The sequence below is a fragment of the Ixodes scapularis genome, unplaced genomic scaffold, assembly GCF_016920785.2.
Source record: "Ixodes scapularis isolate PalLabHiFi unplaced genomic scaffold, ASM1692078v2 PGA_scaffold4__175_contigs__length_147842914, whole genome shotgun sequence".
Classification (NCBI taxonomy): Eukaryota; Metazoa; Arthropoda; class Arachnida; order Ixodida; family Ixodidae; genus Ixodes; species Ixodes scapularis.
The window spans coordinates 69643045-69787223 of NW_024609879.1; the positions used below are offsets into that span (position 1 = coordinate 69643045).

The 144179-nt window shown below is 44.2% G+C and overlaps 1 pseudogene; it reads left to right on the top strand.

Moving 5' to 3' along the window:
• The first annotated feature begins 31401 nt into the window (after window positions 1-31401).
• Window positions 31402-116785, top strand: LOC121837890 (annotated as a pseudogene).
• The last annotated feature ends 27394 nt before the right edge of the window (window positions 116786-144179 follow it).

Genomic DNA, 144179 nt, shown 5'->3' on the forward strand with positions numbered 1-144179 from the left:
GTGTCGCTTTTATCCTCTCCCTACCACCCCTCACCTTTGCATGTTCCCGCTTTCGCGCTCCCCTTTCCGTCTCTGGGTCTCTTGGGCCCCAGGTGCCGGTGCCTAATAAAGCTATTCGTGTTGAAAGTCAAAAGAGGTGCTGTTCTGTCTGTCCCTATGTTTATTCTTTCTGTTTTTATTTAACTTCACCAACGCGCTCACGTCGAACTAACTTGCTTTGTTCTCTAAAAATCGTTCGATCAAAATAAGTCACCCTGTATGCTCCGCAACCTTCAAAATGGGTTATGAAATATCAGGTATGGCAACCAGAAAACCATTGAGTAGAGGTGCGTAACACCTACGCCAAAATAAAACGATGCAACGATATGTACAATGCATGGGCACACACGCGGCTTGAAGCAGCTGTGCATTAGAAGTTTCACGTAATAAAAAAAATTATGCACGCCAGATGAAGTAATACTTTATTCTGAAATATAAGAATGTCTTATCTATGGGCATGCAGGAAGATGCGAAAAAATTTGGTTAATTTATATATTCCTTTTTACAGTCGGTTTAAGAAAAAGCTGCAAAATATTCATTTTACATAATGGGAGAATGAATGGACATAAATCTTCTGGGGTAAGCATCGTTTTCAATGCGCCAAGTCAATTTGGAAGGAAGAGAACTTTTTGTTGACAAAGTAAATACAAAGAAGGCTTCAAATTCAAAAGTATCGAAGGATATGTTTAACGCCTGAGCTTTTTAATTTGTGAATAGCTAAATGGTCTTCATGCTCGTTCACCTATAGTTCCACCGAACCGAGTCTGAATAGTTTTTCCTATGAATAGTCGTGTGAGAGACAAATTTACTTCTGAAACCATCATTTGAAAGGCTGCTCATCCCGGGCACGCCTGAGCGGAATTTCAGACTGGAGCAAAATAATGAGACAAACATCGCTTGACGTGACAAGGTTTCTCCTCATAAAGTTTGTTGTCACCAATGAAACTTGGGTTGACACCATTGTCACTGTAAGCCGCATCTGAAACAAGTGCCAATCCAAGGCGGACGGAGGAGAAACGCTAGCAGGTCTGGGGACAGGGGAACAAGTGAAGCTGGGCCACTTGAAGGGGAGCTCGAGCGTCGATTTGAACGTTTTTAACTAAACATATTTTCTGCGAAAGCACGAGAGAGTGAGCCTAGAGCAGCAAATGAATTTTGCAAAAACTTGTAAACTAATTTGTAACCATAGAATAATAATATAACCGAAGCCGAAACAAGCCTTCACATTTACTGGCCCACCATTCTGTTTTTGCGTCAGACGTAAAAACATCAGCACATGGGCAGATTGAGCCTGTTTCACCCAGTATCTGAAGCAGTCAGAAGGACGCCGTGGTCGTCCGTGGGGTGATTCATCAAGCTTGTCTGAGTAAACCAATGACCTTAAAAAGTTTTAAGATTCCCAGCACTTTATTTCAGACGATATGCCGTTCATATTTGATCCGCCGGCGTCGCCTCCGAGGTGACCACCCGTGGAGGCTGCATTCGCGATCCGCTGACACGTTGGAACAGACGCCACTTCAGAAGCAGTATGGTATGAAAGGTTTTGTTTTCTAGCACGGTGCGAACTATTTTCCAGCGCGTCAGGTATGCTACAGAACAAGCTTTAGCGTTTTACTGCTCAGACCCAATTCCGTCGAAAAGACGTTCGGAAACCGGTCTGCTGTATTTCTTCGCATTGTAATTGCACCTCACAGCACAGCATGAACTCCCCACCCTCCAATGGATGCCGCAAATAGCCTAACCTAGAAACAATCCGCAATACCACGTATGCTCACTGTTACTACAACACGCAACACCTTAGAGGTGGAATTCCCATCTGCACTCTATACAACATTTGACATCATAAATGGATAGATGATAATGGCTGTACCCTTTATAATGAGTGGTAGCTTGCTTCACTTAGCCTAAAAATTAAGAACCAAAAGTATGTTTTCCCTCCTTTGAAAATTTTCTTACCATCTGCCATTACGCGACGATCACCAGGCGGTGTAAGATACCACCAGGATGACCTTTGGGGGATCGGGCAAAAAAACGAAAACATCACTCCTGTCTCTTTCTCTCGACGAGGGTATCGCCTATTTTCCTGTGGTCGTACCTTGTCAGCGTTACGCCGGCACCGGGACCACTGAGAGACAGGTACGGATCTTGGGCCGGAGAAATGAGGGAGAGAGTTCCGCTTTTCCTCTGTCCCAACTGTTTTCAGCTGAATCAGTTAGTGTAACGTCATTAAAATCACCATAGGTAATTCCACCAGTCTTTCAATCTCCGATTTGTTATTGAAATGCACTCAATAATCATTCTTCCATTCTCGTCTGCAAACCCCAGCGCTCCGGCTGATTCCGTCGCCCCCAACGGGGAGGTGGGGCAAGCCCTGTGCACGTCAGTACCCATGCTTTAGTGTCTCGTCTTTACTTTGGCATATGGCACACCGCGTATTCATTCCGTCATACTTTGTCGAATAGAAGTTGGCTCACCTTATGAATTATCATTCCATTATGCCTCCCTTATTTTCTGTTTTAGAGCGCAGCTCTTAGGCGCACGTTTCCGGCTTCAGCGGCGTCAGCCTCGGCGTCGCTGTCGGCGTAACCGCGTGGTGTATTATATTAAATGTTCCATAATGCACCGCGCGAGCCCCTTCCCCCCGATGTCACGTGACCCCCTCCCCAATGACGTCATCATCACTGATGACGTTACCGGCATCTGCATCGTCTTCGTCATGAGTGACGGCACTGATGACGTCACCGGCATCCGCATCGACATCATCATCATCACTGATGCCGTCATCATTGACGTCACTGATGACGTCACCGGCATCCGCATCGTCATCGTCATCATCATTGATGACGTCATCAGTGACGTCATTTATGACGTCACCGACATCCGCATCGCCGTCGTCAACATCACTGATGACGTCATCAGTGACGTCACTGATGTCGTCACCGGCATTCGCATCGTCATCGTCATCATCACTGGTGACGTCATCAGTGACGCCACTAATGACGTCATCGGTATTCGCCTCGTCATCGTCACTGATGACGTCATCAGTGACGTCACTGATGACATCGGCATTGTCATCGTCACGTGACCCCCCCCCCCAGTCAGGTGACCCCTCCACCCCAGTACCCTTCCCTCCTCCTCCTCAATAGCTGCGCTCTAGTTCGGCGTTACAGAGAGTTGAAAACGGCTTTCACTTTTTTCTCTTCTAAACGTAGTTAAAGCTAATTTTCCTGCATTTTTTCTTTACAGAAGTGTCATATATAGATTTCTATTAAAACGTGGAGGTATCAATGTATAAAGAATGGTGCATATCTGACCAGATACACGTATAAGGAAGATATCTGGTCCTTACATGTATATCTCGCCATATCTGCCCATTTCCTTACACGCCCTATTTGGACTACTACACATAATACTGTAAAATCCTTCATTTTCGCGGCCCCCATTTTTCGCGAACCGGTCACAAAGGACATAAGCGCGACCACTAAGTTTCTCGAATTTAAGACGCTTGCATTTGTAATCTAAAAGATCCCAAATTTCGCGTGGCCTTAAATTTCGCGAATTTTTCCATTCGCGACATTCGCGAAAACCAAGTGCTCGCGAACATGAAGGGTTTTACAGTACAACATCTGGACCTTACAGATAAGTATGCATAAGGCACATACATGGCAATCTTATATGTGATGCTAGTTCCAGGTTTTTCGCTATCTCCAAAACATACCCCTTTACCGATCCCGAAAACTGCCCAAGTAGCACAACACGCCGGGTTGGGGATGGGGCGGTATTGGCCTGCCGGGATACCGATACCGGCCAGTACCGGAAACGCCCCAAGGGGCGACATTGGCCGGGCCCAATGCCGGAATCCGGCCGGTACCGGGAACTTATTGGGAAACCGGGATGCCGGGAATACGGGATGTTCCCAGCGAGCTCCCGACACAGATCCCCGGCATGGAACCGGTGGTACGGTAGGAAACCATCAGTGTGCCAGCGTGTTTCCGGGTCAGAGCCAGTCCAATTGCGGATTAGTCCCAGCGTAAAAACAGATCAGTGCCAGCGTAATTGCGGGTCATTGCCTGCGAAATTGCGGATCAGCACCAGCGTATGCGTCATTCAGTGTACCCAGCATAGAACCAGCAGAATGCTATTTGTGTCGGGCTTTAAAGCCCAGGAATGACATTTTACTGCATTTTTGAACAGCTAAATTCTCAGTAGATCAAATTGACTTAAATGTGGAAATGCTAAATTTCTCAGTCCAAACTATTTTATTGGTTTTCATATCTTTTATGGTGCTGACCGTTCTTAACATGTTTTTCGTACTTGAACTGAAAAAAGCCGGTTTAGTATTTGTGCAATTTTAAGAAACAAATCTGGTGAACAATTGACTTTCTCCATGTATACAGTATACTCACGGCAATTATTGTATACTCGTTGAGACGACATGTCCCATTCATCTGTCGCCCAGATGCATATTGTGGGTAGTACAAGAAGGGAACATACAAAATTTTTTTTACCGTGACATTCTTTATTGTGACTCGTGCATCCATAGCAGCTAGCTCCTCAGCCAGAGTGTCCCTCATCGTCAAAGGCGGTTGGAACCACCAGTGGAGTGTCCGTCTTTTTAACTCCATTGCCCTTGCCCGCCTCCCTGCCTGTCAGCCACTTCTGCACCACGTCCACGCTGCACGAGTGCGACTTTGTGTGGCACCTTTAAAGAGAATTGTCAGATCACACAGATTAGTTGAGGGATTGGGGGAGCCAATATCTTGCATATTAGCTACACACAAGGTGCTGTTCACACACTGCAGTTTGTGAGCGTTTACTTTGTGTAAATATGGGTCCCTCACCTAGCCTGCAATTCAAAGGTGACAGAAAGAGAGCACCACAGAGGTGGAGATTGTGGGTTTGGCTACCACGCTAAGGTGCAGATTCTATGGAGGCATATGGCTATTTCACGCAACATCCTATTAATCTGAAATGGGGGGCGAGACGGGGCGGGGGGCGAGAAGGGGTGGGGTGCAGAGATGAGTGGTTAAAAAAAGAGCAAAACTTCGCCAACTGACACTCTATAGACCAAGGCCTCTAAATGGTCGTCATTAGATTTTCAACCTGGAAACTAACAGGATAACAAGACAAGAGCAACAAAAACCTTTTTTCACAGTTCCTTCAAGACGCTGCTTTTCAGTATGAAGGTTCCGAGAATGGTAACACAGGAGATATTCATAATAAAAAATGCAAATCAAATTTAAAAAACAGGAATTGACGACTTAAATTTTGCATATTGCAAGACTTAACAAGAAGCTGAAGCTGTTCTGTATTTGAGGAAGAACACCAAAATCGTCTTGATATGGCATCCAGGATCACAAATACCGAGTTCATTTTTTCAATCTGGTGCACGGAGGCTGCAGAAATTAATTTCTAAAGTACAGCTGAAGCCCCTCCTTCCCGGGGCGTGACGTCATGCTGGGAGTTTTCGGAATTTCTGCTCTCGCTCATCTTCAGCTCCTGTCAAACCTATGCACGTGAACTCTTGTATTTGTAAAAAGGTCAGAAATAGACGCCACAACTGGCATCAGTGTGGAAAAATACAACTGGCAAGCTTTCAATTGCACGCGCCGCCCACACGAGCGACACGTGCTTGGCGCCCCAAAGATCCTAGTACGACGTCACGACTGCTCTGAGGTTTTTCGTGTTTTCTCGCGTCTAGTTACACCTTCGGGGAAAACGAAAGCGATATTCAGATTCACAGGACAAAAATACGCTAGAAGTCACCTATAGCTCGTTTTTTTGTCAAAAAGTGTTTCAGTTTCCCTTTAATTGTCAACATATTTCAAAGATTGTGCTTGTCTTTTGAGCTCCAATAGAGGTACCATCAATTTAATAGCTAGTAAAGAATATGCATTACCGATGACCACCTTACACATCATGGCGTCCTTGAACCTTGACTTTCCTTGGTAGCCCAGAAGGGCCGGAGAACTGCTCCTGGACTTGCTTTGAGAACAGGCGTCCCACCATCTCTCGTACCACCTTCTGCAGGTTCTTGCTGTCTGCTAGAGACACGAGCTGCTCCTCCTAGAAAGACAAAATGTGTTCTCAATATGTCAATAAAGTTATTTATATGCAGATACAATGGTATGAACATGTCTCAAGTAAAAGAATGTGAATGCCCAGGTAAATGCAGCAAGCCACATTATGCATGCATCAAAATGTTACAATATTTACTAGAGAGAGAATAAAAAATATTAGAATATATGGCGTCTCTACCTGTCTTAGACGAAACCAGAAAGATTAAAATATTCCCCTCCATACTCCACTAAATCTCATTAGTCAGTCAAATTCGTTGCAACGTTCAAATTGTGCATACGTTTTGATGGATCCTCTTTGCCCATCAGCATCCACTCAGTAATTTTAATAATGTATGTGGTTCTCAAAACAGTGCATTCAAGACCCTGCACATCTTGACTTTGTTAAAGCTTAGTCTAGCTGCCGGCTAGTCACCCTACAAATTTATCACCTATTTTACGACTTTACGAAGACTGGAATTGAAAAAGGCTTAAAAAGGCAGGAATTGACCAAAACCGTCATCATAGTTGCAAAAAATGGCAACAGCAGCACAGTATGAGTAGCTACCTTTCCATATTTTTGTTTAGTGCTGACTCAGTTGTGGCCCTGTAGGCCAATGAACCAACTTACTCAGCTCAAGCTCGCCTCGTGTAATAATCGCTTGTGCGACTACCGTATGCTATGCCTGGAGACACAGCTACGCATGCACTCACACCCCTGAATAAAGTGGCGGATGCAATGACAGTTACTCTTTCACCTTGGAAAATTTGATTTCCTCTCATAGGGTGACCTTCGGTTAGGACTGGTTAACATCCCATTTTGGAAATGCACTACTAATGTAAAAGATGGAATTAATTCAGATTTATCTGGCAACCCCTTACAAATTTGTTTGGGCATACGCATATGGTGGGCACGCTGAAAAGCGATTTTAGACCAGGCTAAAAGTTATTTTCAAGCATGTACCTTTACTTCTGTAGCAGATGCCGAAAGCACTAATGAATTTATTGCCCTAAATATTTAGATCTCTTGATTATAGCCTCAAGTGAGAACAGGAACAAAACCAAAAGAAGCCCAATATATACTACAGCATCTCGATCCTTCTGTCAAGCAAGCATTAAACACAAAAAGCACGCAGGCAGGTTTGTGCGTGCTCCGCACACATACTCACAGCGAGAGTTGTTGGAGGTGCGGAATTTAACTTCTAAGGATAGAGCGGGCAGAAGTGTCGTAGCAAATCAGCAGGATTTATGATTATTTGCAGGCTGACATATTGTAAGCACCCAAAGGCAAATATGTTGGGCGATTTTACTTCCCCCGTTGTGAAATGTTTTACTTTAAAATATTTCAAGAAGCGGCAGTTGAAAAAGACGTAAAATGCCGTTCAATGAGGATGCACATGAAGGCCTCTTGTCTACACGACCTTCGGGTGGAAAGAACTCTTCAAAAATGTTATGATGCACAAATATTTAATTTTTGGTGGCCACCGTCCATCATTTCTCCCTTCAGTAGCCTCTATGAAACGCAGTTTAACAATTGCAAAAAGTTTACGCAGGCTACTAAAGCTAACTTGCAAAACGTGCAACTGGCGTTGCGTCACCTTGACACAATTCTATCGCACGGTTCAGTTTAAGGGTACCCCTTACAATAAATAGCCTTCCATTGTGCATTGGCTGTGCATGCACTTTGCTGTTATAAATAACAGAAGGCCCGTAATGAAGGTAGGGCGACTTACTCATTTTTAATTTGCCACCGACCGTGCTTAAAACATAGTTTGGGTGGGCATCCATTTGAAATATTACGGTAAAAGGCTTCAGTCCACATTCCAACCCCATTTGCATAAATCTTCAGATAACCCAAGTTAAACCACAAAGTAAGAATCGCAGCCTTATGCCCGTCGATATTGTGAAAAAGAGGACACATAAATACCGGCAGTGTCCTGTTGGTGAAGTTTTTCAGCTGCGCTTCTGCAGCACTAAGCTGTTCCATGTTGCGGAGAGGCATCAGGAACAGCTCGGGTGGTTCAGGCCTGGCCAGTTCCTGGGGCGTCGCCTGTTCCCCGGGCCTCGCCTGCTCTCCCTGGTGCTTGAAAGACACCACGTGCCCGAGCACCTGCCCAACAGACTTGCAGTTCCCTGTTCTGCTGCTGTAGGTGCCCATTCTGGATGTGGAGGTCTATAACGGCCTAAGCAGCTGAGCGCCGAAGGCTGCAAAATAACCAAAGTATAAGAAAGCATTATCCATTTTGCTGATCAACATTATGCACTGATGATGCGAAGAAACTTTTTCAGAAACTTGGGTTTCGGGAAGTTTCAGAAGAACGCTTGAACCTTCAGGTGTTTCGGATGGTTTGGGTAGCTTTGGAACGGTAGCCAGACACAGCGAGTGTTTCAAATTTTTGTAAAAATTTAAGAGACATTATTATTTGTATGCAATATTTATAAATTTAATAAAAAAAATGTGTTAATCAAATAAACTTTCTGAAAAGGAGACATAGCCCCAATTTTCAGAACTTCACAGTTTTGTCTTGTACGGTCAAAATGAATGCTTCCACAAGGTTTTATGATGTTTTTTGACAATCAAAGGAAATAACAATACTGATTCGTCGGCGACGCACGCAAGAGGCGCTGCGCTTGGCTGCGATAAGCACCAGTTTAAAAATCTGATATATAGGTCCGTGCCTATTAGGCCTAGCTTGGTGCCTGTACCCTTGTTGGAACTGCCATTTTCTGGGCTTTCAGGACGGCCTTTTTTTTTAACGATCAACCGTCTAAGAATGGGAGAGAATCCCGTTAAGAACACTTGCCCTGGTATAGAAAACGAAATTGGCTGCAAGCGGCTGCTCTGTGGTCACATGATACCTCGCACCTAGGCATATGACGCTTTAGAATGAATTGGCACTTCCAAGTAAAGCACAGGTCATCAATTGCACCCCTTGTTAAATAGCAGAAGTTCCCAATGCAACTTTTTTTTCTATCGTTTCACTTGCAGCATACAGCGTGTAACAGATGATCCACCTTTCTTCGGTTCTGGTAGCAGACGACGCAACGGCGTCTTGTTTCCCGCAGCAAATGACACTCTAGGGCAGACAAGCCCTCCCTCTTTACTCACGTTAGCAGGCGACGTGTCTGTTAAAGAAAGGTCAGCTCCCTCAGTACAAGCCTGCCGAGATCTCAGTTTCACAAAACACCAAAATCGGGCCATTAGTACAACATTTGAAGGTACAAACAGAAGCTGCACAGCACGGCGCCGAAGCAAACTTGCTGCACCTAAAAACAAGCCTCTACGCTGTCCGTCGAACCTCTCCAGAGTAGGACAGCACCACGGCCGTTCTTGGCAGCATGCAATGCTTTCCCACAGCATTACGAGAAAGTTTTGTGCCCAGTAGCGTATTGAAGGACTCGGTCACTACTGTAAATGTGCATGTGTCACTACGAAGATTATGGAGCTAACTAAATTGAGCAACTGCACGCAAGCTAACCTGGTCAAGCATGCTAACAGAGGGCAGATCAAAAACGTGTGCTAGCACATTATCAGGACTTTAGGTGAAAAGGAACAGTACAAAATAATACTTACTGCATTTCTGCAAACCTGATGCTCTGAACGAAGGCCAGTCAGGGTCTGGTGCTCGGTACGCTTGCACACGAGACAAGATGTTCGCCCCAAACATTTTGCTTGTCCTCACGCCGTTGTTTCATACTCACGTCAAACCATAACAGAGGGACGGGCGCCACCGTTATTTCGTCATTCTCTTCGATGAACAGTACTCCCCCTCACTAGAATAAAAGGCGTGGTCAGACATGATGTTCATTCAAGTTACTTCACACTGTCAGGTCTTCGCAACCTTTAGCATATATTATAACTCCATGGCTATATCCCCATGCACGGCCACAATGAAACACGACGGCGTCGCATTCTGGTAACGCCAAGTAATAAAAGTAGCAGTAAAAGAGAAAAACGGTGCTCATTTCGCGTAAAGGTCTGTTTACACCATGCTTTGTAGCTTTTTACTTGCAACGGTTTCGTGATACCGAGGTTTCGTGCAAATAGCTTATTTACATCCAGTTTTTCAAGCAATGGCAATGGCGTTTCGACTATACTCCGTTCATTTTTAAGCTGAGACTAGAAACTCCGCCTTCAACGCAAGCTTTCTGCCCTTGCTAACACAAGTGCGATCATGCAGGCACGCAAAACCAAAGCACTGCAGAAGCCAGCGAGCTCGCACTGAAGGCGGAGATTCTAGTCTCAGCTTAGGGGCGAACGAAGTATACATTCCTTGAAAAAGACGACACGCTAGGTAAGGACGGGGCCCTGTGCCATGCCGGTGGTGGACTTCACAACGCGCGGTTGTGCTTACCAAGGCATAGGATGCCGCTAACTGCCTGGACATACCGTAGAATACCGTGCATCCACCCATTCCACATTAAGCACCCATTACCAAATTTGTGAGATCTGAAAAAATATGCACAGTACATTTATATGCAAAACTGACGACCGGACAAGCACCCATCCCCCATTTTTTTGCGATTATTTCCAAAGTTTGAGTGCACGCTTGCCCGGTATTTAACGGTACACCGCATTTTCATAGAAGGAACCTAGTTTTGTTAGATGTGAACTCGGAAAAACGAGCCGAGCTTACAATGATGACGGTTAGCCAGTACGTGCGGCATTTTTCAGCATTGGTGTGATTGCGCTACGAGCAGAAAGTTTCGATATACTGCTAAGTTATAATGCAAAAAAAAAAAATGTTGTCGAAAAAAAAAAAAAGAAGTTGTATTGCGTGCCGCAAAATTTGACGAGCGGCTCTAGGAGTCGCCTGCAGAAAAATTGTTACGACTTTGCGAAGTATGGCAAACAATGCAAGGTTACCGCCATAATCTAAAACCTGATGCAAGGATAAATAAAATAAGGGACAAGCGTCTCGCGGACGGCACAAACCGATGCCCCGCCAGCAGCGTCTCGGCGAGCTAGCATGCCTCCACCAACACGGCGCGGTCGCCCCCGGAGACCGCCTTGATCACCGGACACCGCGCGGTGCCAGCTAACCCCCCCCCCCCCCCCCCACACACACACACACACGCACACGCGCGCGCGCGCGCACACACACACACACACACACACACACACACACACACACACACACGCGCACACACACACACACACACACACATACACACTCACACTCACTCACTCACGGATTAAGCGCGACGATGGGATGACGAGATAGCGGGACGGCGAGACGACGCTCCTGACGCCCGACTCCTACTTCTATCTTCTCCCCCGCTTTTCTCCCCTCACCCCGTCATTTGTCACTGACATGCGCATTTGTCACTGACAAATGCGCCTAGCGCGCGTACACGATTGACTCTATCCCCCCCCCCCCCCCCCTCTTAATTTTACTTCAACGCTTACAACAACACACGGAGGCAACGCCGACCGATCGCAGTCTCGCCGGTCTAGCGGCGCGACACTCGTCCATACTCGGCCGGGAGCCCCGAAGGTGCGCTCGAAGCGTGGAAACAGCGCGATGCAACGAAAGGCAAAGGGCATCTACACTACAAACGGGCAGAAGCCGATGCAAAAACGTGCGCGAACGTAAACAGAAAAGTGCCGCCGCTCGCCACTACGAAATAATACGCCGCCGCATCCCTTTCCTGCTGCTCGTACTTTCTCTTACTTGACGGCTACTCTGTCTTGCGGGACATGCCGACGAAACGATCGTCGGGATACGGCGAAGGGCCGTCAACACCGTCGAGTCAACCACCAGCAAGCGTTGTTGAGCGGAAGTTGGTTCACTAGGCCTACATACGACGAAACCGACAGAACACGAACATCAAAATCAAAGCACAGGCGGTAACTTCGAGCGACTTCTGCCTCGCATAGATTTACATGCAGCGCTTTCACTCGCCACCACGGTCACATACAATTTTTCAACCCTGGAGCCACCGTACCTGAACCATGCCGCGAACCACGCCAACGTCCCGCTCGCCATTTGTGTTCGCTCCAAGGAGGTTAGAAGTACTAGGAGGGGGCACGTTGCAATATTGGTGAAGCCTAGTCATAAAAAGTTTAAACGATTTTGTGCCCAGCGTGACCGCAGATCTGTCTGGTGATTGGTGCGCGTGACATGTCACGTGTGAGATGGGTGGTTGATTGTAGAAGGACTCCTTCCAGGCTTGCGCGCGCTCCGTCCGGTAGGTTTTATCAGATCGATGGCTAGACTGTGGTGTATTCTAGTACCCCATAGCAAGACGAAAACTAGCTTCGGTCACGTGATGTGGTCACGTTGGCACGGAAAGTGAGGAGAGTAAGGAGGAAAATGAGAAAGAGGCGAGGCGTCAAGGGAGCATGGCTTGTGGAGGCTACGCGGCCGACGTCATGCCCTCTCCTACCCTTCTATTCTCCATGGTTCGCTCACCTTGTCCGGCTTTGGATTGGATGCTGGATCGGCTTTCTAGCAAAGTCCATCAACAGCTGGCTCGATGCTGGATGAGGTCTGTTCTAGCCTAAACACGAAGTCGCAAATATATAATTGTGCTACTGTGCTACTCTATATATACAAAAAAAAAAGAAAACAGGGGCACGAAAAAATACACGACGCTTCAACGAAGTGCCCTCTGGGAACTAGTTGGCCACTCAGTTTCGGTTTCGATTGAGCAGCTTCCTTTCATGCTATCACGCCGTGACCGAATGCGCCGCTTGAGTTTTCGATTATCTGACTTTTCACGAATGTACAATACATTCATTCTCGAACAAAACAAAACGAAAACTGGGGCAATTTCCTTGCACACAAATTACTATGATGTTTTCCTCGTGTCTGAACGGTGTGTTTGAAATTATCTCGGCATACTCAGCCAGGAAGAAAGCAAACATATAAATATTACGGCCATTAGCAACCGTCAAATGCGCTTTGAATAATTTCGTTCCTTTGGCACACCGCATAGAGGTTCACGCCCGTCCGACGCACTTCCGGCGAACGGTGCGACATTCTTCACACAATTGCTCGACTTTTGCTTTCTTAAAACGGTTTGTGTGTGGGAATGTGCCTATATGATTGCAGAAAAATTTTATGTGCGTACGCGATGTTGAATATTAGTGGAATGCAAGCGGGTGGGGACTTAGCTTCATGCAGTGCTGCGGGTCAGTACAGATAAGAGATAAGATGTGTGTTCAAATTGAGCTTTTCAATGGCGCCTCCAAGTTTTACCTCACGTACTTAGGCGTATTAAGAAAAAGAGTAGTTGCAAAAAATAATATTTCGTCTATGGACGCACAAAACAAACAAACTTCCTGACCAGCTGTAAAGGGACGAGTTCGATGTATGCAAACTTATTGGTCGTTACAGCTTGTTGACTCGTAGACAAGCAAGATACCCGAGCTACGCAGCGTCGAGATTTCCAGTACTGGCTCTTTCACATATATCTCGAAACGCAAACAGAAAAGCTCGATAGTGAACAAAAATGCAACAAGCATGTGTGAAGACAAGCTATACGTCTCGGGCTTGTGCTATAGATTCGAGGTCTGGCCATTTAGGTTAGTTTAGAGACCAAAAATGATGCTCTCGTGACCAAAAGACGTGAGATCACGGCCGTTAATAGTCCACGCTGCCGATCGAAACCGAAACCATGCCACTCTCCTCCCTGGCCAACTAGTTTCCAAAGAGCAACGTGCGCCGTGTTGCACGCAGGGGTTTATAGAAGTAGTCCATAGAATCCCCTAGCAGTGGTAGCGAGAAGCAGATCTGGTTTTAATAAGCGCGTAAGAGTTAAATGGAGTGACCCTTTCTGGTTGAATATAGGGTGCACGTGATGTTTTGTTTGTGATCATGCAGAAAGATGTAAGAAACGAATGTGCCGCCTGAACTGTGTCTTCCTCGGACAGACCGCTCGGACCCGGAGTAGTTCTCCGCGCAGCCTTTTTCGGGGGAGTACGATCTGTCGTCACCCGCAACATTTCAGTTTCGTTATCAACGTTGCCGCGGCGGAATGAAGGAGTTTCGCTGTTTTTTTGTTTCGATTGCTGGGTGGGCTCTCTTGCTGTGCTTGCTTTCGTTCCTCTTGTCATGACCGACTGGCTCGAGCATACTGCGGCGCTGACATCGCTGCAGTTAATTTCAGGAGGTCTAAGAAAACGCAGTAGCAGCGAAATCAGCGACAGCGACGAAGATACCAGCTTAGCTCGAGCTGGAGTGACGACGAGGCAGCCGTTCTCGGCGAAGTCTTTGCCGACTCATTCGCCTTGCCAGCGAAGAGGCTTAAGGTATGGCGTTACGTCGAAGACGTTGTGCGCACCTATTTGGATGAAGAGCTAGGTATGTCGTTTGCTAGAAGACAATACGACAAATTCCCCTCAGATGGAACTCGCCTTCGGAGATGACGGTCGCTTTACGGCATACGTGTTTGGTATTGCTTAATAGACCCTTTGCAAAACGTACAGCGCCACGACGGAAGGAAATTTTGGGAACCCTCGGTACAGATCACGCGCACGCGCTTTCTCGTTGCGCCTCCGCGACTGCGCGCGCGTCCCGGCAGCTACCGCCAGCAGCCGTTGCAGCCATCCCGCCTAGTCGTACGTCGTTGCCGGCGTACCGTATCTATGGCAGCGTAAAGGCATCGCGACAGGTGAACTCATTCCAATACGTTATTCGTCGGAACTTACCTTCACGCATTGAAGTGTCACCAAATCCATCTAGTTTGCACCGCAACCATGGCAGGTTTCGACCAGGTTTGACAAAGCGTTGGTGCAGCAGACGACAGAACCGGTACAAAGGAGAGGGATACGAAAGGGGCAGCCGTCGGATGCTTTGTTGCCGTGGTAACCTGTGCCTGCTCGCGTATGCCACGTGGAAACCGGGGGAGGGGCGTACCGAGGGCTCCCATTGGTTGAAGCGCGGCGCGCGCGGGCTTTTGGGATTTTTGCAAAGGGCCTATTGCATCCTGCGGCTTGTACAAAAGTACTTGTAGTGGTCTTCATCGGGTTTATATAACTGTAAGGAAAAATAAATACTGCCTCAACGTCGGGGTCACCGTTAATAAAGTAGTAACAATCAACATTTTTGTCAAAGCATGAAGTTCCCATCAGAACTTCATGCTTTCAGCAAGATAGCAATGGGAACCGAAACTGTTAAAAAGCGAGGGCAGACGCTATGAAAGCGGTGGCAGCGCGTGCAACTGGGTGGATTGCTTACTGAGGCCGACCGCTCAACGACCGCTTGCGCGGAGCGCTCGGCATCTGCCTGGGCGAAGGGCTGGATCGCGCATCCCCGCTTGGTCGCTGCAGCTGCAGCGCGAGAGTGAAGCCACCGATCGGCGATTTTGCATGTTGAAAAATCGCGTTTTTGGAGCGTTGCGGAGGCTGGCGGCAACATGCTGAAGACACGTTTTCTACTCGTTCGTAGTCATTCGTCGAAGAAGCTCTTTAAAACCCTGTGTAAGCCCTGAGACTTGTCGTTGAGAACATGTGGAAGCGCAGTGCCGCAGTAAAAATGCCCAACTCATCGAAAGCAAGTTTCGCCGCCACGATGCAACGCGCAGGTCACGAGTGACCCGCGCGTTGCATCATTGGACTTCTTTCATAATGCAACGTGCGGGACCCTTGTGACGTCACACGTGACGTCAATTGTTACGTCATTATAGGAAACGTCCCATAATGCAATGCGCGGGTCACGAATGCGACTGCACATTGCATTATAGGACGTTTACCATGACTCAACGCGTAGTTACGCCGACGGCGACGTTGGCGTCGCCGGCCCGCGCGTTGCATCATGAGACGCTTTCGATAATGCAATGCGCGGGTCACAAATGAGGCGGCGCGTTGCATTATGGGACGTTTCCCATAACCCAACGCGCGGTTACGCCGACGGCGATGTTGGCGTCGCCGTCGCCGACTGCGCGTTGCATCATGGGACGCTTCCCATAATGCAACGCGCGGGAGCCTCGTGACGCCACACACGCCGTCATTATGGGACGTTTCCCAAAATGCAACGCGCGGTTACGCCGACGGCGACTGCGACGGCGATGCCGCTCAAGCCGGAAACGGGCGCCTAAGAGCTGCTCTCTAAAAAATTAATAGATGTAAACCAAATTAAATTTTCATTCCACAGCCATGTTTGATCCCGTCTTTTTTAACAAAACTGAAATAAGCCTTTGTTAAGTGGTTTAAGGATGACGCGGCGTTAATACTAGGCCAAGGATAATATTAGGTGTCACCTTTTAGCATATTGAAGACATGCCCAACCTAACGGTCATTTGTAACCATCATATAGTTTCCATATCAGCGAAAAAGCCATGTCGGTTACATATCAAAACTTGCGTGGCTCGAATGGCCTGTGAAAGCAGCGAAAAAACGACGTCGGCCAGTCACCGAAAACTCAGTGGCTGAACTGGCCGGTGATAACAGAAAGAAAACGATGTCGGCCAGTCAGCGGAGACTCCACGGCTAGACTGGCCGCTGACTACAGCAAGAAAACGATGTCGGCCAGTCACCGGAAACTCCATGGCTAGACTGGCCAGTGACTACAGCAAGAAAACGATATCGGCCAGTCACCGGAAACTCCACGGCTAGACTGGCCGGTGACTACAGCAAGAAAACTATGTCGGCCAGTCACCGGAAACTCCATGGCTAGACTGGCCAGTGACTACAGCAAGAAAACGATGTCGGCCGGTATCGGGAACTTTCCGGCTGGTGCTGGCCAGTTTAGACAACGAGTCCCCGATATCGGCCGGCGTCGGTTTCTCATCGGCGTCCCTGGCCGGGATTCGCCGTACAGCTCCCGGTACTGGCCGACGTAATCCCAGTATCGGCCGACATGGTGTGCTACCTGGGTGCAGTAAAGATGTATATTTTATAGATAGGTGCAGAAAACTAAACTGTCTGCCCACATGAAAGATTACCCTATATGGACGTCTCACCAAATTTGATAGGTGAAGCAGCCCATCATATGGAAAATACCATGTGACAAAGATCAAACTTATGAAAGAAGAACACAAGTGAGCTAGTTGGGAAACATTGTGACATACCCCATTCAAAGTGCATTCGTGGTCGAGGCAGCCAGCGCAGGAATAGAGTTACAAAAATGTTTTATGCCTAACAGTGCCAAAACTCTGCTATCAACAATTTGTGGAAACTCATTTAAAAAAGAATGCTACAAAACTAGCACGTGAGTAACACACGGACAAGCGTTAGACTAAAATAAATAGAAGGCGACTTACGAAGCTACGTGAAACTTTGTAAGCGACAAGACCATGATGTTAACTAAGACTACGCTCTTTTTTCTTATACAGGTCTTGTTCTGTTCCTATCTCGGAGCACCGATCGACTGCAACACGTGTGGAAGTGACATGCCAACAGCTAACAATGACCAGGCACTTCTTCAGGCTATGGTTGCGGTGGCACTGCCCTCTGCATTCTTGACGAGAAGGGCTGCAACGCCCTCTGATTTCGTGACGTCGAGTGCTAGCCACGACTACAAAAGGACTGATCCAGGGATTCATCGTCTGTGGAGTAGGCGAAAGCGCAAGGTCCATGATTTCAGCTAAGGCTACGCTCTGTTTTATACGGCCCCGTTTAGTTCCTATCTCAGAGCACTGATCGACTGCAACACGTGTGGAAGCGACACGACAACAGCTAAGAATCACCAGCCACTTCTTCAGGCTGTGGTTGCGGAGGCTCAGTCCTTGCATTCGTGACGTCAAGTGCTGCAACGCCCTCTAAATTCGTGACGTCAACTGCGGCAACGACTACAAAAGGACGGATCCAGGAATTCATTGTCAGTGGGCTAGGCAAAAGCACCAATACCATCATGCAAACTAATAATTTCCTGTTTTTTTACGGCCCGGTTTTCTTCGTATCTCGTAACACCGATCGATTGCAACATGTGTGGAAGCGACACGTCGTCAGGTAAGAATGACCAGTCATTTCTTCGGGCTATGGTTGCGGTGGCGCGGCCCTCTGCATTCATGATGTCAAGTGCTGCAACGACTACAAAAGAACTGGTCCAGGACTTCTTCGTCAGTGTGCTATGCGAAAGCGCCAAGACCATGATGTCAACTAAGACTGCACTCTTTTTTATATAGGTTGGTGAAAAAACCCTCCATAACTCCAAGCAATATAGTAAGACGCTAATTGTTGTGTCGTGCCCACAAACTTTATTTGCATCGCGTATGATTGTCTTGATGTATTTAAATTGCTTGTTTGCGTTAATCATGGACTTCGAGAAGGGTAATTGAGAGTGACTCAGCTAGTTACCACAGCACATGAAATCGCCACCCCTCTTAGTAAATCCTGCCAGATTGATGTATTCCTCAACTCAAGCAAGGGTTTCGATAGAGTACCAATCGGCAGCTTGCTATATAAATTACAATGTATTTGTCTTGAAGAAGCCATAGTAAAATAGATCGACTGATGTTTGCATGGCCGTACACACTATATCAAGGTTGGCACTAGCTGTTCAGAGATGCTAGATGTGACTTGTTGAGTACATCGAGGGACTGGCCCTGGGCCGCTATTGTTTTTTTTTCTACGTCAATGATATCACTTCTACTGTTTTCCCGAGCGTAAGCATGCGACTATTTGCGGACGATTGCGTATTATTTAAGGATATAACATGCACAGATAATCAAATTGCACTAAAAACGAGTTTAAACCACATACAGGATCGGTGCGACCATTGAAAGATGTTTTTGAATTTCAAAAAACCCGCCTCTCTTAGAATCACGAATAAAAAGAAGCATCTTTCTTTTCAGTATCATTTTAAGAATTATAAAGTAGTTGAGGTAGATCGGTACAATTATCTCGGGCTGACGAACCACACGCGTTTGAAATGGTCCATACACGTAGATAAATTTGCATCTGCAGCTGTAAAAATACTTGGTTATAATGGGCGAAAGCTAAAGAATACACCCACTAAAATAAATTTATTAGGCTACAATATGGTTGTGAGACCTAAACTTGAGTATGGAAGCATAGTTTGGAATTTGGTTACTAAAAAAAAAACAAAAAAAAACATAGATGTGCTAGAAAAAATTCAAAGATTTATTAACAGTGAATTCAAGCGCCCGGACTCTCCTTCCTCCCTGATGCAAATAATCAAGATTAAATTGCTACAGGAACGAAGGAAAATAGCAAGACTTAAGTTCCTGTTTGTTCTAGCAAATTAGAATCTTAAAAAAAAAAAAATTGGGTTGTGTGTATGCTTCTACAGCCTAGAACTTGGTCTGCCTCACAGGGGCGACAAGTCTCCCAGCTGTAGATGAGCAATTTAGCCAGTGCAGTACAACCGCTAGCCTGGGGTCCTTAACGTGCACCACGCAGTAGTGGTACGCGACCGCACGCCGGTACGATGCTTATCCAGATCGAAACGGGCAGGTGGGGATTGAACCCAGTACCCCTCGGTTCTGCAGCGTGAGCTTTCGCTCCACGTGCTCCGAGCTGGTGTACGCTAGCCCACTCCGCCACCAATCCCGCTTTATAATCTTTCTATTATTCGTAACGCATATCTAAACCCTATCACCACTGCACAAACCAGACCTCGTTAGCCACAATCACTGACTTCCTACTTTGCTCGCAGAAACCTCTTTACATTTTAATTGTTTTCATTTTTTTTCCAAGGACAATTAGTGACTGGAATTTTCTTTCTACATACGAGATTTACTCTTCTTACTTTATGACTATAGATTTCTTATTAATGCTTTCATTCTTCTGCCAGTTGCTCCTTGTGTTTCTATATCACTTTGTTTTCCTAGAATTTTATCAAAGATCTAGTGGTGTATATTGTTTGGTATTGCTGACAATATATAAGCAGTTACGTTGCTAATGACTTTTTCAAAACAGTAACGAGTAACATACTTATTTCAAGCAACGGGTAACGTGGCTACGTTACTCGTCACTTTTTCAAAACAGTAATTAATAGCATACTTACGTCACTTATTTCAAGTAACATATAACGTCGTTACACTGCTCGTTACTTTTCCAAACAGGAAGGAGTAACATGCTTAGATCACTTACTTCAAGTAGCGAGTAATATTGGTACGTTATATATTATTTTTTGAAGATAGTGGCGGGTAACACTTACGTCACTTATTTCATTAGGTCATCCCCTCAATCCACCTCACTGCCCATTTGAACGCACCGGTGTCGACCTGTTGGGGCCCCTCCCTTTTACACAAAACGATAACCGCTGGGTCATTGTTGCCGTGGACTAGTTGTCACGTTATGCAGTGACCGCTGCCTTACAGTCGGCCAACTCAGACGAACTCGCCACATTTCCCTCCGACCACATTCTTGGACACGCTCCTACCTTACCGTCAAAATGATGAACTTCCCTACACCGTAGCACATCTCGTGTGTCGTGCTGAAGAAACGCGCCAACTTGCCCGGCTACGCACATATACATCCCAGCAACGCCAATCCCGACGGTAGAACAAGGCTCTCCGCCCCCTTTCATATGAAATAGGGGACCTTGTTTTACTCTGGACGCCTCAACGTCAACAGGGCTTGGCTAGCAAATTCCTCCACCGCTACATCGGTCCGTACGTAGTCGTGCGCAAACTATCTGACCTTTCATACGACGTGCAACAACAGCAAGACACTACTAACCGACGCCGAGCAACCTCCCATGTAGTCCACGCAGACTTGTACACGTTACTGAAAAAAAGTAACTGATTACAATTACAATTACTACAGTCAAAAAAGTAACCAATTACCGTTACTGATTACTGCCTCCCAGAAGTAATTGAACAATTACTGCAAAGTAATTGATTACTTTTCAAGTTACTTTCACGTTACTTTTTATTGCGATGACAGAAATGCACAAATACACAGTAAAATATTGCGTACACAATTTTGTTTGGTTATTGTTCCTTTTTTTGTTTAAATAATAATTGGGTTGTGTGTGTGTTTATACAGCCTAGAACTTGGTCTGCCTCAACGGGCGACGAGTCTCCCAGCTGTAGATAAGCAATTTAGCCAGTGCGGTACAACCGCTAGCCTGGGGTCTTTAACGTGCATCACGCAGCAGTGATACACGACCGCACGCCGGTACGATGCTCATCCTTTTTTTGTTTTCAGACCCGGACCTTGTCGTGTAGCTGACGCGTCGACCTAAGGAACAAAGCCCACTAAAAAGTCAATAGCGAGTTCCCGCTTCCCGTCGACTTTATCAGCAATCTGCAACGAGATCCGGAACTCCCCAGCCAAGGCTGGTGGCGCGCTTGTAGAAGAGCGTGGCGTAAAAGAAAAAAGGATTTGCCGACTAATCCTAGTTTTATTTTTTTTAGATGTTAAAAAAAATGTCAATCATTTTTGCTCCATGGCTGAGTGACTATGCTGATTTTTGTGAGGAAAAAAAATTGTGGGATGAAAAATGTAATTGGTAATTGTGTAATCGATTTTGTAATTGATTACAGAAAAAAAGTAATTGAATTACTCCGAGCGTTACAGCTTGACAAATGTAATTGAAGCGTTACAAAATTACACTTAACTGTAATTGATTACAAGTAATCAATTACTTGTAACGCGTTACGTACAAGTCTGAGTCCACGTCACCCGCATGAAGCCCTACAACCTCCGACCCACCACCTGAACCGCCTGAACAAAAAAAGAAAAAAAATACTTCGTTAAGTGCGGTCGGTATGACCGCGAACAGAAAATGGGGGGGGGGGGGGGGGCGGGTAAGATTACACATATGAAGAAAAAGAACGCGCAAAATCAATGGCTAGGGCGCGCGACAGCTCGAGCTGAGACCGGTAGTTCCAAATAAAAGCCGACCGCCAGAGAAAGATTACTCCTTCAACGACAACACCGCAACAATATGTATTTATCTGTATATATATTTTTATGCACATATATATGCATTTTTACAGTATGGTTTCAAAAGCAACCCAGATCGCGAACAAAAAGAATCGTACCTTATTCACAAGTTCAAAGCCGGGATCAATAAACATCCCGGCTTTATGTCTTCCATTCATGCGGTGAACATACACGATCCTCCTGTAGTAGCGTGAGCGAACACATTCCACAGACTATTGGCCATCCAGGATTTATTTTATATAGAGTTCGTTCTAATAATATTTTTTTTAACGGAAAAGGCAGCAGATAACGTGTTTTCCCAAATGCTGTTTTATTTTTTTACCTTGATTTTTTTTTCGCGATTGGCGCCTGCAGTTTTGTGGCTGCCTCTCCGTTTTTGTTCAGTCAAATTTCCCAATACTGTACAATATTTATTTTCCCTTTCTGGGCAGCTTTACGCTGGGGGCTCTCGATTCAACTGTGTTGATTCTATCGTAGGGCTCTTGATGGAGCCAGGTGTTTAGAATTAGCATAATCCCTTGCTGCCATGGGCCACGCAATATAACCAAGGTATGTAAATATTTCCTCCGATGTTACCAGTCTCAAAAAAGTCTGTCTGAGGCCGGAACGTCGACGAACTTTAAGAATATGTTCTAAAAACTCCAACCACCGTCTCAAGTGCGCTTTCTGCCGTATATACTTTCGTTATCCTGCGCTACGTTCCTCTGTCCCTCTCTCGCTATATGTATATATATATATATATATATATATATATATATATATATATATATATATATATATATATAGTGGGCATGGTGGCATAAAAGTCAAGGGGCCGAAGGCGTATATATAACGAAGTGAATAACTCACGGTGAAAAACAATAAACAGTGGATGTTTAATCAACAGTTTCGCCGAGAGACTCGGCTTCGTCAGGAGATGACTCAGAAGCGCTCCTGACAAAGCCGAGTATCTCGGCTTTGTCATATATATATATATATATGCACATAATTTTTTTTCTCTCCCTCTCTTTCTTTGTAATCTTTACATTCTCTCTTTCCCTCCCCCAAGTGTGAAGTAGCCATCCTGCCAATCTCCGCGGGATAACCTCTTCACCTTGCCAATAAACCTATTTCTTTCTCTGTCTCTCTGGTATTCGCTGAGCCTGTAGGTTCGATTTTGCCAGGGAGCACCACAGTCGACCGCCATCTTCGAGGTCGCGGTTTGATTGGCTTAGGTACGCGATCGCCCGTTTGTAGTGTGTGCTAATTTCATATCGTACACAAAGCTTCGTTGAACAGAAAACAGAAAAAAAATATTTATATCGGGGGCGGGGACTTTTTATTTCCGTGTTGCCTCGGAGTACCGCATGTAAGCCATTTAGCGAGCGGCGAGACGAGCGACAGCGACAGCGACGAGAGTCAGCGACGAGCGACAGGCATTTCTCAAGTATAAACCTCATGTAAGTGATTTGACCAGCGACGAGACAAGCGACGACTACCCGCTTTGCAGTTGCTCGGTTACCCGCGACGTGTCAAACCGCATGAAAGCGAAGCGCGAAAATGACCGAACGACGATTTCTTGAAATCCAAAAACCGAGCGACGCGACGAGCGAGAATGAGAAATCTCCGTCGCTCGTCGCTGTAGCGGTCGCTCGTCTCCTCGCTCCCTAAATAGCTTACATACGCTTCAGCCTCCACTGTCGCTCGTCGAAACGCTCGGTTTTTGCATTTCTAGAAAACGTCGCTCCTCGCCTTGGTCGCTTGCTTCTGTCGCTTTCATGTGGTTTTCCTCATCGCGCGTTTGAGCGAGCAACAACGAAGCCAGTCGCCGTCGCTTGTCTTGTCGCTCGCCAAATCGCTTACATGAGGTTTATACTTAAATCGTTTGTACGATGGTGAACTGCGTGGTTGTAAGGCGCTCTAACTACAGGCGGTGAAAGCCTATTGACGAAAACTTTGCAAAAGGGGGCTTTTTCCTTACCCCAAAAGAAGTGACTACCACGTGTGAGAAGACGGCAGCCTTCACTTTGAAAAGAAGCTTCATTCGCTAATAAGAAATGCGCAGATTTTTTCATTAGCGGCGTACATGGTGAGCCGCGCGGTACGTTTCTGCGCAGGAACGTACACTGTAGGCACAACGCACGACACGAACGCGAAAGAGCAAAACGGTCACTCGGCCGAATTAAAGAGAGTCCGCTAGAGACCAAAAAAGGAAATACGACTAGCAAAACAAAACAAAACGTAATCAGACAGTGGTTCAAACGAAGTAGAAAAATCACAGTTCTTGCTTGAGAGATACCGCCGTGAGCACGGTGGGGACACGGAGCGTCAACGTTTCAACGGAACGCTGCACGCAGATGAAGCAGCAACACGGTCGCAGTGGACAAGTCCGCTAGCCAAAACAAACAAACTAACAATACAAAAAAAAAAATCGTACTGTGCTTTAAGAGCAAAAAAAAAAAAAAGAGAAAGAAATCTCTGGTTTCGCCTAAAAAGACCCTTGAAAATTGTAAAATGCTCCAAAACCATGCAGAAAGTTCCAGCCAGACGCCAGCCGCCAGCTACGTGGGATAGAAATAGACCACGAAGATGGCGACCGTGGTGGTAGATGCGAGCCCCCCTAGCGAGTGACGTCACGTGAATGTCACCTATAGGATGGCTCATATTATATTATTGGGCCTTTTCCATGTCATTTCATTATTGAGATTTTCCAATACGGTTCATACAGTAAAGAACGGCCTCAAGATATTTACCTATACGGTTCATACACTCAAGAAAGGTCTCAAGAAATCATAGGGAAGAGACCTTAAGTTCAGACTTGCCCAACGGTTGCTCATGTGCCACGGAGCACCCCCTCCAAGCGGAACGTCTCCAAGAGAACGCCATACTGGACCTTTGCATTGCCAGGAGAGCGTAAGAGGCAATCCTGGAGCAGTTGCCAACACATTCCAAGCAACACCTTTATAGAAAGAAGGACCACGCAACAAGAAGGGTGATAGGGTCGCAGTTCGCAATAGACCCTTTCTGAAATACACTCTGGCCACTTTGATCACTATTATCATCTGTCGAACGGCATCTGTGCCGTACCAATGGCGGCCTTCTAGTGACTGATAAAGGTGAAAATAAACTGATTTGATTTTGATTTGAAGATGTTGAAGATGCACCTTAGCAGATGATGCGAGGCCTGTATATTGGGGGGTTCGTAAGATGCCACGTAGGAATGTAACGCAAGAGCTATGTAGGCGTGCATTTCTATCTCCGATTCAGTAAATATGTGGGCTGCACACAATCGGCTTTAAAGCCCTTTGGTGGATAGAATTTTATCATGGCGTCGGTGTGGGTTGGAGCTTTGGTCACACTGTAGGTTCTTCGTCACTATCGAACTGAAATATTAGCGAAAGAACTACACCTTGAACAATTCCTTGCCTGCCGTTGGCATGCGAAAGTTGCTGTGCCGGAAAAATAACAAGTTCATTACCGCCATCGGTATGGCCAAACTTAAACTGCTATACGAACCGCAAGACGGCACAGAATTTTGGAAAGGGTCCATTTCGTAGAGGGAAACGTTGGTGGCCCGGAGGCATAGAATATACCTGCGGAACATTTATTGTAGCGGTGTCGACTCTGCAAAGAGTCACAGCGCTTACAAAAACCAAGACAAACAAGTGGAACCAGGAGGGCGCAAGGGTCAACCGAGGGATTGTGGAAACTGAAGACTAAAGCGACAAGCAGAAAGAAACGACAGCGGCAAGCCTCAAACCAGAGTCTTTTGCGATTTGACAGGCTTTGTATATAGAATAAAGGAAGCTATACACAAGCCGGAGCATCATGCACGCGAAGGTATCTTTGGCAGTCTTGCAATCACTCATGCTTACTTCCCGAGCACCGAACCTGCCAAAGTTAGCACCGCTATTATGTTGCATCTGTTTGAGGCTTGTGGGTGTCGTTTGCTTCTGTTTGTCGCTTTAGTGGCATCAGTAAGTGGAGAGGAACGTAGTGTATCTACTACATAAAGCGATAGTAGATGGCGCCCCCTCCCCGCAACTGTAGAGAGCCTGTATTACTCTGTGCAACTGTTCCATCGGGGTCAAGGGGCTTGCAGGCCGCGTTTGCAATACGAGCTGCGAGCAGACCTTGAAAGCGTTGATCGTCCGCATGCGTCTCCACCTTTCTGCCTGAATTCCTCCTCGTCACGCGACAATGCGACGCATGCGCACTTGCGAAGAATTTTCGCAAGGCGTCCGCCATTAAATTGCAAATGCTCCCCGTGGTTTGAGATGCACCCTCTCTTCAATCTAGGCTCTCTACGTGCAACCGCCGCACCCAAGCATGCCCGCTGCACAACGGATTTTTAGAAGAGACGAACGGTACACGGAAGCCGGCGCCACGCCGGTCGCTTACGTTGTCAGTAAATAAAGATTTCTTTAAAGACGAAAACATAACCATTAGTTCCGTTTAAACTCGAGTCGGTATTCGCCGAAGTTTCTGACACCTGCAAAATATATATCCACAGCACGCTGATATCAAAACTGTATTCTGAAGGAAATTGTAATGTTCCCCTTTCGCAAGAAATAATTTTAAAAGCATCGCTTTTGTTTATCTGAAGTTTTATGGCATTGTATATGCCAAACCAATGAGGAAAAAAAGATCAAGAGTGTATGGGTGTGTTTGTCCCCAGAAACAGTTTTCTCAAAAACGCTGGTTCACCCTGCTTCGTGTATCTTGTATTAAGGCCCGTTCACACTGTTGCGACCGACTTCTACCGAGAGAGACCAGACCGGTTTTTAAGCCTTTTGTGACTTCTTAGGACCGGATGCGATGCAACGGAGCTGCATCGCATTCGGTCCTAAGAAGTCGCATCGCATCCGGTCAAACGCAACTGCATCGCATCCGGTCAAACGCAATTGTCTGAACTGGCCTTTATTGTCATCATTTTAGCGAAAAAAAACAACTTTAAGTGCACTTCGGCTATAAACATTCTTAAGAGCAAGCTTGACGAAACCATGGTACACACGCTGCAGACTGGCAGTGCTTTTACTTTACCCTTGCCATATTATTATCGATATCTGAAAAAGCTGCCCTGTCCTTTACTTTCGTCCATTATCTACCCTTCTGCCCATCTCCCGGCTGCGCGGTTGTTTTGAACGCTGGGATTTTGTTTATAACAAACCCCCTACACCCATAAATCTCTCCGTCCCTCCGTCCGTCTGTCAGTCAGCCTGTGCGTTAGCGCACGCACTATGTCAGGGCATGTCAGGACAACCTGCTTAATTGCCACTGCAACTTACAAATTATAACTTTTAATTTCTAAATTGAATATCCTAGAACCGAAGTACCTTAACGTTTCTGAAGAAACATTCCCATTGTTGTTTCGGTTAATATATTACAGATCTTCACTTCAATACCGCAGTTTTTTTTATACACGAGCGGATATTTTAACAAATCATCAACATATTATAGAACCAGGTAATTGTTGGCTACAGGCGAACCACATGCCTTAAACCTGGTCTTGGCGAGCGTGGTTTACACAATACGAAAGTAGGTTTTCGGGCATGCACAGAAACTGCATTCGTTGAAGCACTTATTATGCTACGTTACAACGGGGTCTGTTGGGATTCAAACGTTACAAACACGGCATCGATTGAAATTGCGCCTTCCAGAAACGAATGCACACAACAATACATACTTGCTGCTATATGTTGCTTTTTAATTGTACGCAGTCAGTCACTCTACATAAAGAGGCAGCGTGAGAACTGGGAGGTAAAGATATATTTGGACCATACAATATTGTTTTATATGTGACACCAAGGTCATCCTCGGCGTCATATTTGAGACACTCCCATGCTTTCGATCAGTTGCACGTAGTTTCGTCGCAATTTCTTTGTCTGTTAGTGTATCGCAAAGACTGAATTAGGTCGTGTTAATATGCGGAGAGCAAGTCGTCTGCTTTTTGCGCAGGAGTTGCGGTGTCCTCAGAACGACGCCTAGCTCCGATTGGCTCTGATTGGAAGGATAGTGGGTAGAACTTGGTGGTAGATGTTTTGTGGTCTTCACAATTCTTTATTCTGTCAGTCAGCCAATAAGAGCTCGAAGTTCCGACGTCACCAAATTCCTGCAAAGCAGCAGACGACCTTGTGCTCCGCATTGAGACAGCGTGGATTTAGTCTGCTGTTAAATGAGGTGACTTGTTTCACCACCGTACTCCGTTTCACATTGAAATGAACTAAAGGCTGCATGAGCCTGAGATTTTTGCTCTCGATCATGCCTTGGATTGGAGGGTATTTTTATTATGAAATCATAGAACGAAAATACATACTGCCTCGCTTGTGCCACGTGGAGTAGTTCATGCGATATTGTAAGACAACGTGTAGTCTGACACCTAATCTGATATTTTAACGTGCATTGTCTGTACATTGGTTTGCACTACCGTGTGCCAGTGCACCCATATTATGTAGTGCTGCACGCAGAATCTCGTACGCAGTGCCAAGGGAATGCTAATCCCATTCGACCCAAAGTACTGGACTGAATTATATTCAATTTGAGGTAATATTCGTATAGGGGGATCATCGATCCAGGATCTAGTCAGTCGTCTCTTCGGCCTCTTCCTGGGGCTCTGATGGCTCCCACCGCTGACGCATTGCGCGTCACCAGGTCACTTCAGGATCTCGGGGCTCTGCATCGCTTTCGCGCTACGTGCTCCGAGCTGCGGTGAGCTTGCACGGCTAGTAATCGACCCCACTGCGCGCACAGTTAGCAGAAACAATCTCCGTTTGGCCGAAATACAAAATAGCCTTGATTCACTTTCCTCTTACGGATTAAATTGCTATACAAAGAATGTCTTTCCGCGGCGTTCTTTCGAGTTTGGGGTCATGTTGACATTTTTTGTTTTGTTTTGTTTTGTTCTTTTTTGGCTATTTTATATTAACTTACGTCAAACTCTGTACTTCTTTATGTGATGGAGGGAACGCCTTGTATTTCTTTGTTCCCCCCATAAACAGTTCGAACGCGACCGCCCATCCACCGAACGCCAAACACCGAAACGTTGAACGCCAAACCCGGGCGTCCGGCGATCGGCGTTCGTGTTCAATATGGCAGTAAAGACCACCGTGTTGAGACAAAGCAAGCTCCCTTTTCGTGTACTCACTAATTGGCGCGTCAATAAAAAAATAGTCACTAATTGGAGCAGTCGCAGATTATCAAATTCACAATCGGTCGTGGGTCTGATTTCGTTGAGGCGAGCTTACAATTTGGTTATTTCTTTTTAATATAAGATTAGTTTGCAAAGATTGTCCTTTGAAGTAGGTGCTACGCATTTTGTAGCGGTTTCCGTGGCATTTCGTTGCTCTTCGGAAATCCCGATCTTTATACAGCAGTGTTAAAAGAATAAGAACTAACAAGTAGAAAGAGAACACAATGGTTACGGACAAGAATGCTCACATTATGACAGCTACATTCTGCCACGTCTCCGCTCCAGCCCGAGAATCATTGGAAAGTTCAGGAAATCAACAATGCAATCGTGAAAGTCACAGAAGACGACACCCACAATAGTGTTAAGGGGGAAAACAATATCCGCTTAGTTTTTGCCGGAAGTGCAGATTTCTAGTTCTGATTTTCGGCACATTTGACAGAGAATCGTGTAGAACCTAAGACCATCAAAATTATTGCGCTAAAAATGATGAGAACGCCTGTTAAGATGCATATATGTTTGTAATATTTTTTGCATTTATTTTTTTGTTATTTGCAGTTCGAGGGTTTGGTAGGTAGGTATGCATCTGTTCAGTTATTAAAAAAAGTTAAATAGTAGTGTACACAATTAACAGCTCAACATACGAGTATAAATCATCTTAAACGTGGTTAAAGCACGCACCCTACGAACGAACTTGCAACATGGCACCTAACAGAAAACCTTAGTATCTAACTGTTGGCTGGTCTTTCTAGACTCAAACGTGCTTCCACTCACTTCTTAGGAAGAACGAACGACATGCTTGTTTAGAATGCACGCAGTAGATATAACTTATAAAGACCCTCAGTGTGCAAGTAAATGCCATCTGTTCAGACGTAACCTGAGTCTTTACTCGGGTGGTGAGAAGCGAACTTTAAGCCAAGACGATAACGTTTTGAACCTTGCCATTAAAATAACATCAAGCGTTAATTAAGTTTTCAATTATAAGTATCTTCTGACTAAAAAATTAAATTTGCAATCTTAAATATCTGCTGACTCGGAATCTTGGCTATAAAAGACCTGAACGCGAGCACCGCGCGGAGAAAATATTTTTTTAACCACCACGCCTCACTACATCTCGGATGATTTTGCGTGACACAACGTAATGGCAATTCCGTTGGCGCTTTGGAAATGTGCCTCATTGAGAGTATTGACGAATCCCCATTTTACAGCCACAGTTTTCCTTCTGGCGCAGGGTGGAGGAATGTACGTCGTGGGCAATTTTTCGCTTGCATAGATTCGGTTTGAAGCCGAGTAAAGTAATGAAATATCTCGCACAAAAGCACCTACTACTATTTCTTCACTTAAGATTTCGTGTCACGGCTAGACCATAATGAGCTTGAGCGCAAATTCTCCAGCTGCAATATATATGTCCTCAAGTACAAAACAAAAATGATAAGTGATATAAGTGTTTTACTTAATTAGCCAGCAAATTGACCAGTTTCTGAGGTTTCCCAGTGCCCCCATGGCCCCCATTTGAGATCAAGTTTTTAAGCCCCGAGCTTGAGGCAAGTAGCTAATTCATGTACGCAGAACACTGACGTTGTTTTTGATACATTTTAGTTACCTTGCCGTTTTTTTTTTGTTTTTTTTTTATGAAACTCAAAACATGATTGTTTTATCTTGCAGCTTTTCCTTGCCCATTATCGGGTGCGTTCGGTTGCTGTTGTGTTTTAAATTGAAGGTTGCTTCAATATAAAATGGTATAGTGTTCTTTATTGTTTAGGTTATGGTTATTGAGCGTTTAATATGAACACTTCCTCTTCACACCTGACGTTAACAATACTATTATTGCATTTCAGTTTTCTTTTCTTGGTAAATTGCAGGGCGGAAGAAAACATGGGCAGCGTTAAGAGTAAGGGATATCTTCAAACAGAATTTTAGATAGAATGAGGTCACAAAAAAGGCGAGAGCAAAATATTTTGGCGTAGGGCAACTCGATTCAATGGTGATGGACAGCTGACAATCTGCTGCATCATCACGGCAACCGAATCCAAACCTCCGCTTTATTGTTCCGTTGAGATCACTGCCACTTGGAAACAACACAGACTTAATGCCGCCTATATCCTACACAGAATTCGAAACCGTCGTAACAGCCAGCCACTCTTCCTAGGAAAAGTTTACTTCCGCTGTGGCCTATGAAAGAACAATGTACAGGCACAAGCTCCGCCTCCGCTCAGGTATAAGAGAGACAAGAAAATGTGTGTATCTTATCCAGCTCACGCTAAAGGCTCGAGTCACATACATATTGTCCATCAGAAATAGTATTTTTCTTCTAACGCCTGCTTCGAGTTCAGATCATGGTTCTTCTGCAAGTGTTCCTTGTATTCTGCGGACTAGCTTACGGTAAGACCTTTCACGCGAAGGTTCTGGGTGATCTCGCGTGCTTTTCATGTTGAAGTTTGGCATACCTACGGCTAATTTTGTGTTCATGTAGAACTAAGAAGCACCTATAACAGTTTTTAAACTTCTGCAGTTAACATTAAGAAGATGCAAATTATTATCGCCGAATGATTCTAATTCACTTCGTAAGCAAACGTGAGATGCTTAGACTCCGTTTCACCGTAAGTTAGAGCGCTGTCACAGGCTATATAGTCATTAAAATATAAAAAAAATCCAGGTCATGGCTCATTAAGGTTCCATTTCTTGCATCGTGATTCTGTCTTTGGGGTTTTTACGCGCTGATGCCGCAGTGTCATTGGCTGTGTAGGGATAATAAGATAAGTGGGGCATGGCCTCGAAAAGTGTTTCCTAAATTTTTAGTAACTGTAAGAGACACACATTTGCAAGCATACATAATAGGAGCACCGAGTTACAGTATACTTTCTTTGTTTGATTAGATGAACTGGCGAATGGGCACGCAACGAAAGACTGCGAACGCAATAACGCCGACTATTTGCTGCTGCTTGATTGGCCCCCGGCTCGTAATGTGAGCCGTGCACTGCAAGCATTGGCGCTTTTCCGTGATGTTTTCTTACGTTATGTGTAAGTCACCGGAAGATCAGTGAGCGAACATCGTGTGCAAGTGTATTCCTTGAGCAGGTTACCACGCTTCATACGAAGTACATATGTTTCCAGCGGCTCTCGACGTATGCCGCAGTAAAGGCCTATTCATATTAAGTTTTCTTAAAGTAAAAAAAACTGTTTTTTTTTTTTTACTTCACATTATGTTAGGTTGCAAGAGCTTATGCTTCAAATCGCCGAGACATCTGTACTTCATATTAAGTGTGGGTACCAGTTTACAGAAATATCCCGGCACGCGATATTCGAGACATGATTGTTTCGCTGACTTACATGTAACATAAGAAAACGTACGAAAACGGTAATGAGTGAAGCGGCACCCGTCTGCGGCTATACGCAAGATACTTCCGATCGCTCCGCTTCGACAGGATTTCCGAGTTTGTTGATGTAAAATTTTCAGGACGATGAAAATATACAGAATTTACAAAGTGGGGAATTTATCGAGGCCCCCATGTGTTGATATTCAACATTTTAGAGGGAATCTTTCGTCGTACGGGAGTATTCAAGAATCTCCATCAAGTATCTCGCATTTCATGAACGCTAAGGGAGCGGTGCTATTGAGGCGATTCTTTATGCTCGTATACTTGCGGGGACATAAACTACCAATTGTGCCTCCTTACGTCTTTGGTAAAAGTTGCTTATGCACTGTTCAAATCAATTTCGAGTATGGCGCTACTAACACAAAACTTAAAAATAATATTAAACTCAAATAATGCGATGTCTGTACAAACCCTAGGCGTTTCAAACACCCCGCTCATCTTCCCTGCGCAGCTTGCATGTTGTAGGCCTAGCCATAACCTCAGCAACCGCATTAGCAGAACTCCAGTTGTGGTTCTCTGTGCTTTTATACCCTTTCTGCGTGCTCTTCTGCGCGAAACTGAAGAAAATTTGGCTTTTTATGCATCGTTTCACCTTAAGTCTGAGCCAGCGCTACATGCTGGTGGGACCAATCAGACTGCGCACAATCAAGGTGTTCGTCATGTTTCTGCACCTGGTCTATCATCTCTGGACAAATGTGTATAAGTACGGCATAGTGGCTTGCCCTTTTGGCGCTGTTTGGTTTGTCCCATTAGGTTGTAGCTTCGACAGCATCTTGACTTAAGCAGAAACGAAGTATAGACAGCAAGTTGAAGTACGATAAACTTAGATTGCTGTTGGGCAGCAATAAATGGCGACGGATCTAAACATCCCTCATTAACACCTGAGTTTTCAACTAGTAAACTAACAAAATCAGCCGTGTGCAGAATACGCGATCCCGAATTGTACAGGGTCGGTTTTATGCATTTAGGATTAAAAAGCCGTAATGCTAAACTAATACGGGTGATGTAGGCGAGTTATACAGCCAGGGGACATGATAGCTTAATCTTCACAATAAATGAAATAATTAGTTAAAATTTGTATATTTGCTTTTTAATTTTATGCAAAATTAACATGTGGTGGCAATTAGAAACTTACTGAATATCATCGTAAACCACTGAACCTATACTTTTGATGAAACATTGAGCTGTGAGAAACTTGAAGTGCAATAGTTTGTTTCACTATTGCGCACTAAAGCCACCACTCATGCAGCAGACACAAGGCTAGCGTATTATCCTACACAAATATATTAGCTTTAGTGTGCATTGCCGGCTCCTCCCAGGACAATAAGTGTTTCTACTGCCCATTACCGTAAACAAACGTGTGTGAATTTGTCTCGTAGAAACTCTAGCCTGTTGGTAAACCGCGTGCTATACTTGACTCTTCTTTTGTTGCTCGCCGGTGATGAGCTTAATCCCGGTCCGCTGATTGAAGCTTAGATATAATTGATAAAGTGCTTACAAATGGGGCAATAGGCAAACATGAATAAGCTTGATAGTATCGGCGACAGGGTTTGCAGAGCACGAGGCTATGATGGCAGAGGTGAACTGTAAGCTCGGTGTAACCGAAAAGCAGATCCAGGGGGTTAATAAATCAATATATAAACAAGCGATTTCCATACCAGACCTTATATAAGAAGTTACATTTTCAAAACCAGATTGTTGACCTAAGAAATGGAAGTCGTGGGCATAATATGGTCTTCTAAGACTTAAACGACAAAACCGCTCAGAAACTTAGATTCAGTCAGAAGATTTGACTAAACAGATTTGCAAAGCTAACCTCGCGATGGATCTAACCTCCATAGAAAGAGCGCAACGTGTTGGTCGCTACCACGAGAGGGTAAAAAACCAATTATTGTTAAATTTGCGTCGTATAAGGAAAAGCAGGACGTACTGTCAAATGCTAAACCCAAAATATCCGAAAAAAATTGTGTGAATACCCTAAGTTAAAATAAAAGCCGACAGTAATAACCAGTTGCAACTAAAAATTGACAAGTTCATTGTTAAAGGACACCTTTCAAGTGCGATAAGTATTTTTGCTAGTAAAGCATTGGCACTACCGTGAACGAAATAACACGGCTGTTGGAATTTAGTAGCTTTTGTTGCAAACTACAGAAGTATAATAACTAATGTTCAGGAACTTGCTGGACTCTTTGATTCTGCCAAGACTGATATAGAATTTCGAAGAGAATCATGGCTGAACCCGTCCATTGCAAATAGTGAATTCTTCCTAAAAGAGTTTGTTGCTTATCGAAATTACCGGTCCGGCCTTGGGGGAGGAGTGTTTCTGCTGAGCTATTCTTCCTTATCATCTCTGCTACTAGTCTTTGGTCATGATCGGTACACGTTGTTAAAAAGGTAAGGAATTGCATTTACAATTACTTTTGGCTAAATATAACTAATTACAGTTACCATTGCACTTCCATAAAAAAGAGTGACCATTACTTCAAAACGTAATCCGTTACTTTCGAGGCGTTACTTTGAACTTTACTGTAATAGGGTAAGAAAAATGACACAAGTGTTATGAAAGCGTTTATTTTTGCCGCAGCTCACACTTTTGGGACCTAGAGCAACATCTGGCTCTTAAAAAGTCTCATCGGACATTTGCCTCGTTTCTATGTAAAGATGTTGTCCGCTGCACTAAACACCCTTTTCAGTCCACCTTTTTCCAAATAGGTTCTGCCGCCTGGACGTGCGACTGAGTGACTAGACAAAGCGCGTTCGCCAGGCCTCCCTACCCGCTTGACACCCAGAAAACTTTTGCTGCGGAGTGCGACACAGCAGGAGTGCTCATAGACAGAAACGCGGTATTGGTGTTTGCAATTGTAGGGTGAGAAGCACCTCGGAGATTAGTGCTTGAGAGCGGTTGGCTGAGGCTGAACGTATCTCTTCAGTCGATCGACATGAATAATGTCGTTGTGTCGGAAGCGGGCATCGGATGGGGGTGAGAGTAGTTCGACGTGGCATGTGACTGGTGTCGTTTTTTGAAGACGCGATATGGCCCGACATACTTGCCCAGGAACTTGTCTGCTAAACCTTGTCGCTTGATGGGTGTCCACACCATGACGAGGTCTTCTGGTGCGGAAGTTGCGACTTTATAAAGCAAATCATGGCCAGTTTTTGCGGTAGGCTGCTGCTGAGCAGTTCAAAGTTTAGCGAGTTGGTGGCGCTCCTCGGCGCGGCATATGTCAACTGTATGAGAAGGGCCTCTTGATCGCTCGCTGAATAAGGGGAAGCAGTGTCCAAATTACACGATGCTTCGCGTCCATAAGAAAGGAAGATGGGAGAGAAACCAGCGGTGTCTGGTTGCCCGGTATTCTATGCGAATGTTACGAAGGGCAAAATGGTGTCCCAATTGTTATGATCAGAAGCGATGTATATTGCTATCATATCCGCGACGGTTCTATCAAAGCTTTCAGTCAGTTGGTTTGAGGGTAATAGAGAGAGGTGGGTGTGATGTACGACGCTGCAAGCCTTTAGGGTGGCCTCTTCAGTTTGGTATAAGAACTGACGGCCTCTGTCGCTTAAAAGATATTTCGGCGCACCGTGGCGTGGCAGGATGTTCGCTATAAAAAAAAACTGGCAACAGCTTCAGCGGGTGCATTTGGGAGCGCAGCCGTTTCCTCGTACCTAGTAAAATAGTCGACCGCGGTGACCATTTAACGATTCCCTTGGGAAGAGAGTGGGAATTGTCCGAAGAGGTCAATGCCAACGCGTTCAAACGGATGATCTGAGCAAACTAAGGGTTGAACCGATCCTGTGGGACCGCTTGTGGGGCGCTTCTGTTGCAGACATTGAAGACATGATTGTACTAATCTAAGGATAGTGTCATAAAGTTTCGGTCAATAATAACGCAGTTTGATACGTGCGTATGTTTTTGGGAATCCCATATGGCCGGCCGTGCGGTCGTCATGGAAAGCGCGAAGAGGGCCAGGCCGGAGGTACGTTGGAACAACGAGAAGCCATCGATTTCCATCTGGAGAAATATTGTGGCGACAACGGATTCCATCACGCAATGAAAACTACTGCATTTGTTTTCGAAGTGCATTATTTAAGAGATCGGTTGGTCGTTCAAAATACCCAACAAGGCCCCTAATCAAAGGATATTTCTGTTTTTCGGTTTAGAATGAGGTTGTATGAATTGAAGCTAGGTCAAAAGCGTCATCAATATGACCTATGGCTTCGTCCGGTCCCTAGACAGGACAGAGTGAGACTACTTCTGCGTCCGTATGCTTCATACCAGATTCGTAAGCAACTGCGAAGCTATATTTCTGTAATGCCAGTATCCATCGACCAAGACGTCCCGTTGCGTTCTTAAGTGAAGAGAGATAACAAAGGGCGCGATGGTCGGTGACGATTTTGGAATGACGTCCATATTAGTACGGTTGAAAGTTTTTAATGCCCTGAACGACGGTCAGGCACTTATTTTTCTGTTATTATGTAATTATTCTCTGCTTTGGAGAGTGAATGGCTGGCGTAGGGGACAACGTATTCGTGTGACGTTTCGGGGTGATGCTGAACTAAGACGACTTCGACCTCGTTGCCGCTGACGTCGATGTGTTACTCTGTTCGTGCTGCCTCATTATAGTGACGAAGTATTGGATCGGACTTAAGGGCTGTCTTCAGGGCACTAAACGCGCGTTCACATTCGGGAGACCACACAAATGAGACATGACTTTGAAGAAAATGAAAAAGAGGAGCAGCTATGTCAGCGAACTGGGGAATAAAACGACGGAAGTATGTATATGTGTGTATATTTAAAGTAAGCAGCCACGTGAACTTTGAAATAAAATATATTGTAGATACTTTGAGGTTAGTACAGTATGTGAGGGAGCTTACTCGCATTATTACGTGTTGGACCTTTTGTTCTGTAGTTCGCCCCACCTGGTTACCTCCATGCGTATCTTTCCAGGTATTAATGATCACCAAGCTCGGGTTGCAAGCATAAGAACAACATTTAAAAAATTGAAGTCGGGTGAATCGAAGATAATATTTTTTTGATAGAAAGGTGATTCTTTCGCATCGCTAATAAGCTTCTTAGCCAGCTGTCTGGGTTTTCAGTGTATTTCTGAGGAGTACCAAATATAAGAATTATGGTGCCTCCTTGAAAGGAAAGTGTCCGATCTCACGAATATGTATGCTTAAGTATAGACACTTGTAAACTTTAAAAAAATGGAAGAAGTCATGGGTGACCTCCAGTACATTCAGAATGATTAAAAAAAGAAAACAACCGTTTGTTCTATATACAAAAGAAAAAAATTAGTAAAGGGGAATATCTTATGTAGCACGTGAACCCAAATTGAATATGGAAAGCGCAAAATAATTATACTTCAAAAGATTCATGGAATACTACAAGCCAAATCTACATGTTTTTGACAATATATAAAAGGATCCGGATCAGATTATCTAGGAATAACTGAGATTGTGCAGGTGTTTTTTTTTTTTTTTTGTTTAGATAAAACTGAGAACCCAACGTGTTTAAATATATTTTTTACTCCGTGTTATTTTTCCAAAACTCTCTCGCAGTTTTTTACCGTACGTAACTACTATATCGCTGATGGAACCAGTTGAACTTAGTGTATGTGGAAATGTAGGGCTGTTATGGGATATCGATAAAACAAATGCAGATGGTCCAGTAATATTTCACCCCGCGTACTGAAGTAATGTGTGCGACCGATTTCGGCTTTATCTTTATTTCATTCCGTGAAGTCGCTATCAACAGCATTGACTGGAACGTCGCCCACGTTGTCCCTATTCAAAAAAGAGGTTAAAAAGGCATCAAATTATAGGCCCATTTCACTAATATCGATTGCATGCTCAATTATAGAACAGAGTTTATATCCGGAGATAAGTGAGCATACAACAGAAAACATTTTTTTATATATATATATAAAAGGACAACACGGGTTTCGGAAAAAAAATTATCTAGCTCAACGCAACTCCTTGAATATTATCATGAGTTTATTATGTTTTACAGCACACACAGTGTGTAATTTTGAACGGCGAAACTTCGAATTCTGTTTACGTCACGTCGGGTGTTCCGCAGGGGTCGGTCTTTGCATCTCTTTTGTTTTCAATCTGTATAATGATACTTCAGCAGGAACGTTTTCATGCGTCAGGTTGTTCGCTGATAATTTCGTTCTGCATAAAACAAATTAAGATTAAGAGGGATGTCGCTGAGTTACAAAAGGACTTAGACCGTATTCATACCTGGTGTTCTGAGATGAAAATGAATTCAAATCCCCAAAAATGTGTACAGCTATGTTTCGCAAATAAAAACGAAAACTTGAAAATGATTATTATATAAATGTCATTCAAGTAATCAACCAACAAAAGGAAGCCTAAGGCTCCAATCCAATTTAGGTGTTATTTTATCCATTCATTTTTCATGCAATGCTGAGGTAGATGATGCAATTGCTAACGCTGATACTGCTCCGAACCTTATTCACAAAAATCTAAAGTGCTCAGACATTGCATTATTAAATGGTGCCTATCTAACATATGTCAGGCCGATGGTCCCAAACGGCACACCTGTGCCGTGTGGGACCATCCACAAAAAATATTGATTGATAAACTCGAAAACATAAAACATTGAACTGCTCGAATTTCTCTTAGGGCGGTACGGCGGAAGGAGAGTGTCACGAAAATGGAAAATAAATTTAATTGAGAATCACTCTTCTCTTGACGAAAAAAAAAACTGTGATTAAAGTTCTTCTCAATATTTGCTAATAAAAGAGGAATAAATAGCGCAAAATTATCTGAAAGAACCATACTATCTAAGAAATGCCTTCGGGTCTACTTACCCGCAATACACTCGAAGAGCCAATCTCTACGATCTACAAAATCAGTTCGGTGAATGATGAAGAGGAACGTCTGTTTATACTTTAAAATGAAGTCTGCACTGTAGCATTACTCAATGCAAGCATGACGCTTTGCAGTGCACAATGCGACAGCGCAGAATTTATATTTAGGTGCGCCTCATCATTCGTAGAGCTGATTTCGTAGATCGTAGAGACATGCTTTTTGAACGTTTTGCTGCTAAGTAGACGCGCAGGCATATATTAGGTTGTATTAGTATTCTCATCGGAATGATCATGTCTTTAAAGAGGCAGAATGCCAAGGCGAAAAAAATATTCAAGCGAATTAGTTTATTTTTGTAAAACCATTGTACAGTGAGCAAGCTGTCTGAGGAGCAAGTGTGCATTGCAAATGAAGATATTTTTTTTTTTTTTGCAAGGCTGTATCCCCCTGGCTGTAACGCCTTTAGATAATGCGGGTTAATATTTGAATGAAGAGAATACACGAATCCTAAGATACAGAGACACCGCTCGCTCGCATTATCGTGGGTAGCCAATTGCGCCTGCTGAACGAGTGATAACTTTAGCTCTCCTCGATGCTTTTCAAGCGCTTTCCATGCTTTCCATTATCCAACTATTCGCTCTGTCTCGCGTGAGTTTAAACGTTGTAACGCCCGTGTGCAAATAGCCGTAAACTGCATCCGGTTCTAAACTAGAGGGAGGGTTTCGCAGTTTTTGGGAAAACAAATATACACGCTATCTTCTGTAAATGACCAAAGCCCTGTCAGATTTCATTCACAATTATGATAAAATGATTGTGAGCAAAAATATTAGCAAATATACGTGAAGTGTGCCGGGGATACCCTCCCACTCTGTTTGCTGCCAAACATAAAAAGGGGCCACTACAATGTCTCCCTGGTCGTTAAAATTGTAGCAGCGTGGCGCTGCAAGTCACGGCGCACCACGGCGCATCGGCTGTGCGCACCCCGGTCACGGATGTCACGTGACAAGCGCCTATAAGTATAGCACGTTCAATAAAGAAGCTCTCTTTGCCCGTTGGAATGTCGTCTGCTCAAGTTATCACATTGGCGACGAGAATGACAACGCACCCGCGCTGCCCAGCGGAAGCGTCGCAGACGGCAGCAGACGAGCACCATACGAGCGGGGCCAACTGAACGGACAGCGACAGCCAAAGCAGCGCAGTCATCGCATCTCAAGCGGGCGACGGACGGAGCGGACACGACGGACGGAAGCCAGCAAGCGATAAGTACACCGTCGGTTTGCCGAAATATGGCACCTCTTGGAAAGCTTGACGCATTGCCCATCTTTGCATTCGAGCTGCCGCTAGCGTAGGTACAGGCTTATCGTGCCCCAGTATCCCAAGCAGTGGCTGATGGTCTGTATAGAGAGTGAACTCCCTACCATACAGGTAGCGATGGAACTTTTTCAGACCAAACATCAGAGCTAGCGCTTCTCGCTCGCACTGCGCATAGTTCTTTTCCGCTGACGTGAGCGTTCGCGACGCGAACGCCACTGGGCGCTCTTCCCCTTCTGGTGTTACATGAAAAATGACAGCACCAATCCCGTACGATGAAGCATCACACAGCAATGCAATTGGCTTGTCTACGTCGTAGAACGTAAGAACCTGGCTGTTTACGAGCAACTGCTTCGTAGCAGCAAAGGCCTCGCTGCACTTCCGAGTCCACGACCACTTTTCACCTTTTTTCAACAACCGATAAAGCGGTTCAGCTACGCACGAAACATTCTTGAGAAACTTAGCGTAAAAGTTTAGCATCCCCAAATACGCCTTCAGTTCCGTTACGCAGGTGGGCTCGGGCGCTTCTGTGATAGCCTTTGTCATTGCTTCTGTCGGGTAAATGCCATCGGCACTCACCGTGTGACCCAGGTAGGTCACCGAGCTTTGGAAAAAACGGCACTTGTCCGTTTTCAAAGTGACATTGTAGTCACGAAGTCGACGCAAGACGCATTCCAGCGTCTTTTGACAGTCCTGGGTATCCTTTCCAGACACGATGACGTCATCAATGTAGCATCCCACATGAGGTATGCCTTTAAGCACCTCGTCCATGAAGGACTGAAAAATGGCTGGCGCACTGGCCACACCAAACGGTAGGCGTTGGAACTGAAACAACCCCATATGCGTGTTTATAGTCAAAAGTGGTTTGGACTCGGCAGCCAGCGGTACCTGCTGATACGCAGCAGAAAGATCCAGCACGCAAAACACTTTGCCACCTGCGATGGCAGTGTACAGATCTTCAGGTCGCGGCAGTGGGTAATGGTCGGTTTTTAGTACAGGGTTGATCGTTACTTTGTAATCCCCGCACAACCTGAGTGATCCATCTTTCTTGTGAATTACAACTACCGGAGTCGCCCACTCACTGTGACTTACGCGGCGTAAAACCCCGCTCTTCTCTAGCCTGTCCAGCTCTTCTCCAACCTTATCGCGTAACGCGTAAGGCACCGGTCTCGCCTTGCAAAAAACCGGCGTACAATCTTGTTTTAGAACTATCTTCGCTTGATAGTTGTTCGTGACACTAGACTGATTAGAAAATACTGTCGGGAACTTGTTACGCAGCGCTTCTATTCGGTGTGAATCAGTTACATGCTCCAGTGACATGACGCTTTTCCAATCAAGTCTGAGCCTCTCAAGCCAGTTCCGCCCCATGAGCAACGGCAATTTCTTGCCTTGGTTATCGACGACGATAACGGGCAGTTTCAAAGTCTGGTTTTCGTATGTGACGGAAACGTCACATTGCCCTTTTACCGGGATTCGTTCACCCGTGTACGTTTTTAGGTTTACCCGAGATGGCTCACACTTGACATGAGGGAACACGGTTTTCGCAACACTTTCAGGAACAATTGTTACAGCCGCTCCTGTATCAATTTGCATGAAAACGTCCGCCCCTTCAACATTGACTTTCACTTCATAACCCGAACGCACCGTGTTAAGGCAGTGATAGACGTCCAGTTCTGAATCGTCCTCCGAGCAGTCCACTGCATTCGCGTTCTTGGGTCCCTTTTTCTCGTTCGAGCACACTTTTTGCAAATGGCCTAACTTGCCACACTTGTGACACGTAGCATTCTTGTACCAACATTTGCTTGCCGCATGCGCCCTTCCACATCTTTCGCAAGACTTCTTGCTTTGCTTGTGTTTTCGAACGTCACGCTTATTGACGTTATCTTTCTGGTTCGCTCTTATCTCGTTCAACGACGCGTCTTTGCTTCCGGCGTGTAGTAACGCTGTCTGTCGTGCCGCCTGCTCTTGATCCAATGCGATCTTGCATGCCCTTTCGAAGGTTAAGCTTTCTTCGGCGAATAGCGCACGTTGCGTTTCTTCGCGCCGTATTCCCGCCACAAGCCTGTCCCTCAGAGCATCTTGCAGAAACTGGCCAAAGTCACACTTCCTTGCCAAATGCTTTAGCGCTACAATGAAATCTTCAACGCTCTCCTGTTCCTCTTGTACACGTCTGTTGAATTTGCACCTTTCCGCTATGACCGAGCTCTTCGGGCTATAGTGGTTTTTCAGCAAAACTTTCACTTCTTCGAACGACTTATCTCCCGGTACTGCCGGTACGACCAAGCTTTTCAGAACTTCGTAAGCTCGAGGTCCTATAACGGTCAAGAACACCGCTAGCTTCTTTTCTGGTTTGATGTCGTTTGCGCTAACGAAGTGCTCGAAACGCTCTAAATACGATAACTTGAGCAGACGACAATTACCTAAGCAGACCGTACTAGCGTACCCTTTCCGCTTTAAACAAAACATCCAACAGCCTCTCAAGCAACGGATGGCGTAGCAAGAGAACGAGAATATTATCATTGATCCGCAGCCGATTTGATTCTGTCATTTCCCAAGCGCCGAACAACGAATCACGCAACAAGAAGCAGGAAGATAACGCGCCACGCCCTGGGATTCTTAAGCCCTCTGTTGCTCCACTCATTACTACCCACATAGCATGCCTAAATACCTTAGTAGAAATACACATTACTGAGCGAGCAAAAAATCAATGGCTTTGGCGGTGACAGCGTTTCTTGCGTTTTAACGGCTTGACGCGTTCAGCATCGCAGTTTAACCCTTTGAATTGAGAGAGGTGACTACCGCCACCTACCGTCTTAGAAATTCCTGGAGGCAGTCTTCGCGAATTCGGTATCTCGGTGCGTTGGAGGCCACCCTTTCCGCAGCACGATAACGCGACAGCGTGGACAGCGGGTTGCGCATACGTTCTCCCGGACGCGGGGTTTTCGCTCCACAAAGGTAGGATTTGACGCTGTAGGCTATTTTTGTAATACAAATGAGCCGTGTTCTGGAATGTATTTTCACATCAAAGCAATAACTGTCATGGCTCTGCACTGTTCATTCTCTACAGCCCAAAACTCAGTATTAGATGTCCCAGAAAAGCTTGCCATAGGCTACGGCAACAAGATCACGCAAACATGATCACGAATGTGAGAGAGGAAGGCAATTAACTGCCTCGGCGCTCCTTATAGGTTTACTGGTGTGACACGACGGGGGAGATCGTGAACAAGCCTTGTCAATACTTGTAATCATTGACAGCTTAAGAATCCCAGGTCACGTCCTATTATGGTCATATTTCTCGCTTCGCAATCTTTTTTTTAGGCAAAGTTCTCGACTAAAGCCTTGTTCAGGCAGTTGCGTTCCCGGTGTTAGAGGCTTAGAGCTACCGAAACGACCTCTGCTACAAAGTCGCCGGGAGAAGTATTTGCCCTATACAACGTACCAGACAACGTAAAACGTAGCTTTCTGAAGCAATTATGAGTCGCTTGTTCCCCCGGTGCTCCGGTGGTGGCTGCCGTTTCGGTTGCTCTCGACGCAATCTATACATATATGTGAACCAGCCTTAAGAACGCAATTTTGTTGACTACTGGGCCTTAATAAAATAACGGAGACTCGCCACGCCCCGCGTTCCTTAGGCTGTCGCAGACTATAAACGGTAATGCTCTGCTCTTCCAAAGCACGACGTCCTACATGCTGCATCGTAACCCAGGGATTCTTGGTTCAATCCCCGCTCCTGTCCCTTTCGATCTGGATGAGCATCGTACCGGCGTGCGGTCGTTTAACACTACGGCGTGATGCTCGTTCAAGATTACAGGCTAGCGGTTGCACTGCACTGGTTAAATTGCTCACTTACGGCGAGTGACTACACGCTGTATAAATAGCCAGACAACCCCAATTATTATTTATACCGTGGATTTTCTTAACGAAGATATAGATGAGATAAGTAATACAAATATTTTCTTGCGTTTCGTTTCGCTGAACTGGCCAATAAAAAAGGCAAATCTGAATTTTTTCTCCTCGCTAATAATTTCACCGGAGTAAAATCAAAATTCACATAGGGTTTTTCAGTGTAATTTAAATACTTTTATGTTCAATTTGTATTTTTTATGATTTGCTTGCTGCATATAATGACAGGCACGACGGGAACATTTACTGAGGTGCACCACTTTTTTTCAGGAATGTCGCTGAATGAATATTCCGATGTAGATGCAAAAAGCCCTGATGAAATCCAAGTTGTGGCGCGGGACTATGGTATGAATGAATGGATAAAAGTTATTGCAGGAGGGGTTCCAGTACTCCCCAGTTGGAGCCCATAGTTCGGGGCTCCACTCGTGGCGGGCACCGATTCGGCAAGGTCAACCAACACTTGCTAGTCGGTGACAAATCGTCGGTCAATCACACCTCCTATGAGGTGCGGGAGCGGTTGGGAAGGGGCGAGACAGAGGGAATGGCCTGGCGTTTCCAGACCACAGGGAGAAAGGTGGGACGGTCGCCGAAGTTCGAGCACACAGGCAGACAGCGGGATGGGTACACGCAAGAGTAGAAGATGGGCGTCTGGAAAGTGTTGGTTTGTATTGACGCCATAGGAGAGCCTGGATCTGTGAGTATGGGAAGTCTGAAGAGGAGGATAATGTTGTTGAGCGAGTCATAGCTCAGCAAGGCGAGTTGAGTATGCGAAAGGGACTGGTGGGATGGTGGCAAGGTCCTCCAAAGGTGCCCAGTGTGAGCGTTTTCGGGCGAGCGCATGAGTTTACTCATCACCGGGGATGACTGTCTGCCCAGGCACCCAGGCACCGGAAAGTGTGTAAGGTGGAGGATAGGAAGGAGCCGAGTGGGGACGTAGTGGAGTGTTATAGAGGAAGTGCCAACAGGTCGACGGAAGTCAGTCAGAATGTGAGAGGGGGGGGGGGGGGCGGGGGGGGGGTTGGAAGAGGAGGGAGTGGAGGGAGTGGTGGGAGTGGAAAGGAGTGCCCTGGCGACCGGATGCTCAGCAGGACACGTCCGTGAGACCACGTTCCGTGGCAGCGTAGGCCGGCCTGAGGTCGCAGTTCATAACGATTGTGGTCCCCCCTCGTGCATCAGGTGCGGTGGCGTTTGTAAAGATGGCACAAACGGTACCGCAGGCTACAGGATACGCGCGTCGGAAGTAGCGCAAACGATGGTCGCGCCAGGCAGAGTGACGGGTTGGGTGCATAACCTGAAAATAGAAACTACAATGAGTTTGGCACGCTAAGCGGGAGCGAGACCCGCAGCAGTGTGGGGATCCGGACAGGGTGGGCAACCAAGGGTGGCAAGAAGACTCTGCTCCTGAGCCGTCGTGCGCAAGCGCGTGGTCTGGGCAGCCTGATGCGCTTCTGAGTTCCTCCAAGGTGTTGGTCACGCCAAGCCGCTCCAGGAAATGGGTGGCTGCACAAACGGGGAAACCGAGCACTAGTTTATGCGCCTTCCGTAGTTTTTGTGTTCGTTTTCGGTAAGATAGTGGTACGGTACGTGGTAGAGGAAGCGTGTATGTATCAATGCCTGGACAAGGCGTAAAGCGTCCCCCTCTTTAAGACCACTTCATCGGTTAGAGATGCGGCTTAGCGTGTGTATAATTTGGTAGCACTGGGTAGTGAGTTGGTTGAAGGTTTGTGTTGCCTAAGCGTGGGATTGTAATGTGAAGCGAAGTAGCCGCATGGCCGATTTACGGTGGGACGGATTCGTCATCTAGTGTAATGGTAAGGAGAAGATCGCTTTGTCTGTGGGGTTGTTTTGTCACAAGTAGTGGCTCTGACTTACCGGTGAATATGTAAGGCCTACTTGCCAGGCCATAATTGTCGATGTTAACAGCAACGTCTTGTGATTCTTTCTTCTTTCTTTATTTCTTTCTTTCCAGATTGACCGGGAGGTGGACAGAGACTTAAGGCGTGATGCCTGACGAGGTCTCTGTCCCCTTTACAGTTTTAACACAGCAGTGCGGGGTACATAGATTTTAGAACACGAAAATTAGAGAAAAGAACCTATAAAATTCTATACAACTCAGAAACAATAAAAAACAGGATCGATCAAATATCCCACGATAATTTTGTCAGCAAAGAAGGATAAAAACAAATTGGTCAGAAACATGTTTTAACAATTCAAAAGTGAAATATAAACATGATTTAATAAATACACAGTACACATCTATCAGAACACAATGTCACTGCCCACCAGAAGTGTCTTTAGTCTTTTTTTGAATTGGAGTATATTGCAGCTAAAATCTATTAGATCTTCCGTATTATTTAAGATTTTGGCGACTTGGAAGCATGTCGTTTGTTTTCCGTAATTGGTACGTATTTTTGGAGGTCGTCTGATTCTATGTCTAAGAGCTGTGTTTTCTGGCGGAATTGCGAAGAGTTTTTTTTGTGTATTATCTGTAACAATTTAAAATAATAAATTTGATTCACTTTAAGTAGGCCATATTTGCTGAACAGCGGTTCAGTTGGGAGATCTTGAGGCTTACCTTTATAATTTTCAAATAGTCGCAGAATTTTTTTTTGTAAGATGATCAACCTATTATAATTGGTTGCCGATGTCGTGCCCCAGACTAAAATGCAATAACACAGTTTGGAGTAAAATAAAGCGTAATATATATTCTTTTTAGCCACAAAGGTATGAGATTTCTTATTTTATAAATACATCCGATGGCTCGGGATAGCTCTAGAGCTCAGTTTATTTATGTGCGTGTTCCAACTGAACTCCCGATTGAACCACACACCAAGAAATTTTTGTTCTGTTACCTCCTCTATATTTTCCTTTTCAAAATATATTGTCACCTTAGTGTTGTCGCACCTATTAACGGGAGTGAAAATTATATATTTTGTTTTTTGCACGTTTAGTTGTAATTTATTATTTTGAAGCCACACTGATAGATTGTCTAGATAATTATTTTTCATAGATTCTAAGGCCGCTTTAGAGGTTGAAGCAAAAAATGCGTTAGTATCGTCTGCGTACATGACCAGCTCAGGGGATCCCAGAATATTTGTGATATCATTCACATAAAGAAGAAATAAGAGCGGGCCTAAAATAGACCCTTGCGGAACACCGTACTTTATTTTGATTGAATTAGAATAATTGTTGTTAATATAAACATACTGCATGCGATTTTGGAGGTAGTTTTTTTATTAAATGTCAAAGCAACCCCACGTATGCCGTACCTTTGAAGCTTAATTAGTAATATGTCATGTTGGATCGTATCGAAGGCCTTTCTAAAATCTAGGAATAAGCCTAAGGTGTATAATCTATTTTCAATATTGCTTATAATTTTATCCTTTACTTCTACAAGTGCCTGCTCTGCAGATTTAGATTTTTGAAAGCCGTATTGACATTTGTTTAATACATTGTGCCTGGAAAAAAAATTGTCTAATCTAGAATTTATAACAACTTCCAATATTTTTGAAGAAATTGGCAAAACCGAGATTGGTCTATAATTCTGTAGACGGTGTTCCCCGCCACCCTTAAAGATTGGAGTAACTCTTGCAATTTTTAGTTCGTTAGGAAATATTCCAGTTTCTAGAGTAAGATTGATTACATGTGACAAGATATAATATATTTGTTGGGAGACATATTTGGCAGGCCTTGGCTTGAAGTCGTCTACGCCAGCTGCGGCGTTATTTTTAATTTTACTTATAAGCCCTTCTACTTCATATGGCGTAGTTGGAAATAGCATTATCGTGCTTGATAAGGAAGTCATTGCGTCTGTGATACAGCATTGCGAAGTGTCTTCGTGTTCTGGTGGTGAACCAACGTCAAAAAAATGCATATTCATTAGATTTGCCATTTGCTGTCCACTCACGTTCCTGCCGTCGATAGTGACACTTTGCGTTCCCTGCACACGTTTTTTCCTATCAGTAATTTCGATTGAGTTTCTTTTTGTACGAGAAAGCCTGTCGTTTTCGACACAGTAATGTCAACCTCATAAAATGCTTGACTGAGATCTGAGATCTCATCCAGAAGGGGAGAGATACCTCGCGTTGGCAACATTAAAGAGGAAAGGAAAGTGTACAGTGCCTTGCTCAGTGCTACCGGTGCGGAGGAAAAGCGGAACGACCAAGGACGAGGCTGGCAGATCTGTCGTGGAGAAAAGTGCGGATATAATTGCACACCTTCGCTATTTTAGCTAGTGGTTACCAACTGTTCAAGGAGCAGGTCGTGGGACAGGTCGTCGGAGGCCCCCTTGTGATCTGCGGCAATGAAAGCGCCATATTGGGAAGTGCTCGCAGAGTCTAGTACATCGTGTTATATGCTGAGCCGTACATCCGGAGTATAAATAACGCTACGGTAGTCATACAGAATATCGGCAAGGACGGCGGTGTCGGCAAAACAACTATGTCGCTGCATGGCTGTAGAACCTGCTCAACCAGTTTGGCCAGACATAATGTAAAAAATTCGGGCGCAGGCCCCCCAAAAAGGCTGGTTTACCGGGCTTGGGAATCAGAATGGCTGTGGCTTCCTTTCGTTCCTTGGGGAGGGTACCCAACTCCCAGATTAAGTTGGTAATGAGCTGAGTGGTGTCTGAGTCAGATAGGTCGTAGAAAAAAACAAAAAAACAACGAATCCTGCCAGGACCAGACGATATGTTGCGTCGAATGTAGGTGAGTGCAGCGCACAGGGAGAGTGTTGAGAGAACTCATGTAGTTCGCGTAGCGTCGAGTGTCAGGAAGGCGAAGGTAACGTTGTCGTACTGTGTGAGGTATTGGGAGTTTGTTAGACTAGTGGCGTAGAGGATTTTGTAAATTCATTTCGCCCTATAGGATTTAACTTGGCCTGCTTGTATTAGATGACGAAGTAGAGACCACATTCGTGCGGTATTAAGCGTGCCATGCAGCTTTTCACCTTGCGTATGGCAGTTTTGATCAACGAGCTTGGGGGCATATGTTGCAGCATCTACAGTGAAGTATGCAATGCATAGTTTTGGGCTTCTGGTTGTAGCATTGAAGTCGCCGCCGTTTGGATGGGACGCGGCGCATTTCCGATAGATGGTGGAGGTAAGAACCTATATGTGATGCATCGGGAGGGGTGTTAAGAGAGCTTGTGTCGGTATAGCCGAGTTTGCAGTGTCTGCACCGAATGAATGACTGTGTTGGCTGAAGTAGAGGAGGAAGAGCGAGGAAGGCAGGCCAGCCCATTATACGGATTTGCCGTTCCTCCCCGCGAACTAGTTAATGTTATGGGTGGCAAGAATCGAGTGGTCACTCCCGAGCTGTGTCTCAAGTTTGTGCCAGGTGCAGGGTTTTGTGCCACGGTACAGGGTGAGTCCTGGACATGTGTCGCGTGAAAACACTGGTGCCAAGACGTGCAGGTGTCGATGGATCAGTAAGTAGAATGAGATTGTGTTGTTGCATCAAAATGTGTAACTTGCGACCCTTATGAGTGTCGCCAGGGTAGGCTCAAGAGAGATGAGGTGCCTAAAACGTCCTTTAAACAACATGTTGAACCGTCCATAGACGTCTGGGGGGCAGCTATAGACATTGAGTGGGCGGAGGGGTTGGGTGTTACGTTTGCCTGGGGAAGCGAGGAGGGTTAGAGTCAGACATGTAAAACGGCCTGGTTGTTTGAAGTGAAGCAGACTAGGTTGGCACAAGGTGCTCTTGATTGGGATTGGTATGTGCCACATCAATCAATCAATCAATTTTATTTTGTTTCGCAAAGAACGATGGTAGCTGGGGCGAAAACCTGCAACAAATGCAGATTGACAAAGCCTCAGCTCTAAGATGGCAGTTCACGTTCAGCAGTGAAACACAGGTGCCTTCTCTGTTGGCCGTTTACGTCCGCTAATTATCAAGTTCGCAAACCTGAAGGCTAGAAATAATATTTTGAATTCAGAATCAGTACTAAAAGAAAAAGCTGTGTTTTTGATAACGAGCACTTTTCGCCGGAAATTCGTCATGCACGACGTAAGCTAATCGAGTTCGCGAAGGGTTCGTATTCCAATGTTGCCATTACTTTGCGTTATAACAAGCTTTATGTCGACAAAAAGGTCTTTGTTTATTGTTTGGAAACTGACACCACCCCTGAGCTTGGAGTCATCAGGGTCAGGAGGCCGTAGCGACCGCTTCGACTAATAGGTCCTCTTCCAGCCCTGCACAAACATCTTCGCCATAGCAGATTAACAGGAATAACAGATATTGTCTACCTGTTGAACAAACTTCGATTATTTATACCAATATTCGGAGTGTCATTAAAAACCGTGAGGCACCTAATGCCGTTTTAAAACCATCATCCGCTGATTTAGTTTATCTCACAGAGATTTGGCTCTCTGCTAAAATACGTGACGGCGAATTTTTCGCGTGTGGTAAACTTTTCAATGTGTATTGCTATGATAGGGAATTCACATCTGGTGAAGGTGTGTTAATTGCTGTATCTGAGAACATGACATATTTCTGTGTAAACATTTTCACTAATATTGAGTTTCTTTGTGTGTGCGTTAGTGCAAGCAATAAACGTATAGCTTTTTGTGTTTGTTATAGAGCGCCCAATTATTCTGCTACTTTCCTCAAAGAGCTACGCGACGCTCCTAATTGGATTTTAACCAGGTTTCCTGACGCTCCCTTCTTTGTCTCGGGAGATTTTAGCTATTCTAGCACTGTGTGGACTGGTGTGTTTCCTCTCTTCTTCAGAATGTCTAGATTTTCTAAGTACATGCGTTGATTTCAAGCTAACGCAGCTTGTCATAAAGCAAACACGTGTTACACCCACAACTGTCAATTTGCTTGACCTACTGTTAACTAACGTCTTTACCGTATCTTGTTTCTAAAATTTCTCATCTTTCTGAGCTCAGCGATCATTGTACGTTACACCTCGCTTTAAATTTACCTGTAGTTACTCCCTCCGAATGAATCAAATTTATTCGCGATTATAAGAAAGCGGATTTTTACGTCATTAACAATGAAATCGTTCTCTTTCTGGATGGCTACATCAACTCTTTTTCACAACGATCAGTTGAAAAATATTAGAACCTTTCTAAACATATTGTTAAATCACTCATGGATACATACTGTCGTGAGCAAAAGTCTGGATAACACGGGAGCGCCGACCGAATTGCATCGCTGCGCTCCCTGACGGCGCGGCGCCTGGTGCCGAGACCCACGCAATGCGCATGCGCGTCCATTCTTATCTGCTGGCCCACTCATTCGCTCGTTTCAACGCGATGCACTCCTGAGCGATTAAATGGGCGCTAGGTGCCGCCCCGGGAACCAAGATCCCGAGAGCCTCACTCACCGCTTGGGACGAGCCCGCGTGCTCCACGGCACGCGCCGTTCGCGCATATCTTTCCCACGACTCGGCGACGCGTTCCAAACTGTCGCTTATGTTGATGCAGCCGCAATGAATTGTAGAACTTGTATTCGCGTACTCGAGGCAGCCTTGGGCTTCCTTCCGAGTGATCATGCACGCGCGGTAAAGTGGTGAATGACGAGCAACAAGATAACGCCAAATAAGAAAGAAATATTTTTTCAACCCTCCTACCAAGAAAAAACAAGAAACAAAACGGAAGGAAAAAGAGTCGGTGGTTCAGTTTAGGTGGCTTGTAATTTTTATATTGTTGATAGCGCCAGAAAGAATCGAAAAAGCATCGCCTTCCTGCAAAATGTTGCAATTCTGTTGTGTAATCGCAAAGCAGAAATGGAAATATTTCCCCCTCTGCAGCCGTGCGCGGCGGCCACGGGAAACACGCCGTGACGGTGACGCGGGGGTCACTGCAGCTCAGCGCCTCACGAAGAGCAGTAGAGAGAGAAAGAGTAAACATTCTTGAGGAGAGCGCACGGAAACCGGTGCATCTTCGCGTCCACGTCACTGAGCACGTCATTCGGAGAGTTGAGGGCTGCCGGAAACTTGAATCTTTGCTATTGTTTAAAATTACAATTAGGGCACACAGACTAAATCGCTTTTCTGGTCTTTACTTTAGAAGTGTCGGAGAACAACTCCTATAATTATTTGGCCATTGTCTGGAAATCGTTGCATACCGCTTTATTTTATGACATCTGGTACAAGTCATCACAGCTGATGTCAAACTGAACATTTTAAGGTCACCTCGCGAACAACGATGCTGAAAATTTGTGGCCAGTCCCATGTTTTTTCTCTTGTTGTTTTCTTGACTTCTTGACCCTTTACAACGCGTGCATAATAAATTGAGCAGCAGCAGCTGTTTGCATTGTAGCCGGGGCAAATTTAGGATGGAAAGCTTAAAAATAACGAATGAAAGAAGCGACAGTTTTGAACGCGTCGCCGAGTCGCGGGAAAGATATGCGCGAACGGCGCGTGCTGCGGAGCACGCGGGCTCGTCCCGAGCGGTGAGCGAGGCTCTCGGAATCTTGGTCCCCGGGGCGGCACCTAGCGCCCATTTAATCGCTCAGGAGCGCATCGCGTTGAAGCGAGCGAACAAGTGGGCCAGCAGATAAGAAAGGACGCGCATGCGCATTGCGCGGATCTCGGCACCAGGCGCCGCGCCGTCAGGGAGCGCGGCGATGCAATTCGGCCGGCGCTCCCGTGTTATCCAGACTTTTGCTCACGACAGTACAATGCCCTTCAATCGATAACGTCCCACACTCATTGTCCTTATTTCATCGTCGAATCTCGAATACGAGCATACCACGCAAATTACCAGGGAATATAATATACTCATAACTGGTTAATTTCCTCAAATCTTATTTTCTTTTTCAAGAAGGGTAAACGTGGTACCCGGAAATTCTACGCCTGTGAGACACAACTTGTGTCATTCACTAACGACCTTCATTCTGTCGTTTACTGTCGGTCCCAAGTTGATTGTATTTTTCTAGATTTTAGCAAGGCTTTTGATAAAGTTCCTCACAAGTTTCTTCTATTAAAAGTTAACAAATTATGTTTGGATCATAAGGGTAGTTGCCTGGTCAGCCTGTTTTCTAACTAACCAATATCAGTTTGTTACTGCTAATGAGAACAGGTCTCCCCTCACTTCCGTCACATCCGGTGTTAATCAAGGATCCCGACTAGGCCCTCTACTGTTTCTGCTGTTTCCCGTTTACATCAATGACCTTCCTTATCGCGTTTCATCATTAACTAATATTTTCGCTGACGACTGTGTAACATATACCAAATCTATTAACGACTCTGATCTTTTAAAGCTCCAGACAGATACCAATGCTTTTTACCATTGGTGTGAGCTTTGGAATATGGAACTTAACATTACTAAATGCAATTCATGAGGACATTACGTACTAATCCTCATGTGCCTCTCTACCATCTAAACTCTTGGCGATTGAGTATTTGTTTATCGTGAACGATTCTCGGGTGATCTTTGAGGCTTGTTCTTCTGGTGCTTATACCAAGCTACATTTAGAACTCTAAAAGTGTGAATTTCCTGCCTTAGTTACACCTCTAATGTGTATTTCATTTGCGTTGGTCGTATTCTATAAATACGTGTATTTTGCACTGACTATTTTTCCACTCTGTATTTTTTCTTGTACATGTTTTCGTTGCGTGATCTCTCTGTGTGTGTGAATAATCAAATTTGATGTTGTTATGCATTTTCATTTCTGCACAGAGCGTGCATAAGGTTTAGAGTGTTAACACATAAAAAACGTAACTACATATATAAAACAAAAACGAGACAACTATGTATGTTGAGCTGCCTACACCGATTATGTAGGGCTTCTCAGGACTTCTAGCATACACACTTTTTGAAGTGATATCAAAAGGCATTTCACAGTAAAATCAACAGAGCACAGAGAGCAAACCAAACAAAATTATTGCATTGTTATCCACCTGATTATAGCACTAAAATGACATGCGTGCGGCGATCAATTGCTGTAGACTATTCTTGGGTAGCTGAGCGCCATCCAACACAAAAATTAACCATACCTAAAAAAAAAAAGAAACAACAACAACAGTTGTATTTTTTCAGACAGCGAGCTCATGTCTATTCGCGTCCGAATATTTCCCCAAGTAAACTTGTCTTCGCCCGTATACATTATGTCGGCGCCGTTGCGGAATACATCTTTAGTTACGAGTAGTGTTGCCGGCAACGCGTCACAAGTAACGGCGTTTCCGGTAGTGCGTTAGCTTTTTCGGTAAAGAACGCAACCGTCTTTAATACATTTCTTCCTTGAGACTAAGGTATGCCTTCATTTTCAATCTGAATTGGTGTGTTGGTAACTGATATTTCAGTACTTGGGGCCAAAATGTTCACGCTTGTTCAAATTCCCTTTGTACGTGATATACCAAGATCAAGGTATGCGAACTATAAAAACCTGAGGACGATTTGCTTTTCAAGTTCTCTGGTCGGATGACGCGAATATTGAGCAATAAAGCAAATAGTGAAGGGCAAGCACACAACGGGAAAAAGACAAGGTATACACGATGGAGATGTTTAGTTGTAACTAAGGACAGGGCGGGGGGCGAAGAGCGGAGGAATAACCAACCAGAAAAAACTTTCAGCAACATGCAGCTATCATGTAGCTTTGGTCGTATAGAAGGAAACTGATACGCAAAACAAAACAAAAAAAAAAACATATCTAAATTCACCTTCACCTACCACAGAAATATGCTCCCTTTTTAGCTCAACCTGACATTTGTACTTTAAGGTGGTTGACGCGTGTTGAATCATATATAATTTTCCCAATAAAAAATGTGTTATCTTTGTCGCGTTTCCAACCTGCGCTAAGCGTGACTAAAACTGTTTTGCATGTACTGTTCGTGTTCAGAACAAATTGACCATGTTTTGAGTAAAATGGAGTGTTGACCTTTCTACTTCCCCATTTGTTCGTCAGACGAAGAAAATTGTGCGTACGTGTGCACTCACGCAGGCTGGCATAGAGAGTCAGAGACCGACAGACAGTTATCCATCTAGGGTTATTATTTCATAGGCCAGTTATTCATTTTGTCATTACACCGAATAGCCTTTATTATGAGACCATGCCACCGCCTTATGCTCTTACAAAATTATCAATAGGCGACTCGCAAACTGTGCTTGAGTTCAAAAACCACAAATATAATTTTTTGAAAACTTCTATGTTGTTGTTGTTTCTTTGCACTAAAAGCACACAGCGAATATGAGTGACCCAGAGACCCCTAATACTTCATCTGGGGCCGCCCGCAAAGCAAGCAAAATTGTTGTGTGTGTGTTCATACAGCCGGCAGCTTGTCTACCTCAGTGGGCGTCTGGTGTCTCAGCAGTAGAGGAGCGATTTAGCCAGTGCTGTACAGCCGCAAGCCTGGGGTCTTTAACGTGCACCAAGCAGTATTGATCCACGGCCGCACGCCGGTACGATGCTCATCCAGATCGAAACGGGCAGGGGTGGGGATTGAACCCAGGACCCCTGGGTTATGCAGCGCAAGCTTTCGCTCCACGTGCTCCGAGCTGGTGTGCCCACTCGGCAATGGTATTCGCGTTTTCACGAAGTTGATCGAAAGAAAAAAAAATCGGCTAAAATGTTTGAAAAAACAATAAAAAAATTGGCTGAAGCTGTTTTGAAGAGGATTCCATGTTTGTAAATTTTAAAATGACTCACTTTCTGACATTGTGGAGAACTGCAGCAATTTTCTTTTCACTAACTAAAAACGTATATTCACTTTTGGTTCTCAAAAAACGATGCCTTTAGATCAGGCATAAAAGTGTCGTAAATAAACTATACTTTTCAATATATTTAAATTTACGGTGGATGTTTTTTTCACATTGATTTTGGTGGTCATGCAGGTTTAAGAATCAACCGGCCATGTTTAAAGCGGTATTGAGTGGCGACATGTCATTATTCTCGGGGTGATGTGATGTGAATACGAGAAATTCGATTTTGTTGATTCATAAATCTGTATGTTTTTCGTCACCCTGTGTTTGGGCGTGCAACGCGAACTTGTATGTTTGAGTTATATAAATAATATAAAGGACATGAATATGTCAATCACACCAAAGCTCTTTTTTTTAATTTCTCTCCTGAACTAGTGGCTGCAAAACTTTTCGAGTCTATTCTATAATACAGAGCTATTTTACATCTTCATTTCTATTGAGATGTATCTGGCAGTTTTGGCAAAAAATGTTGTATATTTTTCTTTAAATTCGTGTGTATCTGAAAAGGTTTTTATTACTGAAGTTTAAACAAAATTTGGAGCTTACCGGTTGTACACGTAGGTAATAAATGCAAACGTACATGAGTTCGTTGCATTTACTAAGTATATTTTAAACTTATTATTGGTTTTCAGATTATCTTTATTCTGGAGAATCCGCGTACCTGGAACTTTACATCTACTATAGTGGAACCATAAAGAAACATTTCGACCACAAAGCAAAGGTGCTGAAATATTTGAAAGCGTTTTTGAAAAGGGTGAGTACATTTAAGCGCCTTGCACCAGCTTATGCTATAACTCTCGAGATATTGTTGTGGCACTATTAACTAAACAAACAAAAACTCACGTAGAACAGTGATATAAGTTAACTAGATCTGCGGAATTTTCAAATTTTCGGCCACAGGCATGCATTGACTTGAAGCACTGCCTTTTTTCTGACATCAAATTTCAGTCGGCTTTTCCCCCACACTTAAACATAATGTAATTGCTAGGATTCATACGCAAAATACCTTCGTGCTTTTTTCGAAGCTTCGCTCATTTGTTGGTGTTTTATTGCACATGGGCCTCAAACTATGCGGCACATTTGTTTTACTGAGTAAAACTCTTACCAGGGAAGTAACTTCCCTGGTAAGAGTTCAACGTTCTATTTTCACGATTAATTATAAGCATTTCGAATTTAAAAGTTGTGAAGAATTGAAAAAAACTCACATTGAAAATAAATCCCAGGAGATCTCATTCAACAATGAACATCTTTGCTGCGGGTGAAGAATGTAGTTCAAGCGAAATATTTTGTTTTAATTTATTTTAACCCTAAAGGCTCCTTCGGGCGTTACATAAGGGAACGTGTTACAAAAATTGGTGAAACAGAACAAGGTTATAAAAATTATAATTATATTTAACCCATGAATTCACAGATTCGTTTCGAGTACTTTCCAAAACGACACTTTGTAACTGCGTCGTTTTATTTCAAATATATAAGCTATTCTAGTTACAGGGCAAAGAAAGTTTATTGATATACATTAATGAATCCATATTATAATGTCCTCTGAATGCAGGAATTAGACACTGTTGTTTCGGAATCCCATTTGTTGTAACGAATGTATTGCTCACAAAATAAACAACGTGGCAAATAATAATTAGAAGGTATATATAAAGAGGAAGTAAATTATGTTCTCAACCAGCAGCTCGTATCCTCTAGCAGGCAATGCCGATTTTGGCCGTGATTTTTCTGATAAATCACTTTTTAATGCTTGACTTCGGTAAGAATTTACTCCTGGCCTCTCTGATTTTTGTTATTTATTATTGAAATTCTGAAAAAAAGATATGATGAAAGCCACAGGTTGCGTGCCAATGAGTGCGTACTTTATGATAACGTGAAGGCTTCTAACAATAAATACAAGTGTAATCTAGGTTTCGTCATTGTGAAGTGAAGAAGCTATGGGCACATAAACGAACAATATGTATAAGTGTTTTGCTACAACTGACAAAATGATGCCGATTATGTTCAGTTATATTCTTAGAGATGATAGTTCCTTTAGGCTTTACAATACAGGTATATAGAGCTATGTATGCATAGTACAAATATCTAGAGCTTTTTATGCATATTACAAGTAGATAGAGCTATTTATCGCCAACTGTTCAAGCTGTAATATGCAGTTTATCGCCTTCTAGAATCGCCTGATTGGCAGTATTACTAAGCCATTAATATATTGTTTTCAGGGCCTTACTTTCCTTTTTAAGATGTTGGTTGAACTAAATACAACCGCAAATACATTGTTCTGTTTAACTTTCTTTTCATGATCAGTTATATAATCTAACAAAAACCTCCAATATAGTAATCTTTGTTTCACCGTATCCACAAGCAGCTCAGTGCCTTTTGTGTAATACACAAGTAAAACACAACTCTAATAAAAACCAAAATATAAACAATAGATATCCAACTACGTAAATAATATAACATAGTGATTGCGGCAAAAAGTTGCATCACCAAATTTTTCACGGTGGCGGCAAATCACAGTCGCTAAATTCAAGTTGTCTGCTACAAGTACTACACTCAGACAAATGCCTGCGCGTCTACTTACCAGCAAAGCAATCCAAGAGTTAATCTCTGTGATCTACAAAATCAGCTCAGCAACTGATGAGGCGGAACATCCGTTTAAATATAAAACTGAAGTCTGGGCTGCGCTATTGCGCAGTGTAAGGCGTCATGCTTGCATTGCCAAATGCTACAGCGCAGGCTAAATTTTGAGTCTAAACAGATGTTCCGCCTAGTCGTTCGCTGTGCTGATTTCGTAGAGTGCACTACTACTACTACTAATACAATGACTACACTAATATTAATAATATAATAATATTATAATTGTTTTAACATTAATGTTTATTTTATGCTCCAAGACAACCACACGGGTGTTCACATTGGCGCACACAAGAATATAAAAAGATGAAACAAAACACGTACCGCTTCAAATGTACAAATTATCATGGCTACATATGGTGGTTATACTGCACACAAAATGTACTACGGAGTTTCAACTTTCAATGAAAGTCTCCAAATCGCGGCGAAAAACTTGGAGATGCATGAGAATGTTCAAGCTAGAGGATGCGATTCGATAAAATGAAATTTGCATACGGGACAGTGGTGAGAGTTAAAACATGAATTGAACGTAAAGTACAGTAAACATCTTTGTGACGCGACAAGGAATATTAAAATGGACAAAACTCAGAATTGGGTCAGCATCAATTCAACCGCTAACCACCCTGCGCAAAGAATCAAATAACGTTAGAATTTTGAATTTCACAAAAGCCAAAGTAAAACAGTATTAAGAAAAAAATCACAATCATAATAAAAGCGACCCTGAAAGTGCCTGTCATATACAATGCCCATCATCCTTTGTTGCACCGATTCAGTATGTAGAGACTGTGTACGTGTTAGTGAATTCCAAACCACTGAGGCAAATTCAAGCTGTGAACGAACTAATGCACAAAATAAACAAATCATAAAAGCAGGGTCTCTAAACTTTTGAATTATGCGAGATACACAAAAAATTGCCTTTATTCATCCTCTCATTGTCCCTCATCTTTGAACGGAACAACGAGTCCCAACATTACAAAAAAGGTCTTATAGTTTTCAAGCCTGATTTTTCAAAAGCACTACACTCTTCTTCACTTGCTCGTCTTCCGGACAGCAACACTGAGAAGAAACTGTTGTTAAAGGAAAACTGAAACAGTTCTGTATTTAGGGGAAATACCAAAATTGTCTTCATTTGGCCTCCAGGATCACGAATATTGAAATTATTTTTCAAGTTAGTGCACGAAGGCTGCAGAAATTGACTTCCAAAATACCGCTGAAGCTCCTCCTTCCCGGGGGGCGAGGTCATATGAAGAGTTTTCGGGATCTCCACTCTTGCTCATTTTCTTCACCTTTCAAAGATGTGCACGCGCACTCTTTCTATTTTCAGAAAAGGTCAAAAAGAGACGTCCCGACTTGTGTCAATGCAGGGGAATCTGCGATCTTGCATGCTTGCAATTGCAGGCGCTGCCCACACCAGCGGCCCGCGCTTGGCGACACAAAGATTCTATTAGGACGTCACGACCAGTCAGATGTTTTTCGTGTTTTCTTTTGTTTAGTTATACATTCGGGGAAAACGAACGTAATATTCGGATTCAGGAGATAAAAATACACCAGAATTCACCTCTAGCTCGTTTTCTCCAAGAAGCGTTTCAGCTTCCCTTTAAGTTCGAACAAGGGACTTTTTTAGGTTGCTGTAAAACACGCGTCCAATATGGCGTAAGAGTACAGTTGGCTCGTCTGAATCGTACACCACAAATATAAATACGGTCATAAGCTGAGCATTTTAAACTTGAGTATGTCAAAAAAATGAAAGCCTGCTTCCGCTTGTTTTCTTCTCCTGGTGCTCTTCCATCAGGCATGCAAATTATTATGTTCCCATTTGATGGGATAGATAAAAACAATTTTCTCGATTTAAATATATATTGTAATCAGCAAAATTCAAATGTAACGTATATGTAACGATACATTCCATTTTTAAACTGTAACGGGAACGAGTTTCTTTTTCACATATGGAACTTATAAGGAAAACGCAATCCAAAAATCAGAAGGAACGAGAAACGACCTTGCTTTCCTTTTTTTTTTTTGAGGAACGTGTACAACACTGAGAAATTCTAATTCGGAATGCTATGGCACAGCCACGTTTTCGATACATAAGTAACATCAAAGTTGGTAGTAATAAGGTTACCCTATCAAAACATCCAGCAGACCGGTTCTGGTGTGTTCTTGTACTTCCCAGTGTAAACACCAGGTTATTCGGATGTGCCCTCGTGTAAACAGCAGACACACATAATCTTTTTTGCTGTCAACATCAGACCCGCCCAATGTGTCTTGATGTGCACATCAGAACGGCTTAGTGTGTTTTGTTTTGCACAGCAGAACAGAGTGTGTGTTTTAGTGTGCGCAACAAACAGCCTAATGAATCCTGACGCGCACATCATAGTACCTTAATGAGTCTTGCTGTGGATACCACACCAGGTTATGCAGCCTAATGTGCACATCGGAGGAGTTTAGCGTGTTTTGGTGTGCACACCACACCAGCTCGGTATCCTGATGTGCATATCAGAGCGGCTTAGTGTGTTTTAGAGTGCACACCGCACCAGATAATATAATGTATCCTGATGTGGCACTTTTGGCATTTTTAATGCCTTAGGTTTCAGTTTCCGCTTTAATTTCCGCTTAACGAGGCAAAACAAAACAAAAAATCGTTAAAAATGCTAAATAAATCAAAATATTTTCTATTTTTTTTTTTTATTTTTAACTTCGTTGTCGCCGAGGTTGAAACCTCGGATGATCTTCGGCAGCGTCAGGGGCAGCGCCTTCCTTGGATGTAAAGACTCCAACTGATAAGGTTGACCCCAACATCCTGGACGGCGTTGGAGAAGATATTTTTGAAATGGGGGTATGTGCTCATAAGCGGGGTATGTCCGTTTACGGAGACTGTAAGAGTAGCTTTGGTCCCATTGTTTCTAATTTATTTGAGCTGCGCGTCCCAAAGAACCCCACGCTTTGACAGTTCACTGAGAAGCAGATCATTGAACAGGCCGTGATACATTTTGTCTTACTTTGTGTGACGATCTGTGTTGGAAAAGACACGTCAATGTCCCGAAGTTCTTGTTCTTCTTTTGTTTCTCTCACTAGCGCTCTAACGAGCCACTTCCGATTAGCGTCTATTGCGCTAATCGTTGGTACTCAGGCGAGGAAAGTAAAAAGGAGGCGTGTGATTCATTGAGAAAGCAAACTCCGATTAAGCGCGCAGCAGTCCCTTTCCTCCATAATCGCCTGAACAGTTCCGACGCGATTGCTGAAGCAAAGAGGCTCGGCCCGCCGGAAAAAAGAAACCGGAAGCCAGTTGCTTGCGTACTTTCTCTGCTTGTCGTCTGCTTCAAGAACGTGAAACGCCGCCGTCCTATGCGACAGCTTTCCAGCAATGTTTCTACTCCTGTGACGTGATTTCCCCCCGCTCTGTGACTGGGCAGCTCGAAAACTGCCACTCCGCCGCGGAGAAAAATTTCCAACCTGGTAGAACCGTGCCACTCAGCCGCTCCGGCTGGCCAGAGTGCCGCGACGGCAGAAATCGAGCCGCTCTAGGGCCAAAATCGCTGCATGTGAAACAGTGTTGTACGGAACGGCATTACAACGAACGGCGTTTCTGGAACGCGTTCCTTTTAGGTGGAACGAAGGAACGCGGTCGTTGCATTTTGCATCCGTAGAACTGGAACGGGAACTCGTTACATTTTTACTGTAACGGCAGAAGGAACGGCGTTCCTTTTGTTTTCGTTCAGAGGGTCATTTTCATTTTATTTCTCAAGGAAATTCTAAAAAAAGTTTCAAAGCCATATTTTTACAAAGAGCAGGGTCTCGGTAACTTTCTTGTTACTTATCTCATACCACTTGCTACACACGCGCACTTAACTTCAGTGATGCTAAGCCACAGGTGGCGCACAATACTCGCAGACAACATTCTGCGGCGATGCAGTCAAAGCTATGGGAGAACGCGCGGTTGAGCATCTTGAGCACTCATTAAAGCAGTGGACGCGCTCTCTTTACTTCTTCTGAAATAGCTGTCCGAAAGTATAGTGCGGTAACTGTGGTCCCACGTAACAGCAGTTAAATCTGAGCTAATCGCGGTTAAGAGTGCCCGTGTAAGAAGGGTATTATGGTTTATATTGTGGGGCTCTCGCTTGATAACTGTTGGGAGCAGGAAAGCTAGTGGACACTGATTCTTCTTTCAGTGCCCAAGACTGCAGAACAAAAAGCAAAGCTTTTAGTTGTTGAAAAATACACAAAAAAGGGACGTCTCAAGCTTGACTACTTTCTTTGCCTCCACGAGTCCTCTTACATCCAGTAACCTAAGACCGACTACAGCTATCACTGAACTTCCACAAAGAGACCTACAATTACAACGAAATAACAGGTTGCCAGGTATCGAATGCACCCTTCTAACCCGAACATTGGTCATTTAACGGATACCCAAAAATTAAATATTGTATCCTCTCGCCTTGTTCCCCACCTTCAATCTCAACAACGAATTCAACCTTCACGAAGAGGCACTGGTAGTTTTCAAGACTGACCTTCCAAAAGCCCCACTCTCTTCTTTACTTGCTCGTCTTACGGACAGTAACATCAAGAAGCAACTGTTATTAAGTTTGAACAAGAAACTTTCTTAGATTGAAAAGTGCGAGGTTGCTCTAAAACGATCATGCAATGTGGGGTAACAGTATATTTGGCTCGTCAGAATCGCCCACTACAAACATGAATAAGGTTAAAAGCTGAGATATTAAAGAGTGAATATATCAACAACTGAAACCCTTGCTTCCGCTTGTTTCCTTCCTCTGGTTCCCTAATCTGGACACTTGGCGAAACACTCGGCGAGAAATTCGGCGGCCGTGAATGGTCGATGCCACACTTGACCTTTGCGCAGGCCAATCAGAGTCACCCGATTTCTCAGCGACTTTTCGCCAAGCGTACAAATTAGGGCCCCTCCTTCAATCACGGCATTTATATTCGTATCTTGCCATTTCATGGGATAGATAAAAGAGAACAACAACAAACAACTTTGTTTGATTTAATTGAATATGACAATCAACAAAATACAAATGTAACGCATATGTAACAATACGTTCCATTTGTTAAACTGTAACGGGAATAATAATAATAATAATGATAATGTGTTTTTTATTCCCTTTACAAATACATACAAATAATGCTGGCCTACAAAAGCAGTATCCTGCTTGTGCGTACGACCAGACAATCCAGCGAAATACATATTAATACATCATGATAAAAAATCGAACGAGTACAATGTGGCCATTGATACCAACATTAATACAAAACAAAGCCGCAATTCGGCACAAAACAAAATGAACACAACTATCGAAATCATTAAGAGGCAAGTATACAGTGATGGGAGTAAAGCAGTGTCTATGGAGGTAATGAGAGGCACCAATTTTTTATTTCTTTTTTAAGTACTTTTATCGAATTTATTTTTATTAAAGGCTCAGTGAGCTCATTAACTAAGATGGGAATAAAGTGAGCTGTGCATCTTTTCCCGTATCGCGTGTAAATTCTGGGGATTTTAAACCTTTCTTTGCGCCTTAGTTCCCTAGGCTTGTCCACTGGAACCTTGAAAGTTGCATCGTAGAAATAATTTATAAACGTAACGTATCTATGACAATTTTTAAAGAATAAAATTTGGAGCTTCTTTGCTTTATCTTTCATATCTAATGTTCCGTACGTAGTTCCGTATGTAATGTTTTTAACTATATGTTTTAAAATTCTGTCTATTGCATTGGTCTTGCATGGAGAACAGTGACCATATAAAGTGATTCCATATCGTAAAATTGACTCAGCTAACGACCTGTACACCAGTAGTCTTATCTTTACGCTGCACAAGCTTTTTATTCTGTACTGATATGCTGAAACGGCACGTAGTCTTTTAGTCAATAATTCCCCATGTTGATTCCATGATAAATGTTCGTCCAGGTATAATCCTAGATATTTTACACAATTATCGAATGGCAAAGGTTTACAAGTACAATTATTACACGGTGTCGAATGAAGTAAAATTCTAGGTGACATATCAACACGTTTATGAGAATTTCGGAAACACAGTAACTTAGTTTTGGCAAAATTTACGGAAATGGCATTTGAGTTAAACCAACCTATTAGTTCGTTTATATCTCTTTGGAAGACTAAAACAGCATCATAATAGTTTTCATAAGGCAAAACCAGCACCGTATCGTCAGCATACTGAAATAGCTTAGATCGTAGAGGTACAATACCCAAATCATTTGTGTAAACGTTAAATAAAATTGGTCCCAGAGTGCTACCTTGTGGTACACCACATTCGACTTTAGCTGTAATACTTATATTACTCATAATTTTAACCATTTAGGGTCTGTCGTTAAAGTAATTCTGAAAAAAGTTATAAAACTTGTGGTAGGGTTGCCTTGCTGCATGCCCATCCGGGAGGAACAACACGGATCCGGGGTTTCCAAAACGAGAAACTACATTTATTAAAGTAACATCAAAGGGTTGTTAGTAATAAAGTATAATAATGCCGGGCATTCGACCTACACGTCCCTGTGTCGCCGGACCGTCTTTCCTTCCTGTGGGCGTGTCCCCCTCTTTTATCCACTTGCGCGGCCGGACGTTTGCGCGGCCCAGATGTTCTCTGGGTGGTCGTAGTGGCCTCTGGTGGTGGTGGCCGGCCCTCGCTCCCACAAACTGTCCCCTGAAACCCAATCTGTAAAGCTTTTCAAGTAACAGAGAATGATCAATGGTATCAAAAGCCTTCGATAGATCTATAAAAAGTGCCAGGGCAAACTTGTTATTGTCTAGTGCTTGATTAACACAGTCAGAAAAATCTTCTCAAAGTGTAATAGTGCTTTTTTGTTGTCGAAAACCATATTGCGTACTAGAAAATAAATTAAATTTATCACAAAAATTGGTCATTGTTAGTTGTACCCACTTTTCGATTATATGAGCTAATGCAGGCAGAATGGAAATGGGCCTGTAGCTCTCCAGTTCCTGTTTTTTCCCCTTTTTATGTAGTGGACGTATAATAAATATCTTCAAGCCCTTAGAAATTCTTCCGGTTTGAAAGGTGTCATTAATTATTTTCATCAAAACGTCTTTTAATTTATTAAAATTATACCGAAAATCTCGCACTCTAATATTATCAAATCCTGGTGTTTTAGTTATTGGCATAGCATTTATAGTCCTCAAAAGTTCGCTCTCCGTCATCTGAGGTAAGTACGCCGAACTAGAGAATCTGACCTGTGAAGTGACGGGATTGGGACCATTCAGTGAAATGTTATTTTTTATGCTTCTTAGGGAGTCAACAAAACACTTATTAAATGATTTCGATAACGTTAAATAAGAATCTAATCCAGTAAAGCTTTTTTTAATTGTATCATCCACGCTATTTTTAGACTTTCTGCCAGTTAATTGGTTTACTGGGTTCCATGTATTTTTTATATTTCTTCTCGAAGAGGTGAATCGATTTAAATAATGTTTCCCTTTTTCTAAACGTATTTTTGCTGTCACTTTATTGAGCACTGCACGAAATTAATTTCTTAGTTCTGTGTTTTTGGGATTTTGCCTACATCTGCTCCAAAGCCTTTCCTTTTGATCACAGAATTCTAATATTTCCTCGTTTATCCAAACATTCTCAGGTTTTCGTTTCTTCAACTCTATTTTTCTGGTACCTTTAGAATAAATATCTTGAAACGTGTCCACTAGTTGGTCATAGGCTACAATATGATCGAACTCGCATAAAGAATTCCAATCGAACGATTGTATTAAATTTTCAATTTTTTTAGTATCTAGTTTAACTTTGTACCCATTTTCTAAATCTACATTTTCAGCAGTAATTTCGCCCAATATTGAGAGTACAGTAATGTAATGGTCAGCTATTTTTTGCTTAATGACTCCAGACAGTGTTTTCAAATTACTAATTCTTATAACTATGTGGTCAATACATGATTTTGTAATTTTATTACCATAATATTCCTCCCTCGTATAATTTTGAATGGCATTTTCTAGACCAAATGAAGCGAGGGTATCAAGATAACGCGGTACTCTTCGTTTATTCTCATTCAGAACATGAATATTGAAGCCTCCTGCCAGAACTAGGTATTTGTTGTTATTAAATTTATGAAGGATTTCTTCCAATTCATCACAGAATATAGGTATATTTGAACTCAGTGGCCTGTATACAGCACACACCGCATAAGAAAAATTATTTTTGTGAAGAATAGCAGCACACACTTCTGCTTGTACAAATGAAACATCTATTTCTTTCTGATAAGCATTTGTCATTTATGTACATCATAACTCCGCCACTTTACCTTTGTTCTCGGCACAAGCAGAAAAAATGAAAGCCTGGCAAGGAAAATGTAGCGCAACCTGCCTCATCACCACTGACCTCACTCAAGATAAGCACATCCAAACTTGGTAGTCGCGTAGATAAAGTTAACATTAACTGATCCCAATGTCTGTAAATACTTCTAATATTTACATGAATTAAGCTTAGTTTAGTGTCAGCGTTACTTCTTTCCGCTCTAGAACTTTCCGTATATCCGTCCCACTCACGGAACGATTCAAAAAGCGATTCCATGATTACCTAATTTTGATTAAGCCTCGTTCGCTCTCAATCTGAATCACCGCCGCTCCCTCCTTCTGCCTTACGAATATCTTTCCGTTCTTCATCCAAGTATACATGTATCCCTTTTCCTTCGCACGTGCCTTGGTAGACCACAACAAACTTTTCAGCGCTCTAGTCAAGTTTTCATTTATAAAAATGTTATCATTTCTAAGAGTAGTTCTTTTTCTCACCCTCAAGTCCCGTGTACGCCTCTCGATGAATCTCACCAATATAGGTGTGATTCTTCCTTCTTTAGCTTTTAGCCTGTGGGCAGCCTCGATGTCGTTCGAAGTCACTGGTGCTAGGTCCAGCTTTGTTGCCATTGTGTTGATTACGCTCTTAACATCTTCATTCGGTCGTTAGACTATACCATGGATTTCAATATTCTGCCGTCTAGAGTACAGCTCTGCATTGTCGATAGCCTTTCTTAGTTCACCAACCTCTTCATCCCTCTGTGATATCCTTCCCTCTAGTTCACCGATTTTCCGCTGTAATTAATTTACTGTTTTGTCTTGGTTATCCAAATGAACATTCAATTCCTCATACCTTGCTGTCAGATCATTCATGGCTGCCTCGATTTCTGCTATTGTTTCACTCTGATTTTCTATTTTGAGCACAATCGGGTCGGACCTCGCAGTCTGCGCCTCGAGAGACCTCTCAATGCAAGACGTCCTATTAAGGACGGAGGTCAACTTTGCACTGATAGATTCATTTTATTTGAGTAACCTTTCAAATTTTTCCTCATTTGGGGTCAGCTCTGACGCCCCTTGAGATACCTCGGGAGTCACAGACTGTCGTTGAGAGTGCAACCTGCAGGTGTTGCATTGCCATTCGGAAATTTCTACGTCGTTCATTGACTTCATTGCATTTTTTGTCATTCCAGAACACTTGCCCATGTGGTAATAATTTGTGCACTCCGAACACTTAATACATGCAGCATCATGTCCAATTTTTTTTCAGGCAAGAGAGACAGTCACTTTTTTCAGCCATTTTCGTGAAAACACAAAACAAAAAGCAAAAAGCAAAAAAAAAAGAAAAGCAAAAAGCAGACCAGCGAAATGCACACCCGCGCACTTACAAATAGTAAGCGAGTGATTATGAAATCTTACCTACAAAAATTGAAAACTTAGTTTTCGTGGCGATGCATTCCGCTGGTCTGCGAGAAGTTGTTCAGCGACTGCCGCTTTTATAGCCCAGAGATTCCGACGATAGGCTGTCCCGATGCGCTGTCCGCCAGCAGGCCCGAGCAATCATCCGCTGATAACTGGGTATCGATGCGGTGGCCGCCGACGTGCAGCTATCTCTTGATATCGTCGCTTGAATCCAGGATCGGCCGTCTCGTTCGTTTTGCGGGCAGATGGGCGCCTACAAAAATTGAAAACTTAGTTTTCGTGGCGATGCATTCCGCTGGTCTGCGAGTTCCTCTTTCACAAATGGAACTTGTAACGGGAACCCGTTCCAAAATGAGAAGCAACGAGGAACGAGCTTTCGTTTTTTGAGGAACGTGTACAAGACTGATGTGAAACCCCCTACAGCGGAACTACAACCGGATCGTCTGCATGCTGGGCAAACAGGAAGCACTGGAGAGACACTCCATACTGGCCTATTAGAAGTAGCAGCCCATGACGGCTCAGCAAAGATTACTGTCGCGAAGACTGCTACTGGGCCTGACGCTCTTCACCCTTACATCATCCAATCATTATCGTACTCATCCGCACATTTTATTTGGACTATACCATTTCATCATCATTAGGAGCCGCGCTGCAGGCCTTCAAGGTATGGGCAATTGGCCTTTCTGCGGCGCCTCGGCTCTCATGAGATGAAACATCCATGTCATATCATATCGATCATTTCATGTTATTAGGCGTATAAGATATGTTAACGTGTTTTTTTGGTAACTTAATATCCTGTCAAGTGCAACCCGTGCATTTCAAAGTGCTGGTCCCATATTTTATGAAAATATTGTACTTCTCGATGCCAAAGTGTAAAGGGGCCATAAAATGATTTTTTTCGTTCTTAGTTTTAGTCCTCAACTCAAAATAGAATTGAGAAATCACGTAATCATGTCATGCTTGTTCGCCGGTGCGTTGGCTCTGAGGTTCTTACCATGCTTTTTAAGCCTGCCACAGAACTTGTCCTTCGCAATTGATGATAATTTTCGTCAGGGCACTCATTGGCCACGAACGCGAATCCCAATATTCGTCAACGGATTAATTGTTGGCGAGCGCATACGTCCGAGTAACGCAGTTACAGTTTCCAATCCGTGAGCTTGGGTCGCCTGAGGTGCTTGGGGTACCGTTGCCGAGCCTTGAGAACCTGGGATGTATCATAGTGAAAAGGTGGAGAGGTTTTGAAGGAAAGGAGGTACGAAATAGTGCACTATATTTTTTCAATTGTTCATACAGAAAGGCTGACTTTTGACTTTCTATTTCCTTTATTTTGGCCCACTAAACGATATGCGATTAGTAAAGCCCAAATCTAAAATCATTTATCCTAGCCGAACATTCATTTCGGTCGCATTCATCGGAAAACACAAGGTGTTCCCGGTTTGGGTATAAACGAGCTGCACAAGATTCGTATTCATAATTCAGTGAAACACTGGTTGATGTGTCCTTTACAAAAGAAGCCTCCATGACAAGAAAATTAACAAAATACCGGAAAAATGCAAGCTTACACGAGGAGCTTCACAATAATGGTTCGTCCTATTCCAATCGTCGTCGGGGAGATGTGGTGAAAAGCGCAATTGGATAGAAGCAATGATTACGGCTAGTACGCAGTGGGACGTAAATACAGACGGAGCGCAACAAGTCAGACGAGTCGAGAATTTCATTAACAACTTTATACAAAAAAAAGTATCCCGGTAACGCCGTGCGTCAAAAAATGAGCATAAACAAAGTTTCTTAAGTAACACATTGTAACTGTAGTTCAAATTGCGTCCAAGAAATCGGTCGTACACAATGCCAATAAAATACTTATGAAAATGCTCCATCGAACACGATGGATGCAGCAAAACACACAGAATTTAAAAAGAGGTTCTAAATTCTCCTCTATTAAAATTTTGCATAAATATACATTTATTGCATGGCGCCCAGGAAGCCGATGCGCTGTATTTTATCGGCTTAACTCCTTTCCAACTTCCGCCTAAGCATGTTTTTCTTCCCCCCGGCAATTCAAACAAGCTAGTTCCTCCCCCCCGCCCCCCCCCCCCCCCCCCCCCCCCCCCCGACCTAAACGAGGGGAGGCTAGCATTTAGGCATGCGTTTTCTATATCCCATTATGTTATTTTATTACAAAATAACAGTCGGCGCATCATGATGCACTATTTGATGTACCTATTTATTTGCGGAAGACACTCTTGAAAACTAGTTTTGCTCACATTGTTTTTTTATTAAAATTTCGGCGTAGTTTTCTTTTGTACCGTCCATACCGTCGCAATGCTAGGCTGTTTTAAGCATAAAAATATAGCGGGTATTTCAGCAAAGAGTTTAAAACATGCTACCAATAGAATGGTTCAACAAGTAAATACCACTGTTCGAGAGCAAACTGCCAGCTAGGGTGGACGTCATGGACTACAATAAATGTACTTATGAATTTTATAATTTACTAAAACGTAATCACTTTCAATTAGCAAAAATTAAAATATGGCTTCAGTTGAAAACTTTGTTCAACGTCATAAAAATCGCCTAGATCAGTCAGTTTTAGGAAGTACTTCAACGAAATTTCAAATATACCCTTCGTGTTCACGAATAGGCTGAATATATGTGCATATTCCACAAAATCGGCAAATGCGAATCGCACGTTTGTATTCCGAGCCTGATGGGTGTATTTTTCGTTATAAACGGCCCACTCTGGCAAACGCTCCGGGAGCAGCCAGCGGAGAGCACGTCACATCCGCCGCAATCGTGACGTAGTTTGTTTCGGGACCTTACATCCGGACGCACCGGACGCCCTGCGAGCTACCTTAGCCAATCCAACTCTCTGGACGTAGTTCGTGATACGCTTTCCGCGCGTCGCTGTGCCCCCTCTCTAAGGTCGCGTGACATTCTCACGGCCTTGGATAGTCTCCGATGGCTCGTAGCATCCGTTGGAAGCAGCCGAAGCACCCACCAGCGATCCGCAAGTAACTCTAATGTTGTCTTTGTACAAATTTTGAGTGACGGGTTAATCATTTATAATCTTGTAGAGGGACAATAGCAACATCTGGGCACACAAAGGAGAGTCTTGGGGACTCCCTCAGGTCTTCTCTCCTGGTGGCGGGAGGCGAGACAGTTATCGTCACTAGCTGTCAAGGTTCCTAGTTGGGCATTCCAAACGAGGCGTTAGCGACATCCACCAGGTGCTCTTTGCTAATAGTTTAATTCGTATTAAAATTCCCATTCGTCTCTTCTCCAACGACAGACTGGTGTGTCTGTTGTGTAAATGCTCCATTGAACAGGAACAAACTAAGAAAAAAGAGCCGAAATTTCGTTGTAGTATCCCTTAAAGTGCATATGAATCGTGGAGGTGCGCTAAACTTTCCACTCGTGTACCAGGCTCGAGACTGCCAATGCAAAAACGCCGATGTTTTTTTTTTTTCGTTTTTTTTTATTCCGCATTTTTGCATTACAATTTTCTGCCTGCCAGCATGAGTGACAGCTTAAGCACACTTCTACGCTTTACAGGCGCTTTACGCATTCCTAAAATTGATTTGACAACTTATTTGGCAGCGGCGGCGGCAACTGGAGAACCTGGCTAATCTGACTACATCGACTGTTGCAGTGCCGTCTTAAAACCGCGCTGGACTCCGCCACACTCGCTGCCTTCAACCAAGCTGCCGGGGCTGTGGTGACACTTGTCGCCCACGTTTTGCTGCTTTTTCGTCGGCGGTCCTACTGTGCTGCTCTGCGAACCTTGAAACTGCAACGGACTCTGCCGCGGCCGGTGCCGTTCTGGGCATCGACAGCAGATAAGCGCGGTGTTTCCATCGCGGTGCTCCTTTGGCAGCGGCGGCGGCAACTGCAGAACCTCGCTAATCTGACTACAACAACTGTTGCAGTGTCATCTTGAAACCGCGCAGGACTCTGCCATACTCTCTGCCTTGAACCAAGCTGCCGGCGCTGTGGCGACTGCTTACGCCCACGTTCTGCTGCTTTTTCGTCGGCGGTCTTACTCTGCTGCTCTGCGTACCTTGAAACTGCAACGGACTCTGCCGGCGCAGGCGCCGTTCTGGCATCGACAGCAGATAAGCGCGGTGTTTCCATCGCGGTGGTCATTTGGCAGCGGCGGCGGCAACTGCAGAACCTCGCTAATCTGACTACAACAACTGTTGCAGTGTCATCTTGAAACCGCGCAGGACTCTGCCATACTCTCTGCCTTGAACCAAGCTGCCGGCGCTGTGGCGACTGCTTACGCCCACGTTCTGCTGCTTTTTCGTCAGCTGTCTTACTGTGCTGCTCTGCGTACCTTGAAACTGCAACGGACTCTGCCGGCGCAGGCGCCGTTCTGGCATCGACAGCAGATAAGCGCGGTGTTTCCATCGCGGTGGTCATTTGGCAGCGGCGGCGGCAACTGAAGAACCTCGCTAATCTGACTACATCAACTGTTGCAGTGTCATCTTGAAACCGCGCAGGACTCTGACATACTCTCTGCCTTGAACCAAGCTGCCGGCGCTGTGGCGACTGCTTACGCCCACTTTCTGCTGCTTTTTCGTCGGCGGTCCTACTGTGCTGCTCTGTGTACCTTGAAACTGCAACGGACTTAGCCGGCGCAGGCGCCGTTCTGGGCATCGACAGAAGACAAGCGCGGTGTTTCTATCGCGATGGTCATTTGACAGCGGCGGCGGCAACTGGAGAACCTCGCCAATCTGACTACATCGACTGTTTTCAGTGTCATCTTGAAACCGCGCAGGACTCTGACACACTCTCTGCCTTCAACCAAGCTGGCGGTGCTGTGGCGACTGCTCTCGCCCACGTTCTGCTGCTTTTTCGTCGGCGGTCCTACTGAGCTGCTCTGCGTAGCTTGAAACTGCAACGGACTTTTCCGGCGCAGGCGCCGTTCTGGGCATCGACAGCAGATAAGCGCGGTGTTTCCATCGCGGTGGTTATTTGGCAGCGGCGGCGGCAACTGGAGAACCTCGCTAATCTTATTACACCAACTGTTGCAGTGTCATCTTGAAACCGCGCAGGACTCTGCCATACTCTCTGCCTTGAACCAAGCTGCCGGTACTGTGGCGACTGCTCTCGCCCTCGTTCTGCTGCTTTTTCGTCGGCGGTCCTACTATGCTGCTCTGCGTACCTTGAAACTGCAACGGACTCTGCCGGCGCAGGCGCCGTTCTGGTCATCGACAGCAGATAAGCGCGGTGTTTCCATCGCGGTGGTTATTTGGCAGCGGCGGCGGCAACTGGAGAACCTCGCTAATCTTACTACACCAACTGTTGCAGTGTCATCTTGAAACCGCGCAGGACTCTGCCATACTCTCAGCCTTCAACCAAGCTGCCGGTGCTGTGGCGACTGCTCTCGCCCACGTTCTGCTGCTTTTTCGTCGGCGGTCCTACTCTGCTGGTCTGCGTACCTTGAAACTGCAACGGACTCTGCCGGCGCAGGCACCGTTCTGGGCATCGACAGCAGATAAGCGCGGTGTTTTCATCGCGGTGGTCATTTGGCAGCTGCGGCGGCCACTGAAGAACCTCGCAAATCTGACTACATCGACTGTTGCAGTGTCATCTTGAAACCGAGCAGGACTCTGCCATACTCGCTGCCTTCAGTCAAGCTGCCGGCGCTGTGGCGACTGCTCACGCCCACGTTCTGCTGCTTTTTCGTCGGCGGTCCTACTGTGCTGCTCTGCCAACCTTGAAACTCCAACGGACTCTGCCGGCGCAGGCACCGTCCTGGGCATCGACAGCAGATAACCGCGGTGTTTCCATTGCGGAGGTCATTTGGCAGCGGCGGCGGCAACTGAAGAACCTCGCTAATCGGACTACATCGACTGTTGCAGGTCGGTAGGCATTCCTTTCTCTATTATTCTGACATAACCCTCATTGCCGCTGCCGCCGCTGCCATGCCCCTGCTGAATTGTTAGTGCTGTGTTTCCGTGCTCTGCAAAAATGTCCAGTGTATGGTCGGCATGTCGGTCACCCATCATGAAGGAGGAGGAGGGGTCTCTAGAATGTATGGAGTGTGCGAGCACATAACATTTCGGAAAATGTGCGGGTATCACTGAGAAATCTTAGAAAGGAAAAAAAGCAGCCGCAAAAAAGACCTGACGGTGTCCAATGTGTAGGAGCGGGTACCCGCGTGCTAGCTGCACTGAGGACAACCAAGCTGAACTTAATATAGCGTCTGTTCTAGCGTCGATCAACCAGAAGCTGGAAGGCTTGCCGCTCCTAAACAAAAAAAGTAGAGAGCATGGAACTTTCCATCCAGTGCATGTCTAAGCAGTTCGACAACTTTGAGAAAAAATATCAAACGTCATAAAACAGATATCAAAGAACTTAAGAAAAGAGTGACAGAGCTGGAGGAGAGAGACGAAGCGAACATAGTAACGTAGGAGCGGCTCCAACAGGAGGTGAACGAACTGGAATTTAGGAGTAGACGACTGAATCTCAAAATTCATGGGGTCTCTGCGGAGCAGGGTGAGGATCTGGTGGTCTTGTTAAACAAAGTTGCTAATAAACTCGAGGTCCCCGAATAACACAGAACGATATTGTTTCTGCCCACAGGCTGCCCGCGAGATAGGGTAACGTCCCCGGAATTATTGTTTATTTTACCAGGCAGCAGGAACGAGACGCGTGGCTAAAGAAAAGAAATACCCTAAAGAACAGTATGCTACGTATTTTTATACAAGAAAACCTGAGAAGGCACAACAAGGAGCTTCTACAAAAAGCTAAAGATCAGTCAAAAGAAAAAGGATATGCGTTCGCGTGGTACACATGTGGAAAGGTTCTTGTGCGAAAAACTGAAGGGGCACGAGGGATTTATATAAAAAACGAGGGCGACGTTGCCCATCTTTACATAAGCTAAAGGAAGGAAAGCTGCTTCAATGACTGGACGCCTTGTGTCTCAGCCCCAAGTAAGTTGCTATCGCTCCGCTTGGCTTTGCACGCTATATTGCATTGAAGCAACCCGTTTCTTTATCTTTTTTTCACTTGAATGTTAGGTCAGCCAAAGAAAAAGATGACAGTCTGCATCTATTGTTTGATTGTCTTGGTTTTTCTTTCTCGGTTATTATGTTCTCAGAAACCTGGCATACAGATGAGTCTTGCATTTTTATTTTGCCGGGATATCAGCATTATTCACTTCGTCGAGATAAAAAAGAGATTGCGGTGTTTCATTGCGTGTATAAAATGACTACAAATGCGAACTTGTATCAGAATTTACTCAAGTTACAAGTGATTTTGAGTTTTTGTGTCTGCGATCCGGCTGATATATATTAGCTGTGGTTTATCGTCCACCATCTGGAATCGTGGCGAATGTTTTTAACTTTCTGAACGGCTTCCTAAACTTTGTAGTAGAAAACAAGTACACTATTTTTCTCGGCGGAGAATTTAACATTAACATGCTTGCAAATACAACTTGTAGGCAAGCACTTGATTCAGTCATTGCCCTTAATGGTTTTAAAATTATGGCAATGAGCAACAAGAATTACATGTACTACGCACTCACTCATTGATTTTTTTGTTAGCAACCATGACGCGTCCTCCATCACTGGTGACGCTGTTAGTACCCATATCAGTGATCATCTGGCTATATTTATGTTGATACACAAATCTCATAAACCTAAAAAAACGTTCAGCGCAGCTTACTTTTCAAATTCAAAACATAACAAACACTGCTCTAGAAGCCTTTAAAGCGTCTTTAAGCGTTAGTGACTGGAACAAAGTATATTCGAAAACAAACGCGAACCTCGCATACGAAACCTTTTTACAGACATTTCAAAATCTGTACGTGGAGAGTTTCCCATAATACAGGACGGTTAAGCAGTGTTAAATAATTCGCAAACCTTGGATGACAAGGAAGCTTTTGAATAAAATAAATGAAAAAAAAAGTCTCTTTCAGCATTTCTTGAAAACAAGAAACCCAGATGATTTAAGGCTGCGGTCTCACGGCAGCCATCTTGAACAAGGCGTTAGTTCAATCAATAGAATGCGACACGCACCCCTGGAGTGGCCGAAATATTGGTTCACGGTGGGATGGCTCGAGTACCATCACGTTCCTATCGTGGCCTTGCTCGCGCTGTGCCAGCTGCGCTCAAATGGCTCAATAGCGTGGCCCAGCAAACTCATGTATGCGAGACTGTCAGGCTGATATAGGGACATGCGGTTCGGCGGTTGCCACGGGCTTTCGCAAGAAATCTTGCCAAGAAGGAAGGAATCAATTGTTGATTGACGTGCGAACATTCTGTCAATGAAAAATTCTTCTGCAGGAATGCACGCTCAGTAGACTCAATCTCCCAAGACACCAGTGGAAGCGGACGTCTAGTAAGCTGCTTCGCGATTTATGGTATTTATCTTGCCATTATAATGACGACTGAAAAGTGACGTCACGAAATATTGAGTTTCACGTGATCCGGAACATTAAAGGGGGTTCCCAGAAGACAAACGGCCGTTGGAATATTGTCGGAAGTACCGACACACATTATGCTGTAAGTACAGCTTAGGGGGTGTATGATGAAAAGCATCAGTATAAAGAGAAAGACGTGTATTTGCAATGAAGACGCTATGATTGAGCGGCGTTTAGCGACGGCAAGTGATGAGCGTTCGAGAATTTATCAGTTCCCATGATTGCTAACTATGGACATGCGGACAATGAAGGCCTGTTTTGTCAAAAGATGGAGTTGCAATGATGACCTGATATCGAACGACCCGTGGCAGACGAGGAAGCAAGTTTCTTCTCGGCGAATGTAAGCGTCAAGTGTCAAGCACAGCACGTCGCTGCCGACGTTGTCGACGTTTTGAGCACTTACCGTTTTCGACAAAAGTGTTGGCACCTGGGCTAACTTTGTGGAAAGACTCGAAGTCTTCCTCGAGTCCAGCGCCATCATGAACAGTAACTGAAAACGATCCACTATTCAGTCGGTGGGTGGCGAAACGTATCCGCATCTGCAAAGTCATCGTCGATGCGTACAGTAAGTGATTTGAAATTTACACGATGCAAGCCACGACGTTCAAACACGTCATTGACGTTCTACGCTCTCTTTCAGCTACTTTTGGCCTACCGAACATACTTATCTCTCATGACGCGCCGAATCTTCTTTCAAATAAAATATACAAGCTTTATTTTTTTTAATAAAAACGGCGTCAGGCACCACATTAGTGCACCATACCATCCTGCAACTAGCGGGCAAGCAGAACAGATAGTGTGGGAAACGAAGAAAGCCATCTTGGAGCTTACGGAAGAAGCAGTTCAGTGAAAAATCTCCAGGTTCTTGTTCCGGCAGCACGCGACGGGCTCATCTTCAACGAGAACAACACCCGTCGAAGCAATGTTTGGCGTACGAAGAGCCACACCCCTCGATCTCATGACACTATGGCCTACGAACGAAGATCAAGAGATTCCCAGATTGGGAGTAATGACTGTTCATTCGATTGGACAACTGGTCTATGTGAGGAATTTCAGCGGAACTCCGGCCTTTCATGAAAACCTTGAGTAGAAAAGGCTCTATGTTGTTTGACCAGAAGGTGTCATCCCTCTGAATACGTTCGATATCAATGCCTTTGAGTGTAAATATAACGATACCACAAAACTATCTCTGTGTATTGTGTAACTGCCCTTGTAGCAGAAGGTATGGTGGTAATTTCGACCTTTCACACCAGGCTCCTTTTTTATTTTTCGCCTCATACTCTTTTGCGGTTTCGGTAGGCTATGAGAATATTTTGGAACGGGGACACCTTACCTCAACTAGGCCATTTTTTTCAAGCAGTCCAACATGGGATGCTGCTAGAAATCTGTCCTTCATATTAATGAATAAGCAGCGCTTTCGCACAGTGCAGTTTTCATGTTCAACGTACAGTTGTAAGGCAGCATCCTCATTGATTCTACCATATTTTGTTGCGGGTGAAGAAAAGTCTGAGTGCACGATACTTGAAACGAGACTGGCCCTGTACGTTCTGGTTTGATACCGACTAATGGCGTCGTCCTTATGGAGCCTCATCATTTATACATTACCTCGTCACTCATATTGCTCTTCATGAACACTAAGTACAATAGGCTACCGCCACATTACAATCCTTGAATTGAAAAATTGAGTCGTTCAGTTCTTCATTATATTTATTAATTATATAATGTTATTACGTTACATTACCTCGAGAGGATCGACGTCCATCCTCGACCTTCAAATATACCTGTATATAAATTAGACGCACAATCACAAAGAACACAGCGTGCAGCCTCTTTTCTTTGAATCTTCTTTTAAACCAGCGCAAGCTGGCGTTCTCTCTTCTGAGACGGTTATAACGGTCGCTCATAAAACCCGCGTTTCTCCTACTCTGCCGCTTCCTCCTTTCATGGTGTGTAGATGGTTATAACTAAAAAGCCATATAATGGTGTATTATTCATATTTATTTTCAGTTTCTGTCAGGGGAAAGGAGATTCGCGTGAACTAGAGCCGCTAAATGAGCTGCTCTTAGAGTATCGGCACTCCGTTGACCTACATTGTTGTGGGCGCCGCCATTTCGGTGCTTGTGCAGACCAGACGGAACTGCCGGTCGTCATGATTCAAAAGTGCGACTTCCTCAGCATTAGATTCGGTGTTAGGGGGCTCATGTAATATTGTTTTGCTTTGCCGCAAACTGTTTAAACACTTGTGGAGAACAAAAACGCGTTTCCAGTGATTTCAGATGAAGCTTCAGATAACTGGCAACCATAATTTTGAGCCACAATATGATCAAGTGTCGCTACTCTGAAGTGCAGCTAATTTAGTGGCACTAGCGGGAAAAATGAGGAAGAGGCAGGCGTCAAAAGGTAGTGGCTTGTGGAACCCACGGGGCTCACGTCATGGCCCCTTCAGGTATTACAGGCTCGTTGAACAAGGGTATGAATAGTATCATTATATAAGCTACGCTTTAGAGTAACGATACGTGGACATATTGTGGCTTAAAACCATGGTTGCCAGTTGTCTGAAGCTTTATCTAAAATCACAGGAAACGCTTTTCCATCCTCCGCAAATGTTTAAACAGTCCGCGACAGAGCAAAGCAATATTGCGTCAGCTTCCTGACACCGGATCTAATGCTGAGGAAGTCGAACTTTTGAATCATGACGATTGGCAGTTGGGTTTGCTCTGCAGAAGACCGAAAATGGCGGCGCCCGCAACAATGTTGGGGAACGGAGTGCCGATACTCTCAGCGCAGCTCATTTAGTGGCTCTAGGCACGAAGCGAACTCGGGTGTATTATCTTCCTTTCCGTCTTTATTGTTTATCGATTTCAATCATATCAAATAATGAACACATTATATCACACTACGCTTGTGTAATTATTTATCTTAGATTTATCACGTGACCCAGTACTTAAACCATTCATTTGTCGGTAGTAAGTCTTCCAACATATTTTATAAATATGAAGGCAAAAAGACATGGGCATTGATGATGATACAGACGCCAACGCCGCCCTCGAAAATTTCGTGAACATTAGAAATCATCAGTTTTGTCTGCCATCCGGCAGGTAGCGCAACAAAGCACCCAAACAGTTTTTAATTGTTCTTAAAATTAACTAAACTCTACACCTATCAAGAAACCAAAGCAAGATCATTGTGAAAATCGAATCCATTGCAATGTATATCAATTTCATGCAATAAATGTTATTAGATGCCAACGTTCCTAAAACACTCAGTTGGGAAACTCGCCGTCGAAAGCTGGGCCGCTGGCGTCCACCGGGACCGAGCTAAATGCGACAACAGCGGCACTCTTTAACGTTTGTCTGTACTGTGGTCACCTTGAGCTTTTTGAAAGCCTGTTTTTGCGTAAAAACAAACGGAAAAGACTCTTTTTGTATGAAATTTATTGGAGTTTAGTACAAAAAGGGGGGCGCGTTATGTTTTTAAAATCTTTAGTTTGCAAGGTTTTTTCGGCACAATTAATATTGTTTTTATGCAACCATGCCTCAGCGGTGCTTTCAGGTAGCGTGTCCCGACCTAGGTGCATTTTAACTTCGTATTTTGACGCGGCGCGTCCGCCGGGGAGACGGAGGTGGCACCCCTGTAACCTCTTCCGCTGTATCTGTTCTTAAAGCCACAATAGAAGTCGTGTGCAGTTCCTCGAGTGGCCGCTGCGGGAGAAATGGTGGCGTCGTGTTCGTCATTAGTTCGGCGCTCGGTGACAAAGTGGGGCCACTTTTTCAAAGCCGTCTTTATGGGAGTTTCCCAACTGAGTGTTTTACTAACGTTGTTAGATGCTAATAAATCTGTTTGATATCCGTAAAAGATATGCGTCAAAAACAGGTAAGTTTAAAGGGCTCTTGGCGCGTTATGATCAAAAATTAAAAAAAAGCCATCGTCCACTTTTTGGGCAACCATTGTAGTTCTAAATTTTATAAAATATTTTATCGTAGTTTAAACATTTTCTCGAAGGCATTTGAAGCACCGTGACTCGAAGCAGAAAAAAGTGCTACGTTTGATATAGAATATCCCAAAAAAAATTTACACAACATTACATTTTTGTCTGCATATTACCAATTATCAGCACTACATCTGTAGCTAATTTCATTGCCCTAGCGCATGTCATTCAAAACATATTTATGCTGAAAAATTACACTTTTAGGGCAATATTTGGAGAGGTGAACAAAACAAAGTAGTGCAAATACCAATAAAGTATATCGTTACATTCTTCTTCGACGTCATCTTAACAAACCTGCTCTATTGGAACCTTGTTATCTTTAATAGATTTTTCATGAAAGATGAACCGACGGAGCAAGTGAGGGTCCGCGCCATCATATTCGCCACGCTACAAATGCGCATGAGCAGTATAAACCAATTCATACATAATATCAAATGAAAGAGGATTACTTTACCTTAAGAACGACATCAATCCCACAGAACAGTATTCAAAAGAAGATGAGTAATGACCTGCCAAAAAGGACCTAAACTGCCACATTCAAGGGGACCGTGGCCTTAAAGGCTTTTAAAACGTATCGAACTAAGCTTGTTAATCTACTGGGGAGGTCAAAGTCTAGTTATTATATAAACCTCTTCAAAAAATATGACCATAAAGAGGCAGGAATACTCTGGAAACGAATTAATAGCGCAATTAATCCGTATACGATGAACATAATTTAGGCGAAGTAACCTGTGAAGAGGCTACTCTCTTTGGGTATTCTCTGTCGAATGCTTTTAATAATTAATTAGCACAGCAGATGACGTTCGGTGCTGGAAATTGAGCTTGGTCCTTGTGGTTATATGAAACGTTATTTTACAGATACTTTTTTTTATATCCGACAGATGAAAAAGAGGTCTGTGCCGTGTTCAGGAACTTAAGAAATTGCAAGAGTCGCGACGTTAACGGCTTTATCATCAAAGTAATTAAGTTTGCTATTGAGCTAATTGCGCCTGTATTAACATATATATTTAACGTGTCACCTTCAACTGGTTGCTTTCCAAATGCTATGCAGGTTGCGAAAGTTGTGCTTATATTCAAAGGCGGCGATAAGAACCCATTTAAAAGTTATAGACCGATTTCCTTGTTGTCAATCTTTTCTAAAGTTCTTGAAAAATAATGCATAACAGACTTTCTTGTTATCTAGAAGAACATCACATACTCTCCGATTTTCAACACGGTTTGAGGAAGAAGCGTTTAGCTGAAACAGCGCTGTTAATGCACAAGAAAGAAATACTAAAATCTATCGAGGATAAAGAGCTTATTCTACGTGTGTATGTTGCTTTTCGAACGCTTTTGGTTTAATTAATCATAACATACTAATTAAAAAGTCGGAGTACTATGGCATCCGAGGAATTGGACTTAAGATTTTTAAATCATATTTGGAATATCGTACGCAGTATGTTAGCTTAAACAATTATAATTCAGCAACCAAAAGAATTGTGAATCGAGTCCCCCACGGGAGCCTGCTTGGGCCGCTGTAGTTTATATTATTTGTAAATGACATCGAACAATGCGCACCAAACGACAGGTTCATTTCATATGCAGATGATACTAAAGTTGAGGCTTCGGAATTTAAAACAGCGCAAAAAGACGAGGACCAGACAAAGAAGTGACACAGGCGTAGCGCTCGTCAAGTGCTACGTCCGTGTCACTTCTTTGTCTGGTCCTCGTCTTTTCGCGCTGTTTTTAATTCCGCAGATAATACAACTCTTTTTATTAAAGGTCAAACAAATTCTGAGATCGAAAGTACGGCGGCATATCTTGAAAACCTATACATATAGACGCAAGTTAATGGACTAAAAATAAACACACACAAAACTAAGTGCGTTCTGTTTAGACCACAGAATCGTAAAATATTGTTGCCTTTAAATATTACGATGAATTCATCTCCCTTAGAGATTCCAAAATCTGTTAAAATTCTTGGTGTCATTTTTAAGGAATTTCTCTCTTGGAATGAACACGTTGAGTATATCCACAGGAAAGTTTGCAAAGCCATGGGAATAATATCTAAAACTCATTTTATGTTTCCCGCGCGAGTGAAGTTGATATTGTAATACTCTCTGATCTACACATATTACGTGTACTGTCACCTGGTTTGGGCAGCCACAACGAAACAAAACTCAACAACACTACTACTAACACTGAAGAAAGTATTTCACATAATTCAAAATGTTTCTTTTTTGCATTCTTCTGGGGAGCTTTTTCGTAAACATAAAGATGTGACAATTAATCATTTGTACAACTATCATTTGATGGGAGTCTACAATACGGCAGTAAAACAAAATCAGAATTTCTTTTCTTTCTGTGCTGTTGTGCTCGAGAGAACAACCCAGACGTATGACACCAGACATAGCGAGGGCCTGGTGTGTTACCACTTCCCGCACGAGCTATGAACTAACTTCTTTAAAGGATACACTACCGTCGCTTTTAAATGAGCTCGAAGGTGAAAATATTAACATTACTAAAAAATCAAAGGGTGTGCTACGAAACCTGCTATTGGGAAACAGTGATAACGACTTTTTTTGTAGATAGTTGATGCAATAAGGTGTAGTACCTTGTTTTTCGCTTGTCCTGTTTGAAATTTCTTTTCTGCTTTGCGGCACGGGGTAGGGCATCGTCAAGCTGCAAGCCATGCAGCTTTTTTGCCGCATCTCCCTCTTTTGTATATAAAGAAAAATCAATAAATTGTTATTATTATTAACTGATTCACGTGTTTTCAACATTGCTTATGAAGTATATATTCCATGTTAGTGTTCAGTAACTAGAGGTCAAATGGTCAAGTTAAGATTATTTAGCTCATTAGTATGTTTTTTGCAATCCTTGATGTTCGCCGTGGTTTCCAGGTTGTTCCCTAAAATTCTTTTTTTTTTCTGAAACACCCTCTTGGTGGGAATTTTTTTAACTCTTCACTGAAGCACCCGGAATAGCTTAATAAATGAATTAAGTTCTAGAAACGAAATTTTCAAATTATCTCACTATATCGTTTCTTGTCTTGTTTCTTTGAAGGTAAACGAAATACTGGAAACAGCGGAACCTGAATTGACTGTGCGTTTCTCTCTTCTCGGAGCCAGTCTATGGAAGGTAAGTTAAGTTGTCGTTACTCGTGCTTTTATGCAGTGGCTGTTTTAAATATTTTTATTTTTGCAGGATGAATACAGAGCTCTCACTGATGACAGGAGAGCCCTTGATGCTGACCTCTTGACTGCAATTTTGAAGTTGTACGGGAAGAGGCTTGCCAAGCATCTGGAGAAGAAAAAGCACAGAGATATTGATGCTGTATTGTTTCTTACACAGTGAGTTTATTATTTTTAGTCGAGTTCAAATGAAGGTAATAGAGTAATACAACATAGTCAAATTAACACTACCAGTTTTTGTTTTGCAGTGCACCAAATACAATTACTAGCGAAAGTCATATTTCGGCCTAGTGTCTTTTTGGGATGTCGTCAAAATATCTTAAGAATTCTTAAAACGAGTTCTTCAAGTACTTTAAATAAATATGTCACAAATTCTAATTCCAAAACAATTTCATCAATATTTTACCTAAGTGATGTCACTTCTTATTAGTAAATCATTGCCAGATTTTCACCACCTAATTTGCCTTCAGCAACGCGCTCGTCCAAGTGCATCCCTCTCTGTACGTTGGGAGTATATTAGATAAACGTGCCATTACTTTAATAGTTCTGACATTACAAGGTGTGTTAACAAAATACTAATTACCCGATGTCCCTTATACACCTTTAGACATATATTTACAGAACGATACCTTTTGGCCGAGCTAATATATTTTATCTACGGAGAGGGCGCGACAAATTACAATAAAAAAACGTTTTGTAACAAAATGCTATTTACCGTGTCATTCCACTACGCAACTGATTGAAAGCTCATGCACTTCACCAGAGCGTAGACTCCTTATTGAAAATTCCATCAAGGTACGTAATTTGGGACACTGACTGCCAGTCAGCAGCCTTGGTGGAACGTGATGGACCATCAGACGTCATCTGATGGTCCATCAGATGACGTCTGACTGCCACTGCCAAGGGATTTCCATCAACAAGGGCAGCATTTATATAAGAGTAAAGCTATACGCACTCATAAATATCGCCAAATGCCTCGATAAAACAAAATGTTCGAGAAAAAAAAAAGAAAAAAAAGCAGGACCACCGCGCATCGAACCCGCGACCACTTGCGTACAAATCGCACACCTTAACCGCTATGCTCTGTCACCGTTTTTGAACATTGATTTCACTAATCGTTTTATACGAGATGCTTCGGCTACAAATCCAGTTAAGCCGTCAGCATGTTATGCAAAGCACTCGTACATCCCTCTCCGTACTTCAGTTCTACTCACCTGCCATGTAGAGTACTTTCGCGTCGTAGAACGATTCTTTTGTTTGCGCGTCACCGGCCCAGTAGACCTGGTTCACCTTGCCGTCTTCAACTACACCGCTAAAGTCCCTTACATCGTCGGAACTCACAACAGGCTGGGTCTTGTCGGGTAGAAATTCTACTAAAACATAAGACATTGTAGAGCCCGGGCAGGATCAACAGGTTGGAGCAAGCGGGCAAACAAAACGAGTCGAGAGCGATCCTTCATGAAAGCTCGGCGAAGCGGCGAAGCCTCTATGGGCGAAGCGAAGTGTCGTTTTCGGCGCTTCGGCGGGCTTCTGATCAAGGTTGTCGGTCGGTTGCGTGTCATATCTCTAATGTCAGCGGTTTTATGGGCTCACGTCCCAAAATCGTTTTCTCGTGCATAGATTACTCTTCGTATTCATAGATTTGACGAAATAGTGTTGTCCGAACGAACTTTACGTCCTTTAACCGTACGTCTGTCTGCACGTCAAAGATTTTTGACGTACAGTCAGAGACAATCGATGTACAGTCAGAATCGCCACCAAGACATCCTGATGGAATTTCGCGGCGGCCGACTGCCACCAGGAAACCATCAGAAAGCCGACAAGCGGAATCTGACTGAAGTTTGACTGTCGGTCAGAGTAACTTGTTGGCCAATCAGACATGCTTGACGTACAGTCAGGCACAGTCAGCGGTCCACTAGAAAACATTGACTGCCAAACAGGGTTACATTGATGGATTTTTCCTTCGGGCTGCATTTATTATATCTAAAGATTTTTTCATCCCTTTTTTATATACGAGCTCTATTTTTTTTCTTTATTTGTGTCTGCGGATACAAGTTCCGCAGAGGGTGTTTAAGGCTAAAGGCACAAAGTGCCTGACGAGGCCTTAACCCCCTCTTGGCATGCAGCGAGCAACAACATACATATGCAATACATCATACACATATAATACACCATACACATATAATACACCATACACATATAATACATAGTACATATATAATACATCATACATATTAAGTACAGATTCATTAAAGTCATATCAGTTCAATAGCCAAATCTTAATACTGTCAAATATACAGTTTTTTTAGTTTAGACATACTAGAACAGATAAGTTTTAGATACATATACGTGGTAGATCCAAAAGTCTAGATCACGACAGTTTTACACGAGCCTAAACGAGATATACATTGACAAACTGAAGTAGGAAAAACATGACGCTACAAAAGAAAGAATTTCAAAATACAAAAAAACATTCTTATACAATAACTTGTATAGACTTGTGATAAGACCTATCAAAAAACGAAGTAACGAGAACGGTAAGGTCATTGCTAACAAAATATGATTGCAGTTTTAAGAGAGACAAGCAGTAACTAACAAAAAGTGAGAGCACTGCACAGTACATTTGTTTCACAGTCTCTTTTAAATTTTGATATTGATACATCAAAGTTTAATTCGAGTGAATCACGATTCAAAATTGTAGCAGTCTGGAAGGCTAAAGTTTGTCGTCCATAGTTTGTGCGTATTATAGGTACTTTACGTTTCGGTCGTCGAATATCGTACACTGGTGTTAGTTCACTTTCTAGTGCTAAGTAGGTTCTATTCCTGTGGATTGATTGAAGCAATTTAAAGTAATATATTTGATTTGCCCTAAGCATGTGATGTTTTAAAAACAAAGGTTCCGTACGTAGATTCCTGTAATCCCCCTTGTAGTCCTCGAGCATACGTAAAATTCTTTTTTGGAGGACCATTAATTTATTATAGTTTGAGGCTGTTGTTGTCCCCCAGACCAAAATTGCGTAGCTTAATTTTGAAAGAACCAATGAGTGATACATATTTTTAAGCAGCCAACATGGGATAAAATTTCTGATTTTATACAAATCGCCTATGATTCTGGACAGGCCAGCTTTTAACTTGTTTATATGAGTACTCCATGACAATTCCTCACTAAACCAAACACCAAGAAATTTTTGCTCGCGTACTTGCTCCAGTTCTAAACCTTCAAATTTGATACTTATACTATCGGCGTCCCGTTTATTTGCTGGTTTAAAAATTACGTATTTTGTTTTGTTTCAGAAATTGCTGTCATTGGCTCTAGAAAACTTGTGTATTAAAGTAGACACAAAATATTCTTTTTAGGATGCAGTCTTTACGAACATTTGCTAGGAGTTCCTCGGGATTGTCATATAAACTTTTTGCGATTTCAGAATACTGTCAATACAATATATTTTATAAAACTTATCGGTTTTCTTCAGCTAGTTTACGATAATATTATAACTGTAGTATAAAGACCAAGGGCTTCATAGTATATGATTTCTTGATTACTATAACATGTAAACGAATATTTGTTATTCTTCAACTCAGAAAAAAAACAAAAACAATAGTCTCTATTGTGGATGTCCCAAAGCAAAACATCTAAATGTCATAAAACAACTGCTGAATGAGACAACAATAAATTTAGGCGTCAAGAAAGGTTAACACCTGGCTTTCATTTTAACATTAAATTATGAACTGCACATTTTGAAGAAAAAAAAAACAAATTACCACTGCGACCGATAGCTGCATACAACTATTTTTTGTATATTTTTGTTTATTTTTTATTTATTTATTTATTTATTTATAAAAACTGCAGTCCCTAGCCTGGGAATTTAGCAGGGAGGGTTTACAATTAGTGATGGGACGAATCACCGGAGATTCGGATTCGGACAAATTCGGAAATTTCCGAACTTTTCGCGACGAATATTCGGCAGATTCGGAGATTCGTCAAATTCGTCGCTGGATGAAGGCGGCAGCATGAAGCTTGTCGTAAACCTCGTTTACGAGGTTTACGACAAGCTTCATGTTAAAACCTATTTCAACGTATGTTATGTACTGTACTGTCACTGTAAACCCTGGCACACGCCCAGGTCCAGCTGAGCTTTTCAGTGTGGTTGGCGTAGGCCTAACCAATGCACGGTCTCGCTCTCTGTGCGGTTTCGCGGTGATCGGTAAAATGTAGCGAAACGCTGTGTATTACATGTAATCTGGCGCAACGCACAATAAATATATATTCAGGCAAGGAAATGATTCGTCTCGTTCTCTAGAGCTGCTTATGCCTTTACCTGTAAGGCGCGAGAGCGAGATGAATGTTGCTCGTCACAACTTAGGCCGCGTGCTGGCACCGGTGGCAAAGAACAACTGTCGATTCTCTGTTCTCGGCAGCAAGTTTTGTGTACATGAACTTTATTTGATGAAAAAGAAGCACAACACAGGGGTGTCCAATACAACTTCATTGTTCGGAAACAAACACTAAATCGTAAAGCCTGCATTAACCAGGAGTTTCAGATTGTTTCCCGTGTTCCAATAGAAATACCTCAGTGGGCACTCGTTGGAGATGATCGAATCGAACATACTCACTTATATGGTGTGGGCCACTACGACTGTAATTATGGGCACGAAATGTGTTTGTACCGAACAGCATGTACGGCATCGATCTCTTGCGGCGATGAAAACATGCGCTTGTATTTCCACGTGCGTGCACCAACATGCTATTTGGGTCGTGATCCGGACACGAAACCAATTTTTCCGCGATGCCTGGCTAGGCTACCGTTCTCGATAAACATCCAAAATAATATTAAGAAAGCGGAACATTTTATTTATTACTCTGATATTATATTACAATATTATTTCGTGCACTTTGTAGAATTTATTGAATTTAATATCACGAAAAGTTGAAACACACATCAACGTGATTTGGCAACCATGGCAATGCTCCGAATCTTTCCGAACTTTTCCGAATCGCTTGAGATTCGGCTACTTTTCCGAATCTTTCCGAATCTTCAGATTCGGCTCCGAACCTCGATTCGGATAAAAATTCGTCCCATCACTATTTACAATGGTGAAAGTACCGATACATAGCTGACAGAAAAGCAAAGCAACAGCAAAAACAAAAGCATACATGATTAAAGATATGTTTAAACAAATATGAAACAAAACATCATGAACCAAGGTAGGAGGCAAATAACGCCAATGACGGCTGCAAAACTACATTATTACTGAGGTTATTCCAATTAAATATTTTTCTTGGAAAAAATAATATTTGAAGAAACGTACGCGGAAGGAAGTTATGGTTAGGTGATGTCTCTGTCTTGTCGCATACCCAGGAGCAAAAAAAATATTTGCGATATGTCAATTTTATGATGTCCGTTATAAGTTGAAACAGAAACTTGAGACGGGAATGACGACTTCTTTGTGTTAACGGTGGTAACGCTGAAAGCTCGGTTACAGAAGTACGTCCGAAATTGTTCTATATAAAGCGAGCGGCCTTTTTCTGTGCGCCATAATTTTATTAATATTAGCCATGGTGAAAGGGTCCCCAATAATAGCACCGTAATTTAACGTTGGTTGAACAATTGATTTGTATGCTAGAAGGCGAACAAGAGGGATTAGAATGTTTTAAGGCTATTTGAGAAAGAGCGACCGTATGACCTTGGATCGTTCGGAGTCAATCTGTTGCGTACAAGTAAGATTACTTGAGATCCACTCATATAAGTACACATAGTGTGTTGCCTCCGAAACCAGGGCATTATGAAAAAAAGTAATTAAATTTTAATATAATTTTCGTGTTAGTGATCCGCATGAAAATAGTTTTGTTGTAGTTAATACACATTTGCCTTGCATCATACCAAGCAGCAACTTTTTGATAATCATCACTTAGCAAAAACGATCCTATATACCATCTATTTCTGAGTACATTACACAATTATCAGCATATAGTTTAATTTTAACTGGAATGTCTTCCACAATATTGCTGTGATAGGTGTCGCTACCATTAGGTTGTACATATATGAGGGAGTAAAGAGGTAGACGAAGTTACTCGTTTCTATCAACCCGGACCAGGCGCGCGTGTGTGTTCGTTCGTCCCTGAACTTGACGGTCGCCGGTCCCTACAAGTATCAATAATACATATTTAAAAAGGCAGTGGTCATGAGGAGACCCTGGGGAGCGCCAGAATAAATGAAAGTTTTGTTATTAGAAATTTCGTTAATTACTACAAATTGTTGTCTATTAGAGAGGTACGCCAAAATCCATTTAACTTACTGGACGTTTTTAAATATCTTATCTAGCTGTGTAATAAATTTTCATGATACCTTATCAAATATTTTTTGTAAAGTTCATGAACTTTAATCTCCCTGTTTCCTGTTATTGATTGATGTAAAAAAATTGTGTATCGTCTCAATTAGCTGAGTACATGTTGACCAGCCTTCCCTGAACCTATGTTGACGTTGAGTCAGGATATTGTATTTATCGAGAAACTCCTATATATGGCTATGTAGTATTTGGTCTAAAAGCTTGCAACAAGTTTGTGTCAGTGAAATAAGATGTTAGTTGTTGATACACTGGCTCTTCCCAATGTTATGTGGCGCTTTTGCTCTGGCCGTTCCCCCAGTCGTCTGCAATTCGGCCCCCGCACAAACATCTTACATACACATGCTTCAATATCCATTCCGCATTCCTTCCTAAAAATGCATTGGGAATTTTGCCGGGTCCACACGAGTTCTAAATATCTAGTTTCAGCTGCATGTTGAATATGTATTTAACGTGCTGCTGAAACTAGATGTTTAGTGATATTTATTAGTGAACATGGTGTACATCATTTTCACTAATCACAACATCAGAAATGGGTGGAAAATGCGCATAAGAAGTTGGTAAAAATTATTAGGGATTTTTATATTAGCGCACGCTAAAGTTTTGCGTACGCAAAGAATAGCGTCATCGCCACTGCGGATGCTCCGAACGCAAACCAGGTTTTGCGCTTTGCGTGCGCAATTTTAGCGTGCGCTAGTTCTCGGAAATAGCGTGCGTACGCAAAGGGCCTTTGCGCTCCTCTAAGGAGGATTCGTGATGAGAAGTTGGCTAAAGCCAAGACGAGCACGGTTAAAAAAAAACATGGCGGCCCCCAGGACCACGGCCATACCACGGCTGCGGTCGCTTTGACGGCGTCGTGAGCGCGACGTCGGCGGCATCCTCGCGACTACGATTTTCAATACGGGACCGCGGGACGACATTGCACTTGGTTTGGAACCCAGTAGGGTGGGCAACGATCACCGGCAACTTGATGCTTGCGACGAGCGAACATTTATCGGCGAAGGTCAGTACCCTCTTGCCGAGGCGACGCATGTGGCGGACACGACCGGTCGACCGCTCGCGTCGCACTCTAACGTTTAAAGAAATGTAAAATTCTTACTCCGGACCAAAAATCTTGTTTTTTTTTTCATGTTGCAGCATTTCGTGTGTGAAATAAAAATCGTGACTGTATCTTGGTGGCGTTGCAAGCGCGAGATGCTTGGGCTTTTGCGTCGCGGCAGAGAAACGCTATTCTAAAAGTCTCTTGCGTCGCGTGCACTTAAGCAAGCGATAAATTTAGCGCTAGCGTGTGCTAAAATTGCGTACGTTATTCTAAAACTCCCTATTGTCTCACGTGAAAACCGATTTTAAGTGTTCATTAAAGGCAGTTGAAATTTTTATATCATAACAAACTTGATTACCACCAATTTCAAACTCATCACGGCACCTAGATGATGGAAATATTAATCGTCATAACCTCTCAGGAGACATGGTTATGAAATGCGGTAATGATCTATCGTAATAGTGTTGTTTCTCCATGGCTAATTGATTTTTAAGCTGAGTAGGAATATAAAAAAAAAAATTCATTCACCTTTTCCGTGCATGTCGACTTTTTTTTCTTTTTATGCGCTTTAGTTTTCTCATCAGTTCTAGTGTCTCCCAAGACATCCAGGGCTATTTTTTTCCTTATTTGTGACAATTCATGGCACAAATCGTTCAAGGCATTTCATTTACAACATTTTTGAAGAAGCTTCAAAGTAGAAGGAAAGCATGTCTAAATGGAAACGTCGTCGCCACGAGCGAGGTTGCGTAAACACGAGGTTTTGCGATCTCTGTCCATGGAAACGTCATCTACCGTCCATAAAACAGCCTGATGATCGGAAATTCCATGTACTACCTCACATTTAGTATTTTTGAAAATTACTCCAGTTACAAAAAAAAAGCCAAGTACTCATTTAGAGTTAGTACCTTAAATCCTCGTGAAATCTTCAACGACTTGTTATGAAATGCCACATCCAACATTGCTTCACCTGATTTGTCACTCTGATTTCAGACAAATAAAGTTTGGCCAATCAACGTTTGGCAAATTAAAATCTTCTGACAAAATAATCCGATTGCCAGGCCTAATATGTACGCTAAGATAATTTCTCAACTCCTCGAAAACAGCAACCGAGGCACTAGGAGGCCTGTAAAGGGCTCGTAATCTTACTACTGTAAGTTTTGCAGAAAATGGACTCTATATCAGAAACATCTGGCATGCTCAGTATTTTTAAAGACTTCTTAAAAATGGCACACACTCTGCCACCTTTACTTTCGTGGTCTCTCCGGTAAACACCAGCCACTAGGAACAAATTCACTATCATATATGCTCTGGCTTAACCAAGCGTCTCTGTTAAACGAACGATATCTGGATCATGGGAAAGCAACATTTCGTCTAACTCGGTAACATTGTTAAGAACACTCCTACAATTCATATTTCATACTTTCAATGATCGAGGGCCACCGCTACGCCGTCACTTATCATTATCGTCTTTGTTCAGCCTAAAGCATGTGCATTTCCCTTCGTACCAAACAAACACTACCTTATTAACACTCAGCATATCGTATACAAGTTTTACTTGCGCTCGTGTTTTTCTTCTTTGATTGAACGTTTCCACAACGGTTTTCTTGTTTCACGAATTCTAAAAGAACAGTCCTCTTATATCGATATCGTGGTGGCTTTAAGTTTGTAGGCAGACTTCAGTATATCCGTCTTTTCTCTGTAGTCCATACATTTTAAAATGGTAGGACGAAGTTTGTTTTCAATTTTTCGCCCTAGTCTATACCTTTGAATTCTAGTTGCAGTAATACCTAGTTTATTAGAGAAAACATATTTCATTACTTTGCTTTCAAGCACCTCTGGTGCCTCCGTATTAAATTCATATAGTCCATACATGATCGAATTATTGCTGCGACTTCTATTCTCTAAGTAATCAATATTGTCCATAAGTGAGGATAATTGCTAGTCAATGGTTGAGAGAGTGCGGTGGGAGAGTTTGGACCCTTCCAAAACGCTCGCATCTGGCACGTAAATTGCAGAGGACGAGCGAATTAATCTCAGTGCTTGATCCATCTGTGTGTATTTGGGTGGCGCTCTTGTAGCTATCTTCAAGGTAAAATTCCGTGAGGAGCAGCGTCACAAAACCGAAGGCTGTGCCTTTGCTTACTTCCGGTATTGAAAAGTGGACCGTGGGGGTCATCCATGTCCAAGGTACTCACTGGGGGTAACGATACTGTGCAGCGTTCCCCGGAAAGGCTTCGACGTGGTTTCTAACCACTTTTTCAAAACTCGACGCTGGACGTGAGGTCTGCAGGTCCGCCAGGTGATGCGCCTTGTGCTGGGTTAAAAAACGACTATAGTGTAGGGGGGTCTTTTGAACACGGAGCGCTTCCATACGTTGTTCGTGCGCTTCTGCTACCACTCATGCAGCAGGCGACGCTCGGGGCGCTCCCAGCACAACGCGGAGGCTACTTCCCTGCAGTGCCAAGAGTCCCCTCTGGGTTTTTGAACTGAACCGGTGCAGGGAAGGCAGACTGTTCCGCAGACTTCCCAGTACCATTAAGCTGTGTAGCTGCCTAAGGGCGGCTAAAATTTTACGTGTCGAGCCAGATAGGCACTGCATGATTTCCACGTACGAGTTGACCATGCGTCGAAGTCTGTCCATTCAGGTGCCCACTTGAGGCGCCTGTCGATGACTATTGTAAGAAAGGTATGCTTGCTGACGTAGGGTATAGTCTGCTCTCCTTTGAGTATTGGAAAGCGTTTGCAACTTCGACTGGTGAAAGTCATAGCGACGCATTTGATTGGCGACAAGTGTAGGCTTCTGCAGTTCAGGTATCTTTCGATTCCAATTAGCGTTTTTTGGAGTCTTCCACAGATCCCTGCGCGGTCGGGCCCGTAAACCAGATGCACATATCGTCGGCATACGTCTACATCTTCACATGCTCTCAAAAGTTGCTGTGGCAGGCGGGCCAGGACGAGGTTAAAGAGTGTGGGGCTGAGGACCGCCTGGTGGAACGCCGATAGTTACGGAGAAACAGTCCGTGTTTCCTTTTGTTGTGGTTAGGTAGATTGTGCGTCCTTGAAGTTAGTCCAAGATCCAGTTGTAGATTTGACCACCTATGCGCAGAGTTTCATGAGGGATGTGAGTATTGCTGTGTTCCACGTTGTCGAAAGCTGCGTTTATGTCCAGAAACACAGCTACCGTTGAGAGACGACGGCTCCGATGCTGTTCGACATCTGAGACCAGGTCCAGGACGTCGTCAGCGGCAGAACAGTTAGGACGAAACCACTACATGCGCTTGGGGAAGACGAATGTTTTTTCGAAGCACCAGAGCAGACGGTTTAGGATCATACGCTCAATCAACTTCCCAATGCGGCTATGCAGCGCAATGGGGCGGTATGACTCCATCGACAGAGGTGATTTTTCTGCTTTCAAAGTGAGAATGAAGCGATGTTTCTTCCATGACTTTGGGATCTGTCCTGTGTTCCAACTGATGTTGTATTGTTGCAGAAGGACATTGAGGGTGAGAGATCCTAAATTGGCCAGCGCCTGGTATGTAACACCATCCGGGCCTGAAGAGGTGTGCTCGAAGCAATCCTCTAGAGCGCTTTTGAGTTCCTTCATGGTAAACGCCTCGTCGAGCTCCGGTAGCGCGCCGGTTTCAGTGATTGTCACATGTGACAATCCACTAGCGGGGCACCGCTGCTGAACCTGACAGAACGTATTGGCTGCAGAGCGCTCAGTGATTCCTTTTGAAAGTGTCAAGGCGCGGAAGCGAAACTTCTGCCTGTGTGTTTTCTTGAGCCCTCGGGCCACGTTCCATAGTCTCGTTCACAGCTTGTGAGGGTCCATATAACTGTAGGTATCTCTTCAACGTCGCCTATAGAGTCGAATTAAGTGTGGTCGTACGACTACCGGGGTTCGTCATGCTTCCGCCCAGTCCGCGGCTTTACCACTCCGCCATGACGGTAAAGCCACCATTCACCACGACGTCGCACTTCTCATTATCTGCGCCGATCGCAAGGTATTTCACAGGAAGTTTCACTCTTTTCGTGCTGGATGTCAACGATGATGTTATGCACGCGGTGATGTCCGTAACCTCTCCACCTTTTTTATGTGCTGGCTCCGCTTCGTCTTTGAAACAACTCCAGTCTCTATATAGGATCTTCGGATTGTGCTTGATTTCTCCGAAGCCGTCGAGGGAGATACGTAGAGGTGAGGCAGATGGTCGCTGCCCTTGGTGTCAAGATCATTCATCCATTGGATGGGAAGACGGAAGCCCTCATAAACTGCAGTGTATCAATGGCACTTTTGAAGGCTCCCCGAAGAAATCTGTATGTTCCATTATTAAAGATCCCCATCTTCCAAAAGCTGAAAATGTCTTCTAGGAGTCTTCCTCTCGCCTCAAGTTGATCTGCGCCCCACAGCGGGTTATGTGCGTTGACATTTACACAGAGAAGAAAAGGTCCATCAATTTTCTGCAGCACGGCTGGATTTCCTCGCCAGAGAAATGCACTCTTGGCGGAATATAGACCGCGATCGCTGTGAAACATATCTTCCTGTACTGAAGCTTTAAACACACGAAATCTCAAATAGTGAGGAGTGGGACTTCTTTCCTGGCAACTTAAATGTCTGTGCGCACACCCATGGTGATACGACTTTTCTCCCGATCAGGAACGAAATGATGGAACTTATATCCGGAGATGCGGAGCGTTGAAGACGCTTTCAATTCTTTAAGAATTTTAATGAGCGCTTCATAATTTCGTACAAAGTCCCGTATATCAGGCAGTTTGTTACGTACGCCGCCCACGTTCCACTGGAGCACAGAGCATTCGTGGCATAATTGATGCATAACGGGTTCTTCTGCAGAGTCTAGACGTCGTTCAATATTGCGCTCTTGAAATACGATACCGGTTGTTGTGTTGTTGTAGGAAACTCATTTGTAGAAATTTAATGCATAGCAAGCTCCATCGCAGAGCCAATGCTGAACCAGTATGATTATTTGGAGAATCGCTCGTACCACAGGGGAGTCAAAAGACCTTAAAGGTTCCGTGTCCGCTGGCACCACAGTACCTGCTAAGGTTCCTAATGAAGAAATCAGGCTGGCTGTTCGTGGCCGGTCGCGCTTCGGGGGGCTTTACGGTTGCTGGTTGGCTGTGATTGCGCTGAAGAAGAGGCATTGCGGAGCGTATGACTGTATGAATTCCGTTGTGCTGTGTGCTGTGAAGAATGTTGGGATGTTTTATTCTCTCTAGTGCTAGAGGGGCTCCGGGCGCTGTTCTCTCGATGCACCTTGTTCCCGAGAAGCTGATTCAAGGGTTCATGAAACATGCCGTGCAGGGTGCGAGTTCCGTGTTTCATTTCTTGGCACATTGCTTTGCTCAAGAGGAGGTCCTGCGTTTCTTTATAAAAGTCACTGAAACAATTCTGCAGAACGATCCGGTTGTCTCGTTCGATGTTATTTTGGCCGCGGTTTCGAAAGGCAGCCCGGGCACTTCCGAAATCTACTTCGTTAATTGTTTTGTACTTGTTTACGGCTCGTTCCTTTTACCACATCACAGTCTTTTGAGGTTGCCTCGTGTGCCCCTTTGCAGTTCACGCACTTGACCCTTTCGGCTTCGCATCTCTTGCTTGCGTGGCAGCGAGAGCATCTGGTGCACAATTTGGGCAAATGCAAACTGCCTTTACATGTCCAAACTTTAGACAATTTCTGCCCAAAAACACGTGTTCTGGTAGGGTCGCGGATGCGAAGGTGACGCGAACCGTTTCTGTGTCAGCATACCGACGCACTTGCGTGTTTTTTGTCATGTTCGGGCTTAGGTTCCGAACCAACACTTTCTCCGAAATGATTGCGTCATCGTCCCGAATGATGCCCACGGCAGTATTCGGATTCCGAGGCTCGTATGCCCGCACTAACGCTGTCGAGCTTCCTGATGCGCAGCATGGATTCTGCGGTTTCTTGGTTTGGTGTGTCCACCGCGAGTATGTGCAATCTCTTGTTGGAGCAAATTTTACTAACTTCGGTAGGAGCTTGACTATTTAGAGCCTCTGTGAGCTTCAGGCCGTTGAGTATGTTCAGAACTATCGTCGGCTTTTAAAGGGCGAGAAGATGACTGTCAGACTGAGTACGACGACGCCTTTCTTTCTGCTTTCCTCGTCACTGGCGCTCTCGATTTCACGCTTCCGTTTGCGTCTCGTCTTCACAGAAATAAAGTCCTCGTCATCCTGGTCTTTGGTCCTGATGTAGTCATGTCGGAGTCAGAAGTGTCGTTGGAGGTTTAGTTGTCATGGTTCCGTTTACTGTCTTCCACGGTTTTGCCACTTGTTCCTGCTTCCGCGGTTGCTAACCGTTGTCGAGATGACCGGCAGCAGCTGTGTTCCCACCTTCCGTGATGTCGTTTTACACAATCACGATTGGGGCCGTAGCCACGGCGACGGCGGCCCGAAACTGTGACGCTGGTGAGAGCGTGAGCATGGGGGGCAGGAGCATACCCTCCGTCCTCAAAGGGGCTGAACGTGAGAGCAGTCGCTCTTCCGTTGGTCGTCTTGTTGTGTCGGCGAGAGATGTCAAATTCCCAAGCTTGTGTTTGCGAGCAGTAGATCTCGAGTATGACGACGGTCAGAGAGCCACCCGAAAACGTATTCCGAGAGCGGCGGTGCGAAGACGGGATGGCGTGAAGGGCGATCTCGATCCAAACTATAGCTGTCGACGCGACGACGGTTGAAGCTCGAATCGCGCAACTCCTGGTGAAGAACGGCGTCGTCTGTGTTCTTAGAGCCGCTCGATGATCCATGTGACGTGACGCAACTGTAGAGCGGTCAAATCGAAAAGGCGTCACGTAGGGGAAGAGCGGCTCATCGATGACGCGGAGATCTTCACGCGCAGGCGACTCGGTGGGAATTCCACGTTTCCAGTTAGCAGTTGTCCCTGCTCGATTACACCCATGCGATGCTGCTTGGGCTCTCAAAAGTATGGTCCCAACATGTAGCACAAAGCAGAAAGGGTTGCACAGCATTTTGCCAGTGGTGCTGCTGCCGAAACCATTTTATTTATTTATTCAGTTTTATATTAAATTGATACCTAATGCGCCTTCACGCATTATGCAGGAGGGTACCGAAATGCAAACATAGAAAGAAAATGCACAGAAGCAAATAACATAAAACATAATTTTCAGAAAAGTGAAGAAATCGGCTCAACAGGTAATTGAGCCGCCATGTCAACAATTTCGTAACCAATCTAGGAAGGCATTCATGCGGCGGGCCAGAAGAAAACCTTTGAGATTGTGGCAGTTGTTTATATAAGGATCACGTTGATTAGTTATCTTCATTTGAACTGTGTAAAAAGATTGTTACAAACGTAATTTACTCACTTATTATCTTTTATATTCACCGCTGAATATGCGTAGTTTCGACATGCGCGCAAATATTATCGTCTGTTTGGTAGATCTCTTGTTTGATAAGCTTAAGGCTAAGGTCCTACGGCGGTCATTTTGAAGAAACTTAAAAATTTATCCCTAGGTAGCGACACCGATTCATGTGGCCCGACATTCTGGTATAACCAAAGTTACTAGTACCACTTAGTTGGGCCACTGCCATGAAGCCTGCCTTAAAAAATGTGGCTCCGATCTGTATTCGAGAAGCAAGCTAATGGCGATCGCAGCGCCGCCATATCTCTCGCCGGGCAAGGGCCGGTGGCTCCATCTCGCAGGGCCATCACGCCGTAGCTTTGTAAAGCTACTTTTATGTTTTAACTCGTCACTAAAGAGTGGCGCTGTTATCGTATTTATCTCGGTCTCGGTGGACGCCAGCGGCCCAGGTTTCGAGGATGAATTTCCCAACTCAGTGTTTTAGTAACGTTGGGTATAACTCATGGTGTCGATGATCTGACTAGTCCCCTGTGCACGTTGCACGTTCACTGCGTGCTCTCGCCCGCGTCACGCGGTGCCAGCGCAGTGCAGTATGTTCGGTGGTGGTGGTACAAACTTTGTTGAGCTATTTAGGAAAGCGGAAAGGTCGGGGTAGGGGGGGGGGGGGACCTTTTAGTCCAGAGATCCAATGCTTTCTTCTGCAGCTCTTGCCCGCTGGATCAGGGCGAGCTGGTCTTCGAGGGAGGAGCTGCACAGCAAAACTTCTCAGGCATAAGCTGAGTGGCTTTTGCTTTCTGAAATGGGCTTTTAATCCGCCGTGGACTAAGTCACATGAAGCATCCCCTTGACCCTGGTGCCCTAAAAAGTAAAAACAAATAAAAATATTCGGACTTGTTTTTTTTTTTTTTTTTTCGGGGGGGGGGGGATTATTTCTCAAGAAATGTAACAAAATACATTTCATTCTTGTTGTATCCCAATACAAAGGAACATTCCAAATGTATTTCTGTACAAGAATGCAGATACTGGTGAAAAAATGTATCGCGATACAGAAATACAGATACGAAATGCGTTTCTGAAATACTATCGCAATACCCAGTATTGCGATACTGGGTATTATAACTATTATAACAAACCGGCAAGCAAGGTTGGGCAGTATCGCGTTACTGCCCAACCTTGCTTCCCGGTTTATCTGAGTAGGAGCCTTCTCGTCTATCCGGAATGGAAGGGTTGTGATAGCCAATGAAGTGGGAGAGTGCACTAAGTTTATTAGATTCCTGTAAGAGGAGCACCCACACATGAAGCTTGCCGAAAAGTATCTTAGTCTTCTTGGTCTTGGATTCTCCAACTCTGTTATGGAGCCCTCGCCAATTCTATTATGGGACGACCGCTTGCTGTTGAGACTTTGGAATGACGAAGGCAAGTCCCTATCAGCTGTTTCAAATTGTTATGGTGTCAAGTACGGCCATCCAATTGGCCGGATCGAAGGGGGTCGTGTTTTCCGTCTGGAGTGGCATAGGAGCAGGCGAAATTTGCGTCCCTGCATGTGGTGGCCTAGCTGCGCGTTCCTTACGACGAGCCGTGACGCGCGCCTTTCTCTGGCATAGAAGTTCGATCTACCAGGACAGCTGCGCTATCTCTGTGTCCAAGTCGTCCTGTGTCACGGGAATTCCGGTTGGCTCTGGGCGATTCCCGGAGCGCTCGGTCTGCGGAAGAACGTTAGAAAGCCGTGACCCCTAGCTCTCGTGCTTGATGCAGTGGATGCAGTTTCAGCTGTGAGTAAACGAAGACTGGCTGGAGGATATGTTTTGAAATTTTATCCTAATAAAGTGGTGTTTTTGAATAAACTGCTTGTGTTGCACTACTAATATATATATAATATATATCAGGCACTTAGCCGGAATTTTGTTTAGGGGGAGGGGGAAGGGCGCGGCCGCTCATGAGAACATACTTTATGAGGCGGAGTTCCTTTGCATGCGAACTTTCTCCCCTTTAAGGACTGGATGAATAGAACCACATTTTTCTTATAACGCCCTATTCCTGACGAAGACTCGCCTCAGGTCGATATGTTGAATAAAATCCTCCTAGTATGTTTCCTACCGTCACCATGCATCTCCCTTTCTCTCTCTCTTTCTTTCTCTCTCTCTCTCTCTCTCTATATATATATATATATATATATATGTGTGTGTGTGATGTGTCGAGTTTTTAGGATTTTTAGGACCATTCCCTTAAAAGGGTACGAAAACCAAATTCTGGAGCTTGTATTTTTGCTTCAAAATGATGCAGGCAGCGTTAGAACTACATACACATCAATATTCTGTTGGAAAACAAAAGCAAGTATATTTTTAACTGAATTAACCGATTATCAAAAACCAACCGGTTTTCAAAAATCGGAGCTTCGATGGAATGTGTGAGGACACCGGCCTGCCGGCAGCACCTCATTTTTGGAAATGCGTTCACCAGTATAGATTATCTTGGCCAGAACGTAATACTGAAGGTTTAGCGAAGAAAGCCAAAGCGCCGTGGGCCACCTTGGATACACTCCGCCAGCATTCGCTTCCGATGAACTTTCGTTTTCTACATGACGGGCGCTGATTTCAACGTCGTTCTTGACGAGGGACGCCGACTTCTCGAAGTGACCCTGGTTTACGTCGCGGAGCTGTGCCGGTTTCCGGTTTTGTGGGCGGTAGTTTCTGTGCTAAGATGTGACAATGCAGCGGTCGTCTCGCCGTCCAACTTAGTCGCCGTCGAAGCGCTGAATGCTCCCGCATGGATGAACGCGTAAGCCTCGTTCGACGAGACCGGTGAAAGCGTTGCCGATGGTTCCTTTTTATTCGTATGAAGTTCGCCAACGAGACAAGTCTCGTTGCAAATTCGTGGCGATGCGAGCGTTTTAGGGGTAGTTTTTGTGCGACGATATGAGAATTGTACGAACGAAGACAGGCGCCGAAAATGCGCAAGTAGAAGAAGAGGCGTAAACACTGGAGCATTCGCAACTAACATTTGTTGAATAAACGAATCCCTTATATAGCCATGAAAAAAACCTCGTCAGGACTAGGCACTGTATAGACCCGTTTTTAAAAAATCCACTTCTTTTGTCGATAAGGTTATCGAAGTGTGAGTTGTGCACATCCTGCCTGTTGCTTTGATTTCACAAGACTCGTAGAGCCCCCTGGATATCTTATTTGGGTATCTGGCCGGAAATTTTGTCTTCAAATGACGGAGAGCAATGGCAGCGGCTACAGTGTGTTGCCAGATGTCCAGGTAGGGTTGCTCGTTACGCCCTGTCATGTTCACGCGCGCGTTGAATGAAGCATTGGCCAGTCTGACCGACGTATACTGACCCGCACCACATTGGAATTTCGTAAACGACTCCCGTTGTGTATTCTGCGTATTTCTTGCGGTGTTTAGTTTTGCATTTGTCCGCAGCATCAGTGGAAGAATTTATTTTGCGGCACACTCTTGACAGCTTATTAGGTGCCGAGAAAACCACTGCTACGTCGTACCGGTCAGCTACCTTTTTAAGGTTGTGGTTAATGGAGTGCATGTACACAATTGCAACTGATCTAACCGTGCTTTTTTGTTTTTTTCAAAGTTGCCCTTTTTTTGCCTTTAATCTTCTTGACTAGTCTTTCCGCCACCTCTACCAGAACACTCTGAGGGAAACCAGCCCTCTGCAGGCTCGCTGTCTGTTTCTTGGGGCTTTCTTGCGCAGTCTGATCACATAATTTTTTTAATGGACGCCTCAAGACACATTTAAGCAATCCCTCGTTTAACAGCCATCAAATGGGCTGATCTGCATGGGAAAACGCACTTCTTGGAGCCCGACTCGTGCGTCCAGCATATGTGATCCCCCCGAGGCTCAGCCAGAACTGTACAGTCGTGCTCTCTGCGCTCTGTGCCGTCGCTTGGAAAATCACGACCCGTCAAGATCTGCACAAGCTTGCTCTTTCATGATGCCTTCCCTTCTTTCGTTTACTCTTCGCCCTTGTGACAAGGAATGTCGCAAAATAGTGGTGGTGTACGCGTTCTTCAGTGTTGGCGTGACGCATCTGTGGTCACGCCACTATCAATGCGATACGCTGCGTGAAATACTCGAGTGATGCCACCGAAGTGCTGCCTCACCGAACTCCAGCCTGCTTCTTTGACTCTTTAATAAATGAAGGATGCCCTCTGGTATAACGCCTTCAAGGCGATATTTATTTCCCTGTTAATCTGGCGCCTTTGCGGAATTTGGTCCTTGTGACCAGTTGGTGGTACATACCAGTTAAGCAGCAATTGCCTTGTCCTACCAATGTCACCCATGATTCTGCCGTCACCTTCGCCAATGTGAGGTAGGAAATCTACGACCACCTCGCCTTATGCATGATAACAGAAATAGCTTAGCCGGCTCGCGACAATGTCGACCTGTTTAAAAAGCAGCGAACTCGGGCCCGAAACCAACGATACCGATGTCGCCATATCAACCAAGTCGCGGAGCGGACGACCTACTACGTGTTGCCACAGCGCGCACGACTCCGCTGGCTCCTCTATTTCCCGTTGATATGTTATGGCCCCCGGACACTTTGACTAGACAAGGTATTAACGCGTTGACGCCACCAAGTGCCAACCCGCGTAACTACGGTATGCTTGGCAATAGGGAGGTCGATGACGTGGCGGCTGAGTCGCGAGCGCGATGCATACCCCGAAACGCACCGCGCTCTTCGGTGGCTGATTCTAGATCCCTCGCCAGAATTGAGCATTTAGAGCGAAAAATACAGCCATCCATTTGAAATACAAGCGTGAGTCATTAGCAGATAAATTTGATTATGTTGAACTTATTTCTCAACGTGAGAAGTACATTTTAAGTTTCGATTCAATATCGATTTAAATGTCGTTGCTGAGTTATGATGTGACCCTGAGTTACTATGCTTCAAAATCGTAAAAAAGAGCACTTTTAAATAAACAGTAAAAAAAAATACGAGTGCAAAACGTAAAAAAAAAGACATCACTACAGAATTACACGAATCCTTCATTTTTTCATTAAAAAAAGAAACAAGACCGAGGCTTTGATGCATCGTTTAAACACTTTGAAATCATAAAAACAGGATTTAAAAAAAAATTTAAAAAAAACTTGCACTTTTTGCTTTTTCAATTATGCGTTAAGATTTGACAATGCATGTCACATTCTGCGCTAAGACACTGATCATAAATGAGCCTTTTATTTACAAAAGGAACGATATGCCTAGCACGCGCAGTGATACGATGTTTGTACCACAAGCAGGAGAGAATTAGCACACCTACCAGCAGAATTATGGTTGCGGCCTTGGAACCGCCGCCTTAAATCGATCGTTTATGAATATAAAACAGTTTCAAATAATAACATTTATATCATTTTTGATAGAAAATATGACCGAATATTTTTAAGCACTTTTTCCGTTTTTCTTTTTTTTTATTATTATAATGTTGTGGTACATTTTGAATGAACCATATTGTTTCACGAGCCGTCAGCGACTGGACGACCGTCCCTGTCGCCACTTTGAACTCTGTTGAATTTGATACATGTATGTGGATTTATGCGTTTTTTTTTTGTAATAAAATATACCCTTGATACGCAAAAGAGATAAATTGATTTAGGGCATTTTGTTTTTACGCGCGCTTGTCTTACCAACTCTTTATTCAGTGCACTGAATATTTTTGTTTGCCCTTGTGTCATTGTTTGACGTTTCATTAATAAGTTCAGTAAAACAAAACTGGGTAAGGCGTTAGAAAATGTTTGACATTCTTTGAAATGAATTAGTCTCTCATCTTTGTTGTGTTTTTTCAGGAGACACATTAGAAATGTGTCCATGATTGATATTGGAAACACTATCAAGGACAATGGTGTGACCAGTAAGCGGAAGGGCCTTCTAACCGGTATGTATGGGAGATTTTACGTTCTAGAACTGATTTTCTTAATCATGTCATTGATTTAAATAGCAACTTGACTCTGGCACCCGATTTTTTTTAAATTTTTTTTTAACATTCTTCAGGCATTGCAGGACGAATCGGAGGAATTTGCTTGAAGGAACATTTTGTCGCAGCCGTGACGGATAATGGAAAATTCCGGGGTGTTGGAAACGCCACTCGCGAGCTGTCATTTCTGTAAGTCAGTATGCTGCATACGTAAACTGCACATTTCAAAAGCCCTTTAATATATAACCGTCAAGTGTCTAGGGATTCTAGTTGATGGCATAAGACGAAAGCTCAGACACACGTACGCTTGTCTCTAATATTAGGGCGTTCAAGTTGCATTGTTTCGTAATTACTTTCTCTGAAACTTGAGCGAGTTGCACTATGAAAAGCACCATAAAGATGCTATACTCTATGTAGAATGAGTGTGAGATGTAGTTATGTTGTCAGTGTCATGAAAAAAGGTGGTAGCGCTACCTGCTCCTACAAAAGTTTCTAGTGCTAAAAATGACGTCGTTCACTTTCAGAGATCATAGTGTAGTTATTTGTTTTCTACACTGACGCAAAATCAGGCGATTTTGTAGCATGAGGACGGCATGAGTGATCGATTCCTTTTATTAATCGCGGCAATAGACGAGATATAAGTGCTTCTTTCAACTATAAAACCAAACGTCGGTCGCAGTGATGAAAATACTGCGACTCCGCTCCGCGCCACGGAATACATTTCGTGTTACCGCCAGTATGGAGATGATGGTGTCATTCTTTTGGAACAGTGAAGGTGTCATCCTCACCCACTGCATACCGAAGGGTACGACTTTGTCGGCTGTATCCTACAGACATATTATGGAAAACAATTGGCACCGACCTTTACCCCAATGTTCTATAATGCATTAAATGCGCCCTTTAAGGAGCGCTCGTTTAAATTTATTTAGAGGACGTTGAACCACTTTTTGAAGAGTGAAGAAGAACCTCTATTTTATATATTTAGCGGGAAACTGACTTCGCGCATAGGTCATAGTAAAGAATTCCCCTCCCTGAGAGTCAGGTTGTTTTGTCCCGGCCCTTCCTAGAAGTCGTAGGTCAGGGCCGGGCGATCGTGGACAGCCGCGAAGGATGGTCGCTTCTTGCTCGTTGGTAGTGGCGGAGCCTCGAAGAAAGATGCTCAAAGTCGGGACCAACGGTTAATAAAAACAAATGTATTAAAACGTCAACAGCAAACTTGGTTACAGATATCTACTGTCCGCTGACGGCAGTAGAGATACCAAACCAAACGCGCCTCGGCGCAAAGTGCCCACCGCGCACGGTGAGGCTCAAAGAAACTCCTCGTCGCTCGCGACAAAGCTACACGGACCGGCGGACCGCGGGAGATAACTTGCTCCGCGCACGGGCTTGTTCAAACTCAACGTTTCCTCGCCAGCGCGTACGAGAAAACTTCCCGCTGACACAGGGCCTGTCCAATCAGGAAGATTATACAATTCTATTGGCCCCAGTGCCAGCGGGTCCTCCACCAATCACAGAAAGGCCACCGAATTCGTTATTTTTTATTTTCTAAGAAGAAAAACAATGCTAAACCCCTGGGGGAACTCTCCAATCGGGGCGATACTTTACTGCTTTACGGGGAAAACACCCCCCACTTCGCCGCGTCAAAACAAATTGGCGCCGTGTCCTTCGAAGTTAGCGAGTAAAGCGTAATAGGGTTCAAGTGGACCCAGACCGGCGCCCCTCATCACTAAAACCTCAATGTAGCAGTCTCCCGACTGCACAAGCCGTCACTGGGAAAGCGCCGTGACGACAAAGCCGGGGAGGGTGCCACTACCTCGCGGCGACAGGCAAGAATGTCTGTCTCCTTCCCGGGCCAAAGATTAAAAAGGGCTCAAGCCGCTCATCCGCCTATCCTCGGGGCGAGCCGTCGGGGTGCCCACATCCGAACGGTTGAAGGTCGATTACCTCAGTTTCCAGGAAACGATCAAATCCTCAAGCGATTCGTACAGTCATATTACATCGATTTCTCTACCCGATTTCGCAGGGAAACTGAATCAATGTATAGGCCAAGGGACGTCGATTTTTCCACTAAATGTATCGGGGAAACTGAATTAGTGTATTATTCACGTGACCGGAAGTCACGTCACACGAATTTTTTTCTTTAACTTGAGCAGGTAAACTGAATTAGTGTATACGTCTCGTGGCAGCTCACGTAACATGAATTTTCTAGTTAGATTTTGCGGGGAAACTAAAGTGAAGTCTAGGGCAAGTGACGTGAATTCGCCACACTAAATTTACCGGGAAATGCCCAGGCGGAGGGACGGGCGGTTGGACAAAATCTTGGGATTAGGGGTTTTTGGGAGTTTCGTTAAGCTAAATTCATTCTTTAAGAGAATAGAAAACATTACCTTAGCAAAAAACATTTTCGACTGGTTCCTCACGCCTCCTTGTCCCCTGAACTTGCGCTCAAAATATTTTAGCCATTTACGACCCTGAAGGTTATCCCACCATTTTCGAGATTTTTAAACGGGCTGCGCCTTGGCGTCAGCAATACTCCAATTATTCTACAGGCCCCCAAAAACTCTTTATAACGCCCATGCAATACTGGCGACCACCTTGCGAAAATTGTATTGAATATGAGCGTGACCATGTAGCAAAATGGCGGTAATCTCTGCTTCTTGGTGGCTTCAACTTATCAAAAATAAAATAGAGGACCTTAGAACTTGAATACCCCTCGTATTTAAACAGCGGAATATAACTACCTACCCTACGGCGATATCAAAGCAATTACAAAAATTTGCGAAAACACTTCTACTTTACACACACTAGGTGCTAGAAGATTGTAGACTCATACAGCTTAAAAAAATCAGACGTTTACAATGCCCTGTAATGCCGGATTAAAGCGCAGCTCTTGAGGAGGGTATGGCCCTCCTCCTTCTCCGTACGCCCTCCTCCTCCCATCTTCCTCCTTTCCCCCTCCTCCTTCTCCTGCTCTCTTGAGGTATTTCGATTTTGCCATATACCGTGCTAAATATATATATATATATATATATATATATATGGGCGGTTTCATTTGGATTCAGGCAACGAGGTGCAGTAACCTTTCTTATCTTGCTTCAAACTTTTATATCTTGTGGCGCATGTTCCAATAAAAACACTCCTTTTTTTTAATATCCTGACATGCTTAGTTTCCGAGGAAAAAAATCTCAGAGAACCGGAAAAAAACGACGAGGTTTTGACGATTGTCGTGTGTGGCGTTTTTTAATCACTCTCAATCTCAAAGTATCAAAAGAGAGCGTCTATGCTTGTTTAGTGTGATATATATGCAACTAGGTAAGACGACATTATAACTACTATTTATTATTCGTCGCTCCAATCATTGTAAAAATCCCCAAACATGCCTCCGCGAACATCTCTGATCTAAATTAAAGATTTTTTTTTTGTTTTGAATCGACTATGTTTAATATCGCGTTTAAGAAAATACCACGTGTAGATTTCATCGCCCTCCAAATTAAACAAAGTTAAATAGTAGTTGGAATAGCAAAATAGTAGTTGGAATGTCACATAACCGACTTGAGTATACATAACAAGAAGAAAATACAGGAGCTCTCTTTCGAATACCCTGAGATTGAGAGTGGTTCAAAAACGCCACACACGACAATCGTCAAAAGCCACCATCGGCATTTGCTCTTTTTTAGAATATTTAGAGGCTTAAAACTCAAATCCAGTGCATATTTCTCTAAAGGAATGTATTCTGGGTAAAAGAAGGGTGCGAAAAAAAAAAAAACGTGACGCAAAAAAAAAAGAATTAATTTTTATTTTCTATACAGCCCGCTGAAATTGAAAGATAGGTGAAAATCTCTGTTTCATAATTTATTTCTCAGTAGTCGTACATAACAAAGGCACAAACTTTGTTTAATTTTGAAGGCAATGATAGGTTATACATGTTGTATTATTTTAAAAACGATACTAAACAAAGTCGACTCAAAAACAAATCCGAAGTCCTTCATCCATTCATTCGGCAAAACGGACAAAGTCGTCTGTAGTCAGCGCCTTTATTAAAACAAAGGTAAACTAGTCAATCGCGATAGATATGGTAAATACAAACGCTGAATGCCTTCACCGACCGCGTTCAGACAGCCAACATAGCTTACAGCGGGCAAAAGGAGAAGCAAGGTAGGCCACCAAATACGTTTTTTTCTGTTTCCCGATAGATGGCGCCCAACATGTGGGGAAAAGCATAATTGGTTCAGAAAAACAGCGCATCGCTTCAACTCAACCTCTTTTGCTACTACCGAGATCGACGGAAGCAACCTCTGTGGCCGCCTGAGCCGCCCGCCATATTACGTGCCACCATCTGTCGGCGGTTGCGGTATCAGGCGCCCTTCTTTAGTAGACGGACGCCGTATCTAGCGGCCATCTAATCTGGCCCTATCCAAATGTATCTCGCCCTACCAAAGCTAGCCGTCAGATAATTTTAATGCCTTTTGCGTTTTCTTCTTTTTCCCGACAGCTGTAGATTGGGATGGGTAGCCTAGAGATGTATTTTTAACAAATTTCCAGGAAAGTGCCTTAATAGGTTTTGATGAATAGGATGGGATGTATAAATAGAATTTGATATATAACCGAATATTTCAGCGGTTGTGCTCAAAATACATTGTTATGTTGTGTTTAATAAACTTTTTTTGTATAATCAACCTCCTGCAATAATGCCTAACGATGATCAAGGTGTTTCTGTAAATAACCATAAATAAACATTTGTTGCACCCCACTCTGGATGCCGTCGAAAGGGATTCCTAACATATTACTCAGTTCAGCTTTTTTAGCGAAAATTTGACACGCGTAATGCTAGCTCCTTGGCCACCTCTGTACAAACTCTTAGCTCGATGCGCTCAGAAGGCGATGTATGTGGTCCAATTTCCCTTTGACTCACCCTCTACAATACAGTTTCTTGCGTCTTTGGAACGTTTTCGGAATCTTTATTGGGTCCTCACAACCTGCGCCTTCCATGTTTTCTTCCTAGCTGCTACATAGTTCTCTTTCGTTCAATAAGCTAAACGGAAACACCTATAATTAGTTTTACGCTATCATCGCGTTCGAAACTACAATCACAAAAGAAAAGTTATTGAAAAAACGTATACTGACTTCTATGATGTGTTTCTTTGTTGTATCAGTTGTTGCATCGTTCATAATGTGTTTTTTTTTTTTGTTTGCATCTATGTGCTGACTTCATGAGAAAGACTTACATGTTTATCCTTCTAGTATGGGCGCCGTGGAAGACGGTCAAGGCCCTCCTGGTTGGGAGTTTGTTCCAGGAAGTGATGGGTTCGAAGGGTGCGACTACGATGACGGCTATCTTATGGGGAAGCCGAATGGAAAGAACAACGAAACACTCTCGGAGTGCACTGCGGCCTCGTTCATAATGGGTGTAGGGTACGTGCGCCTTCAGTTATTAATTCACATCCTCCACAATCCCTAGCACATGTTTGAGGTTTGTGTGATGCTAATGGGCTGCACTTAGTTGAACAAAAACAACTCAGTGGTAATAGAGATATTAGATTAGAAATCAACGCTAATTATTTACAGTAACAATAAGCAATGACGTTCTCACTAGACCAGTAATATTAAAAGACCACTGCTAAATTTATTATTATTTAAATAATATTTTAGCTCAATAAAAAAACTTGGGCTCGCACATGACAACACTATCCGTGTTTTCCTCTCACTCTTTCTTTCTTCCGTCACTACAACGAGCATAAAACCGTCGTGTTCCAATATTTACACAATTTTAGTCCAGGGTAAGAATTTTGTACATTGGGCTTCCACAACCTACCCGCGTCCAGCGTTTTTCAACCTGTGTTGTCACGTGACACGACCCGCCGAAGCAACTGGGATTCATTTGGGTAAGATTTGGAACACAGACTACGAAACCATAATGCGAGAATGGGGGGGCCAATATGTGTTGCAAGTAGGATTGTCCCTCGTAAACCGAAATTATTTTGCAAAAGAAGCCTGAGGAAATCTAATCAGCCAACTCCCTCCCCCCCCCCCCCCCCCCCCCGTTTCAAATGTCGAAAGTACAACCCTCGGTCCTGTACGGCATTATTTACAAGTAATACAATTACTTCCAATCGATTGCCATTTCGAGTAATTGTGTATAACATTCATTTGGAAGTAATCACAAAAGTTATTATATTACTTTTTGAAGTACTAAACTTTTTTTCTAACCGTTACATTTTTTCACTCTTCTTTCTAATGGCGCAATTTGTACAAGATTTCTACCAATGAATCCTCGAACCATGTCTCAGACAGGAGGATGGTTTACAGAAATTGGAGGATTAAGAAGGAAAGTAGTTTAAAATTCGATGATTCTGATGAAATAATAAAAGGTACGAAAGACACGTTTTCAAACAGCAGACAAATCGTTCGTCTTGAAAATATGAAGTAATCTGAAAAGTAACGGTTACATTTTCAAGCAACGGCCAGTTACATTTCTTATTCTGCAGTAAAGAAGTATATTAGACTATGTTTTACAAAAAGCCAACGCAATTGTAAACGATTGCTTTTTTCGAGTAAACAAGTACGAGATTGACATTGAAAAACATCGTACAATTTACGTTTCGTTGACATGTTTTGGAGCCCTGCATCTCAGGAGTAAGCACCTACATCGCTTACTAAATAGCGCTAACCTGAAATCTTATACATGTTTTATATTCCGGTACTAATTTATATAAATTTATTTTCATGACAACGATAACATGAATCGTTAAATTGCATTAATGGATTTTGCTATTTTTGTTCTTTTCTTTAAAAACGCGAATTGTATTTATTTGGTATTTTTCGTGTTATTCCAAATTATGTTAACTTTCTATTGGCTTAATTAAAATTGCCTGTTTGTGGGTGGCATGAGCTGGCTTTGAAGGTGCTAGAGAAGGGAAAGGGATTCGCGAACGTGTAGCCATCAGCAAAAAACAAAAACAAAAACAAAAAGTCCAATCTACCGTTGTTTTGATACCAATGATTACGCGTTTTTTTCTTTTTTGCTTTCAATTCGAATTAGAAGATTTGAGTCGGCCTACGTACTTTTGCTTATTTTAGTTTATTGTGCGCAACAATTCTGTACCTCTCACGTTGTGTTTTTCTGCCTGTCGTGTTCTTTCTCCATCGAAAATTGAAGAACTCGATCCTAACGGCTGTTAGAAACCAGACGACAAGATCTACGAAGGTACGCCTTGTACGTGTTGTTAATAGCGTTCATACCGCTGCTTCGGCTTTTCACTTTCCAAGTTGCTTGCGTCTAAGTTTCTCAATGGCAGACGTTCAAGCTTTGGTCAAGTCTGTTCAGGAGTGTCAACAGAATAAGATGACACATCGGAATGAAAGTTTCCGCTCTGTGAAACACCTCAGCGTGGAAATGCTGAGGCCAGCTTTGACAAGCGCTGAGGGAGATATCTTTTATTATACTTGTCATTTCATATTTGAACGGGTAGAAAAAAGATTATAGCGGTACAGCCCTTGTTAACATATGCTGTTTTTTTTTTACGTTCAAATTCGTTCCTGATGAACGGAGTGAATAAACTGTTGTAATTTCTAATGCCTCCGTTACATAGCTTTCAGACACGTCAGATACGTTTCCACAAAAGACATTATCATGTATGTTTTGACTGCGATCTTCTGCTTGCAATACCTTTTTTTTATAATTGGTACTCTCTGAGAAGTGCAGTACATTAACGCTAATATTGCACCCACAAAAAAAAATCTTATAATTTCCACGCACTTAAAAGTGTCTGCATTTTCTCCACTTTTTATGGAGATATTTTTACATTTGACGGATTAATCCTTTCTCCTCAGTTACCGTAACGCTGATAGGAGTATCTGAAGCTGTTATCTCCCCCTACCAAACACCGCCTTGGCAAAACCTCAACGCGCATAGATCAACTGCTTACACGGGAAGCAGAAGCAATAAGCTACCAAGTTTCAGTTGCTGGGATCGACCCAATGGGCTGTAGCTATTACCTTTTAAAATTAAATGTTAGCTAAATGCAACTTCAGGCTTGCCTATGTTTCTTTTCAGCTGTTACTGTAGGAGGTTTTTGTTTTTTGCCGACGGAAATTTTTATGGTCTAATATGCCGCCAGGTGTTCCTTCCACAAAGTCTTTGAGCACATTGCACTCGTAAAGAGCACTAGTGTACTAACATGAGCTCGTCGACCATCATTTGTTGATCAAATCTGTGAAAATTAGTAATTTAAAAAACTAGACGCAACCAACTTTAAAAGTAAAAGGCTAAAGTTCGGATCTTGAATGATAGTTGCACTACCAGGTCTATGGGTTGTAGATGTTTTCGTCCGGTTTTTAACTCTTGGGACCAAGTCCTATATTCTACAGTGGTGAAAAAACACGACAGACAGAGATCCTAGAAAACAATCTTATATGTATAAGAAAATTCTAGGTACAATAAACGCATATGAATAAATAAGATAATAAAAAAGCATACAATGACCTTATAAGAACATAAAACAACAATATAAAAAAAAAAACCGCATCTCCACGTGGTGAATGATGTTGATTGAGGCAAAGCTCTGGTGGTGCTTCTCTGCGTAGACGCTGAGCCGCAGCATACCGAGTCTTTCGTTCGTTGTCATCCATGTCACGCTGCGGTCAAATGCTCAAATGCGTATATAACCACGTTCCATACCACCCATTCTCCTTCTTACATGGATGAAAACGAACGAAAGGCACGGCATGCTGCGGCTCACCGTCTGCGCAGACAAGCACCACCAGAGCTTCGACCCAATCAATATCATTCACCACGTGGAGATGCGGTTATTTTTTGTTGTTTTTTTGCCCTACACGAGCACGGGAGCACGTGGTCAGGTGCTGGTGACCCGACGGCGGACGGACATACGGACATGGCTAGCCCCTAAGGAGCTTCGACCCTAATATTATATAAGCAGTTACAAGAAACTTCTAAAAAGTGTCTTATAAATTCTTATATAATCTTGTTCTTATATGTTCTTAAAAGGTAATTCCATGCCCTTATATGATCATAATTAGTCATATGCGGTTATTGGACTAGAAACTTTCTCATAAATATAAGATATTTACTAAGAAAACTGGAACAATATGGGGAAAAAAATATACACTGTGTTTTTGTTTTGTTTTGCTTTTTTATGTGTCTGGCCCGGGGGGGGGGGGGGGGGGGGGGAGGGGAGCGCTTTACAAATTTATTCATGAAAGCCGCAAGAGCTGCCTAATACGGTTTGTGCAAGTGAGTTATGAGGCCAAAAAGGGCATATTATAGAGGTTTCACGTTAAGCCAAGTCATTATCAAAGATTTGTTATTAGACCCTTTCCAATAGTCCTCGCCTTCGCCTGTCCACCATGACTTGGTCACGTGCTCTGCGAATCTATTGGACTCGAGTGCTGCGTCGGCATTCGGCGAAGACTCGGATTCAATCAGGCTCTTCATGCCCAATAAATGGCGACGGTCAATGTTGCTTGATGGACTCTGTAAAAGCGTCTTTTACCTTTTCTAATTTTGAAAATAAACCCATGCTTTTAGTGCGAAACTTGCGGAGCGCCACTGAAAACAACTTTGTAAAGAAAGTTTACAAAGACGTTGGGAGCGTTCGAAGCGCGGTGGTGCGGTACAGTTACCAATTGTGCGAAGGACGCGATGCTGGCGGTGTAAAAATAAAAAAAAATAAAAACGTGTAAAAAAAAAAAAAAAAAACGCAGGCCCGTTTTTGCATTATTAGCATTGCGCAGTTTCACGAGTCGTATGTCTAGCGCAGCACCGCGCCTTCCATGGGCCTCGGATCTTTTTCAAATTTACTATTTAGTTGTTTAAGATTACGCTCACAAAGATTTCGTATCGAACTATATATTTGTCTTCCATAATTAAAAACGTTCATTAACACCTTTTTTTCGTTAACCCAGTTATCCTGAAGATTATACTCTTCTATTATGTTCTCCTTGCCGTATAAGTCCACTATTAAATACTTCTTAGTGTTGTTTTCACGTTTTTTACAAATTTTGTGAAGCCTTAAAAACAAGGTATATATTAAACTTCAGATAGACAACAAAATGCACCTCGACTCAAGTGACTGATTTAAAATAAAACAAAGCAAAAGCACTCGTAGCCTACCGTGTCAGAAGAGCGGAGGGGCGGGCCAGACATTATTTTTATAATAGGAACACGTTCACAACACACTCTCCCCTCCCTTCACCTCTCGAAAGCCGGCTCCCCCAGCCCCTTGACTTCCCAAGCTGAAAGCTTACAAGGCCAATGCCCGTAGCATTTAAGCCTGGAAAGCCTTGCAGTAAGCCAACTCGCGCTAAACCACCGCTGTTTTCTTTTTTTTTTTTTTTCTTTTTTTTGAGAGGGGGTCATTGTTTAACCAAGATGTCAAACAATGCTCCCGAATCAACAAACCTGTAGTTTTGTCGATTCGGAAAACTAAAGAAAAAAACTGCACAAATTATAACGAAACATACGAACCTTTCATTGGGCCAATAGAAATTTAGCATCATTGAAACAAGTGGGAAAACAAATATCAAAAGAAATAAAAATGCTATTCTTTACACTAAAGTTGACCTAAAAAATTACTAAATTTAATCTTTTTTGTTAAGTTGCTGGATGCATATTTTGTGCAAATAATCTAACTTAAACTTAAGTGATACCAGTCGATAGGATATGCATATGACTGTAGGTGTAGAGTATCTAATAAGCAACATTTATATGTATCCTAAGATGCAAAGCTACAAGTATCTCACCAGAAGGTCGAATGTACGATATGTGTCACCCGTTATTTCTGGCATTAAAATGGCAAAAATGATTAGTTCAGACAAAAAGAAAAAGACCGTTTTTTCTACGTTTATATAGCAAAATTCTATGATTGCGCAGTGTGTTGTCCTGTTCTCCCATCTCGTCCGTGTCTAGAAGCGCTAACATGTTCTAAAAGTTCCAGCACCAACTCGCCCAACACGCACCATACATAAATTTTATTGTGAACATTTCTTTTTTCACCTATTCATAACAACGCACGGAACTGCGTTAAAAAATCAATCAGGGGAAATGTAGAATTTCACCTTGGGTCCCCTAAAAAGAACTCGGCGGAAGTAAACTTTCTATAAAATTTAAACTGCGGTTTTGCTTATTACGGAAGTGCGGCTGTTATATTTGGGATGTTTCATGAAAGGTGGACCAATCCGATATTGCGAAAACTACGAGTCGCACCAAAACAAGGCGTGTGTCGTTTTCGTCCTGGGCCAGGTGCCTATTTAGGAAAATTATTAAAGTTCGGGATAATTACATTGTTAATTATTTTCCCGTATTTGTTTTTAATATTGAGTTTAAAAGCGTGGTTTCAATGAGAATCTTACTGAGCATCATCAAAAAACACTAAATCAAGAAATTGCAGAACGATAGAAGGCATGCCCAGTATTTTACGACTTTCTGAAAAACCGCACAACTTCGACGGGTTTTTAAGTTTCGGTTTGCAATTGAAGCGCTTCTCGGCACCAACGGAACCGCGCCCCGTGGAGAATCAGTGCAACTATCATCTGCGGGGCTGTCCTCGTGCAATGCAGCAGAGGCTGCATTGCGAGATGCGCTCCGATTGCAAACCGTCGAATTTGTGTGGTGTTTCAGAAAGCCGTAAAATGCTTCCCGTGTCTTCTATCCTTCTGCATTATGTTGATATAATGTTTTTTCGATGATGCTGATCAATTTTCTAGTCGAAACCATGCCCTTAAACGCAATATTAAAATAGTTAATTATGGAAAAATAATTGATACTCTAATTATTCCGGACTTTAATCATTTTCCTAGATAGCCCCTGGCGCAGGACCAAAACGACACAAGCCTTTTTTTTTTTGCTTCGATGCGTAGTTTTCGCAATATCGAATATGTACTCCTTTAGTCAAATACCCTGTGTATTTTTGAGGCAACTCAAAATACCCACCCCAACTCGCGTTTTCGATTTCAAGTACATCCATCCTTCTATTACAGGCAACATGAACACGGATGTTACGACCGCAACCCACCCAACTAACTGTCGGACGAGGAAATCCTGGAATAATATTGCCAGGGAAACTAGCTAATAAAAACATCTTGAAAAAAAAAATTCTACGCCATACCTTAGATTTTGTAGCCTCGAAAGCTTAGAAGTCAAAAATGTGTTCTTACATTTCCGAATTACTTTGATAGATTTTTTTTCAACATAAACCTTCAGGTAACTTGGTGCTATCGGTTATTAGAAAGTCGAGCTCAATAATATGACGCCATGCAAAACAAGATCGACGGCATGTTGGCTATTTTTAATATAATGTTTAAATTAACGTTGTATATTTGAAAACCTATCGATCGTGGTAATGAGCGTCAACGTGTTCCGAAGATAGATTCAAATAAGCACCAATATAAATTGTCATTATTAAGACAATGTTCGCCGACATGTCGAAAGCACGTCCCATAACTATTAAGAAATTAAATTTCGTAAATATTTTCAAAAAATGAAATTCATTCACATTTGCTTCTCGTTAAAACGCGACCCACTCAATTTTCTAGAGTTTGGTGCCAAGTATGCTATGCAGGCAGTTCTCGGCCAGGAATGAGCAAGTAATTTAATTTCTGATACTGTATATAGTTCCGTAAATATATTCTTTTATTTTTTTTTACGGCGAGACCCAAATTATTCACTCCGGAGCAGCGACAGTCACTCAAGAGAATATCGTTTTGGTTTAGACTCCCCTTTCGAGTCGCAGTGGCATGACAAGTTTTATTCGGACACACAAAGTAACTCAAATTTCTCAACTCTGACGGCACAAAGCGAGAGGTAAATGTTACAGGAAAATGAAGATGCTTTACATATTAAGGTTTTAGCAGAAGTTGAATACTGGGACCTCGCAATAAAACTGATCACATTATCTTTAATAGCTTATTTAGTAAAGATTTAGAACAATGATCGTCACGAATGGCGGACGATGAGGAAGGAAAACGGGAAGAACTAAAGATTTAATGGTGGTCAACTTCTGTCAGAAACGAAAAAAGAACACACGTCGAGAAAGCAGCAGCGAGAGTTGGAGGCGACAGCAGCAGGCGACGGTGCGTAGCCGTAACAGATGGCAATTGCGAGAGAGAATCAGTAAATAACTTGGCAATACAGCGCTCGTCTCCTTATCTACTATGCTTGCTGTCTCGAATATTCGGCCTAGATTTGCGAAGAGCTAGGGCAAGCCTGACTAGACAGGGTTATTCTGGCCTACTTATAGAATGTACGCGAATCTTCTCGACGAACGGTGAACCGTATCTCCTCGATCATGCATGCGGTATTACGCCCCCTTTCAAAGCGCATCGCCCGATGCAACAAAAAACAAAACGAAATAATAGTAAGCTAGAAACATCCTCTGAAAAACGAAAAATCCTCAGTGCTACCTAGCGTAGAACTGCTTCAGTCTAACGACGTGAACCATATCGGGTCGAGGTCAGCGTCGTGATAATATTTGAAATCCGCGAAGTACCACTTCGCAGTTAAGCTTCCCAAGGGGATTAAGTACCTTTTACGGTCCGAAGTGTCGTTTCAACAGTTTTTCGCTGAGGCCGCGGCGAGGAATGGGTGCCCACACCCACACCCTGTCTCAGGGTTTGGAATGAACATCCCGACAACGAAGATTGTAGCGGCCAGCGTTGACACGCTGCTGGTCCTGAATCCGCAGTCGTGCGAGTTAGCGGACTTCTTCGGCCCGCTGAGCAACCATCTGGGCGTCATCGCCCAGATGGTTAGCTGGTTCGTGGGGCAGCATCGCGTTCAGCATCGCGTTGTTACTTTTCGATCATGTACCGGTCGGAGAGGTGTGACTCCAGTGGTCTCTTGTACCACCCTGTATTATGCAAACATGACGTAGGGTAAGACTTCGTCCCTAGTCTTGTGCTCCATCTCGACGTACATGGCGATCATGTCGGCGATGGTTTTGTTCAGCCGTTCCGTCAGCCGGTCCGTCTGCGGATGATACGCCGTCGTTCGGCGATGACCGCTGTAGCTGAGTCGGAGGATCTCCTGAGTTAGCTGGGCCAAAAACGACGACACTCAGTTTGTAATCACTACTCTGAGGGCGCCGTGCCTGAGGGCGATGGCCTCGACGAGGCACTTGGCTACTTCCACAGCGATTCCCTATGGGAGCGTTTTTGTCTCGGCGTACCTTCTGACGTAATTTTTTGCGACGGCGATCCATCGTTTTCTTTGCGTCCATGATGGGAACGGTTTAAGCAAGTTCATTCCGATCTGCTGGAACAGCGTAGTCGGTGGAGTGATCGGCTGCAGCAGTCCTACCCTCCTCGTCGGTGGCTTCTTGCGTCGTTGGCACTCGCGGCACGATCGGACGTAGAGGTGGACACTCTTCGGGTGCTTCGGCAGTAGTATTTTTCTCGAATCCGTGCAAGAGTTCTGCAGTAGCCCGGGGGCCCAGTTGTCGGGTCGTCGGGGCAGGCTTGGAAGATATTTTCTCGAACTCTTGTAGAGATTACCAGGAGCCGCGTCAAGTTACTACCCTCGAAGTTCTCTGCGTAGAGCATACCTGGCCGCATGGCGGATGCTGGAAGGACACGTGAGAAGGCTCGGGGAATTATACCCCCTCGCCCCTCCAATTGGTCGATCAACGCGCGCAGTTCAGGATTGTCCTGTTGGAGCGCTGCCATACCGTTAACGCTCACTGCACCGAGAAAGCTATCGTCGTCGCCGTTGCCGCCTTCGGCGCAGCCGGTAGCAGACTCGACCGGTGCTCTGGACAGGTAGTCCGTATCGCTGTGCTTTCGGCCTGATTCGTAGACCATGGTCACGTCGTACTCTTGCAGCCGTAGGCTCCATTGAGCAAGGCTTTCCGATGGGTCCTTCAGGCTCGCTGACCAGCATAGCGAGTGGAGCTCGGTGACCACTGGAAAAGGGCTCCCGTATAAGTAAGGGCTGAATTTTTCGATCGCACAGGCGAGGCAAGACATTCCTTCTCGGTCTTCGTGTAATTTCGTTCCGCGTTCAACAACGTCCGACTAGCGCAGGGGATCACGCGCTCTGTGTCCTCTTGTCGTTGGACCAGTACCGCTCCGAGTCCTGTATTGCTGGCGTCCATTTAAATTTCTCTTTCAGTTGACTAGTCGAAGTGGCAGAGAATGTGTGGCTACTGCAGTCGTCGCTCCAGCTCGTCGAATAATTCTTCATCTTCTCCCCATTCGAAGTTCACATTGTCTTTTGTGAGGTGCGTGAGCGGCACAAAAAGCGTGACGAAATCCCGAAAGAACTACCTGTAGTACGTGCAAATCCCCAGGAATCCTCGGACGGCCTTCTTGTCGGCGGGCGTTGGAAATGCCGCTACGGCGCGAGTCTTCTCAGGGTCAGGGCGAACACCTTCGTTGCTCACAACGTGGCCTAGGAACTTCTGTTCGCACTAGACGAACCGGAACTTCGTCAGCTTGAGGATGAGTCCGGCGGTCCTGACGACTTCCAGTACGGCACGAAGGCGTCGCAAGTGCTGGTGGAAGTTGGCCGAGAATACCACGACGTCGTCAAGATAAATGATACAGCTCTTCCACATGAGGCCCGCGTACAGTGTCCATGATACGCTGTAAAGTGGCTGGCGCCGTGCACAGTCCGAAGGGCATCACCTTGAACTCGTGCAGTCCATCGGGCTAGAAGAAGGCAGTTTTCTCTCGGTCCCTTTCGTCGACGTCGATCTGTCAGTAGCCACTCATCGGGTCCATCGACGAGAAGTATCGGGAGTGGCGGAACCGGTCCAGTGTGTCGTCGACGCGGAAACCAGATACACGTCGTTGAGCCGCCGGTAGGCTACGTAGAATCGAAGCGTTCTGTCCTTTTTCACCAGTAGGACTCGAGATGCCCACGGGCTGCTTGAAGACTGAATGGTGTCGCCGTTGAGCATCTCCTGTACTTCTTAATGAATGGCCTCTCTTTCTCTTGGGGAGACCCGGCAGGTTCGCGTGGGCTGCAATGACTCGGACGGCGGCTGGCGTCGTTTTGGATACCTCCGAAGGTAGGGCGGGCTTTCGCAGCATCATCCTGTTCTCAGCTAGGTCGATCACGGCATTGTGCTCACACAAGAAGTCCATGCCAAGAATGACGTCTCTCTCAGAGTCCTGACGGACGCCGAACTTGATTAGACAGGTTTTCCGTGAATTTCGACGCAAGCAGTGCATCTTCCAACAGGCGTGATGAGGTGTGCTCCGGCGGTTCGTATTTCAGGTTCGTCCCATGGCGTCGTCACTTTCCTTAGGCGTCGAAAGAGTGTCCCTCTAAATACGGAGTAGTCCGCAACGGTGTCCACGAGTGCCGACGCGTCGTGGCCTTCATTAACAACGTTGAGGTTATTGGGCACCGTTGCGAAATTGTCACTTCGATGCATGGTGTCGGTCGAGTGGGAGGTTTCCGGAGTTTTTGGAGGCTCTTTACGTCGTCGGTCGATAGCAATTTCACATTCGGGGGTTGCCGCGCTTAGTTTTCCCGGTGAGGCTGGGGAGACATGCTTTGGCGACGGGACCTATGAAGAGGCGATGGAGGGCGTCGCGGTGAAGGCTATTGATATGCTCGGCGGGGCGACAGCTCAGGAGATGTCGAGCTGCGAAGGAAGTCCGTGATGTCCTGAGTTCGCTCCCCAAGTCGTGGTCGAAGGTTATTGGGCGCAAACCCTCGCAGTCCCAGCTGGCGGTAGTGGCAAACGTTGATAAACGTGGTCGGCTTCCGCGCAAAGGAAATAAAGCGGGCGTTGCTCGACTGTTCTCTAGACGTCCGTCCTCCCAGGTGCAGGTTGCTCAGGGCGAGCGTACTAAGGACGTTCGTCTTGGCGTCGGGAGTACTCCAGCGATGGATCAACACGTTGGAGAAGCGCCCCGTGGTGTTGAGCGACGGGAGGCTGCAGACGACGAGCCACGGTGGCGTATGTCAGGCCGGTGCTTTCTGTGCAGCGTCGACCGAAACTTCTGGCTGGAGTGCACGTTGGAGATCTTTGCGGACAGTGCCGACGATGGAGAGATATGCTGGAGGAACAGCGGTAGGCAGCAGCTCTCGGAGCTCCTTTCGAACGACTTCCCGGATGATGTCGCGAAGGTTGTCGCCTTTAGTGCTGCGCTCTGCGTGCGGCAGTGGGAGGGTTGAGGCGTCGTCGTGTCGTTAGTAGTAGCGAGCTCGGGCCGCCAGTGCTCGCTCAATGTCGCTTGCCTCGGTGACAAGTCTACCAACCGTCGTCGGGGGGTTACGGACGAGGCCACCGAAGATGTCGTCCACTACGCCACGCATGAGGACTTCATGCTTTTTTCCTTCTGTGGCCTGGGGGTCGGGGAGGGAATTCAGGTGCAAGATATCTTTCACGAAGCTAGAGACGGTCTCATTCGGGCCTTGGGTTCTCGACCGAAGCAGGTCTTCGGTTTTCTCTCGTCGATGTTTATTTCAAAACGTCCGTCGGAGACCCGCTTTGAGCAGTTCCCATGAGGTGATCGTCATCTTGTGGTTTTCCTACCAGTGTCGCTCCGTTCTCTCAAGTGAAAATATAAACTTTCTGTAGACACGCGTCCGGCGTCCATCTATTCTGGCGTGCCACATGCTCGTAGTGTTGGATCCAGTCCTCGACGTCTTCGTTAATCTCGCCGTGGAAGGGCGTTGGTGTACGAAGAGCGACGGGGAAGTACACGACTGGGGTGCGGCAGGCGTCTAAGATGATTTGTTGCACATCGTTGGCTTCTTCGACCGGTGGGACTTTTACGGAAGCAGCCAAACTTCCGGGGGCGAACCTTGAACACTGCAGCTTCCTCGTGTCTCGGTAGTTTCCACGGAAGGTCTTCTGAGCCGGGGACTGGGCTTGCGCTGCGAGGCCTCGGAGGGGTACGTTTCATGGGCTTCAGTAGAACGCACCTCCACCGGAAATCTAACGAATGACACATGATGAGGCAGGCGAAAACGCGAAGAACTAAATATCTAACTAGGGCGAACTCGTGCGAGAAACAAAAAGGAAGAACACTCGTCGAGAAACAGCAGCGAGCGTCGGCCGGCAGCCGCAGGCGGCGGTACGTCGGGGTGACTAAATCCCTCGATAAGAGTTTCTTACAAGTAGCGACATCCATTGAAGTGCCGACTAGGTGACAGTGCAGGTTTTAGGAAGCGAATGGCGGGCGCCGCACAGCAGAGGTTTGAGCTGAATGCCGCCATTTGGTTCCAGCGGAATATGCTTTGTGACTTGTATCGGCTGTCGCTACTTATAAATGAAGTATCAAGGGACCTTATACTCCGTTTCAAACATAGCGTGCAACGTAGTCAAAGCTAGCGCGCCGGTTTGCACAGCCGACCGCGACTACGTTCGCTCCACAAAATAGAGCGGCCCCTGAAAAAAAAAAAAAAGTCGAAAAGTGTACATCTTTGTAGCTAGTAACTAATAGTGGCGTTATGATTTCGAGGGAACACCGATTCTTTTTCAATAAAAAGGAAAAGATAATGTAAACTACTCCAAATTATTTTCCGTTTTCGTTCGTGCGGCACTCGCACTCGCTTCGGGTTTTCGGGTTGTGCGGCTGCCCCTGCCTCGCCGGTTTCGTGAAGATGGCTTTCTTTTCCTGCTCGGATATTTTCGAAGATTCGTTGTGTGAAGATCTCGCAAAAGTGCAAGCAGGTGATCGCCAACGTGTACGCGAGTTCAAGAACGTGTTTCCCGGAGACGTCGGTCCGTGAGGTCCTGGAGACGGTCAGTAACGACACCGGAGTGTCTGGCAAGGTGGCGTCCCCGAAGCGAAGACCTCGCAACGTGAAAGTTCCGAGCACGCGGACAGTGTTGTGAACTGCCACCTGTTATTTCTGGTGTTGAAATCGGCCTTATGGCTTCAAAGTCAAACAAGCCTCAAGAAGGAACTGTGTCGGTGATGAATCGTGACAACGGCTCCGTCTGCTTGCGGGACCTTACAGCAGGCGGTGCCCGTGATTGCATTCCGAAGCGTCTGGGTTCTTCTGCCTGCGGGACCGTAACCTTGATCGGCTCCGTCTGCCTGAGGCACGGTCGGCTAAGTAAACGACGCACATGCCCGTGCCTGTATTCCGAGGCCCCTGCTTTCCTCGAAAAGGAAACAACACTCGATCCTGATCTCGAGTGCCGTGTGTTGTGAACGCGTCTATTGTGAATCACTCCCGCTTCATGGGGGCGCCGGCACCAGAGCACCGAGATACTGCCGTCTGGATGACTTCTTCCATACACCGGCGAGTATTCTGACTCTGAAGGAAACTTCCATGAAGTCACATCACGTGAGGGAATGCCAAGCCGTCTGAACAATGGCAGTGCGGTCCCCTAATCACAATATTCGTTATATAAAGGACCGTCCACCACACTTTCAAGGTACTCTATGATTTTCACGCTACCATGTAAATAAACGGCTTTAAATAGAGACGCCCTGGATCTCGACCGTTCTTCCGTTTTGACGAGGCCGGCGCAAGTTCGAGCGGAACACCAGCCCCTAGTCTACCTTCTTATAAATAAAACTCAACAAGAAAAGAGGAATTGAAATATGCACTTCCGCAATACGCACAATCTTGTACAAAAAATCGCTCGTAAAAAAAAAAATAAAAAAAAACTTGGCGCCCTAAGTGGATTCGAACCACCGCCACCGAGATGTCGGCATCGCCGGCATCGCCAGAGCAGCGCCTTGTACCGCTCGTCCACGAAATCTCGCGGAGTAACACAATTTTGTTTGTTTTTTCATGCGCACTACTTCAGTAGCTTTCCCAGCGTTGCACGCAATGTTTGAAACGGAGTATAGGCGCAACAACCGGCTATCGTGAGAAAGAAATAGTGAATGAATTGGCAATATGGCGCTCGGCTATTTATCTACTACGGTCGTCATCTCCATAATTCGGCCTAGAACGTTCGTGAAAGAGCTAGGGCGTGGGTGACTAAGCAAGGCCATTTTGGCCTCATTATCGTTTACGCTCGGGGTAAGAATGTACAATGTACTTAACTGTTAAATATACCGCGGGAGTGGTGGCCGGAGAAACTGTATGCGTCATCTACCGGCTCACTCTGGCAGATTATGCCGTTCTTGTTTTCTGGAGTTACACTCCCAGCTCCGAAACAATCATCGATGCGTGACTCGGCGATAAAACCAATCGCTCTTTGTTTATGTTTTTCTTTTGTTGTTTTAAGAAGGTGGCCTTTATCAGAGAAACTGCAGAATCACCGTGATATCGTAACCCCACATGGTAAATTCGTAGATGCGACTAGAGTAGCAAAAACAAGAACACAAACAAGTAAAAATTTAAAGCGTGGGTGATAAAGAAACGAAGATCTTATGCGATAATTCTATCGGGGAGAGGCGACAATCGCAAGAGCCGCCTTAAAAGGCGGGAACACATTTGCGAAAAAACGAACCAAAAATCGGAGAGAAATCGGAGGCTGCGAAAATCGTAGCTTGCGAATTTCGGAAGACGAGCCACATGAGGTGGAATGCGCGGCGCGGAAATCGCAATGCACTGCGGTTTTCGTGCTCCGACCTCAGGAGGCTGTGCGGTAATCTGGCGAACTGGCGTCCCATATTTCGCGCCTCTTAAAAACGTCAGCTATTAAAACCTCGTTGAATGCCACGCGAGCCTTTGTACCACCACCCTTTGATAAAGAGAGAAGGGGTTTTCTACGAAGGTTGAGACGAGAACGCAGGGACGGCATATGATGTTGCCTGCGCTGCTTCCGAAGCTGCGCGAGCCGCCATGTTGCGAGCCGATCGTATCTTTTCGTTCCGTCCCGTTCCGGGCTTTCGCTCACCGAGCTCCTCCGCCCCGAATTCGGAGGCGCCGTGCGAAAATATCTGGCGCTGCAGATCTTTCGAACCGCTCCCGATTTTCGGAAAAGGGGAGGAGCCTAGCTGCCGTGCCATTTCCGTGTGCGGTTTTCGCACGAAATTCGGCTTTTTTTCGCAAATGTGTTTCCGGCTTCATTCTCTGCCGCATCATTGGTTTAATCGCAAGACAGCTCTGATATCTGTTTCAGGTACCGCTCCCTCATTTCGGCCGCTGCTAAATAAGTAACTAATTACGTTACTCACTACTCATTCCCAAAAATATTAACGCGTTGCTTTACCTCCAAAGTAATAAGTTACTTTTCTCGTTTCTTTGACAATCACAAACACAACAGCTTTTTTCCGGTTTACTATTGTCTTTTCAGTAGTCCTTGCGCTTCAGCAGTAGCAAGTTTTTATCAGTTATGTTTCTCTGCTTCCTTGAGAATACGTCTGCAGCAAAGGTGATGAGTCGTTCTACTGATGCTCTCGAAGGAACGGCTTGCTGTACTTCAGAAAGAGTTGGTAATACTGTGATTCACCTTTCTCTCTTGTTTTCACTGCTTCTAAATTTTCAAGTTAACAATCGGTTATAATCGTTCCCGTGTATGCAACCTCCGGGTTTAAATTTGGTCTGTGCACGATTCTAGAAGGTTCAACCTTCTAGAGGGGTGAAGGACATTCCCAGCTGTAGAGTTCGACTCGCGTGTTAAACGATAAACGTTGCTACACTGTCAAACCGTTTAGCTATTTCTTTAGTTGCCCGTCGGCCTTTCTCCTAATGAACGCATACTCAGGTTAGAATTAAAACAGGGCTGTACAAACCGCGTTGTATACATTACTCCTAAAAAAAAAACGATGTACAGTTACCCGTTACTTCACCTCAGAAGTAACTAAGAATGCTACGATTAAATGGTTAAAAGACCCGAAAAAACATGACGAAAAAAGACACACGTGCGACACAGACAGGCGCCAACTTCCAGTTGATTTATTGAAACTCAAATCATCGTCAAACTCGATCCCAGCCCTATTGAAACCGGCCAATATGAACTTGGCTTATTGGAAATATTGTATTCCAATGAAGTTGATGGAAACGAATAAAAACCTATTGTTATCTGATTAACGGCCAATACGCACGATGGGAATTCTACAGGCGCTGTCATGCTTCTACGGACGCTCCAACGGGGAATGCAACATCACTAGCCACCTGGCCCCCACGCCCACGATGACGCTCAGTAAACCCGTGCCGGACGCCAGTCATCTTCACGCGCTGAAGCCCACCACGGTCATCGCAGCGCTTGGATCGATTTCCGCTTCCGCGGTTACGTCACCTGTGAGACACCTACAAAGGGAGCTGCCACAACATTTCATCTTCAGTGGGCACGGCGATTGTCGAGCAAGCATGTCGCCTAACTTCTGCTGGCTCTTCCTACAGGCGCTGTCATGCTTCTACGGACGCTCCAACGGGGAATGCAACATCACTAGCCACCTGGCCCCCACGCCCACGATGACGCTCAGTAAACCCGTGCCGGACGCCAGTCATCTTCACGCGCTGAAGCCCACCACGGTCATCGCAGCGCTTGGATCGATTTCCGCTTCCGCGGTTACGTCACCTGTGAGACACCTACAAAGGGAGCTGCCACAACATTTCATCTTCAGTGGGCACGGCGATTGTCGAGCAAGCATGTCGCCTAACTTCTGCTGGCTCTTCCTACAGGTTGGTTATTCATTCAGATCGTTTAGAAGTGATGATATTACGATTGTAGTTGTGCCGTGCCCACGGACTTTGTGTCACATTGCGCATGACTGTTTGTTAGTATGTACGCTTCTTTTGTGTGGGGATGTGGAGTCAAACCCGGGGCCTACAACTGAAGAAATGTTTCAGACAATCATTGATGGCCAAATCGCGATTAAAAGTGAAATATCTGAGCTCAGGGCTCGACACGATCGTAATGACAAAAAAATTGAAGACCTAACGTCTAAATGCACGGGAATCGAGAGAACTCTGAGCGATCTACAAATAAAGACTATGCAGATTGATTCCCTAAAGCAAACTGTAACTACTCTTGAGCAAATTATATTGAAACAAAATGCAAAAATTACTGATCTGGAAGACAGAAGTCGCCGTTCAAACCTTGTAATCCATGGCATCCCCGAAACTCCCAATGAAACCGACGACCAATTAAAAAGAACAGTACTCGTTGAACTTTTTCAAGATAAACTGGGCGTTGCGTGTTCGTCCGTGGCGCGTGCTCACAGGCTTGGTAAACATGGCTCCAAAAGACCGATTATTTTATACTTTCAGGATTACAATGAAAAAACGGAAATCCTTCGTAATGCTAAAAAACTTAAAGGCTCGAAAGTGTTTATAAACAATGATTACTCGCAGGCTACACTCATGAAAAGAAAAATGCTGTGGGAGAGTGCCAGAAACGATAAAGATAAAGGCGCCCGTGTTTATCTATTTAATGATAAGCTTCACGTGAATGACGATGTATTTGTATGGGACGAAAACAAAAATACACGCGCGAGTATTTCAACCCAGATGAAAACCACCCGTTCTGACTGACTTGTACCTAATCGTAAACAGTTTCGACTTTTGAACTTAAATGCACAAAGTGTCGGCAACAAATCACACGCACTTGAATCTATCCTTCTTACGCATGACCCGCATGTTTGTGTTATAACCGAAACCTGGCTTACTGATTACATTAGTGACGGAGAGGTATTTCCGGATCAGTACAATGTATTTCGCAGGGATCGTGATGGAAGGGGTGGCGGACTGGCTGTTTTACTTAAACCAGGCATTGAAGCGGTCCTGGAAACCCAAATAGAAAATCATGAAAGCTTGTTTCTACGCCTTAACTGTTGGGGCAACACTGTTATCCTTGGAACTGTTTATCGACCCCCCTCTGCTACTCCTGACTACTTGTGCAGGTTATTTGACCACTTGTTTAAATTTAGCAGCCATAAAATAATCCTGGCTGGTGACTTTAATACCCCGTCCGTTGACTGGCCGAATATGTGTGGTTCTTCTTCTGCAACTGAAATTATTTTTGATATGATGTTTGCCTTTGATCTGACGCAGTTAGTTCAGGTTCCAACCAGAGTACATGGTACAAGTCACTCAATTCTTGATCTTGTTTTCGTAAACAATTCGCTTAGTGATTGCACCATATCTGTTGAACAGGGTATATCTGATCACTATTTGGTCCTCTTGACTTGTTTACTTGAGCGCTTTTCACCTACAAAAAGAGTTATATATTCGCCTTTCAAAGACTACTCGCGAGCTGACGATACTAGCATACTCGATTATCTTGACATAAATCTTGATAATTTCACTGATACAAATGTTGATACCCTTTGGCTAAAATTTAAAAACTTATGTGAATACTGCCTTGACAAATTTGTACCTACAAAATACAAGCGTATTAATCGTAATAATCCGTGGATTACCAGAAAAATCATACAACTCAAACGCAGGATAAAACGAGCGAAGAAATCAAGGCCAGTTAACTGTGATGTCACCAATCAGCAGAGCGATCTTCGTAGCCTAATTGCAGTGGCTAGAAACAACTACTTCTCCGGTACGCTTCTAAACTATCTTAAACATGACCCCCAAAAGTTTTGGCGCTACTTGACTGAAACAAATAAGCCTGTTGAGCAAATCGTGGTGAATGACACTGTCTCAACTGATCCTGGTGTTAAGCGTGCCATTTCAATGAGTATTTTCAGTCGGTTTTTTCCGATATCCGTAACCATGATTATGTGATTTCCACCACATCAAACTATCACTCTGAGTTCATAACTTATTACGGCATAGTTTCTTCGCTGTTGTCACTGAAAACGAAAACAAGTGCTGGTCCCGATAAGATTCCAAACACGTTTTTACGACGGTACGCTGAGTCCCTAGCCCATTATCTTCTCATTATTTTTCGTGCATCATACTCAAACAGCTCGCTGCCAGATGATTGGCGAACTGCCATAGTGGTACCTGTGCACAAAAAAGGGGATCGCCTGGCAGTTGAGAACTACCGTCCAATTTCCTTGACTTCTTCTTCGTGTAAATTAATAGAGCATATCATCTGCAGTCAAATCAATGAACTGCTGGACAGTCGTAATTTTCTAACAGAATTTCAACATGGCTTTCGCAAAGGCTTGTCAACTACGACCCAACTCGTCACTACCATCCATGAGTTTGCGCAAATCCTCGATAGGGGAGGTCAAGCCGATGTGCTTTTCCTGGACTTCAGCAAAGCTTTCGATAAGGTGCCTCATGAACAACTGCTTTTTAAACTTGAACAGCTTGGTCTTCCACATGGTTTTGTTAACTGGATTGCTGCATACTTGTCACATCGCACACAGTCTGTTTCCGTCGGAGGTTGCATCTCTCCAGTTCTGCCTGTAACGTCAGGGGTCCCCCAAGGGAGCGTTTTAGGTCCTTTTTTGTTCTTGGTGTACATAAATGATATTGTTTCAATCATTGACGCAGGTGTCCATATACGTCTTTTTGCCGACGATTGCATTATTTTTAAAGAAATAACTTCGAGCTCGGATCAGTTATTGCTAGATCATAGTTTGCATTCCGTTGTATCATGGTGCGATACGTGGAAAATGAAGCTTAACTCTGCTAAATCAACACTTTTACGTATTACAAAAAAAAAGCAACCCTTTGAATACATTTATAATATCGCGGACACCCCGGTTACTGTGGAGCGAGAATGTAAATATCTTGGTTTAATTATATCGGACACACTTTCTTGGTCTCCTCATATAAAACATATCTGTACTTCGGCATCCAGGAAGTTGGGTTTCATTAAAAGAAAGTTGAACGACGCTCCGATTCAGGTTAAGCTACATGCGTATTATTCATTAGTCAGATCCAAGTTGGAGTATGCAAATATCGTTTGGGATCCATTCACTCAGAAAGATATCCAGAAGTTGGAGATGGTGCAACGTCGAGCGGTTCGGTTTATTTACGGAAAGTATAGAAGGCTGGATTCACCATCTCAACTTATGCAGGCTAACGGAATACAGACTCTTCAGGCCAGAAGGAAACTAGCGCGGTTGAAATTCTTGTTTCATCTTCAGCAAGGACAGACTCGCATAGACCCATTGCAATATATTTCCCCTTTAGCGTCAAGAGCTACGCGGCACAGACATCAGTTTTCACTAACACCCATTTTTGCGCGTACTAATATGTTTAAGTTTAGCTTTTTCCCTCGCACTATTAGCGACTGGAACGGTTTACCTCTCGAACTATTTATCGACACCAACTTTGTAGAAGGTCTCGAGCGTCTTGATAACTAACATGTTTTGCTTTGTACATTGCTGCACCTTCATCTTCTTCGCATGCACATTAGGATTGTATAAACCCTCATACTACATCTGGATAGGTCATTTTGTATTAGTGCATGATGGAATTACATACTGCTTGATGCTTGCTTTTCCCCCTCCCCCCTTTTTTTTTTTTAAATAATATATCCTGTATATTTGCTAGTTAGTTGTAAACCTTTTAATGTCGTGTTATTTGCTTTCGTTTTATGTGTGAATGTATATGTTGTTTCCCACACCTACTTGGGCCTTCGATGGCTTGTAGTATCCTCTAAATAAAATAAAAATAAATATCGGAGCGCAATATCCCGATATAGTCTGCGGTTATTGGTATACAACACAATATTGGAGCACACTATAACTTGAAATTAATGGTATACAACACGATATGGGAGCACAATATCTCGATAGAACTTGCGGTTTTTGGTACACAACACCATATCGGAGCACAATACCCCGATATAATGCGTGGTTATTCGAATAGAATACGACGTCACGTGCATATTGGTGACCGACATTGACACACTGTACGGGCACACGATATATAAATATCGGTAGTCAATCACGGGCCCAAAGGAGAATACAATATTATATCGCGTGCATATATCTCAGAACGGATACCAAGTTACCAACATGAATTACATCGGCATATACCGCGGAGTGAGAGGAAACGTAACACGATATTGAGCGTCCGTGGAGCAACATGTGGATATCGGTATGCCCACATATACGACATCGCGTGAATGATATCGTAAAACAGCACGAGTTACCACAGGGCAATACGCGAGAGAAAGATATTGGGCGTGGATACACACGGAGCTCAAACGTTCTGCGTTGCGAACACTTCAACATTGATCGACAGTGCAAGTATGTACGGCTGTTAGGACGGCACACAGTAACCACAGCCTTGCGCGCTTGAAATGCTAGACAACCACCAAACTATTCAGAATAACTAGCTGGAACACCCACGACGTACTTTTTAACGAGAAAGCCCATTAACGGCGTGCTTATAGGAGTGAACGTTTTCCAACAAATGTTTATTGCAGTTGTTGTAATGCAACAAAAGTTGATCGCCAAACGATAAACCAAACATACCGGAATACAATTCGGTGTTGCAACACAACATCGAAATACAGCAAGAAACTATCGGTGTTGGGACACAATATCGAATACAATATCAATACGAATTTACCGACGGTGGGATATACAACATCGAACACGATATACAATTCGAGGTTACCGGTGTTGGGACCCAAATCGAATGCGATAAGTGACAATGTCGGTTCGCAAGATAAAATATAGGGATAAATAGGTTTGACAAGTGACGTGCATGTAATTGCTTCTTACGCGCACATTTATCGATATTGACCCACCTTTCTGGGTAATCCTACGTGGTACACAGAATACACGACAACATGCGAGCATATTTCACCCACCACTCTTCGTCCCCTGTTTCGCGAGATTCAAACACTGTATAAAAAACGACGTGAAAAATACGTCCATTTGCGACATGGAACGATACGTTACAGGCTTGTTTTTTTAGAAGATCAGTTTCCATCCTCAACCAGCACGCACGCCAGCTCGCGTTCTGGAGGCAGTTCGAAGCACTGTTTATCATACACAGTTTGCCCACTGTAGAATAAGCTTGCGGTAATCGCAAACCACGTGATCGAGGGCCTTGTGTGAATAAAAGTACATTGTAGAACTAAACTCATTTAATATTATTTACACAATATAAATTATATTGATAACCAAATAATTCAAAAAGAGCTAAAGTTCCTCAAGCAATTATTTAAACTCGTAAAAGCTCCCTCTCACCACGGATGGGGTAACTAACCACATTTTATGTTTCATTTTGATTGTTTTGCTTTTCAAGATGGCGGCCCCCATGGCATTTTGTTTACCGGCTTCTCGCGTCCGCTTGCTTGCGTTTTCGCTTTATTGTGACGTGCGCACCACTGGACGACAATTACAGGTAATTTATGTACACAAGAGTTATTTCAAGCAGGCAAATGTTTATTTTCGCTCTACATAGTACAATTTATACGAAAACGTTACAAACAGCACATGCAATGATAAGGTTTCTGACGGGTAAGCGAACAGACCCGGTAGTACAAACAATTTGAATGTTAGCCTTCAAGCTATGTGCATAAAAAATGACAAACCTAAGATCGATAAACATAGTCTAAACAGGTAGAGGTAAAGTCGCGGTAAAGGTATAGTCAGTTACAGGTTAAGAAGGTAGCGGCAAATGCCCCTCAAAGGGAATCAGATATCCCTCCGCCACCTCCGCATCCAATAGCGTCCCACCGTTTCCGTGACGTCGCGGCCAACGCGCGAGGAGGGTCTTGCCCTTCTGTACATATTAGCTTTATCTTTCGACTTCGACTTAGCATTGTGGAAGCCACGAGAGGGAGATTAGAGTCCTCCCCCACCGACGGAAACAAATACGACTTTCCGGGATTAGCTTCCCCCCCGATGGATTCAAAGGCTGCTTTCAGGGGCTCGGTTCCCCCTCCGATGAACACAAAGGTCGCTTTCTTAAAAAGTGGGATCGGAGACAAGTGGGAATTTGTGGAAGCGGAACAAGGAGCGTTTCCAGTGAACTCTTCTTTCGACTGCGGAGAGATTTGAAACAGGCGCATCACACATGTGGGAGGAGCTTCTCCTACCTCCTTGACTTGTAACCGACTATAGTTCAAAACAGCTATTCATAAACCATGCAAAAATAAACTGCACACACGTGACATTGTTTTACATAATGAGTGCAATTACAAACCAGTTGCTTTAACAGTAACTACAGGCTAATGTGGTTAAGAATGAAGCAGTGTCTGGAGGTGCATTTGACCTGCCCGACCTTCCCCCCCCCCCCCCCCCCCCAAAAAGATGAATGTTCAATATAGCTGGGGGGCTATGTTCGACAAATGTCACGTTTTTCCTAAAAAGAAACGGAAGTGACAATATTGCGTCCGAGTGGTTAGAGGCTCAAATGATGAAAGTTCCCTCTTTCGTCATTTGAGCCCCTAACCAATCAGACGCGATATTGTCACTTCCGTTTCTTGTTAGCAGAAACTCTACATTTGTCCAACATAGCCCCCTGGTCAGTTTTCTATGAGATATGTTGGATCTAGTCAGTCAATTTCTTCAGCACAGTGTTTAGATGTTAGGATCGTTGACAGCGCGCCTTTACAACCCTTCGTCTCCATATCTGCCCAACGGGGCTACTGGCCATTCGATAGAAATATCACCTATCATCGACAAGCCGTAATCATCTAGAATGCCACTTTCTAACTGCAGCATCACCATCCAACATTGTCGTCCATGGAAGCAACCCCCTGGCTGAGCATTCTTCTCTCGTCACCCTCTCCAAAAACCTCATCTAATCCCATTATTGCTGAATACTGGTGATGTACGGCCGCCTGCAATATGAAGGTGAACACCTTACCTGGACTCCTGCCTGTTTTATGGCTCTCTAAACCTATATTAACTCTCAAAATCTCAAATTGTACGTGGCTTGGGGTCTAAACTTTGCGTTTTACCCCTCTTCTAGAACAGAGCTTGTTTCAAAACTTGTAAGAGCGTCAAAAACAAGAAGAGGGCTGTTCACTTTCATAATGCTCACGGGTGTACCTTCAAACTCCGGCTCACGTCCCATCTGCCCTTGTTGTTCCCAGTCTGTGTTCGACAATGTTGCCATTCTCCAATGCGACGTTAGTGATTTGTGGTTCCACCAAAAATGTGAAGATGTATCTCTCACTTTGTATAGACGCCTCTTCTCGTTATCAACTGAATGGCTCTGTGCGGCGTGCCAGCTCCCACCCGTAACCGATGACCGCTTTCCATCCCCTAAGCAGCACGGAGCCCCTGCGTACCCCACCATCATCGCCAGCCCTACCAAGTAGTTCTCCAACCCACCTCCGGCGAGCGAAAACATCGGCAGCGTTCACCGTTCGCACAACAACTCCGCGTTTGGCATTGTCTTCGTGAGGAAAGTGCGCGATTGGAGTCTACAGACTCCAATCACATTTGGTTTTCCAACGCTTGTTTCTAAAGACAACCTTCCTGACTTTAAAGCACTGAAGTAATCTTTCCCAAGTACAATATTCGCTGTGTGCGAGACATGGCTGGACGCCTCTCTTCGGTGGCTGATTAATGAACACTTAATCAATCTCGCACAATTCTCTTTATTCCAGCAAGACCGTCCCAGGCGCATTTGACCTTGGGAGGAAGGCGTCCGTTCTCGCCTTGCAAAAACATTTGCCCTGCCAGCGTCTCGACAACCTCACCCGCTGTGTATAGAAGCCATCTTTGTCGAGGTATTTGCCAAAGATGGAAAGCTTCTTCCGGTGTCTACCTATCGCCAACCCTCCCTCCGTGAACAATCATACACCCTCCTCCAAGACAGCCTAGAGCGCGTCGACCCCAGCAAGTTCTCTCTACTGTTCATCTGATCCACTCGATGACATGCTGTTAGGCGTAATGGACACTGCTGGCCTCAACCAACTTCATGACGCCCCATTCTACAGTTCTCAAAACAGCAACGCTACATTCCTCGGTTTCGTCCGCACCAATAATCCCATCTTATCATACCACAGCACAGTGAAATCCAGCCTACCAGGCAGTGATCGCAGTGCTCTCCCCACCAATATCCATTCCTCAGCTCCTAAGCGACGTCAACAAGCCAAGAAGTTCCAACAGCTCTAAAAAACTAACTACCCTCATCTCAATCAGCTCATTCACCTCGCTCCCTGGTTCATCGTGTCTGAACTCCCATCGGTTGACGAGGCCAACGACCTCTTGCTCAACATATCAGCAATTCAACACAAATGTGTTCACCCTAAGGATCAGCAGGAGGCACGACAGCCTTCCATTGGTGACAAAGGAGATTGCAGTCTTAATTACACGTAAACACTGGCTATTCAAAAAAGCGTCTCTAAATCCCACTCATCTCAACCAAGCCCACCAGGCACGTACTGAAGTCAAACATAGCATCCACATCTCCCATAACGATAACCTACAGCAACTAGGAGCAAAAGCAACCTGCCAGCCCAAACTCTTGGGCATGTTTCACCATAAAAAAATGTTCCATGCACCGGTCTTCACACATAACGGCAGGTTCTATTCTAATCTTGACAACATAGCAGAGCTCTTCTCTTACCACTTTTCTCAGGCTGCAGCATTACTCAACCCTAGCGCACCTAACCTTTGTCCCACCCAGCCCAAAACTGTTCCACTCGAGGCCACAGCAACAACCACACTCTCTTCCACAGCCATTCTTCGAAGTGGAACTTATGAAGCCCTCGCCTGTGTCAACGCCTCTCAACACACTGGACCAGACAGCCTCCATCCTGCATTGCTTAAATCCTGTGCTTGCCGTATCTCCCCCGTCCTCACTCGCCTCTTCAACGATTTTTTCTCCCACAGCTCTGTTCCTAAATCCTGGAAAGTTGCGTCAGTAACGCCTCTCAAAAATGAACACGGTGCCCCCTCAAGTCTGACATCCACTCGTAAAGACCAATCTCCATAACCTCCATCGTTTGCCAAACAATGGAGAGAGTTATTAACAAGCGACTCTTAGCCCACCTTGAGCTGTCGCACTTCCTTAGCCCCCACAAATACGGTTTCCGCCCCGGCAGGAGCTGCGAATCGGCCCTTGCAGCTTTCACCCATGCACTTAGCACCAGCCTCAACAACTGAACTCTGTGCAAAATCGTCCAGTTAGACTTCAGAAAGGCTTTTAACAGAGCAGACTACAGCTTGCTACTATTGAAACTCCAACGAATGAGAATCTCCGGTATAAGGAATTAAAAATTTACTTTTTCACATCACTACCTTATTCTTCAAGGGCTCTTTTCGTGGCTTTACACAAACTAGAAACACTACTAACAGGTATGGTGTTCACTGAGCTAAGTTATGTGTGCCAATGCGTGTGAAAGGGGCTTTGAGAAAACTAATTGAAGAAAACTTTGTCCGAGCTCAAGAGAAAAAGTCTTGTTCTTGACCATTGGCCAATACAACATAATGGCAGCAACAGGTTATTGTTGTTTTCTTCAGGTGACTTCAGAACGAGGTCTACTGGCGTCGCAACCAGCAGTGGTTGTCGTGCTGAAGGGAACAGCTCCAGTATACAGGAGCTTGAAGTTCCAATTGCCGGAATTGCTCCACAGCTTGCGTGCCAAATGCTGAGATTACTCGTACACTTGATCTAAGTCGTCCTCACGGTTTGCAATCTAGTTCGCAGCTTGCAACTGCATAAGGTTTTCCTTCTCAAGTGTGTCATAGATGCCCGAAATTACTATGCGTCAGCGGTATCCCAGAAACTCCCTTTCAGACTTATGACTTGACAGGGGTTTTCAAGACAGCTTTCCCTAAGACAGATTGTGATGAGGAAGGGAGCCCTCCCAGCCACTGTTTTTTCCCAGATATGCAGAACTACCGCTACAGCACTTACCCAACCATTTACGCATTTGTCATATGACGAGTTGCAGTTTATTGCCAGGTGGTCACTTCTGGCTGCGACATTCATAATTGCATAAGAGATCATACAATAGATGCCAGAACCCTCATGAGGAATGTTATGCCGCAATGTCAATTTTGGTGGCCACATTACAGCTATAATTTGTTTCAGCCTAATTTTACAAAGAAAAAACACTGCCGCCGTTTGGAGCTTATCAGAGCAACGAAGCAAGTTTTGTGAGAGCTCTCCGTAGGAAGAGTATACTCCCACAATATGTTGTCCCATCCCTCAGCCAAATGTTCCGGTTGTCTGGTTGGTGCCGTAGCTCTGGTAACGCCCTGTAAGCTGCAGAAGAATAAGTCAATCTAGTTCCAGTAACAGTTCACCTCACGTACGAATATGACCAGAAAATGCTCATGCCACCCAAGGATGAGCGTCGACAAATTTCCCAGCGTACGGTCTCCGATTTTCTTCTTGTGGCCCAGATGATGAGCTGCCTCTTAAGCTTTCTAACTTTATCCCCATCCCTATTTAAAATTCCATCAAGATACGTAATTTGGGACACTGACTGCCAGTCAGCAGCCTTGATGAAACGTGATGGACCATCAGACGTCATCTGATGGTCCATCAGATGACATCTGACTGCCACTGCCAAGGGATTTTCATCAACAAGGGCAGGGTGATTTCAGATAAGATCGACCAAAGGATGGCTAGTCGACATTTTCAAATCAACTGATGTTTTTATATGTTATTGTCTAGTGTCTGGTATGAACGAATCCAAACTTAGTTTTGACTAAAAAAAATACTTGGGGACAGGAAAAATCGTAAGGCATGAGGTGGTGGACAGTTGCATTAACGCACACTGATGGAGGGGGCCCGTTTGAGAGTGAATAACTAAAGCGATAACATTAGGAGAACTCTAATACGTTTTACGCGCAAACTATGGGTATAGCTTGCTTGTAATATAAAGTAATCATATTTATTTAAAATTTATTTATTTTTCTAAAAATTGACAAACATGCCTGCTCGAACGACAAACGGCGAAATTTGGAGGTCTGTATCTCATGAAATAATTTAATCATTATGATATAATTTGCAGATATTATTCTACTAATATATAGCTAATATTTAAAAAATAACTAAGGTATATGTGTGATACAATAGTTAGGATATATTTAGTCAAACATGGAAAAAAATCAAACAAAGAAAAATTCCGATGCGAATAAAAAAAAAACACCACCCTCGATTTTTTTTTAAATTTAGTTAACCTGTTATACTCTATTTCGGCATTCATTTCCATTAAAAACATGTTGCATCATATAATTGAGAAAGAAGATACAACTCCCCAAAGTAGGGTCCTTTTTCAAAGCCTACACTTAGCAGTGTCTTATACAAGAACTGACTCTGAGTTCCAGTTTCATGAAACCAACACACATCTTTTATATATTTTTATTCAGATGAGGCCAATGATAACTAAAGAAATCGTTCACACACTTAAATTAAGGAGAAACTACTGTGTACAAAGAGGTATCATATTACGGACTAGTAATCCGAGAAAAGATCATGCAGCCATCGGCCACTAGGAACTTTGTTTACTTTATTCTCCTGCGACACTATATGCTATTCCCTCTTCCGCTCTACCTTCATCTCTCTCTCTCTCTCTCTCTCATATATATCCCTGATATATATCCAGAACAAAAACATGTTCAAGCATTCCCTTTCTGCGTGGTAGTGTTCTGTGGCTAGCAAAAATCATTTCCTCGCTAAGCTAACGATTATGGCAAAATAGTTGCCGGAAACCCCAGACGACACTCGTCGCTAGTTCTGGCAAAACGGCCGATACAATCTTTTTTTCGCATTTCCCCGCTCGCTGTCAAGGACAAGGGGGTTCGCTTCAACCAGCAAAACATGGCCGCCGACGCCTATTTACTGAGCAGTCATGCCTGTCGCCATCTCACTCGCTGGCGTCACGGGCGATAATATCAGGCACAAAGGGGCACACCAACCGGCAGCATTATCCCCAAATACTCGAGCCTCGCGTAAATACATAGAGTGTAAACGCTGTCGCCATGTTATCGTAGTAAGACCACCCCCCCCCCCTCCCCCAACGGGGGACTGCAGTACGCGACGGCGTACTAACACAACGGTGACGATATCGACATCGCGGGCTCCGAATTTTCCCATAGTTCTACTCCACGGGCATTTCTCGAAACGCTTGATATTGTGTACGCCCGCCTGGAAGGATTTCAGGCGCGTAGTTAAGATAAGGCGGTTCTCCGCGGCAAAAGAAAGCAATTTCACAAAAGCTTAAAAGCGGCGGCGACGCGTGTGCGGTGAACGCTTGTAGTTTTGGTGTAGACAGGGTGTGTGTGTTCTCGTTGTTGACACCAGCCGGCGATAAGGCACTGCTGGCGGCAGCTCAGTACAGCAAGGGCTAATCCGAGTGACCATCAACGTAACCCCACCGCCAACCCCTCGCGAACCGGTCGCCGACATGGCTCAGGCTGTGTCATGAACCACGTGGTAGAAGCTCGGGTGCTTTCATATCAGCGCGTGGAGGGACGACAGTGCGATTCCGGAAAGTCTTTTTCGAAGGCCGCTGACCACAATTTTTTGTCTGGAGACTTTCCCTCTTTCTTCCTTTGACGTGGATCAAGCTTTGCCGACAGCCACAGTTGTGACCTCTCTTTTCAAATGTATGTTTGCAGTGAGTGAGCTCCTCAGCCTCGGACTTGTCACTTGTGCACCCAGTAGTTCTTTCACTTGGCAATTATATGCCATCAGTTGGGGTTTAATTTCTATTATTTATGTATACATTATGAAGACGTCCTGGAGCTCCGAACGAGTGTTTTGTGCAGATTACTTTTGCAAACACAAAAAGACTATACCAAAGCAGCGGAATTTTCGAAGTGTTGGCGAGTTGGACCTAAACTCGTTGAAGCAAATTCTTCCGCCTGACTGTTCCACCAAAGTGAGTGCGACGGACTACCTGTGCTACCATTTCTTCATGCACATCACTAAGGAGATCTCGATGGGAAGCTCAGAGCAGTGCCCTGACATATTTGTGCCAGCTAAAGAAGCAATTGAAGATCTAAATCGCAGCATACTACCTACAGATGTGTCGCCGCTGAGACAACCAAGCGTCGTAAGAAGTCGGGACAGGCCTGACTATGTCAAGAGAAAGCAGACAGAACTGGAGCAGGTTGCTGTCAAGAATATACGCTCGAGGCTACGTATTGCGTACGACAGGGACGCACCATCGGGGTCGTCCGAACCAACATGCTCCACATGCACTGAGTGGGTGGACAACTTTCGGCAGGCCTTTGAAACCGCCACCTCTCTCCGGGAACGTTGTCAACTGCTTACACTCCTGCCGTCAACACTGACGAAGAATGAGGTTCAAAAGATGATTCCACAGGCCTCAATGTACCTCATCAGTAAATCCCGAAAACTCAAGGAAAAGCATGGCGTGTGGAATGAGCCGGATCCTTACATGAGGTGCAAGGTGAGCCCTGAGAACCTGTCTGCTGCCCTAGAGTACTTCACGAAAGACGAGCTACAATGTTCGCGCCAAAGTCCCAACCAGAAGGACGTCATCTCTGTCATGCTCAACGGAGAGAAAACGTTCGTGCAAAAGCGCTTCATGACACGCTCAATACGAGAGGCCTTCCGTACATACAAAGACAAGCATCCCGATTCCGGCGTTGGGCTAACGAAATTTTATTCGTTGCGCCCTAGATGGGTCCAATGTATTCCACACCAGGAAGTGTGCGTTTGTGTGCGCTGCGCCAATTATTATTTTTGTATTGCCGCTCTAGAGAACGTTACAGGCTCAACATTCAACACTGGTGAAATGAACTCGGCATTTCTGTGCGACACAGCAACAGAACTGTGCCTTCAAGGAGACTGTGATCACTGCCCAAAAGGCCAGTTTCTTACACTCCAGGAACTTGATATCCCGGAGGATGAAGAGATAGTGCTTGCAACATGGGAGTCCGGCGACCTTGTGAAAAAAACTTTGGAACCTGAGACTTTCCTAAAAGTCATCCAAGTGACGGTTGGAAGTTGGGTACTTCACAACCATATCCGGCAAACGCAAGGTAAAGCGATCTACGATGAAAAACAGTGCATGCAACGCGGGAGCATTGTCTTTCATTTTGACTTTGCTGAAAACTGGACCATCGTGCTTCCTGACGAAGTGCAAGCATATCACTGGAAAAAAAAAACAAGTTTCGATATTTACATGTGTAGTGACGACAAGAAAATCTACAAACAGCTTTGCCATAATCAGTGAGGACCTGTGTCACGACGCCGCTCACGCTTGCTTGGCTCTAGAAAAAGTGAAGAGTGGGTTGAAGACAACGTTGCGGTATACTCGTACGTGACGTACGTAAGTGACGGCGCCGCCAGTCATTTCAAGAATTGCTACCAGCTTCACCAATTTGCAAAGGACGATTGCCCACAAGCCCAGTGGTTATTTTCTGCATCTGGACATGGGAAAAATGCATGTGACGGAGTTGGCGGACTCGTGAAGCACCAGGCCACGCTGAACAACCTGAGAGAACATTCAGTAAGCGCAATTCAGACGGCCAGGACAATGGTGAGCGTTCTATCAAAGAAACTGAAAGGCGTGCATCTTGTATATCTGGACGAAAATGAGGTTGTTCGGTTTCGTGAACAAAAAAAAAGAAGAGTGGCAGACGGTGCGCGCCTTCCCTGGCATTCAGTCTTGGCACGCGTGGCGGCTCAGCAAGTCATCAACAGAAGGGACCTGTGACGTATATGTAGCACGGACAGTCGGATCTGCTTGGAAGCAACTTTATTAAATGGGTACAGCGAGGAAAACCTTAGCGTAAAGTGCCGAATTTGATTTCCCAAGGACTGCTCATTTTGAATGCAGGGACATCTTATTTATCACATTTTTCTTCACGGGGTATTTAACCTACTGTTTTTGTTGGTGGTTACTAATAATTTTGATCTGATCACTATAAAAAAAAAAATCCCAAAATGTTATCCTCGAGCAGGATAAAATATATCGGCTTGCCACGATTCATTCATACACCGAGAGCATCGAAGCTGCTCCAGTTAGGCACTATGGCATCCGTCACCTGAAATTGTTTGTAATCGTAAATACACAGCCAACCTAAATATCTTACTATTATATCTTTGTTTTTGTGTGTGGAAGTAAAGTTATTTATTTTACTCTAGATGTAAAATATACCGGAAGGTACAACTTCACACTGCATCATCTTTTCTCAAATCATTAGTCTCTAATATGATACCACTTTGTACGCTTATGTAAAATGCTGTATATAGTTTCTCCTCCCTTTTACTGTGTGACCGATCACTCTTTTTATCAATGACCTCATCTGAATAAATGTATATAAAAGATTTGTGCAAGTTTCATGAAACTGGAACTCAGAGTCACTTCTTGTATAGGACACTGCTAAGTGTAGGCTTTGAAAAAGGACCCTACTTTGGGGAGTTGTTCCATCTTTCACAGTGCAATGATGCAACATGTTTTAATAGAAATGAATGCCGAAATAGAGTATAACAGGGTACCCAAATTTAAAAAAAAATCGAAGGTGGTGTTTTTTTTTATTCGCATTGGAATTTTTCTTTGTTTGATTTTTTTCCCATGTTTGCCTAAATATATTGTAACTATTGTATCACTCAGATACCTTACTTATTTTTTCAATAATAGCCATATATTAGTAAAATAATGTCTTCAAGTTATGTAATAATGATTAAATTATTTCATGAGATACAGATTTCCAAAATTTGCCATTTGTCGTTCGAGCAGGCATGTTTGGCAATTGTTAGAAAACTAAATAAATTTTTAATAAATATTATTACTTTATATTACAAGCAAGTTGTACCCATAGTTTGTTTGTAAAAAGTTTTAAAATTGTCCGAATTTTATTGTTTTAATTATTCACTTTCAAACTTGCCCCCTCCATCAGTGCGCGCTATTGCAACTGTCCACCTCTCCCTGCCTTACGATTTTTCTTGTCTCCAAATTTTTTTTCTGGTCAAAACTAAGTGTGGATTTGTTTATACCAGACACTAGACAATGTCATATAAAAACATCAGTTGATTTAAAAATGTCGACCAGCCACCCTTTGGTCGATCTTATCTGAAATCACCCGGCAGCATTTATAGAAGAGTAAAACTATACGCACTCATAAATATCGCCAAATGTCTCGATAAAACAAAATGATCGAGAAAAAGAAAGAAACAAAAAAAAGCAGGACCACCCTGGGTCGAATCCGCGACCACTTGCGTACAAATCGGACACCTTAACCCCTATGCTACGCCGTTGGTTAGAAAACTCGATTTCACCATTCGTTTTATATGAGATGCCTCGGTTGCAAATCCAGTTAAGACTTCAGCATGTTATGCAAAGCACTCGTACATCACTCGCCGTACTTCAGTTCTACTCACCCGCCATGTAGAGTACTTTTGCGCCGTAGAACGACCCTTTTGTTCGCGCGTCTCCGGCCCAGTAGACCTGGTACACCTTGTCGTCTTCAACTACACCGCTAAAGTCCCTTACATCGTCGGAACTCACAACAGGCTGGGTCTTGTAGAGTAGAAATTCTACTACAACATAAAACACTGTAGAGCCCGGGCAGGAAAGACAGGTTGGAGCAAGCGGGCAAACAAAACGAGTCGAGAGCAATCGTTCATGAAAGCTCGGCGAAGCTATGGGCGAAGCGAAGTGGCGTTTTCGGCGTTTCGGCGGGCTTCTGATCAAGCTTGTCGGTGGGCTGCGTGTCATATCTCTAACATCAGCGGTTTTATGGGCTCACGTCCCGAAATCGTTTTCAGTGCATGGATTATTTTTCGTATTCATAGATTTGACGAAATAGTGGTA